The sequence below is a fragment of the Heptranchias perlo genome, chromosome 19, assembly GCF_035084215.1.
Source record: "Heptranchias perlo isolate sHepPer1 chromosome 19, sHepPer1.hap1, whole genome shotgun sequence".
Classification (NCBI taxonomy): Eukaryota; Metazoa; Chordata; class Chondrichthyes; order Hexanchiformes; family Hexanchidae; genus Heptranchias; species Heptranchias perlo.
In genome coordinates, this window is record NC_090343.1 from 38794133 (window position 1) to 38938311 (window position 144179).

General features: G+C 43.7%; 1 protein-coding gene across 1 annotated transcript; it reads right to left on the minus strand.

Annotated features, from left to right (window-relative positions):
• Window positions 1–42540: 42540 nt before the first annotated feature.
• Window positions 42541–103680, minus strand: LOC137335313 (protein-glutamine gamma-glutamyltransferase 2-like). Its single transcript, XM_068000630.1, has 13 exons — window positions 103583–103680; window positions 103004–103183; window positions 79794–80036; window positions 78568–78686; window positions 76583–76711; window positions 72877–73054; window positions 62348–62483; window positions 58336–58439; window positions 57164–57406; window positions 55307–55579; window positions 49550–49710; window positions 47416–47552; window positions 42541–43947 (listed from the first exon to the last, which is right to left on the minus strand). Exons 1-13 carry the CDS (start codon window positions 103590–103592, stop codon window positions 43791–43793), a joined length of 2070 nt encoding a protein of 689 aa, XP_067856731.1. The 5' UTR covers window positions 103593–103680; the 3' UTR covers window positions 42541–43790.
• Window positions 103681–144179: the final 40499 nt, after the last annotated feature.

Consider the following 144179-nt stretch of genomic DNA (forward strand, 5'->3'; position numbering starts at 1 on the left):
GCATTGGTCTTCACTCTTGAAGGCGATGTTCGACTGTTACAATTTAATGACATTAACAATAAAACTAGTAATATTAACATAGATGAACATACTGTTTAGATAGAATTAAGAACGTGAAAATAGATAAGAATTTAAGAAATAGGAGCAGGAGTAGGCCATACATCTCCTCGAGCCTGCTCCGCCATTCAGTAAGATCATGGCTGATCTTCTACCTCAAAACCACTTTCCCGCCCTATCCCCCTATCCCTTGATTTTCTTAGTGTCCAAAAATCTGTCGACCTCAGACTTGAATATGCTCAACGACTGGGCATCCACAGGCCTCTGGGGTAGAGAATTCCAGAGATTCACAACGCTCCGAGTGAAGAAGTTTTTCCTCATCTCGGTCCTAAATGGCCGACCCCTTATCTTGGTACTATGACCCCTAGTTCTAGACTCTCCAGACAGGGGAATCAGCCTCTCAGCATCTACCCTTTCAGGCACTCTAAGAATTTTATACGTTTCAATGAGATCATCTCTCATTCTTCTAAACTCCAGAGAATATAAGTCTATTCTATTCAATCTCTCCTCATAGGATAACCCTCTCATCCCGAGAATTAATCTAGTGAACCTTCACACCCTCTGTAAGGCAAGTACATCCTTCCTTATGTAAGGAGATCAAAACTGTACACAGTACTCCATGTATGCTCTCACGAGAGCCCTATATAATTACAGCAAGACCTCTTTACTCTTATACTCCAAACCCCCTTGCATTAAAGACTAACATATCAATTGGCTTCCTTATTGCTTGCTGTACCTGCATGATAACTTTCTGTGATTCATGTACAAGGACACCCAAATCCATTTGAATACCAATATTTCTTAGTCTCTCACCTTTAAAAAATATTTTGCTTTTCTATTCTTCCTACCAAAGTGGTTACTTTCACAATTCCCCACATTATACTCCATCTGCCACTTAACCTGCCTATATCCCTTTGCAGACTCTTTGCACCCTCCTCACAGCTTACTTTCCCACCTAGCTTTGTATCATCAGCAAACTTGGATACATTACACTCGATCCCTTCATCTAAGTCATTGACATATATTGTAAACAGCTGAGGCCCAAGCACTGATCCTTGTGGCACCCCACTAGTTACAACCTGCCAACCTGAAAATGACCAGTTGATTCCTACTCTCTGTTTTCTGTCCGTTAACCAATCCTCAATCCGTGCTAATATATTGCCCCCAATCCCATGAGCCCTAATCTTGTGTAACAACCTCTTATGTGGCACCTTATCAAATGCCTTTTGAATATCCAAATATACTACATCCACTGGTTCCCCCTTATCTACCCTGCTTGTTACACCCTCAAAAAACTCTAATAAATTTATCAAACACAATTTCCCTTTCATAAAACCGTGTTAACTCTGCCTAATCATATTATGATTTGCGAAGTATTCTGTTACTGCATCTTTAATAATAGATTCTAGCATTTTCCCTACTATTAATATCAGGCTAACTGGCCTGTAGTTCCCTATTTTCTCTCTCCCTCCTTTCTTGAATAACGGGGTTACTGTTCTAGAATCTAGGGAATCTTGGAAGATCAAAACCAATGTATTCACTATCTCTGCAGCCACCTCTTTTAAAATCCTAGGATGTAAGCCGTCAGGTCCAGGGGATTTGTTGGCTTTTAGTCCCATTAATTTCTCCAGTATTTTTTCTTTACTAATCTTAATTACTTTAAGTTCCTCACTCTCATTAGACCCTTGGTTCCCCATTATTTCTGATATGCTTTTTGTGTCTTCTACTGTGAAAACAGATACAAAATGTTTGTTTAATGTCTCTGCCACTCCCTTATTCCCCATTATAATTTCTCCTGTCTCTGCCTCTAAGGGACCCACGTTTACTTTCACTAATCTCTTCCTTTTTACATACTTGTAGAAGCCCTTACAATCTGTTTTTATATTTCTTGCTAGTTTACTCTCAATATTCAATTTTCTCCCTCTTTATCAATTTCTTGGTCATCCTTTGCTGATTACTAAAACCCCTCCCAATCCTCAGGCTTACTATTCTTTTTGGCAACATTGTAAGCCTCTTCTTTTAATCTAACACTATCCTTAACTTCTCTGGTTGGCCATGGTTGGATCACTTTTCTCCCAGAGTTTTTATTTCTCAGGGAATGTATATTCATTAAGAATTATGAATTATTTCTTTAAATGGGTCACCATTGCTTATCTAGCGTCATATCTAGTAATCTAATTTCCCAATCTACCTTAGCCAACTCGCCTGTCATACCTATGTAATTGGCTTTGTTTAACTTAAGACCCAAGTTTTGGACTTAACTATATCACTCTCAAACTCAATATGAAATTCTATCATATTATGATCACTCTTCCCCAGAGTGATCATAATATGATAGAATTATATTAATTAGTAATCTTAACTATAAGATTACTAATTAACCCTGTCTCATTACACAATAGTAGATCTAAAATAGCCTATTCCCTAGTTGGTTTCTAGACATATTGTTCTAGAAAACTGTCTTGAATACATTCCAGGAACTCGTCCTACAAGCTATTAAAGTCCCCCACGATTGTCGTATTACCCTTGTTACTTGCTTCTCTAATTTCTTGATTTATACTCTGTCCAACACTATAAATACTGTTAGGGGGCCTATAAACTACTCCCACCAATGTTTTCTGCCCCTTGTTATTTCTTAGCTCCACCCATACTGATTCTATATCCTGATTTTCTGAGCTAAGATCTTTTCTCACTACTGCCTTTATCTCATCCATTATTATCAGGGCTACCCCCACCCCCATCTTTCCATTTTGCCTATCTATTCTAAAAGTCAAGTACCCCGGAATATTCAGTTCCTAACCTTGGTCACCCTGCAACCATGTCTCAGTAATGGCTACTAGATATCTCTATTTGTGCCATTAATTCATAGAATCATAGAAAGGTTACAGCACGGAAGGAGGCCATTTGGCCCATCAAGTCCGTGCGGCTCTATGCAAGAGCAATCCAGCTAGTCCCATTCCCCCGCCCTTTCCCCATAGCCCTGCAATTTTTTTCCTTTCAAGTATTATCCAATGCCCCTTAGAAGGCCATGATTGAATCTACCTCCACCACCCCCTCAGGCAGTGCATTTCAGATCCTAACTACTCACTGTGTAAAAAAGTTTTTCCTCATGTCACCTTTGGTTCTTTTGCCAATCACCTTAAATCTACGTCCTCTGGTTCTTGACGCTTCCACCAAGGGAACAGTTTCTCTCTATCTAATCTGTCTAGACCCCTCATGATTTTGAACACCTCTATCAAATCTCCTTGCAAACTTCTCTGTTCCAAGGAGAACAACCATAGCTTCTCCAGTCTATCCATGTAACTAAAGTCCCTCATCCCTGGAATCATTCTAGTAAATCTCTTCTGCACCCTCTCTAAGGCCTTCACATCTTTCCTGAAGTGCAGTGCCCAGAACTGGACACAATACTCCAGCTATGGCCGAACCAGTGCTTTATAAAGGTTCATCTATCTTGCTACGAATGCTTCATGCATTCAGATATAGCGCCTTTATTTTTAACTTTTTACTATTTTCCCCGATGTGACCTTAGTCACTAATACCCTTTTACCTTTGTTAAATTCTCTGTCCCTTCCTGACACACTCTGCTTGTTTTTACCCAAATCACTACTCTGCTCTACAGCTTTGACTTTTCTCTTTAGACTTAAAAATTTACCCTTACCTGAACCCTCCCCCACTCTTATTAATTTAAAGCCCTATCTACCCTCCTAGTTATTCAATTCACCAGGACACTGGCCCCAGCCTGGTTTAAGTGGAGCCCGTCCCAACGAAACGGCTCCCTCTTTGTCCGGTGCTGATGCCAGTGCCCCATGAATTGAAATCCCTGCTTCCCACACCACTCTTTCAGCCACACATTTAACCATCTAATCTGTTTGTCCCTACGCCAATTTGCACATGGGTCAGGTAGTAATCCAGAGAGTATTATCTTTGAGGTTCTGCTTATTAATTTGGACCCTAGCTCCTCAAACTCCCTCAGCAGAACCTCATTCCTAGTTCTACCTATGTTGTTGGTTCCATGTGAACCACGACAACTGGATCCTCCCCTTCCTGCTCCAAGTTCTTCTCCAGCCGCAAGGAGATGTCCTTAACCCTGGCACCGGGCAGGCAACACATCCTTCGGGAATCCGGGTCGCGGCTGCAGAGAACAGTATCTATCCCATTGACTATACTATCCCATACCACTACCACATTCCGTTTCGCTCCCCTTACTTGAATGCCCTCCTGTACCACGGTGCCATGGTCAATGTGCTCATCCTCCCTGCAGTCTTTGTTCTCATCCACATACGTAGCAAGTACCTTGTGCCTGTTGGACAAGGGCATTGGCTGAGGCTCTTCCATCACTGCATCTGGAGTCCCCCTACCTGCCTGACTCACAGTCACATCCTCCTGTCCCTGACCACTAACCAAATCTAAACCATTACCTAACCTAAGGGGTGTGACTGCCTCCTGGGTCAAAGTGTCCAGGTAACTCTCCCCCTCCCTGATATATCGCAATGCCTGCACCTCGGACACCAGCACAACAACTCTGAGCTGAGGTTCCTTGAGTTGCAGACACTTACTGCAGATGCGATTGTCTGGGATCACACAGCTCTCCACAAACTCCCACACTCTGCAGTTACAGCAAACCACCTGCACTACCATCTCTATCTAACCTTGTTTTATTTAATTAAAGTTTTTATGTAAGTAATTCACTTGGTTTACTTTTAGTTTTTTTTTAAACTAAGTAACTTATCTAGTTTAAGTTCTTAATTTAATAAAGTATTAGCAAGTTATAGGTTCCTAGTTTAAACCACTCCCCTAGTTTAGAGAGCAAAAAAATGTATTACTCACCAACCAGCTGTCCTCTGATGTTACTCTTTCAAATTTCTGCCTGTGTTTGAGTTGGTCTCGGCTTTTTATCCCCGTCCTGTTCTCTGGCTTCCGCTCCTGCTCCTTTTATCCCCACCCTGCTCTCCGGCTTCCTCTCCTGCTTCTTTTATCCCCACCCTGCTCTCCGGCTTCCTCTCCTGCTCCTTTTATCCCCACCCTGCTCTCCGGCTTCCTCTCCTGCTTCTTTTATCCCCGCCCTGCTGTCGGTTGCTGGTCTTGCTACTTCGAATAGAGCAGTTGGACCGGATGATAACCATCTGAGGTTCCTCAGGGAGATGGGACACGTGATGTGCGAGCCCCTTGCCCATATTTTTAAAGGCTCACTACGCTCTGGGATGGTTCCCGTAGACTGGAAGGAGGCTAATGTAGTCCCCATCTTTAAAAAAGGAGACAAGACGGACCTGGGTAACTATAGGTCCATTAGTTTGACATCCGTAATAGGAAAGATGCTTGAAGGAATTATTAGGGATGCAATATATGATTACATGGATAGAGAGGGACATAATGGGGACATCCGACATGGCTTCAAAAAAAGGTCATGTCTGACAAATTTGATTATATTTTTTGAAGAAGCCACCAAGATGGTGGATGAGGGAAGCCCAATAGACATTGTCTACTTAGACTTGCAAAAAGCTTTCGACAAGGTACCACACAAGAGGCTTCTCCACAAGATCGAAGCCTCTGCTGTTAGTGGTAATATATTGAGCTGGATTGAGAACTGGCTGGAAGGAAGTAGGTATAGATGGATTTGGATCTGTTTGGAGACCGGTCACCAATGGCGTCCCACAGGGATCGGTGTTGGAATTGTTGCTCTTTGATCTTTTTATTAATGATCTAGATGTAGGTGTAAGGGGTACAATTTCCAAATTTGCAGACTTCAGGTGGATCTTGATGTGTTGGGGGACTGGACTTGTCACTGGCAAATGATGTTTAATTTGGAGAAGTGTAGTGTTATGCATGTGGGCAGGGCAAATACTCAACATACATACACCCTTCAGGGAAAAGCATTAAAGCAGGTGGAGAAAGAAAGAAATCTGGATGTTCCAATGCATAGGTCTCTGAAGGTTCATGAGCAATGCCATGAAGCGATAACTAGACCAAATAGGGTGTTGGGGTGCACTTATAGGACAATTGACTATAAGACAAAGCATAGTATTTTGTCCTTGTACAAGATCTTAGTCAGGCCTCATTTGGAATTCTATGTCCAGTTTTGGTCTCCTCATATGGTGGGTGATATTGAGGCTTTGGAAAAGGTGCAGGGGAGGGCCACTCCCAACTTAAATCATCTTAGTTATCAAGATAGGCTAAAAGAGCTGGGACTCTACACTTTAGAGAAGTGTAGACTTAGGAGTAATCTGTTTGAGGTTTATAAGATGGTGAAAGGTATAGATTGTGTTCCGGTTGACAGTTTGTTCCAATTAAATACGTTAGGGAGGACCGAGGTCACAATTTTAAGTTGTACAAGATCAGATCTAGATTAGATGTCAGGAGGTGTTTTTTTTCCTAGACAATACTGGACCTGTGGAACAGGCTGCTGGCTCGCGTGGTGGATGCCGGCTCGCTGAATTCCTTCAAGCAAGAGCTGGACCAGTTTCTGACTGGGGCGGAGATCGCCTCTTTGAAAAGATGGATAATGTAATGCATAGAATTTTCAGGGCCAGAGTGATCTCCTGGACTAGTTTCGATCGGCAAAGGGGTCGGAGTGGAATTTCCTGGATTTTTCCCCCCAAATTGACCTGGGTTTTTATCTGGTTTTTTTGCCTCTCCCAGGAGATCACATGGTGTGGGGTTGGGAGTGTATATATTGTGATACACAAGATATCACAATTGTATGGGACAGGCTGGATGGACGAGAGGGTCATTTCCTGTCCGGTCATTGTTCGTATGTTGGTATGTTCGTATGATCCTTCCAGATGAGAAATCGTTACACATTCAGTTTCTTAATTTAGTTAGTCTTATGGGAACAGCGGTACTAGTTACCCCTGTAAGAGGTCTGAGCATCTTACATTTAGGGTTGTGGATGTTCTGCCCAATATCTAATTATACAATAGTGTAACCCGGGCTGCAGCAATATTACCTCCTTGTGATCTAAAATGGATATTCGTATCTTTTGCCTGTGCCTCTCCAATCTTTTGAAGGCTGATTGAGAAAACAGCTGGTATGAGGAGGCCAGATACAAATCTAAGCTGTGTTATTTTACAGTAAGCAAACATGTAGAGGAACAATTAGAATTGAACTCACTTCATTCAATCAGTTCAACTTGTATTTGTGTAATAGTTTGAAATAGTCAGCATGCTACACGTCCCCATGTCAGCAGGCCATTTTGTTTGATTTAAGCAAAATAACTGCTAACTATCCTGTTGCATTTTCCTTCTGAGCCTGGCCATAGCTTGTTCTCCCAGCTTTCTGTATAAAACCCGAATGACTTCTCAGCTTGTGCCTGTCAGTCTGTGTCTCTGCCTCTGATCTTTATCCTACTCTGATGATAGCCCATGGGAAGGCCTGTCAGATGACCCCAGATGAGCCCCCATGACATGGACCACCCAATATAATCGGTATGAAGTGTTTATCGATTATCGAGCCTGGCTAACTACCTGTAATGGCTTATCAATTACAGTCTTTGGGGAACTTAGCACATTAGCATTCTAACCACCTTTTGTCTCAATACTTTGTTTTTTTAACTTGTGTGAATGCCAAACACAACCCTTAAATGTAATTGTTTGTATCTTTCTGTGGAAAAATGGTCGAAAAACTTCTGAAACGTGACAGAGACTAAGTAATGCTGCTCTCCCACTTGTGCCCCTTCTGCTTCACCTGCCTGCCTGATCCGCCTGCCTAAATTTCTGTTTTCACTTTCAGAGCAGTCCCTTAACAGTGAATTATAGTAATTGTGTAATTATAATAATTACATATGGGAATTCTCAAGAAAAAGAATGCATCAATTTTATTCCATATCAATGTATCCTTTAAACAGTATTATGTACATATTACTTCAATTAATGACACTTCCTGTCATTTGTCATCTGTGCCATGACAACACTGAGTTCTGAGAACGCCAGTGCTTTCCTGCCATCCAGCGTTGCTAAGGTGATGGAGGGGGGATTTAAACTTTAAAGGGCTCGTGCAGAGTGATTGCTTTCACAAAGCCATACTGCCCATGCTATGTTGTGGTTGACATGCACCCATTTCCTTCCCTTCCCACTCTACTCAAGGTTCCTCAATGGTGCAGCAATACCGCCAGGTGGCTGCCAAGACAATTACAATGACCCTCAACTTAGGAAATCAGGCAGGAAGGGATGGAATTGAAAAATTGGACCACAGTAGCGCCCAAGAGGAAAATATATCCCCATGTATTTGGGCCTCATTATAACAAGAAGAATATTGTTACACCTCTGAGGTTGAGATCACTGATCTAGAAAGACATGATCCCCATTACCTTTTGTGTCAGGGTATTATGGCAATCTTTGAGTGAGACCTGGGTGTAAGAATTCCTCTATCTATAGCCTTATCATGTCAAGATTTCCTCTGTCGATACTTTTAGTGAAATCTTGAATGTGTCTACGATCCTGCTAGAAGTACTGAACACGGGAAATCTTCATAAATGTATTTAATGTGACACAACATATTGACAAGTAGAGGAATTCTTGCCCCCTGGTTAATGAGACTAAAATGCTCCACCATTACCATACCTACCCCTCTGCTTGCAGTAACCAAACTGTACATCTTCATTCACATTTTCTCTTTAATATCCAGCAGATGCATGCTTTATCCTTCTCATATCTGGCTAATAACTGCACTTTGGCTCAACACATTTCAACATATGTTGACAATTTGAGTACCAGATGGCTCCTACAGCTCAAACCCACAAATATGCTGCACTGCCTTTTAACACACTAAGAACAAAATCCAAGATCGCAAACACCATCATAGAATTACATAGAATTTACAGCACAGAAACAGACCATTCGGCCCAACATGTCCATGCCGGAGTTTATGCTCCATATGAACCTCCTCCCTCCCTACTTCATCTAACCCTATCAGCATAGCCTTCTATTCCTTTCTCCCTCATGTGTTTATCTAGCTTCACCGCACACATCATTGCACACAACACAACTCTGCTGTTTCAACATAATTTTAGATTCATTTGAAGCATTCAGGTCACTTCAAATTTAGATCAAGATCAACTGCACAAAGGGTGTTTAAACTGAAAGTAGCTCTGCTCAGCCCTACTCCATATCATTGCATCACAAGTGGTATTATATTCATTGTTGAAGCATATAAGTGACTATGGACAGGAATTACTCCAGTGTAAGTCAAGTGACAGGGATAACTTCCAATGCCCTCACAAGGAAATATTATTTTAATATACATGTTTGATTAACGAGAAATCAATATTGTGGAATTTTTCACTTCATTGTCATTGTGATTAATAGGAATTTCAGACTTTTCTCTTCTTGCAAGAGTCATCTGTCAGTCTATGTCGTTACAAACTCTACATAACGCACAAAGAGGAGTTGAATGTTTCTTTTTACCATTAAATTCTTATATTTTTATTGTGTCACCTACTTACCACTTTAGATTCTGAGCACACGGGGAAGTCTATCTAAGGGAGATTAATTATCACGAATTGGACTAGATACCTAAAAAAAAGTTTAAAATATCCATGAAATTTAAAGGGACTGATGAATATTTCCAGATACAACCTGAGGAATGCGCGAATATGTCGAAAAGCAGTAAAAAGCTCTGTTATTATGGCAATCAGGGAGGCTATTGTGAATGTAATTGTACCGTATTGTAAGGGAGTATGGTTAAAAATGGCATTTGCCTGCAATATGGTGGAACTGTAAAATTTCAATCGATATATTGAGTGAGCATCAGGCAGAGTAAAGTCATTAACTTAAATTGTCTGCTTTTGCGATAGTTTAATTTTAGTCAGCCTCAAATGGAACTGTGTTGTCTTTACCCAATTTTCCATGGTCAGATTATTAGCATAATTTCGGATGCGGAATTTAATTAGGACTAGGAAGCACAGAATTGGAGGGAGGACAAAACTGCACATAACTGAAATTTAAAGGGTGGGGACAATTAAAGTGGAATGTCACAAAAGGGTACTAAAAATTCTGAAAGCCTTTGAAAAGCCTTAAAAGGCAACTCAACCTATTAGCAGCTTTTGCCGAGGCAAAAGTGAAGGGAAAGGAAGGGGAAAAGAAACCAAAGGTCCATGCACGAGCCTGAAGCAAACAATGGATCAGTGTTGCAATTGACCCCCTGAATTCTCTGAATTCTAAACAGTGAGTATTGACTGACTTGGAAGAGTTTGTAACATTGGTCACACACTCCATATTCCCACCTTGGACGTCCAAGCATATATGGGCAGCAGTATATTCAGATGTTTGCTGCTCTGACCTCAGGGCTCAGCAAGAAATCCTGCCACTCAAACATAAGTTAAAGTCTAAATGTTTTTTTCCTGTTTTGAAGTTGCTGATATAGCTGTCATTTTCAGCTGGGCAATCGAGGAGAATTCATTTAAATCAAAACAGTATGCAGCTCCACCGATGCCCTAGTGGGCAAAGGCTCTCCTGATGTATTACTTATTGAGATTTACAGACCAAAAGTCCTATCTTTGATTCCCAGTCTGTTCTGAGTTAACTGATCTCAGTGGTCAAGTCAAGCAGGGAATAAAACTAATTGACGTAAGAACTCCTGGCCTAGGGGAAAAAAAATTGGACAGGATTCCAGCTCCCAATTGGACTCCAGTGACTCCTGGTGGAAACTGCTCGTGTGTGGACATCAGGTGAGGACAGGATTAGATTTGTCTGTGTTTCCCTTCACGGCAGAATAGTCTGCGGACACTTTCTAACTGAGCTCAGATATGAAGAATGTCCAGATGGGGAAGGTTCCACAGAACTGTATCCTCTAAGAATCAGCACCTTCAGGAGAGCAGGGAGTAAAGTGAAAAATAAAGTTTGATAACACTTAAAAAGAGGCAAGAGTAGTACATTAAAGTTGAAATATGTAATGGGTTTGCAAAGGATATTCTTACTTGAGATCATACAGACACTTCAAAAGTACTTGAAAAGCGCTTTGGGACATCCTGAGGTCGTGAAAGGGACTCTATAAATGCAAGTTCTTTCTTTCCTTTTTCAATGCTCTTTAAAATAAACCAATTGCTTTACATAACGGGCCAGATTTTGCTGTCAAAATAACAGTGAGGCTAATGGCGCTCACTATTATTTATGTGTAGATGATACAGCAAATTCAGATGAGGAGCAGATGCGCGGTTAAATAGCAATATCCAAAAGTTGCTGTCCCGAGTTGCACCACTTCACTGTTAGCTTCGTGAAAACAGCATTTTGCTGTCTGCCTCACCATTGAAATGCATTGAAATGAAACAGTGAAGTTGCTGTATTTGCGAAGTAGATACAAACTAAACTCACCACTGAAAGTTAAGTTTTGTCATTACCTGCTCACTGATGCTCAGTTTGGGTTCCGCCAGGACCACTCAGCTCCAGACCTCATTACAGCCTTGATCCAAACGTGGACAAAAGAGCTGAATTCCAGAGGTGAGGTGAGAGTGACTGCCCTTGACATCAAGGCAGCATTTGACCGAGTGTGGCACCAAGGAGCCCTAGTAAAATTGAAGTCAATGGGAATCAGGGGGAAAACTCTCCAGTGGCTGGAGTCATACCTAGCACAAAGGAAGATGGTAGTGGTTGTTGGAGGCCAATCATATCAGCCCCAGGGCATTGCTGCAGGAGTTCCTCAGGGCAGTGTCCCAGGCCCAACCATCTTCAGCTACTTCATCAATGACCTTCCCTCCATCATAAGGTCAGAATTGGGGATGTTCGCTGATGATTGCACAGTGTTCAGTTCCATTCGCAATCCCTCAAATAATGAAGCAGTCCGAGCCCACATGCAGCAAGACCTGGACAACATCCAGGCTTGGGCTCATAAGTGGCAAGTAACATTCGCGCCAGATAAGTGCCAGCAATGACCATCTCCAACAAGAGAGAGACTAACCACCTCCCCTTGACATCCAATGGCATTAACATCGCCGAATCCCCCACCATCAACATCCTGGGGGTCACCATTGACCAGAAACTTAACTGGACCAGCCATATAAATACTGTGGCTACAAGAGCAGGTCAGAGGCTGGGAATTCTGTGGTGGGTGACTCACCTCCTGACTCCCCAAAGCCTTTCCACCATCTACAAGGCACAAGTCAGGAGTGTGATGGAATACTCTCCACTTGCTTGGATGAGTGCAGCTCCAACAACACTCAAGAAGCTCGACACCATCCAAGATAAAGCAGCCCGCTTGATTGGCACCCCATCCACCACCCTAAACATTCACTCCCTTCACCACCGGCGCACAGTGGCTGCAGTGTGTACCATCCACAGGATGCACTGCAGCAACTCGCCAAGGCTTCTTCGACAGCACCTCCCAAACCCACGACCTCCACCACCTAGAAGGACAAGAGCAGCAGGCACAAGGGAACAACACCACCTGCACGTTCCCCTCCAAGTCACACACCATCCTGACTTGGAAATATATCGCCGTTCCTTCATCGTCGCTGGGTCAAAATCCTGGAACTCCCTTCCCAGCAGCACTGTGGGAGAACTGTCACCACAAGGACTGCAGCGGTTCAAGAAGGCGGCTCACCACCACCTTCTCAAGGGCAATTAGGGATGGGCAATAAATGCTGGCCTCGCCAGCGACGCCCACATCCCATGAAAGAATGTTAAAAAGTATCCTTTTAACAATGTGATAATTGTTAATTACAGCCAATCAACCTCTCTGGCACTGAAAATTAATCATTACAAGTGAGGAGTCTCATTCCCTTCGGTTTTAATTGTTGTTGGAGATTTTAAAAATGTCAAATTTTAAACTTAAAAAAATTTCTTTTCCTTTCTGGCTCTTTTTTCCCCTCTCTTAATAACATTTTTCTTTCCCTCTTTTTACTTCTCTTTCTGTACCTGATTTGACATTGAATTCACCCTCTCTAATTTACACTTCCTTCTCAGCCCTTCTGCGGTTTATTTCTCAATCCTTCAATCTGATTAGTTGAGGAGATACCCCGTTGTTTGGCCTGTTCACTCAGATCCCAGATGCCCCGTTTCCCTCGCTGCGATGTTATCAGCTCGCACTTTCAGCAACTTAGTGGGCAAAATTTCATGGAGCTGAAGGGTGCAGTGGGGCAGATGCCGTTAGATGCCCTGCTACAGCAAAACCTGGCCTATGATGTTTTCAAGATTTTTAAAAACTCTTTTGTTTACTTTCACTTAAATAAGAACAATGTTAAATTATTCACATTAACAGTTAAAGTATTTAAAACTTGTTCTGCAAACAATATTTGCTAACAGAAAAACTCAGCTGGGCTACTTCAGACTAAAAGCACTGCTGTAACACAAACTAAGAACCAGTGGTGTGCACATGACATGAGGCTTCCCTCTGACAATGTTGGAGCAAGTCTATTTTCACCCCATGCTCATCAGCTTGACACTATGCAGAAACATCTCTCTGTTGAAAGGTAGGACTGTGTTTTAAGCAATAGGACACATAACGGGGGAAGGAAATATTTAAACAGAAAATGATTCTATGAATTCCTTCATCTTTCAAATGAAAAATGACTCAGAGGTTATGTACTCTAAGCTTCTATGGTTTTCTTCCTCTTTCAATTGAAAAAAGAAAGACCTCAGAGACTGTGATCTCAACACTGATTGAGTATTTTGATATCAGACTTCCAATATGTGAAAAGGTGTGGTCATGTATTGCCTCATGAAGCTCCAGTGACTAAGTATCAGGCTGCCCTGAAGTCAGTTCTCTTCATTGCTTACTTCCCACAAAGGAAACCAGTCTGAGTTCACTGGCACTAATCAACATCAATAGAGAAAGGAGGGGAGGAACTCTGAGAGCAATAGTGAAGTTTGCTCAAATGTGTTGAAATGGATAGTAGAAGTACAAAGAGGAACCTAGAGATGAGTAAAGGTGAAGATGTTAAGCAAAGTACGAAAAAGTTCTTCCAGTGTCAGAACAATAAAAAAAATCTAGGGAAGAAGTTAGAACTCAAAAACACAAACATGGCAGTGAAATTGAAGATAAAATAATAAATGAATGTATTTTCTTGAAGCAGTCACTAATAATAGCAGATAATGCTGGCATACCATCTAATTTTGGCATAACCAATATCCTAAAGGAATTTGAAGTCAGTGTGGCAGAGGTATTTCATAAATGGAGGGGACTTAAGAGTAATAAATATCTTGGGCACGATGGTAAATAATGGAATCCCAAAGACCACCTGAGAGGAAATTTGTGGAAAATTTACTATTGTTATGGAAGAATGACTGAGCACTGATGAGCTTCTCTAGAGAAACACAGTATAGCCATTTAGAAAAGGTGACAAATCTACCACGGCAACTTCAGGCTCACTAATCAAACATTATTAACAGGTAAAGTAATGGGATCTAGTCTAAAGAGTAGGTCAGAGGAGTATCTAAACCACAGTAACAATCAGAAACAGGAGCAAGGATGTAGAAGGAGAAGATCCTGCCTCAAATATCTCCCTGAACTCTGTGAAGGAATGCCAGATAAAGTAGGTAGTGGTACTGCCAATGACATTGTGTATTTTGGCTTTCAGAAAGCTTTTGACAAGATTGCACATGAAAGACATCCAATTGAACTAAAAGCCACAGGAATCCAAGATACAACATGGTATTGGATTATAAAATTATTTAAAAATGAACCTGAAAGCAGTCATGGGAGATGTAATATCATAATTAGTTTTTTCCAATAAGAGTAAATTTGGCCTTCTTTTCATAGCTCAACAATTTGAAACCGGAATTTAACACTGTTATCCTTTTTTTTTGAATCTTCAACACAGTCTCAACGTATTTTCATAAATATAGTTACCAAAACTGTAACAGGGGCCCAAGGATGGTCTCATTAATGCCTTACAGCGCATTTGGTTCATAGTTTGGATTTGCAATCTTTGGATCTATTTACAACCTTAAAATTATATTTGTTTATACAACTGCTGGCTGGAATTAAAGTAAGCTTTGAATGTTTGATCAACTATTACACCTAAATCTGTCTTGACTCATTTCATTCAATAATGTACACTTAATCTAATCTAATCGAATCCAATTCAATCCTATCCAATCCAGTTCAATCCAAGTGATTACAAATTCACAATAGAAAGTCTCACTCCAAGTGGCTACAAGGATGCTAATGTGGCAAATGGAAACATTTCAGCGATACGAAAGGGTGTGTGCTTCTTAGGTTTGGAGAAAGGCATGTATGTGAGATATTCCCCTCGCCTGGACCACACAGTGGGACCCACTTATGCCCATCAGGAGGCTGGTACGTCTCATCTTGCTCAGCGTATCGACCTCCACTAATATATTGGGTCCTGACTGAGCCAGGGAAAAGCAGGAACTCCCAGCCTAGGGAGTCCCCACCCACGGCACCATCCTTGAAAATGCTCAATGGTGTCATTGGCCTTATAAGGGGTGGGCAGAGTTTGTACCCCTTACAAAGCCGACAGGAATTGCAGGGACCTGGCACAACCGGGTCCCTGTCAATTTCTGCTGAGTTCCACTGGAGTTATGGTAGGAGTCTGGCAGAAACCCCATGGAAATTCAGGGCAGTGATGTCTAAATGTTGGTTTGTTAGGAAGTTTACTATCAAAAAAATCAAATTTATTAATTTTACCCCTATTTCAGATATCCCTAATTAAGATGGAGGGGAAGGGGGAGGAGTCAGGAAAGATGCTACCCGGCCTCTGTCTATGCTGCCTGTGAACTCACTCCTGGGAAGAGGATCCGTCCTGGATACATTTAGCCTTCGGTTTTCCACTCCTCCCTAGTTGGCCTGAGCAAGATTGGGAAATCCATTGTGTAAGGAAGGCTTGCATCATGCCTGGGTTTTTGAACAAGTAGTGGACTATACATATTACAGTCCCACCACTTACACCGTCCACACTTATCACTGGTAGCCACCTATATCGGGAAAATGGCGCTAACCATTTGTCATCACCATAGGTGTCAATTACAAAGGTGCTGCTTATAACATATTAAGTGCGCTGACCATTTTGGGCAGTTCAATATGTACTTACCCTAAACTTACCAATTTAAAAAGCTCTGTAGATTTCAGCCAAGATCGGGTCTTCAAGCAGCTTCAATCTGCTGTTCGCACCTGGTTAAAGTGCGATTACCTTAGTGATGAGATTCTGGATACAACTGCTAACAATTAGGAAAGGCAGTTACTCAGTGGAGACTTTCTGTATTTTTAAAATATGTTGGTTACTTACCTTTTTGGTTTTACCATCCACCGCAGGCAAATGTCGTTAACACCAGCGAGCCCGCTATAAGTGGTGGGGACTGTATCTAAAATCAAGCAGATGAAAAACATTTTATTGTTTGCACTTTCCTGAATTTAAAGAACTCAAGGACACAAATAACCTGTGCAAGAAATGTTAATCACAGAGTCAAAGTGCAAAATTGACCCTCTAATCAAAGATCACTACAGCCTGAAAATTACTGTCACACTGTTTATCATGAATGCTTAACATGTTTGTATTAAATTGATTACTTTGTTATTTTAATAGAGACATTAACACATTAAAGTGAACTGGTCAACGCCTACGTTAAAATAACCAAGAAAATATTAATATTTGCAAAAATTCATTATGTAGTCAACTATTAATTAAAACAGTAATTAAAATATACTAGTTTAAGCTAAAGGTTTATCACAAATTCAACAATTAATTTGTACCTAAAAAACTGCTCATTCTGAAATACTTTTTAAAATCTATGAACTTGAAGTGAAAGTATAAAGAAATATATTCATTAAATTTGCTAAAATTTACAGTTACTTATGAATTAAAGAAATTGATTTCTTAAAAATTCATATTTGCATTAAGTAAATGTTTAATTGTTATAAATAATTTGTAAATTATTTGTAAGATTTTACTTCAGTAAATTCAAGTCTGTCAAGTAGTTTGGTTTAGAACTTGGCAAAAATATTATTTCTTTGATAAATCTTCGATTGCTTGCTTCAATAAATGTTTGCATGGTGATTTTTAAGAGTGAATGAAAACAAGTTTATAATAACCCTATAAAAGGAACCAGAACTATAAAGAGTAATGGCAGATATAACTTTAATTGATATGATAATGTTATGTTGAACTCAAGGTGGTCCCTGGGCAATACATTAGCCCAGAATTTGCTGGAGCAGGGCAATGAACGGTGCCTGCCTTTAGTTAGACTTGCCCTTGCCCGTTTAATATCGATGATATTTTGCTCCGCAAGTTGCTAGAAGTGCAAGCTGGAAATGGCGTGCTGGAATCTAAGTGAACAGGGCAAGCAACTGTGTAACTTCTTAAATAATCAGATTGAAGGATTGTGAAATTAACAGTGCAAGAACTGAGAAGGAAGCATAAGTTAGAATGGTGAATTCAATGTCAAATCAATTACAGAAGGAGAAATAAAGAGAGGGAAAGAAAGATTGGGTTAAGAGAGAAAAAAAAGAGAAAGAAAGAAAAAGTAAAAAAAATATATTTTTTCAAATCTCCAACAATTAAAATGTGAAGGAATGAGACTCCACACTTGTAATAGTTAATGTTCAGTGCCAGAAAAATTGATTGGCAGTAATTAACAGTTTTCATGTCGTTAAAAGGGTACTTAGACTTGAAATGTCTTGACTTAGCATTCTGTGGTGGGTTTAGTTCGTATCTACCGCACAAATACAGGAACTTCACGCCGTTCAGTGCATTTCAATGGTGAGGCGGACAGCGAGGTGCCGTCTTTGCGAAGCTAACGGTGGAGCAGCGCATCTCGGACAGCAACTTTTGGATTTCTGCATTTAGCTGTGCAATTTGTTTATAAATAACCGTGAGTGACATTAGCCTCACCGTTAGTTTCACAGCAAAATCTGGTCAAATATGTTTTTCATGATACAATCAGTGGGTTCATTGGTTTGTTAAATTCAAACTACTGGATCGGCTGACTTCCCCACATCCCTCCATTCTCCTCACTATATGATGTTTCAATTTTTGTTATCTTGACACTTCTCTTTACAAAGCTTAACTGAGAGATGACCTTTTCAACTGAAGTTCAGGAGTGTTATTTCCAATTACTTCTACACCGAGTGTAACCTTATTGCCTGAAAGGAAGGAAAGAAAAGGATATTATTTTCAGTTGGTTAAATACGTTATGGAAATGCTGACTGATGTACCATGCACAATTACATTCCGATACATACTTTTTTTTGAGTGGAGGAGTGAAGTTTGTATTCATCGAAGTGAGGCACTCTAGTGATGTAAAATGGAACTTTTCCCCAGTTTTTCCTCTTATGTAGTTGCCGACTCTTCCATTGTGTCTGGCAGCCATCCAGTACTTCACTAAAGTGCCCAATCAACATGTGCGAGAGTAGACAGTGAATGTCGTCAGGCTTTTTGATAGTGGGAAGCATGACACTCATGCCTGATCTTGTCCTCACCTGCTATCCATGTATGTGCACTTTCCAGCAAGGGTTCATTGAGTGATGATCAAGAATGGAAACCCTGGTTAACTCAGCACAGACAAAAGATCAAACCGTAGACCATGGTCCATTTAGTTTAGTACCACCACACATCATGCATTTACCCATTAAGCTTTTACAAGGGAAGTTCTGCAATTGAGATGTTTTCTAACTTTCCCATATCAAATTCTCTGAGATTCTGTGCACAGATACAGAGCACAGCACCCCTAAAGTGCTTCAAATATATGCCTTACCCCAGGCCTAAGAGGCGCACACACTCTCTTTCACACTGTAACATTTCTATTTGACACATTGGCATTTTTGTGGCTACTTTGACTGAGGCTTTGTGCTGTGAATTTATAGTTGATTGGGTGGGATTGGATTGGATTGATTGGATTGGATTGGATTAGATTAGATTAAATGATTAGATTAGATTAGATATATTAGATTAGATTAGATTGAGTGTACATCAATGAATAAGGTGAGTGAGGACAAAGATCTAGGTGCAATAGTTGATGTATCATTCAAAGCTTACCTCAATGTCAGCCAGCAGTTGTTTAAACAAATAAAATAGGAACATAGGAATTGCTAGGCAAAGAAAGACCAAGGTCCATCTAGTTTGTCCTGGTGGTTGCATGATACAATGATAATGGAGTTGTTAGCAATCAATCTCTATCAATTAGTCTACAACAGACCCAGATATGAGGCGAGGAAAACCACAGTGGTGGACAGCTTTGGGAATCATGGGCTCGAATTTAGCAGGCCTGCGGGTTCCCAGCGGGTGGTCCTCCGGGAGCGTGGAAAACGCGGACGGCTAATTGCGTGCGTCCCCCGCGCAATCGCGGGATAATTGATCACATTAAGCCCTGCTTCCTGGTTCCCCGCTCCCCAGCTGCGTTCCCGCCGGCTGCGCATGCGCAGTGCCGTCGACGCGATGTAGGAGCTCCACTTAAAGGGGCAGTCTCCCAAAGCCCCTCCTGCTGCAATCATTAGGCTGGTGATGATGGCTCAGCCAAGGGGAAAGGCTGCGCCACGTTTTTCCGACCTTGCGCTGCAGCTGATGCTGGAGGGCGTGAGGAGGAGGAGGGAAACGCTCTTCCTTGCGGAGGGACGCAAGTGCCCTGGCTCCACCACCAGGAAGGCATGGGCAGAGGAGGCGGCGGAGGTCAGCAGCAGGGCCAACACCCCAAGGACTTGGGAGCAGTGCCGCAAGCACTTCAATGACCTGACTAGGTCTGGCAAGGTGAGTACACCAACGCACCCTCCCACAGCCCGTCCCCACCATCACGCCAAACAGATCACAACCCCTCCTGCAGAGCCACCACAGCGCTCCCGCAGCAATCCTCACAGCCACTCACTCACCATCCTCGCCGTGCCCGCAAGTACCCACCGTCCCTGTCCCCACCCGAACACTACCACACACCCAATCCCCATGCAATGGGATGGGCACGTGGCACACGCATCCTCCCATCCATCTGCGCCACGCTCAACCCACCCACACCGATGCTCGATGCGTCTCACAATGCAATACGCACCCACTCACACATCTGTGTTTTACCATGACAGGAGAAGAGGAGCAAGAACAATCGGGAAAGGGCACGCACCGGAGGTGGCCCACCGCAAGTGGTAGAACTCACCGACGCAGAGGTGGAGGCGCTCGAACTCGCCCGCATGCGACATTGCCTGTCGGTGGCTGATGGCGAGTGTGTCGCTGCAGAAACGGCCGGTAAGGGAAAGCTGACACTCAACACCCATGATCGCGAGTGACCGTATCATCACCTGCCATCAGGCGCACCGTAAAGTTGGTCCACATGCCTCAAAGTGCCCTCTGTTCTCTTGCAGGGCCGTCTGCGAGTGAAGCGCTCGAGGAGGGCGATTCCTCAGAGGACATGGCGGTCTCTGAGGGTGCATCGTCACATCAGAGCCAACCATCCACCAGCGCAGAGACACGCACCTCGGTGGGTCCCCCTCGCCAACTAGTTGGGGTAGCACTTGGTGAGTCACCGCGCACGAGTGAGCATGAGCAGACCCTGGTGGCAGGGGCAGCCGCGGAGGGTCCGCGTCGGTGGGAGCACTCATCTCCAGGCTCTGCTCAGCCGGACCCAGATGCTGAACCCAGGGGGCCACCAGTGAAAAGGAGAGTCGTCGAGGGGCACCAGCTAATTGCTGAGGTACTGGGAGAGGTGCCGCGTGCATTGTCCACAATTGCGCAGGCGATGGAGGAGTCCAACTCCTGCATGCGGGCATTGGTGGCGCAGGCACAGGAGGGTACCGGCAACACAGTGTCGCGGGTAGGTGCGGGACTGTCTGCGGTGGAGGACAGGCTGGCCTCCCTCGAGCGTCACGCACAGCTCCACATCGAGTCCGTGCAGGCTCTGACAAAGTCTGTACGGATTCAGGGTGAGCGACATTCCGCCGCCATCAACAGGCTGACGGATACACTAGGGGTGGCGTTGCAAGGCCTCACACATGCCATCCAAACTGCCGTCCAGCAGAGTGGAAGGGGTGATGTGGGCCGAGGCCACGAGAGGGATGATGGTGACCGGGGACATGGAAGCGGGGACGCTTCTCAAGGTGCCCCCATGTCCCACCCGTTGCCCCCCTCTCAGCCAGTACCCGCAATGGTGCCTCCTCTCCAGGTGGCCGAGTCTGCCCCTGCCCCGGTGCAGGAGGAGCAGTCTGTGGAGGTGCCCTCACGGGCACCGAAACCCAGGGGCCGTCCGCCAAAAGCATCTACCCGGTCAAGGCGAGAACACGAGCAACCTGCCACTACCTCTGCTGGAGCCACAGGGGTAGCACCACGTAGGGGTTCCCGCAAAAGAAATCCAAAGGTGTTATAAGCACAAAGGGAATACACCAGGGTGTCTATTAATTTGTACATTTTTTTTATATATCATGTCACATTGTACATATTAAATACTCTATTCTCACCACTCCTGCCACCTCTTGTCCATTCTTCCGCGGCCTGTGCAATAGTTGCGTTCCGTGCAGCCCATCATGACGGCGAACACCTGCTGCCACCCATTGGGCACACTGCTGTGGGTGCAGGATTACTGGCAACACTCTTCAGTGGAGGGGGCTGGTATGGCCCCTCGCATGTGCAGGTGAGGAGATGCGAGCGCCTCGCAGTGTCTGACTCTAGGAGAACCGTTGACGTATGAGTGCCTCCCTGGCCCGGCGGGCATCCCGGTGAGTCGGGGATCGGCGCATGGGTCGTCCACCATCCTCTGGCGCATCCTCCTCCTCCGCCTCCTCCTCCTCCGCCTCCTCCTCCTCCTCCTCCTCCTCCTCCTCCTCGCCCTCGCCGTCCTCAATGTGGGTGGCGGGTGTGGATGGGGCCTCCTCCAGCGGCACCCCTCTCTGTTGGGCCATGTTGTGCAGGGCACAGCAGACAACTATGTTTCGTCCCACTCTGAATGGTGTGTATTGCAGCGCTCCCCCAGAACGATCAAGGCACCTGAAGCGCATCTTGAGCAGCCCTATGGTCTGCTCAATTGTAGACCTGGTAGCAGTGTGGCTGTCATTGTACCGACGCTCTGGCTCGGTGATGGGGTTCCTCAGAGGCGTCATGAGCCACGTGTGTAGGGGATACCCCTTGTCGCCGAGGAGCCAGCCGTTGCCGGCGTTGGGTGTCTGCAGGATGGGCGGGACGGCAGACTCCCTGAGGACGAAGGCATCGTGGCAGCTGCCGGGGTATCTGGCGCACACGTATAGGAATCTCTGGCGGTGGTCACAGATGAGCTGGGCGTTCATGGAGTGATACCCCTTCCTGTTGATGAACAGCCCTGGCTCATGCGGAGGTGCCCGTATTGCGATGTGGGTGCAGTCGATTACACCATGGCATGGAATCCAACCGCCCTCTCCATCTGGCTGCGCTCGTCCATGGCGAAGTTGATGTAGTGCGAGGCCCTGCAGAACAACCCATCGGTGACCTGCCTTATGCACTTGTGTGCAGAGGACTGACAGACCCCGGTGATGTCCCTGGTGGCACCCTGGAAGGAACCGGATGCGAAGAAGTTGAGGGCAGTGGTGACTTTGACGGCGACAGGTAAGAAGATGCTGCTTGGTCCATCAGGGAGCAGCTCGTCGTTAAGGAGGCTGCAGATGTCGGCGACTACCTGGCGATTGACTCTGAGCCGACGTATGCACTGCTCCTCGGAGAGGTCCATGAAGCTGAGCCTCGCTCTGCACACCCTGTGCGGAGGGTAGTGCCTCCTGCGACGCATCTCTCTCTGCGGTTGCCCTCCCTCCTGCTGTGCAGGTGGGTGTGCCACAGCACCGTGTTGGGGGGCTCCACGTCTCCGAGGCGGACGGCGTGGACTGCGAGGCTGCTGGGGCTGGTCATGCTGTTCGTCCTCCGAGGATGTCAACGCACCACCCATCTGGCAGGTGTTGGTCTGAGGGGTTGTGCAGGGTAGGTGGGTGGTTTCTCGCTCTGGGGCTGCGGTTTCACGTCGGTCTGTACTCTGCTTGGCGGGGGGTGGTGGAGGGCAGGGGTTGCCCTCCGTGACACGGTGGCCTCCTGCGTGGGTGAGGGCTCTCCCACCTGCTGTGGAGTGCACCTTGGCTGCTGCCACAGGCTGCTGGCTGGAACACGACCGGTTGAGGGAGGACTGTTTCCCCCAGTGTGGGAAACTCACTGCCTTGAACCTAAAATCCCACACTTCCTCTTTTGACAGCTGCTTCAGCTCATTAAATGACCTCAACAAGCAAGGTAAGTACACTCAAGTGGAACCCCGCTGGCTTTAATTGCCTGCGGGATTCCCACCAGCGGGGCTTGCGCGCGCAGCCCCGCACGTCAGCGCGGTACCCGGAAGTGGCCGGGATTTCGTCGCGATCCGGTCACGTGACCGGATATCGGGATTTTCGTGGCCCCCCCGCTGGAAACCCGCCGGAAACCCGACGCGAAAATCGAGCCCCATAGGTCTAAAGTCACCTGTTCTTCTCAAGCATGTTACACTTACCACATGTCATGTTCCAAATTTCTTGTACACTGTATCCCAAAATGTTATTTTCTGAAAGAAATCTGTCCAATTTGCATTTGAATTAATCAACACTAAGTGCTTCCACCATCTCCTGAGGGAGTGTGTTCCAAAGATTGATCTTTTGCTGGCATTTGCCTGGTGTGAATGTTACTTGCCACTTTTCAACCCAAGTGTGGATGTTGTCCAGGTCTTGATGCATGCGAGCATGCACTGCTTCATTATCTGAGGGGTTGCGAATGGAACTGAGCACTGTGCAATCATCAGCAAACATCCCCACTTCCGAACTTATGATGGAGGGGAGGTCATTGATGAAGCTGCTGAAGTTGGTTGGGCATTGGATAGTGTCCTGATGAACTCCAGCAGCAATGTCCAAGGGCTGAGATGATTGGCCTCCAACAACCATTACCATCTTCCTTTGTGCTGGGTATGACTCCAGCCACTGGAGAGCTTTCCCCCTGATTCCCATTTACTTCAATTTTACTAGGGCTCCTTGGTGCCACACTCAGTCAAATGCTGCCTTGAAGTCAAGAGCAGTCACTCTCACCTCACCTCTGGAATTCAGCTCTTTTGTCCACGTTTGGACCAAGGCTGTAATGAGGTCTGGAGCCGAGTGGTCCTGGCGGAACCCAAACTGAGCATCGGTGAGCAGGTTATTGGTGAGTAAGCGTCACTTGATAGCACTGTTGATGACACCTTCCATCACTTTACTGATGATCGAGAGTAGACTGATGGGGCGATCTTCAGCCGGATTGTCCTTCAGGACTCGGCCGGCTCAGTCAGTAATGGTGCTACCGAGCCAATCTTGGTGATGGACATTAAAGTCCCCCACCCAGTGTACATTTTTTGCCCTTGCTACCTTCAATGCTTCCTCCAAGTGTTGCTCAACATGGAGGAGGACTGATTCTTCAGCTGAGAGGGGGTGGTAGGTGGTAATCAGCAGGAAGTTTCCTTGCCCATGTTTGACCTGGTGCCATGAGACTTCATGGTTTCCAGAGTCAATGTTGAGGACTCTCAGGGCCACTCCCTCCTGACTGTATACCACTGTGCCGCCACCTCTGGTTGGTCTGTCCTACCGGTGGGACAAGACATACCCAGGGATGGTGATGGAGGAGTCTGGGGCCTTGGCTGAAAGGTATGATTCTGTGAGTATTGCTATGTCAGGCTGTTGCTTGACTAGTCTGTGGGACAGCTCTCCCAATTTTGGCACAATCCCCATTGTTAGTGAGGAGGACTTTGCAGGGTCAAATGGGCTTGGTTTGCCTTTGTCGTGTCTGGTACCTAGTGGTCCGTCCGGTTTTATTCTTATTATGTTTTTTTGTAGCGGGATTTTACAACTGAGTGGTTTGCTAGGCCATTTCAGAAGGCAGTTAAGAATCAACCACATTGCTGTGGGTCTGGAGTCACATATTGACCAGACCTGATAAGCATGACAGATTTCCTTCCCTAAAGGACATTAGCGATAGTTGGTCACTGGAGCTTCATGATGCAATGCAAAACCACATCTTTCCACAGAACTCTACATATTGAAAGTCTGAAGACCTCATTACAGCCTTGGTCCAAACATGGACAAAAGAGCTGAATTCCAGAGGTGAGGTGAGAATGACTGCTCTTGATATCAAGGCAGCATTTGACCGAGTGTGGCACCAAGGAGCCCTAGTAAAATTGAAGTCAATGGGAATCAGGGGGAAATCTCTCCAGTGGCTGGAGTCATACCTAGCAAAAAGGAAGATAGTAGTGGTTGTTGGAGGCCAATCGTCTCAGCCCCAGGACATTGCTGCAGGAGTTCCTCAAGGCAGTGTCCCAGGCCCAACCATCTTCAGCTGCTTCATCAATGACCTTCCCTCCATCATAAGGTCAGAAATGGGGATGTTCGCTGATGATTGCACATTGTGTAGTTCCATTCGCAACCCCTCAGATAACGAAGCAGTCCGAGCCCGCATGCAGCAAGACCTGGACAACATCCAGGCTTGGGCTGATAAGTGGCAAGTAACATTCGCACGAGACAAGTGCCAGGCAATGACCATCTCCAACAAGAGAGAGTCTAACCACCTCCCCTTGACATTCAACGGCATTACCATCGCTGAATCCCCCACCATCAACATCCTGGGAGTAACCATTGACTAGAAACTTAACTGGACCAGCCACATAAATACTGTGGCTACAAGAGCAGGTCAGAGGCTGGGTATTCTGCAGCAAGTGACTCACCTCCTGACTCCCCAAAGCCTTTCCACCATCTACAAGGCACAAGTCAGGAGTGTGATGGAATACTCTCCATTTGCCTGGATGAGTGCAGCTCCAACAACACTCAAGAAGCTCGACACCATCCAGGACAAAGCAGCCCGCTTGATTGGCACCCCATCCACCACCCTAAACATTCACTCCCTTCACCACCGGCGCCAGTGGCTGCAGTGTGTACCATCCACAGGATGCACTGCAGCAACTCGCCAAGGCTTCTTCAACAGCACCTCCCAAACCCGCAACCTCTACCATCTAGAAGGGCAAGGGCAGCAGGCACATGGGAGCAACATCACCTGCACGTTCCCCTCCGAGTCACACACCATCCCATTTTGGAAATATATCGCCATTCCTTCATCGTCGCTGGGTCAAAATCCTGGAATTCCCTTCCTAACAGCACTGTGGGAGAACCTTCACCACACGGACTGCAGCGGTTCAAGAAGGCGGCTCACCACCACCTTCTCAAGGGCAATTAGGGATGGGCAATAAATGCTGGCCTTGCCAGCGATGCTCACATCCCATGAATGAATAATAAAAAATGTCAAACCACTCAATAAGTGTTGCAATCATAGTCTCTTGAGTCTTTTTCAATTGAAAGAGGAAGAAAACCATAGAATCAATTTCTGTTTAAATATGACCCTCCCCCATTATGTGTCCTGTTGCTTAAAACACAGTCCTACCTTTCAACAGAGAGATATTCAAGGGTTTCTGCATAGTGTCAAGCTGATGAGCATGGAGTGAAAATAGACTTGCTCCAACATCGTCAGAGGGAAGCCTCATGTCATGTGCACTCCACTGGTTCTTAGTTTGTGTTACAGCAGGGCTTTTAGTCTGAAGTAGCCCAGCTGAGTATTCCTGTTAGCAAATATTGTTTGCAGAACAAATCTTAAGTACTTTAACAATTAATGTGAATAATTTAACAACATTGTTCTTATTTACTTGAAAGTGAAAGTCTGTGCAAATTTACTGCTGCATTTTTTAGATTACAACAGTGACTACACTTGAAAGTGCAGTCGATGTTTTCATTATAATGTACAAAATGTCATTGTATGGTGATCGAGCCTTTGAAATGGTATCCCTGAATACCCTATATATGATACACTGGATTCAGCAGGGCAATGGGTAAAAATGAACCAACAATAGCAGGTATTTAATGATGCCACTGTCAGCGCCAAATCCATTATTTCCACTGGATTCTCGGTTCTGATTACTCTACCAAACTAGAAGTTTTCCACTTCAGCAACTACTCCAAAGTTACCTGGTTGGCCAATTTGCATGGCAATCTCCCAAGATCGACTTTCTATAATTAAGCAATGACATTATTGCTTCAGACAACTGTACAATCTCCAGCTGAGTTAAATTGAGTGCACAGCGTCATGAGCATGTCACTGGATTTTAGACATGAATCTGTTTGCAGGGCATTAAAGCCATGACGTGACTTCATAGGAAAGGTCATTTCTTTAAGTGGAGGGACTCTTTAGTGATGAGAGATGATTGTAAGAAGCTACAACACCACCAACAATCCCAGGACTGCTGGAGGTACAGCCCTCACAGCAATTCTGTACCCTAATACAAACATTTTTATCTCAAGCATGCTCTAAAATAACCTTAATAATTACATCTAGTAGAAGCACATCAATTATAGAATCAGAGAATCATTCAGCAAAGAAAGAGGCCGTTCAGCCATTGTGCCTGTGCCTGCTCTTTGAAAGTTACTATTGAATCTGCTTCCACCACCCATCCAGGCAGTGCATTCCAGATCATAACAACTTGCTGCATAAAAACATTTCTCCTCATCTCCCCTCTGGATTTTTTGCCCATAATCTTAAATTCTGTATCCTTAGGTTACCGACCGTCCTGCCAGTGGAAACGGTTTCTCCCTATCTCCTCTATCAAAATCCCTCATAATTTTGAACACTTCTATTCTGGAACAAAGGGGTAGAACTTACTCAGCTCGCACGCTGTTCCTCAGTGGCATCCTGTCCAACCGCCGCCAAATCCATCGGAGCAAGTTCATGAATGCACATTAAAACCCCAAAATTGCGAACTTGCTCCGATCGGTTCAGTGGCGTTTTGACAGCTACAAATTAAAGGGCCACCTACGCTACAATCAACACAATCACCAAACAATCGTAAACTTACCCACCTGTCCAGCTTGGCAAAGATACTTACACCACGAGAAGGTACATTTGAAAATACCAGCCCTACACTACTTTTTAAAAGTGCGGTGACTTATAATGACTGCAAAACAATAAAAAGTTACATTTTAAAAATGTGGAATGTCTAATTATTCTTATATTAATAGTTTCGATCATTAAAAAAACTTATTGAAAATGTTTTTAAAAATTTTTACTTTTAATTTATGATAGAATTATAGAATCATAGAATGGTAACAGCACGGAAGGAGGCCATTTGGCCTGGCGAGTCTGTGCCGGCTCTCTGCAAGAGTAGTCCCCTCCCCCTTTCCCCGTAGACCTGCAACTTTTTTCCCTTCAAGTACTTATCCAATGCCCTTTTGAAGGCCATGATTGAATCTGGCTCTACCACCCCCTCAGGCAGTGCATTCCAGATCATAACCACTCACTGTGTAAAAAAGTTTTTCCTCATGTCACCTTTAGTTCTTTTGCCAATCACCTTAAATCTGTGTCCTCTGGTTCTCGACCCTTCCGCTAATGGAAACAGTTTCTCTCTATTTACCCTGTCTAGACTCTTCATGATTTTGAATACCTCTATCAAATCTCCTCTCAACCTTCTCTGCTGTAGGGCAAACAACACCAGCTTCTCCAGTCTATCCACATAACTGAAGTCTCGCATCCCTGGAAGCATTCTAGTAAATTTCTCCTGCACCCTCTCTAAGGCCTTCACATCCTTCCAAAAGTGCGGTACCCAGAACTGGACACAATACTCCAGTTGGGGACCGAACCAGTGTTTCATGAAGGTTCATCATAACTTCCTTACTTTTGCACTCTATGCCTCTATTTACAAAGCCCAGGATCCCATATGCTTTTTTAACCGCTTTCTCAACCTGCCCTGCCGCCTTCAACGATTTGTGCACATATATCCTCAGATCTCTCTGTACCTGTGCCCCTTTTAGAATTGTGCCCTCTAGTTTATATTGTCTCTCCTCGTTCTTCCTACCAAAATGCATCACTTCGCACTTCTCTGCGATAAATTTCATCTGCCATGTGTCTGCCCATTCCACCAGCCTGCCTATGTCCTCTTGAAGTCTATCACTATCCTCCTCACTGTTCACTACCCTTCCAACTTTTGTGTCATCTGCAAATTTGGAAATTGTGCCCTGTACACCCAAGTCCAAGTCATTAATATATATCAAAAAAAGCAGTGGTCCTAGTACCGACCCCCGAGGAACACCACTGTATACTTTCCTCCAATCCGAAAAACATCCATTCAGCACTACTCTCTGTGTCCTGTCACTTAGCCAGTTTCGTATCCATGCTGCCACTGCTCCTTTTATTCCATGGGCTTCAACCTTGATGACAAGCCTATTCTGCGGCACTTTACCAAACAACCTTTGGAAGTCCATATACACCACATTAACTGCATTGCCCTCATCTGCCCTCTCTGTTACCTCATCAAAAAACACAGTCAGGTTAGTTAAACACAATTTGCCTTCAACAAATCTGTGCTGGCTTTCCTTAATCAATCCACATTTGTCCAAGTGAATTTTAACTTTGTCCCAGATTATCGTTTCTAAAAGTTTCCCCACCACTGAGGTTGAACTGATTGCCCTATAGTTGCTGGGTTTATCCTTACACCTTTTTTGAACAAGGGTGTAATATTTGCAATTCTCCGGTCCTCTGGCACTACCCCCATATCTAAGGAGGATTGGAAGATTGTGGCCAGTACCTCCGCAATTTCGACTCTTACTTCCCTCAGCAACCTAGGATGCATCCTATCCGGACCGGGTGACTTATCTATTTTAAGTACAGCTAGCCTTTCAAGTACCTCCTCTTTATCAATTATTAGCCCATCCAGTGTCTCAATTACCTCTTCTTTTAGTGTGTCATTGGCAGCATCTTCTTCCTTGGTAAAAGCAGATGCAAAGTACTCATTTAGTACCTCAACCATGTCCCCTGCCTCCTTGCGTAGATCTCCTTTTTGGTCCATAATCAGTCCCACCCTTCCTCTTACTACCTGTTTACTGTTTATATGCCTATAGAAGACTATTGGATTCCCTTTTATGTTAGCCATCAGTGTATTCTCAGACACTCTCTTTGCCCCCCTTATTTCCTTTTTCACTTCCCCTCTGAACTTTTATATTCAGCCTGGTTCTCACTTGTATTATCAACCTGACATCTGTCATACGCCTCTTTATTCTGCTTCATCTTACTCTCTATCTCTTTTGTCATCTAGGGGGCTCTGGCTTTAGTTGCCCTACCTTTCCCCCTCGTGGGAATGTACCTAGACTGTACCTGAACCATCTCCTCTTTAAAGGTCACCGACTGTTCAATTACAGTTTTGCCTGCCAATCTTTGATTCCAATTTACCCGGGTCAGATCTGTTCTCATCCCACTGAAATTGACCCTCCTCCAATTGAGCATTTTTACTCTAGATTGCACCTTGTTGTTTTCCATAGCTAATCTAAACCTTATGATACCATGATTGCTGTTTCCTAAATGTTCCCCCACTGACACTTGCTCCACTTGGCCCACCTCATTCCCCAGAATCAGATCCAGCAATGCCTCCTTCCTCATTGGGCTGGAAACGTACTGATCAAGAAAGTTCTCCTGAACACACTTCAAAAATTTCTCCCCCACTTTGTCCGTTACACTATTACATTTCCAGTCTATAATAGAATAATTGAAGTCCCCCATTATCACTAATTTATGGTTCTTGCACCTCTCTGTAATTTCCCTGCAAATTTGCTCCTCTATATCCTTCCCACTAGTTGGTGGCCTATAGAATACACCCAGTAGTGTAATGGCACCTCTATTGTTTCTTAACTCTGACCAAATAGATTCTATCCTTGACTCCTGCAGGACATCCCCTCTCTCCAGCACGGCAATATTCTCCTTAATCAATACTGCCAACCCCCCTCCTTTCTTTCCTTCCCTATCTTTCCTGAACACCTTGTATCCAGGAATATTTAGTACCCAATCCTGCACAAACAGAAATAAACTAAAGATTTAAAAAAACACTCACCAGCTACTCACCAGTCAGCTCCTTCCCTGGTGCTGACGTCAACCTGGTTTTATTGAATTAGTTTTTAAAAGTTTTTATTCAATCGGTTATTTATAATTTTATTAATCTACTTAATAAACTAGTTTAAGTTATTAAATTTAATAAACTAACAGCAGTTTTATGCTCCCAGCTCTTAATTTAATTTTACCCTCTTCCCTAACTCAGGAAAAGAAAAGCTGCAATACTTACCAGCCAATCACCTACCTGCTGTGCTGTAACGTCACTCTCTGATTTTTTTTTTCCTTTTTCGATCCCACCGACTGTCTCCGTTCTCTCGTGTTACCGCCGCTGCCGTCCTCACCGCTGTCCTCACCGCCGCTTTCGTAGGGAGTGGTTCCCGGGCCTCCCGCTCAGGTCCGCTCTCTCGTGTCTCTCTCAGTACATTATAAATCATTCCCTCGTCATTTTATAATAAGGTATGTTATTATGTTAAAATTCTATTTAGACTAACGTAGGGAATGTCACTTTAAATGAATGAACATTACTTGCCTGCATGTGGGCGGGGCTTGCATTCCCACAGTCTTTGCACGCTCACATGACCTGCGCTGATCTCGGAGCGCACCACTGGAGATTTCAAAATTTAGCGTCGTGGCCTATGCAGTGTGTACATTCGTACTTTTTATCCGCAGGATGTGCGGAGAGCCTTGCCACGCCGGTCAGAGCAAGTTCAGGCCCATTATGTTCTTGAACCAACAAGAGAACAGGCCTTATTAGATTTACTGATGAGTAATGTGCCTGAAATAGTCAATAATCTAATATTAAGGGAACACCTAGTTAACAGTGACCATAACATGATTGAATTCGATATTAGCTTTAAGAGGGACAAGGCCGAGTCACGAACTAAGGTTTTAAATTTAGATAAGGCGGACTTTGGAGGGATGAGGCAGAAATTGACCACAGTAGACTGGACAGAGACATTAACAGATAAAATTACAGAGGAACAGTGGGAGGTCTTAAATAAATATTTGGTAGAATACAAGACTTGTACATACCCTAAGAGGGCAAGAGCTCTACTTGTTTAATTAAACAACCTTGGTCAGCAAATCTTTTTTGATGGTTTTTTAATCCATCTGTCTCAAAACACTGGTAACATTTTTGTGCATAACCAGATGTTTCATTATCTAGCAGCGTGGGTTTGCCTAATTAAAATGGTATTTGTATACATGGAGGTGGTAGTCTGATGGTACAACACGTGTGATCTAGTACACTGTTCCACATAGCAATGTGACATGAACGTGGCCCATAACTTCATGTAGGGCAAGTCCCTAATCTGAGTTTGGTTGATGGGAAAGACTGAGGATCCCTTTATACTTCCTTGTACACTGAGGTCTCAGGAAAGCATGAGTGGGCTGTGACATTTGATGTTTCCACTTGTGGGAAAGTCCAAAACTATAAATATAAGATAGTCACTAATAAATCCAATAAAGAATTCAGGACAAACTTTTTTACCCAGAGAGTAGTTAAAATGTAGAACTTGCTACCACATGGAATAGTTGCGGCGAGTAGCATAGATGCCTTTAAGGGGAAGCTAGATAAGTACATTAGGGAGAAAGGAATAGAAGGATATGCAGATAGGGTTAGATGAAGTAGGGTGGGAGGAGCATAAACACCGACGCAGGCCAGTTGGGCCGAATGGCCTGTTTCTGTGCTGTAAATTCTATGTAATTCTAGATAAGAGAAGTGAGAGATAGTATAAAATTAAAAGAAAGGGCTTTTATGAATTCAAAGAACAGTAGAGATCCCGAGGACTGGGAGAGATATAAAGAACAGCAAAGGAATGCAAAGAAAGTAATAAGAGCTACAAAAAGGGAATATGAGAAGAAACTTGCGAGAGATACCAAGGACAACATTAAGGAATTTTACATGCATATTAAGAGAAAGAGGGTTGCTAAAATTAATGTGGGCCCCTTAAAGACAGACACAGGTGATATTTTAATTGAAAATTAGGCAATGACAGACTTGGTAAATATTTACGTTGTATCGGTCTTCACAGTAGAGGATGAGGATGAAATACCAGAGATACGAGGAAAAGTAAAACTAAATTAAGGAGATATACTTACTAGGTTTAATATAAGTTTTTAAAATGGTAATGGAGAAAATAATGAAACTTAAAATAGACAAATCTCCAGTACTTGATGGTTTCCACCCCAGGGATTAAAAGAAGTAAGTGAGGAAATCGTAGATGCTCTAGTCATGATCTTCCAAAACTCTCTCGATTCAGGAATTGCCCTCTTGGATTGGAAGATTGCCAATGTCACTCTTATATTTAAGAAGGGTAAGAGAGATAAACTAGGAAATGACAGGTCTATTAGTCTAACATCAGTTGTGGAGAAGTTAATAGAACCTATTATTAGGGACAGCGTGACTGATCACTTGGACAAATATGAGCTGATCAGAGAGAGCCAGCATATATTTGTAAAGGATAAGTCTTGTCTAATGAACCTAGTTGAATTTTTTGAGGCGATAACTAACATGGTAGATAAGGGAGTGTCTATAGATATTAATTACATGAACTTCCTGAAGGCATTCAACAAGGTTCCACATAAGAGACTGTTAACAAAAATGAGAGCACATGGAATTGGTTGCAACCTATTGACATGGGTAGTGAATTGGTTAGGAGGTAGGAGACAGAGAGTAGGGATAATGGACATGTACTCCAGTTGGCATGATGTGACTAGTGGTGCCCCCCCAGTGATCTGTACTGGGGCCTCAGATTTTCATTATATTTATAAACGACTTAAGGAGTCATATATCCAAGTTTGCTGATGACACTAAGTTCGGTGGCACAGTAAATAGTGTAGATGGGAGGAGAAAGTTCCACAGCGATATTGATAGATTAAGTGAGTGGGTAAAACTGTGGCAGATGGAGTTCAAAATGGGAAAGTGTGAGGTCATCCACTTTGGACCTAAGACAGATAGATCAGAGTATTTTCTAAATGGTGAGAAGCTAAGTGGAGGAGCAGAAAGATTTAGGGGTCTAAATACAGAGATGACTAAAAGCTACTGGACAGTTTCAAAAAATAATTTAAAAGGCTAATGGAATGTTGGCTTTTATCTCAAGAGGGCTGGAATACAAAGGGATGGAAGTTATGTTACAGTTATACAAAGCTCTGGTTAGACCCCATTTGGAGTACTGCATTCAGTTCTGGGCACTGCACTTCAGGCAGGATATATTGGCCTTGGAGTGGGTGCAGTGCAGATTCACCAGAATAATACCGGGGCTAAAAGGGTTAAATTATGAGGACAGGTTGCATGGACTAGGCTTGTTTACCCTTCAGTATAGAAGATTAAGGGGCGATCTAATTGAAGAGGTTAAGATGATTAATAGAATTGATAAAGTAGATAGAGGGAAACTATTTCCTCTGATGGGAGAGTCCAGAACAAGGGGGCATAATCATAAAATTAGAACTAGGCTGTTCAGGGGTGATGTCAGGAAGCACTTCTTCACACAAAGGGTAGTGAAAATCTAGAACTCTCTCCCCCAAAAGTTGTTCAGGCTAGGTCAATTGAAAATGTCAAAACTGAGATTGATAGATTTTTGTTAGGCAAGGGTATTAAGGGTTACGGAACCAAGGTGGGTAGATGGAGTTAAGATACAGATCAGCCATGATCTAATTGAATGACAGAACAGGCTCGAGGGGCTGAATGGCCTACTCCTGTTCCTATATTTAACCTTCTCTGCTCTAATGATAGCATTCTCAAGGAGAGAAAATTCTGCACAATTTTTTCACATTTTCATTTAAAAATGATTCTTGCCAAAATCATTTAACAATGTGAAAAAATTGCTGATTTGTGCTTAAAATCTTTAAATTCTCGGATTTCAATTTGCGTTGAGTATTTTAATGTACTGATTAAAATCCTTGTGTAAGATCCCTTTTGTCCTGTTTTAATGATGGGGTTAACCCATTTTACCTTCTATGGCTTAAAGATTTGTTAAAGTTACGAACAGAGGAACGTTACACAAATATATTAATCCCTGTGTGAAAAATAACAGCCAGCAAAATTCTAACCCATTCCTCTCTGATTAGATTGTTTGGAAAATATTTTAAGCAACAACAAAACTTGCATTGATATAGCACCTTTAAAACCTTTCAAACATCCCATAGTGCTTCAAAGAGGCACAATCAGAAAATGGCACCAAGTGAAACAAAGGTATAATGGGAGGGGTGACCAAAACCTTGCTTAAAGAGGTAGGTTTCAAGGAGAGAGAGGTAGCAAGCGGAGGGATATAGGGAGGGAATTCCAGAGCATTGGGGTCCAGGCAGCTGAAGGCACACCTGCAAATGGTGGGGCGAAGGGAGTACAGGAAGCCAGAGGAATGTCAGATGCACAGAGAGTTCGGGGGAAGGCTTGTAGGGTTCGAGGAGGTTTCAGAGATAGGAAGAGGCGAGGCCATGAAGGGATTTAAAAATAAAGATGAGAATTTTATCTTTGAGGCATTGGAGGATCAGGCACCAATAGATTTACTCGGTGACTGTCCTTGGTGGTTGGGTGTTTTGGTATTTATGGACAATTGAGCATCCAATCAGAATGCATCTGCGATAATACTATTGACTCATCCATTGACCACTTTATTAAACATGTAACATAACACTCAATGACCAGTGTATCATTCCAGCCATGGATCAGTGAGGGAGGAAGCCAGGTATAGAAAGGCTTACTTCTGAAAGAGGCACTTTAGCTTATTGTAGCCAACATCAGGGAACTGTTAAATGCCCAACATAATTATGAAGGCAGCCGATAAAATAACCAGTGGGTCCAGCAGGTGTCAGCATTGATCTCTTAGAGGAGTGGACACAGGAGGGTCGATTTTAACTCTGTCTCCCCGGTGAGAATAAGGCAGTAGTGGCCTCAAAATCACAGTGCTGCACTTACCACTCTGTTCCAGCAGTGATCCTGCCCATCGCTATTTGGCCTGGGGCCTTCCCAAGGGCAGCCCGACACCTGATTGAAGCAGGCGCTCATTAAGGATGCAAATTGAGGTTGTATGATGTACATAGGAGCCCAATTACAATTTCAAACTATAAATGGGCAGTGCAGACTCCACCCATTTGTACCCGGCAGTGAGCAGCCTAACCAGCGGTCCTTAAAAGGACCATTGCAGACCTCACAGAAAACGACCCAGGAAATATATAACTTTTGTTTTGATGCTGCCAGAAGAACCAGTACTGATCCTCCTGGGCCCAAGAAAGAATCTGGGCCACTGTGATATGCACCCGTGATATGCTCCTCCTGCACTATGTGGGAAGTCATGGACGCTACCAGTGTCCCTGGCGACCATGTGTGCAGGAAGTGTGTCCAGCTGCAACTACTGGCTAACCGTATTTCAGAGCTGGAGCTGCGGGTGGATTCACTGTGGAGCATCCGCGATGCTGAGTCTATCGTGGATAGCACGTTCAGTGAGGTGGTCACACCGCAGGTAAAGATTACACAGACAGAAAGGAAATGGGTGACCGCCAGGCAGAGTAAAAGGACTAGGCAGGTAGAGCAGGAGTCCCCTGGGGATATCTCCCTCTCAAACAGATATACTGCTTTGGATACTGTTGGGAGAGATGGCTTATCAGGGGAAAGCAGCAAGAGCCAAGTTCGTGGCACCACGGGTGGCTCTGCTGCATAGGAGGGGAGGAAGAAGAGTGGCAGGGCTATAGTGATAGGGGATTCAATTGTAAGGGGAACAGATAGGCGTTTCTGTGGCCGCAAACGTGACTCCAGGATGGTATGTTGCCTCCCTGGTGCGAGGGTCAAGGATGTCACGGAGCGGCTGCAGGGCATTCTGGAGGGGGAGGGTGAACAGCCAGTAGTCGTGGTCCATATCGGTACCAACGACATAGGTAAAAAAAGGGATGAGGTCCTGCAAGGTGAATTTAAGGAGTTAGGAGATAAATTAAAAAGCAGGACTTCAAAGGTAGTGATCTCAGGATTACTACCAGTGCCACGTGCTAGTGAGTATAGGAACAGGAGAATAGACCGGATGAATGCGTGGCTGCAGGGATGGTGTAGGAGGGAGGGATTTAGATTCCTGGGATATTGGGACCGGTTCTGGGGAAGGTGGGACCTGTACAAGCGGGACGGGTTACACCCGAGCAGGACTGGGACCGATGTCATCACGAGGGTGTTTGCTAGTGCTCTTGGGGAAGGTTTAAACTAGAGTGGCAGGGGGATGGGAACCTGAGCAGGGAGACAGAAGGGAGTAAAGTTGAGAGCAGCAAGAGAGGGGAAGACCCAGGGGAAATTTACAATACAAATAGTACAAACAGTTGTTCAAGAACAAGTGAAAGGGAAAAGCATAGAGCAGTAGAAAGAAAGTGTACTTTAGACACTACAGATAAAGTGAAAACTAGAAGGCGTAAGGCGATTAACCCAGCATCAAACCCGAAGGTCAGGCTAGGGTGTGTGGCCCAACTAAGAGTTCTATATACAAATGCACGGAGTATAAGGAATAAATTAAATGAACTACAGGTTCAATTCAAATTGGAGGTTACGACATGATAGCTATTACTGAGACATGGCTAGGATTGGGAACTGAATATACCAGGTTATAAGGTCTACAGGAGAGACAGGGAAAATGGAAGAGGGGGAGGAGTAGCCTTAATGATGAGAGATGAAATCACTTCAATGATAAAGGAGGATATAGCGAGAGGTAAGCAGCCAACAGAGACCTTATGGGTTGAATTGAGAAAGAGGAAAGGATCTAAGACTATAATGGGAATTGGCAGCAGCTCTGAAATGCTAGAATGTATAAATGCAGAGATTAGACAAGTATGTAAGAAAGGCATAGTGGTCTTAATGGGGAACTTTAACCTTCACGTAGATTGGGAAAAGCAGACTAGCAACTGTCAGAAAGGTATTGAATTTCTTGAGTGTGTCCAGGATAGTTTTCTGCAGCAGTATGTCCTAGAGGCAACAAGGGGCAAAGCCATACTAGATTTAGAAATGAGTAATGAACCAGATTTAGTTAACGGCTTAACTGTACGCGAACATCTATCCAATAGCGATCATAATATGATCGAGTTCAATGCAATGTTTGAAAGGGAAAAAAGTGAATCATCCGCTAAGATTCTAGACTTGGGCAAGGCCGACTTCAATGGGATGAGACAGAGACTGTCCACAGTAAACTGGGCAAATCTGTTAATGGGTAAAACAACTGATGATCAGTGGAAATGTTTAAAGAAACATTTAACGTGATACAAAATCGGTTTATGCCGCTGAGGGGCAAGAACTCTACTTGCCAAAAAAAACAGCCATGGACAACTAAAGAGGTAAGGGACAGTATAAGACATAAGGAAAGGGCATACAAAAAGGCAAAAAATGGCACAGATCCTGGCGAATGGGAAAGATACAAAAATCAACAAAGAGTCACAAAACAGATAGTAAGGGCTACAAAAAGAGAGTATGAAAAGAAACTTGCAAGGGATATCAAAACCAATACAAAGAACTTTTATAGTTACATTAGGAAAAAGAGGGTGGTCAGGAGCAGCGTTGGCCCCTTAAAAACTGAAAGTGGGAATATTATCATTGACAATGGGGAAAGGGCGGACATGTTGAACAATTGCTTTGTGTCAGTATTTACAGTAGAAAAAGAGGATAGCATGCTGGAAATCCCAAGAAAACTAATATTGAATCGGGGACAGGGACTCGATAAAATTAATATAAGTAAAGCAAAAGTAATGAAGAAAATAATAGCACTAAAGAGTGACAAATCCCCTGGACCAGATGGTTTCCATCCCAGGGTTTTAAAGGAAGTAGGTGAGCACATTGCAGATGCCCTAACTATAATCTTTCAAAGTTCTCTAGATTCAGGAACTGTCCTTCTAGATTGTAAAATTGCACATGTCACTCTGATTTTTAAGAAAGGAGAGAGAGGGAAACCAGGGAATTCTTGACCAGATAGCCTAACATCTGTTGTGGGGAAAATGCTGGAGTCTATAATTAAGGATAGGATGACTGAACACCTTGAGAATTTTCAGTTAATCAGAGAGAGCCAGCATGGATTTGTGAAAGGTAGGTCGTGCCTGACAAACATGATTGAATTTTTTGAAGAGGTGACTAAAGTAGTGGAAATGGGAATGTCAATGGATGTTATTTATATGGACTTCCAGAAGGTATTTGATAAGGTCCCATATAAGAGACTGTTCACTAAGATAGAAGCCCATGGAATCGAGGGAAAAGTACGGACTTGGTTAGGAAGTTGGCTGAGCGAAAGGCGACAGAGAGTAGGGATAATGGGAAGGTACTCACATTGGCAGGATGTGACTAGTGGAGTCCTGCAGGGATCTGTCTTGGGGCCTCAATTATTCACAATATTTATTAACAACTTAGATGAAGGCATAGAAATCTAAGTTTGCCGATGACACAAAGATTGGTGGCATTGTAAGCAGTGTAGATGAAAACATAAAATTACAAAGCGATATTGATAGATTAGGTGAATGGACAAAACTGTGGCAAATGGAATTCAATGTAGACAAATGTGAGGTCATCCACTTTGGATCAAAAAGGATAGAACAGGGTACTTTCTAAATGGTAAAAAGTTAGAAACAGTGGATGTCCAAAGGGATTTAGGGGTTCAGGTACATAGATCATTGAAGTGTCATGAACAGGTGCAGAAAATAATCAATAAGGCTAACGGAATGCTGGCCTTTACATCTAGAGGACCAGAGTACAAGGGGGCAGAAGTTATGCTGCAGCTATACAAAACCCTGGTTAGACCGCACCTGGAGTACTGTGAGCAGTTCTGAGCACCGTACCTTCGGAAGGACATATTGGCCTTGGAGGGAATGCTGTGTAGGTTTACTAGAATGATACCCGGACTTCAAGGGTTAAGTTACGAGGAGAGATTACAAAAATTGGGGTTGTATTCTCTAGAGTTTCGAAGGTTAAGGGGTGATTTGATCGAAGTTTATAAGATATTAAGGGGAACGGATAGGGTGGATAGAGAGAAACTATTTCTGATGGTTGGAGATTTAGGAGTAGGGGGCACAGTCTAAAAATTAGAGCCAGACCTTTCAGGAGCGAGATTAGAAAAATTTCTACACACAAAGGGTGGTAGAAGTTTGGAACTCTCTTCAGCAATTGATGCTAGCTCAATTGTTAGATTTAAATCTGAGATAGATAGCTTTTTGGCAATCAAAGGTATTAAGGGATATGGGCCAAAGGCGGGTATATGGAGTTAGATCGCAGATCAGCCATGATCTTATCAAATGGCAAAGCAGGCACGAGGGGCTGAATGGCCTACTCCTGCTCCTATGTTCCTATGTTCCTATGTCGGCCCATCTGAAGCTCCCCCCGCCCTAGAATTACCTCCTCCGTAGGGCTCTGACTGTCGGCCAGCTCAATGTGGGAGCTGGCTGATTTCTTGCCCTCCCGGAGCTGGCAAACTGCAGCAGGGCACCTATTTGGCACTCGTTGCTCTCCGGTACAATGTAAATGAGGCCCAGGCCTCTAAATGGCTTGAGCCTCCTGCTGGCAAGAATGTGCGTGCGGGGGGTGGTGGGTACAGGTGGTGGGCGAGGGGCGCAGGGCATGGGCAAAGGGTGCGAGCAGTGGATGCGGGCGGTGGACGTGGGCATGGGTGGTGGGCGTTGGCGGTGGACGCGGATTGTGGGAACGGGTGATGGGCGTGGGCGGTGGGCGCAGGTGAGAGGCAGGGGCGTTGGCAGTGGGCGCTGGTGGTGTGTGGTAGGCGCGGTCGTTGGGCACGGGTGGTGGGTGGTGGGCGTGGGGTGCAGGGCCTTGGCGGAGGACGCCAGCGGTGGGCACTGAGTGGCGGACACCATGAGTGGTGGGCGCGGACAGTGGGCATGGGCGGTGGGTGCTGGAAGTGGGTGATGGTCTTGCGTGGTGGGCATGGACTGAGGGTGTGGGCGGATGGCATGGGTGGTGGGCGCGTGCAATGGACACGGGCGCAGGTGATGGGTATGGTTGGTGGGCGCTGGCTGTGGGTGCAGGCGAGAGGTGGAGTACACGGGCGGTGGGCATGGTGAGGGGGCGGAGGGTATGGGAGGTGGGCATGGACGGTGGGTGATGGGCATGGCCAAGCTGCTGCTCGCCCGTTCTCCAGCGGCGGTTAAAATCGGCACTAGTATCTGCTACCCACTGCACCTGGAATGATGTACAGATGAAGTTCTGTGATTTTAAAAGTGCCTATGTAAACATTGTCAGAGGACTGCCAGTTATCTTACACTGCCAAGTATCGTTCCTTCCATCAATTATCCTACATTACTATAAATGCCTATCCAGGTGTCAGCCAGAGGATATTTTAGAAGTATTATGACACGCCACAAGCGGTAGATTTAGAGAATAGGTGTTGAAAAAGGTTGTTTACTTATATCCCTGTGTACATACAACTGGAAATCTTAAAATACTTCGCTTTTCTAACTACAGTTGGCAAAGTATTTGATGTTTTATTCTACTGTACCTAGCAATATGTAGCCTTCCCTTATCTCTGCAAAAATGTATTTCTTACAACCCATAGCAAAGGGAGAGAACTGATGGTGACACGTAGCAAGTGAATTCCCTTATCTACTACAAGGATGCCATTATGGCGATCATAACATGTGCCGTAACTTTCTATGATTCTATGATCATGGGATGAAAGGCTCTGTAGGGCCTGGATCCTGCTAAAGTTTTCAAAGATAACAACATTCTTGATTTATGCAATGTTAATTGCATTTGTCCACTGTGGCAATGGTTACAACTCTTATCAGTCTAAAAAGTGTTTATGTTTCTCCCGGTACACAGCATGCACTGTCAGTGCAGTAGGAATAATGCTCACGTGCTTGTTCAGCACAACCTTTTGTTGATAGAACAGCCTCGAGTCCAAAAGAAGGAACCCAGTCCAACAGTACTGCAACAATCATCTCAACACTCTACATAACTTGAAATGGGCTTAGCCACTTCTGAGAGTCTTAAAGAGTTTGAGGAGAGAATACACACAGTGCTCTCGCCGCATACATCTTGAGAGTCAAAGCTTCCCCAGCTATTCAAAGAGGAAGTCCAAATCCAACATTGGCTGGTGGCATCTCTGTGTAAACGCCCTTGAAAGGGCCTGCAGTGACACTCAATCATGAGATCGAGAAATAGTAGAGTAGACCTTTGGCTAGTTCCAATGTTTGAACCACTTTGTGGTGCTCACAAAATGACCCAGAACAGACTGGCAGAATAATTGTAGTACGTTGCATGCCATTAAAAGAGGCGAATGGTGCTTGCTGAAGAGAAGCAGCAACATAGTTAGCCCCAGGAAGAGGATGTGGATGAAGATGAAAACCTCTTCAAGCATACCAGCCAGTGCTCAAAGTGAAACAGATGGTCAAAATGCAGAAATTTGTAAAAATACTTTAACCAATGACACCTGACCGTTCTCTGCATTTTTTTACACAATAAAGCATGTCTGCTTAGAGGGGTCAGGCATTGGAGTGTACAGATCTTAAAAATCACTGGGTAGAGGTCAGGCACTGCCTCACAGAATAAGAGGAGAAATCGGAGGGTTTATCAACTCAGGTGGTTCTTTCCAATTTCTGCCAGGCAGCTCATGAATGGCACTGACCAGGACCTGGGAACAGAATACCTGCCTTCTCTCCTGGAGAGGCACGAATTACAAATTGGAAAGCAAGAGAAATATCTATTTAAAGTTAGAAATGATATGGTGGAACAGTTTGAAGAAAACCACAGTACTCCAGAGTATGCTTTGCCAAACACTTTATTGATAGGATAATCAGTACAACTCCATTATACTGTTCTATAAAAGATTTATGTTGATGAAGGCAAAAGTCAATCTGATAAGCAGAATAACTTGTACAAACAATAGGGATTATAAAGAGCCATTAGAACCCTGTTCGCAGCCTGGTTTATGTCAGCTAGAAAAATCACTGTTGCCATTAAAATGACAGGTATATTCAGCTGACATTCTTTACTTCAATCATAATCCACTCCCAAAGAACTGCACTGCCCAGCTCATGAAGCTGGCTCAAAGGTAACTGAAGGAAGAAAGAACTTGCATTTATACAGCAACTGTCATGAACTCAGGATGCCCCAAAGCACTCCACAGCCAATGGAGCACTTTTGAGGTGCAGTCACTGTTGTAATGTAAGGAACTGTGGCAGCCAATTTGGACACAGCAAGGTCCTACAAACAGAAATGAGATAAATGAGCAGATAATTTGTTTTTGGGATTGTTGGTTGAAGGATAAATGTTGGTCAGGACACCAGGAGAACTCCCCTGCTGTTCTTCGAAAAGTGCCGTGGGATCTTTTACTTCCACCTCAGAGGGCAGATGTGACTGCGGTTTGACATCTTATCCAAAAGACAGCAACTCCTAAATTGCACACCCCCTCTGTACTGCACCGACGTGTTAGCCTAGATTATATACTCAGGTTGCTGGAGTGGGCCTTTAACCCACAACCTTCTGACTCAGAGGTAAGAGTACCATCATTGAGCTAAGTCTGATACCTTGGCTCAGTGGTAGCATTCTCAGTTAGTTAATATATTTGACCTGATTGGTGAAATGGTTAATTGGTGAAATCTCTGGTTACTTTCTCTCCTGAGGCAAGCCACAACTCCTGAGGAGTTGCTAATCAGATACCGACTGATACACGTGTCATTCCATCCATGTACAAACAGAGTCTTGTATGGATTGGGTTTTGGTGGACCATTAATACCAAGAGATTACATCATTTCAGATCAGCTGCATCTTAAGTAAATGGAATAGAAATGAGTAGAAACAGGGCAAAAACAAATAAAGCAATTATAAGGAGTCATTGTGTCCTTAGATGATATGAAGCAAAATGGAACATACATACACAGCAGTGGTTTATTTTTCATTTAAACGCTAATCATTAAAATACTTTTAAGGGACAGAGGAATCTGTGTTGATTTCCCCTCCCCCCTCTTAAAGGCATTATCCCAGATCCTTGCGGATGGAGTGCCAGGTCCATTATCTGTTCATTGGTCTGATAATAACGTTTTTGAAACCCTTCACACCTTTCAGCTTGTTACAGTCGAAATCCACCGCCAGTTTCCTTAGGCCTGATTTCTGAGGGGTGAATTTAGCGCGCACCTTCACTTCCTGGCCTGGAGTAATCGAACTTATCCTGAAACAAACAAAGAGGAAAGTTAGCAGATGTTTTTTATTCATTCATTTAAAAGTGTGGTTGGTATCCATTATTGAGTTATTAATTGGTCGACTTCAGTTCATATCATACAAATTGAAAATCTACCCTCCAACCAGTTCAGTGTGCTCAATATTCTATCTAACCCCACTGTGGCAGCACCGTCAACACAAGAACTGCAGTGGTCAAACCACCTTCTCAGGGCAACTAGGGATGAGCAGTAAATGTGGCCTTGCCAGCGCTGCCGCATCATGAGAAAAAAATTAAAATAAAAGACGATTTGTAAGCAGCAGTAACTTGCATTTATATAGGGCCTTTAACGTAGTAAAACATTCCAGGGTACTTCAGAGGAGCGTAATCAGACACAAATTGACACCAAGCCAAAGAAGGAAACATCAGGACCAAAAGCTTGGTCAAAGAGGTAGGTTTTAAGGAGCGTCTTAAAAGGAAGAGTGAGAGAGGTGGAGAGGTTTAGGGAGGGAATTCCAGAGCTTAGGGTCTACACAGTTGAAGGCAAGCAGGAGTGCAATGAAATGGATAAGTACTGCGGAGTGTGACAAATATTCTGTCCCTGCAGTGAGCTGTCACACAGAGTGATCGGATACAGCCTTCACACCCTTTCCTCCTGTAATTCCCTAGAACGTGAGTTCTTGATTTAATCCATGTTATTTAAGGAAACAGTAAGCCAAATCCCAAAAAATAAAAATTGCCAGGTGATTCGATGGGATTGTTCATGGGCATGTCCAAATGGTGGGATCAAGAATGATACGGTAACAGGCTGAGCAAAAAGCTGTTTCCAGGCTTATTGATCAGGGCCAGGACATGCAGTGCGGGGCCTGTGGGGAAGACGGGGGTGGGGGGATGGGGTGCGGTGGAAGGGGGATATGGAAATGCATACAATCACAGAAACATCACAAAATATCTTGCAATGCTAGCTCTCTTTGAAGGCGTCTCTTGGAGTCAGAAATCTAACATGTTCCTCTGCAGATACAAAGTGGCAGACATAGTTGGTGGTTTAAAGGTGGGTACGGACAGTCCAATTTTGGTACCAACTGATCTGCCAAGCACGCACCCCCCCCCCCACTTTGATCTTTTTGTACGTTTGGCTCAGTGCTAGCTCTCTTGCCTCTGAACCAGAAGGTTGAGGGTTCAAGCTGCACTCTAGGACTTGAGCACATAATTTCGGCTGATATTTTGAGGGAGTACTGCATTATAGGAGGTGCTGTCTTTCAAAGGCAGATGTAAAAGATCCCACAGCACTATTCAAAGAACAGGGAGTTCTCCTGGCCAATATTCCTCCCTCTACCAACACCGGTAAAACAGATTAATTGGTCATTTATCTCATTTGTGCCTTATGAGGTCTCATGCACAGTTTGGCTGCTGTATATGTCTACAAAGCAACATTAACTGCACTTCGAAAGTAAATAATTGGCTGTGAAGTGTTTGGGGATATAAAAGATGTAAAAGACACGTACAAAATGCAAGTTCCTTCTTTCTTGCATGAAATCCTGTGATAAGAGTACTTGTAAATAAATGGCTCACTAAAAAAATGACTGCAACTTTAAGAGCTCTTTTCCTGACAGCCAATAACCTTGCTGGCTTTTAACACCCACATTAAATGGACAGATGTAACACTAAGCAGGTACATCAGACAAATAACATCAAGGGCTGCATCATAATATTACATAGAATTTTACAGCACTGAAACAGGCCATTAGGCCCAATAGTTTTATGCTGGTGTTTATCCCCCACACAAGCCTCCTCCCACCTGACTTCACCTCTCCCTACAATCATATCTCCATCTGGGTTCTGTTTCAACATGTGATGAAACTCTTGTGCATTCTTTGTGAGAGCCAACAGCAGCAGAGGGAAACCAAGTGCCTTTTTATGCAGTGTGCATTACGAATGGGAAGCCAACAGTTGGGGAATCTCTATTATTCTGTCCTCACTTGATGTCTTATCGGCAGAACTGTTTCCAACAAGCGGAATTTGTACCCTTAAAGCTCCGTCTACCTGTTCTGAATCTAGTTGCACTGGGTGGCACTGGGTGCTGAAAATGGAAAGGGTTCATTTCTCCTTTGAGGTTTTAAGAGGGTAAACATAGACTCTTACAGCATAGAAGGTGGCAATTCAGCCCATCGGGCCTATGCTAGCTCTTTGAAAGAGCTATCCAATTAGACAAAAACCCCTACTCTTTCCCCATAGCCCTGCAATTTTTTTCCCTTTCAAGTATTTGTCCAATTGCCTTTTGCAAGTTACTATTGAATCTGCTTCCACCGCCCTTTCAGGCTATGAAAGAGTCTGCAATGCTTTACCACAATTAGCTATTGAGGCAGAGGTCATAACATCATTTAAAAGAAATGTGGATAAGTATTAGAGAAGGAATAATATAAAAGGATATGGGAATGGGGAGGGAAATGAAATTAGACTGGATAGTTCTAGTTGAAGAACTGACATGAATGCCATGATGGGCTGAATGGCCTCCATTTGTGATGTAATTTCTATGATCCCACCTATAAACACAAGAAAATCATAAGCTAAATTAAAAAGTAATAAAAAACTGAGAGGGAAAGGCACTGCAACAATTGGAAAGCTTGAGAAAATTATTTGAACTGATAAAAGTTCAAAAATGGGACATTAATAATAGAGATTATAGCTTAGAAATTAGTGTTGATGCTAACCTATTTAATTTGAATGGGTTACCACCTCTGCTACAATAGGGGACAGGAGGATGCCATATGAATGTGTTCATGCCCTGATGTCACCAACTGTAATTTGCAGGGTTATATGGCGCTATTATGTGACAGATCAGCTAACAACATAGAATGGAGATTGATCTGGGATCTTCCAGCCCTTGCATGACTCAGTGCCACACTAGACGGTGTATATATTCACTGAGCCATTTGGGGAGTTAATTCTGTGTGAATGTATTCTGACTGATTAGATTTTGATGAATTGAGTTGTAGACAAAGAAAAAAAAGAACTTGAATTTATTGCCTTATGATCTCAAAACGCTTTAAATGCTTTACAGCCAATGATGTACTTTTGAACTGTAGTCACTATCGTAATGCAGGTAACACGGCAGCCAATTTGTGCACAGCAAGGTTCCTCAAACAGCAATGAGATAATGACCAGATAGTCTATTTCACTGATGTTGGTTGAGGTATAAATATTGACCAGGACTCTGGGGCGAACCCTCCTGCTCTTCTTTGATCTTTTATGTTCCCAAAAGGGCAGACAGGGCCTCAATTTAACATCTCACCCAAAAAACAACACCTCTGACAGTGCAGCACTCCCTCAGTACTGCACTGAAGTGTCAGCCTAGATTATGTACTCAAGTCGCTGGAGTGGGACTTGAACCCACATCCTTCTTAATCCAGAGGCAAGAGTGCCACCCAGAGCCACAGCAGACACTCCACTCAGACCCCATCAACTGCAGGTTCTACTTACGGGCACGGAATTTTCTGCTCCTCAGTGAGGCCGGCTCCCTCGACCAGGAATATACCATCGCACAGATTCACCGGTAGAGGATTGGTAAAGCAGATTTCTGCCATTAGATCTCGGTACTGCAACGGTTCTCCTACAATCTGAGGGAACAAAGAATTTATTTTAACTCTGTGCATAAAGTTAAACAATTTTTTTTAATGAAATTATTATAAGCCTCCTCAATGAAATTATTTTTTCTTTCTTTTTATATATGAGCAAAATATACCCTAGATATTGCCATGTCAGTGGCTTGTGCACGTCAACTTTTCAAATTTTAGCCCCTTTGATCTTCCTTCCTACTGTTGAACAATGTGCTATTTTCCCATTTTAACATGTTCCATTGTAAGATGTGCTACAACAGTTGATTAAGGAAGATCAAAGTAATATTTGAGATTCACTGCACGTCTGGGGTGGAACAACGGATGAAGGCTGGGCAGGACAGCAGCAGCTTCAGGGTAGGCCAGGGAAGGGCAAGGTGGACCATGGGCCTGGCTGTGGCAGTTTGGGGAAAGTGGGGTGCTGGGTCCAGATAGAAGGAATTCAGCCTCTCCAGGATTTTGGATATTAGACATTGGAGCGAAACTCAAGGCCCAGGCCTCTGACAGAATTTAATCTGGGTGGGGGGAGGGAGCAGAGCAAAAAATAAGAGGCACATTTCCAATAGGACTTGGGCAACTTTGCAGGTAAAATTATGAAGCAAATTTTTTTTCATGTCAGTTATAAGTTTTGTTTTTTAATCTGTGTGTAACTGGCTGGCTAAGATAAATATTATTAGTCATTTGAGACATACAATTGGTTTCATTTCTCCTTTCTTTTAATTGTAGATTTTGGTCATTGAGGATTGTTTGCTTTCATAAGTCCTTCATTTCTTCTTCATTGGAAGTTTAGCTATTCCCTTTTCTCAAGTTCAATTGATATGCTACTTACCTGTTCAGTTGTGCTTTGTTTATTTATGAATGCAAAATTTGAGTGAATCAGGTACAAGTGTGACACGGGCTTTGTCTATCGCAAGTGTGACTCAACAAATCACAGGTGATGGCAATCAATGCCTTTACGTTTACCTAAAAAGCTTCAAAATTCAATTCATTATTTTGAGTTTGGAAGAAGAGCTCAGACTAGAATGTGGAAGGCATGTCTCTCTCTGGCTAGCTGCCTCTGATGTATGTGTCTCAAAACTAAAAATGTTGATAACATAAAATTTACCATGAAAAATTCATCCTGCAGCTTGTTTCTAAATAATTTGCAAAACCTAAAAAATGGTCAAAAATGAGGAGATATACCCTTCTTGTTGTGAGTCAGCCTGCCATTTGCATTGATGAATCCTGCTAGTGCATGATGGCAAAATCAGCACATGCTCAAACTGTACTATCTCCCTGATAACAATGATGGCACAAGGTCAAAATAGCAACTTCATGACAACGTGTTTGAGAGAGGCTGAGAACTTTATGTAAAAACATTAAGCTACTTAAAAACACAAATAAGGATTTTTCAGGTAAGATTAATCATGTTATTCTAAAATATATAATTTGATAGATTTTTATTATCTTACAATCGCCCTGTCTTTATTTGGAGTACACAGCCATATTTGACACAAACAACTTCTTCTGATTGTAAGGAACATTTAGCTGCTGAATTGGAGGATTTTGTGCATTTGTACTGGCATTACTGTAACTAAATGGGTGCAGAGCCAATTAGAGACTGTTAGGTAGTGGAAGGCACTAGAAAGGAACTGTCAAGGCTCAGCACAGTATCTACCAGTTACCCCAGGCTGATATGGCTCTGTAGCAGGCACAGCTATAATGCATCAAGGAACCACAGTCCTGAAATTCCACTAGGGGTTTAGCAGTCTTCCAGCAGAAAGGTCGGAGAAACGGTGAAAATGCAGTTTCCTTGGGCGTTCTGCTGGTTTCTCACCCAAGTTACAGCAGGGCCAAGGTCTGTTGAGGCTCAGACTGAGCAAGCAAGATATCACCAAGCTGTGCCACTTATCATAAGATCTGGAGACTATGTAGGCTACTTAGTTCATAAGATGTCTCATACATTGAAAGATTGCTACTATGGGATGCTAATTCCCACCAAATTTCTCAGTAATCGTTACCTTAATGCTTAGATCTGGATTGCGGAGAGAGATCACTTTTCTAGCAATCAGTAACTCCTCAGAGTTGTACTCTATTGCAAGGGCCACGATGCGAATCTGATTTTGTTCTGTCAAGGTTTCACTGTAGTCAGAGTAAAGCACTCCCAGAGACACTGTCTTATCTGAAGGAAAGAAACAACGATGGATTACTGAATGAACCCCTAAATACTTTACACACAACACTACTCTTGATATCCTTGCTTTCTCATTGGTGTTATGTGGCTTAGCATTTAGCCTGTGTCAATTAATGTAAAAGAATTAACAGCAGAATTACTTTTGGTCCCAATTTTGTTTGGATACCATAAATAGAAAGATGCAAACCATCTGCAAGATGCTTTGCATTCTTATTTTTTTTTACATTCTTGCCCCCCTTGTTTTTGTGTCTCCATTTGCCATACACCATTCCCTAGCTAAGAGAGTACATGGGCAATCTGTTCCCAATGAGGGGTACACAGGACCATTCTGGGTTAATGCATCCACTGATTTTTTTTTTAACCTTCTCTTTTCTTTTTCCGTGTGGAAGTATCCAGTTGTTGCTGGCTGCCTTCTCTCCAAAAGGCATGGCAAAGATCCTACCATTCCATAGCCTCTGTATCTTCAAACTGTGTATCTTCAGTCAACTTGGTCCATTCATTTTTGACACATTTTACAAGCAACTTACTGTAGATCTAAAGAATAACAGTATACCAAGTAAAGGCACACTATCAATAATGTGAAGGTAGTTCTTTGTCCAGTATAAAAAGGATTTTGTGTAGAGGAATAATGGTAATTTCTTACTGCAGAGTCAAATTAAATCTTCTATTTTTAGTGAGGCATATAAAAAGTCACAGAACTACAGGATAAATTTAGACCATAAATGGCTAGGTTTACTATGGTATTACTATTGAATCATGATAAATTTATAACTACTTTAAAAAGTTTTGAATTGATTCAGGATTGTGTTGAGATTGCGATTTGTAACTTTTGGTTTCCCTGTTCTATTTTACAATCAATGTAATATTCAATGTGGAACCAAGGATAAAATACAAAAAGGCAGAAACCCACATGGAGAATCACGAATATTTGTAGAACTTCTCCCTGTGAGTACAAACCCTCCTGATCATTAAACAATGAACAGTTAGTATATTCCAAAATGGAGAACAGTTCCTAATTTATAGACAACTGGCTCAGAAAAACAAAGTAATCAAAAACAGAAAAACAGTAGGTTTTCTCCAAAGTCTTACTGTAGTCTGAAGTTCCAATTTTCCTCTTATTTTTAAACGCAAATGTAACTTGCTGTATTTTTTTTATTTATAGAAGTTGAGCCTTCAGGTTTCTGCCTATCCATTTATTTGCATAATGATCAGACTAAGTCTCCTCAACTAACTGGTACAAGTTTACAACTCCCCTCCCCCCCCCCCCGGGTTATATTTCACACACGACTGGAGTCTAACATAAGAAATAGGAGCAGGAGTAGGCCAATCGGCCCCTCGAGCCTGCTCCGCCATTCAATAAGATCATGGCTGATCTGATCCTAACCTCAAATCTAAATTCATGTCCAATTTCCTGCCCGCTCCCCGTAACCCCTAATTCCCTTTACTTCTAGGAGTCTACCCTGGTTTTATTGCAAAAATCACAGAGGAAAATCAACTGAGAATGAAAGTACTCCATTCTTTTAGTGATTTTCACTTTTGTTGTTTTCTGCCCATTATCAAAATAGAAAATCAATTGAAGTGAATGTTTTCTTTCTTTGCCCCTCTTCTCCTGAAGGTGATGATTCGTGCTGAGGTATAGTCCCAAGGGTGCCAGTGGCCCTTGGGTACGTCGACCAACCAGCTGTTCTTCACATGTGAGGCTACAGAGTGATTGTTGGCAAAAGCCATTCCTATCCTCGCCAGATGTGTACATACACACATTTCCAGCAGGGATCATGGAACATGAGTCAGAAGCAGGAATGTTTGCTGATTTCCCTCCCTCCCTTCCTTGCTCAAAATGCTAAGGCCAATTGTAATGCACTTACCATCACCCTAAATATGATCAGCTATAGGCTACAACAACAACTTGCATTTATATTGCGCTTTTAACATAGAAAGAAAAAGTCCCACGTTTTGAGGAAGAAGATGGACGCCAAGCCACCAAAGGAGATATTAGGAGGGTTTACTAAAAGCTTGGTCAAAGAAATGAGTTATAAGGAAGGTTTTAAAATGATGAGAGGGAGGAGTAGCGGTGGAGGGGTTTAGGGAGGGATTTCCAGAGCATGGAGCTGGGCAGCTGAAGGGAAAAGGGATACAAGAGGTCAGAGTCAGAGGAATGCAAACTTTGGGTTGGGTGGGGGCAGAGGTGCTGTAGGGATGGAGGATGTTACAGAAATAGAGAGGGGTGAGGCCATGAAAAGATTAAAAACACGAGAATGGGAATTTAAAATTTGAGGCATTGGCTGACCAGGACTCAATGTAGGTCCATGAGGACAGGGGTGATGGGAAATCACAGGCCCATTGGCAGAAAATAAAAGTCTGCAGATCTGCAGTTTCTTGGTCGGCACTCCCTTGCAAGCGCAGCTCTTCGCCGAGAGTGTCTGATCGGGAAATCAGCCCTCAGAAAACGCAAACAGAGGATTTCTTCACAAATACCTCCATGAAGTCACTACACATGACCCAAAGGAATTCTGCCTGTCTGTGGTACATTTACCTACAGAGCCACCAAGCAAACCTAGAAAGATTTTTTTAAAATTCATTCTCTTAATGTGGACATCACTGACAAGGCCATTTATTTCCCATTGCTAGTTGCCCCTGAGAAGGTGAGGGTGGGCTGCCTTCTTTGTAGCGGTTTGATACAACTCGGTGTGGGACTGGAGTCACATATAGGCCGGACCGGGTAAGGACGGCAGGTTTCCTTCCCTAAAGGATATTAATAACCAGTTGGATTTTTACGACAATCCGACCGCTTCATGGTCACTTTTATTGATACCAGCTATTTATTACCAGATTTTTATGAACTGAATTTGGATTCTCAAACTGCCATGGTGGGATTTGAACTCACCATTTCTAGATTATTAGTCCAGGCCTCTGGATCATTAATCCAGTAACATAACCACTGCGCTTACCATACCCCTTAAAGTTAAAGGTTTTTAATAAACAATTATAATTTGGGACCAATGGGAAGCAAAAGAATAAAGTGACAAATGTAAAAAAAAAATTGAGTTTATGTATGAAATTAAATTTCGGCCGGGAGCCAAAACGGGTGATAGCAGATTGGTCGCACTGCTTAATTAAACAGCGGAAGCAACATGCTATAGACAGAGCTAAGCGATTCCACAACCAACGGATCAGATCAAAGCTCTGCAGTCCTGCCACATCCAGTCGTGAATGGTGGTGGACAATTAAACAACTAACGGGAGGAGGAGGCTCTGCAAACATCCCCATTCTCAATGATGGCAGAGTCCAGCACGTGAGTGCAAAAGACAAGGCTGAAGCGTTTGCAACCATCTTCAGCCAGAAGTGCCGAGTGGATAATCCATCTCAGCCTCCTCCCGATATCCCCACCATCACGGAAGCCAGTCTTCGGCCAATTCGATTCACTCCACGTGATATCAAGAAACGGCTGAGTGCACTGGATACAGCAAAGGCTATGGGCCCCGACAACATCCCAGCTGTAGTGCTGAAGACTTGTGCTCCAGAACTAGCTGCGCCTCTAGCCAAGCTGTTCCAGTACAGCTACAACACTGGCATCCACCCGACAATGTGGAAAATTGCCCAGGTATGTCCTGTCCACAAAAAGCAGGACAAATCCAATCCGGCCAATTACCGCCCCATCAGTGTACTCTCAATCATCAGCAAAGTGATGGAAGGTGTCGTTGACAGTGCTATCAAACGGCACTTACTCACCAATAACCTGCTCACCGAAGCTCAGTTTGGGTTCCGCCAGGACCACTCGGCTCCAGACCTCATTACAGCCTTGGTCCAAACATGGACAAAAGAGCTGAATTCCAGAGGTGAGGTGAGAGTGACTGCCCTTGACATCAAGGCAGCATTTGACCAAGTGTGGCACCAAGGAGCCCTAGTAAAATTGAAGTCAATGGGAATCAGGGGGAAAACTCTCCAGTGGCTGGAGTCATACCTAGCACAAAGGAAGATGGTAGTGGTTGTTGGAGGCCAATCATCTCAGCCCCAGGGCATTGCTGCAGGAGTTCCTCAGGGCAGTGTCTTAGGCCCAACCATCTTCAGCTGCTTCATCAATGACCTTCCCTCCATCATAAGGTCAGAAATGGGGATGTTCGCTGATGACTGCACAGTGTTCAGTTCCATTCGCAACCCCTCAGATAATGAAGCAGTCCGAGCCTGCATGCAGCAAGACCTGGACAACATCCAGGCTTGGGCTCATAAGTGGCAAGTAACATTCGCGCCAGATAAGTGCCAGGCAATGACCATCTCCAACAAGAGAGAGTCTAGCCACCTCCCCTTGACATTCAACGGCATTACCATCACCGAATCCCCCACCATCAACCTCCTGGGGGTCACCATTGACCAGAAACTTAACTGGACCAGCCATATAAATACTGTGGCTACGAGAGCAGGTCAGAGGCTGGGTATTCTGCGGCGAGTGACTCACCTCCTGACTCCCCAAATCCTTTCCACCATCTACAAGGCACAAGTCAGGAGTGTGATGGAATACTCTCCACTTGCCTGGATGAGTGCAGCTCCAACAACACTCAAGAAGCTCGACACCATCCAAGATAAAGCAGCCCGCTTGATTGGCACCCCATCCACCACCCTAAACATTCACTCCCTTCACCACCGGCGCACTGTGGCTGCAGTGTGTACCATCCACAGGATGCACTGCAGCAACTCGCCAAGGCTTCTTCGACAGCACCTCCCAAACCCGCGACCTCTACCATCTAGAAGGACAAGGGCAGCAGGCGCATGGGAACAACACCACCTGCACGTTCCCCTCCAAGTCACACACCATCCCGACTTGGAAATATATCGCCGTTCCTTCATTGTCGCTGGGTCAAAATCCTGGAACTCCCTTCCTAACAGCACTGTGGGAGAACCGTCACCACATGGACTGCAGCGGTTCAAGAAGGCGGCTCACCACCACCTTCTCGAGGGCAATTAGGGATGGGCAATAAATGCCGGCCTTGCCAGCGACGCCCACATCCCGTGAACGAATTAAAAAAAATTTTTTTTTAAATCCCTTGTCACTGATTTCCCAACTGGATGAAATAGTCTTTCCCTAGTCACCCTATTAAAACTATTCATTATTTTATAAAGCACCATTAAATCATCTTTGCTTCAGTGCAAGAAATCTCAGTAGCTCATCTCTCCTTTTAGCTAAAGCTTCTCATTTCGAGTAGAATCTGGTCAATCCATGCAGTAAGCTCTACTGGGCTTCAATGTCCTTTCTATAACAGGGTATCTGAAACTGCACACAGTGCTCTAACTGTGGCCTAACTATTGCCATGTACAAATTTTGTTAAGTTGTTTGCCCATCTTTGTATATTAACAGCTTTTTAAAAAAAAAATGCACGTTATCTCCAATTCCTGGTGGTGCACCACCAGATTAGCAGATGAGATAAACATCAATAGTAAATGACAGTATAGATTTAGAGGTAAAGATGGAAACATCTATATTCCCTGGTGGTTTAGTATGACTTGGCTTCACATTGACTCACATTTTAACCATCAATCACCTATCCCTTTCCCACAATCAAAATGCACTTTGATACATATTTGGCATTACCTTCTTGAGGTAAGACTGTGACCTTCTCTAGATCTTTCCAGCTGCAATCTTTAATTGCTTTCCCATTGTACAGGATGGTTTGGGCACAGAGGATCAGCCTGCAATTCTTGATCTCCGAGGATTTGTTCGAGAGAACAGCAGAGACTTGAAAATCGGACCCGTTCATGTTGACTTTGTCGGTTTTCAATTTTATGAAGAATTCCTTCTTTGGCTCGTTAGTCAGTTTAGTCTTCATGTCTGCTTTATTGAAAACCTCTCTTTCTTCCTTAGTACCTTTTTAAAATTGATTAATTGTTGAATATATTAGAGCTGTAAGTATTTTTTTCCTTTTTAAGCAAATATTCCCAAATTTAACTTGTGCCTCCACAAAAAAAACTTCATACTCCAACATAGACACCTGACGGGAAAAGACCCAAAAATGCATTACATTGCCTGCCGAAAGGTTCAGTCCTCCCACCAAAGCATAAAGTTTTCTTAAATTATTGACCTTTTTTTAAAAAAAAGACATATTTTGCAAACATTGCAAAAAACCTGAAACATTAACTCTGTTTGTCCCTCCACAAATGCTGACTGACCTGCTGAGCGTTTTCCAGCATTTTCTGTTTATTTCAGATTTCCAGCATCTGCAGTATTTTGCTTTTATTTTGCAAAGATAGAGTTATAATTATGTACAAATTTCGAAATTCAGCAATATTAATTGTTAACCTTAAAGTCATTCAACATAATTGAATGGGTGTGGTTTATGGACCATCAAGGTTGTATTTACCTCTGCTATACTGCCCAAAATCGGGTGATATGGCAGCTGAAGAAGGGGTAGAATGGGTCGGGGAGGCCTACTATGGATCCATGCTCCTGAAACTGGTGCTAGGCATTTTACTCCCAACCTCCCTAGCAGGGATCTTAGCTACCGCAATAGCCTCGGGGCACAGGGCTAGGAAAACTCTACCACCCCGCGGAAGTCCTGCCAACCCCAAGTAATGCCAGAGGACAGGTGGCGAGGTACATAGTGAGGGCAATGGCAGAAAGATGGCTGACTGCCCTGATGGAGGGAGAGGGCCTGCTGAAGGCCAAGAACCATTCAGTGTCCTTTATGATGATTTAAGTGAAACTCTTCAGGACACTTCTGCCCCTTTTCAAGGTTGCTGCTCCTCCTGGCACAGTGGAGCTGCCGAATATTGCTGCCAGGCTTGCGCTTTGTGGCGCTGATCCTGCTGGGAGTCTGCCCTACGTGTGTAATGACCAATGACCTAGGAAAATGCTGGAAACATTCAGCAGGTCAGACAGCATCTCTCCGAGGCTTTCAGAAGCTTGGGTTAACATTTAAGATTGGTGACCTTTTGTCAGGTTCTGACAGTTATTTGCCCATCACCCTGCACTTACAAAAACAAAAAGGAAGTTAAAAGTTCCAATTATTCTTTGAGGCTGTTTGATTTCTGAAAAGGGCTTCTAATAATGAATCTCTAATGGTCTTGTATATAGCGGGTGCTGTACTGTAGGATACACGGGGAAAATTAAAGGCTGATCCTGAAGTTGGCATCAATCAAACATCCTTCCTCAGTCTCAGTTTGCCCAGGAACTCCAGTATTAACATTCAATCACACCTTAATGGTTTTGATGTACCAGTTATGTGCTTTTCAGTGTTTATGTTGTCTACCCTTTAGCCAGCCTCTCTTCCCCTTCCTAGTACTTGTGGTTGAGTCTGGTGTAACATAACTGTATTCAAGGATTGTTCCGTTGCCCAACTTTCAGAATTCCTCTTAGGAGTGATTAAATATAATTCACTAGGCTTGCTTTCAAATATTTCCCGTAAACTTTGATGTTCATGCCAATTATGATGCCAGTCTAATCATTGCTTACCCTCTTGATATTTGTAATTGTTTGTGACGTCCTCACGTTCATCAGTGCCAATTGCCTTTGTACTGATGTTCTGACCAACTAGTCGACTATTAGCCATGATCTGCTTTTTCGATCCGTCGTTACGGAGAAGCCATGACACATAATCTGCGTTGACTTCAGCAAAGACGAACGGAGTGTCAAAATTCTGATCAATGTCCCCAGATTTAATGGCTTTGACTGGAGCTGGCCCACAGCAGTAGATTCCTGAAACACAAAAGGCTAAACATCATTACGGTGTCAAAGTTACAACAACTGCTTCCTGTTCTATTGAACAATTTTTAAACTGTGCAATATTTGGAATTGTTGAGGCTTGTCTAGCATTCTGTAGTTTAAATATATAGTCAACTTGAATTATTTATTCACCAATTATATTGTCAAGTAATGGCTACTCAGAAGTGATTACAAGGCAGTAATCTCATCTTTGGTTCAGATGATATAAACTGTGAGAATTAAGTTTGTGGTTGACACACACCATCTGAACCCTATGTATACTGCCTGAAAACTGCTCCCTAGTATCCATTGCTTTTTAAAAAATATAAAATACTGGTGAATTTCCTGTAGTGTTCTCCCAGGTAGTAGTCTAGGTCTGGAGCATGATCGTGATGTTTAGCTGCATGCTCCAGTATTCCCAAAAGTACTGATCTAAATAGGCATGGCCAGATAAATAAAGCTGATTGTAAGTTCCTGAAATCATTCAGAGGGTTATTGTAACTGCTTGTAAATCTTTAGTATCAGGTCAGCAAGGTTCAGCATGAAATGATTGCCTTTTTAAAAAAAAGGATTGTTTAGCTTTTTAAAGGATTGTTTTGCATCTGTAATAAAGGATACAGGAGTTGGTTGGAGACAATTTTTGGTGTTTTTTTGCCATTGGAGAGAATTGTATCAGATGCCAATGGACTGGACACTATTTAGTTGAAGGATTAATTACTGTGACATAATTACTGCTAATTTATTGGGTGACAATCTACAGCTGATTACTGGGACTTACTAATATTTCCCTTGGACAACTTTTGATTTCATCCTCAAATGGCCATCATTTTTTTTCTGCCAAAGAAAAGTCTCTAAGCATATAATGGTAAAAGGCACTTACTACACAAACATGTTACTGTACACCCCACATTATCTACCCTTACCTTCACTTTTCTCTTGTGGAGTTGGGTCTAGTACTTGCCAACCATCATACCCTGGCTTCAGATCAGGACGCGTCATCCAAGATTCTACCCAGCAGTGGAAATTCCTTCAACAGTACAGAGAATAATTATAGTCAACAACCACTTCCCTGGCTTTTTGATTGGATTGTATAATTTGTGTTAAAACTAGTTTTACATGCATGCAGAACTTCTCTTCAAAGTATAAGTCTGACAAAAGATTCAACAGTGAAATCTAGGGAACTAGCATGAGAGATATGAATATAAAAACTTCCATATTTTCAAAGAAGATTATGTCCCTCTCACTATGCCCTTAAGGAGGCATCAAATTTTAAAAAGCCATTCAGCCCATCAAGTCCATCCTTCTACAGGCTACGTGCTATCTACCTTATCATGGACTCTATCCCACTTACTTAATCTCCTGAAGGAAAGTTTCACAAAAGTTATCAAATAAACTTCAGCATATTTTTGCATCCCACATCTTCAGTACTCAATCCTGGCCTGCTGTCTTCCACACAACACACAAACATTTTGGGATGAAAATTAGCCAATTTACCATTTAAACCCATTGGTGTTGATTCTTCAGATTCGAATATCTATTCTCCACAGCATACTCTTTGAGAGTCATTAAGGTGACCAAATTATAGAGAGAATATTTAGCTCCTTTTTTTAAAATCAAGGACTTATAAAATATATAGAGGCCATAAATTCCCAGTGCCAACATCCTGGAATAAGGGCTGGGCCGCATCCAGTAGTGATGCTGTTGGAGGTTGTGGAGTCAATGGGAGGTAAACTAAATATTGGCAGCCCATTGCCCCACTTTATAAAGGGGCTGAAATAAACTTCTACCTGTAACAAATCTTCAGGGGTCAAATGCTGTGACCTTGGCCTGGATCCCAAAAGGTGATCCCCATATGCACCAGTTAAGAGGCCTCCAAAAGATCTACCAGAGATCCAAGGCCCATGGGAACGTCCAATGTAGGGAGTCTCTGACCCCACTCCATCCTCATCATTGGTTTTGTAAGAAGCGGGTTGAGGCTCTACCCTTTACAAGGCCCTGCAGTAACTCCCAGAGCTGGCTGAGACCAGGCTAATCTGGGTTCAGGCCTATTTTCTGGCTCTTCTACCAGACTCCCATTGGAGTTGCAGTACTCTAAAAGTTAGGTTAGTGGTTCTATTTCATGGGTGGTAATCTCAGGAAACCACTAAACCAGAAATATAATAATTTCCAGCAACACGACAATTTGTATAAGCATAATTTCTAATTAGAACCATACTATGAGGGGAAAATTTTTGTGTGTGATGAAATTGGAAATCTGTTCTTTCTAAATAAAGCAGAGGGAACCTTTTCCCCGACTTGTTTAAAACTTGACTGAGTAAAGCTGCTTGATGGAAACGAGCTGTTCAGTGGCTAGTTGTATTGGGAATAGTAAAGAAAGGGGTAATGGGAGTGATTTTGACTTTGGGATCAGAGGCCCGTTATACATCTCTCCTGATTTTTCATTTCTAATGACGTTGATGGAAATGAATAGCGGGAGAGATGTATAATGGACGGCTGATCCGATATCGCCCGTTTTACACTATCACCCACTGAAAATTACCATCCAATGACAGTTCTTTTGGCTACAGGATTCAATTGAGCAATTAAGCTGATACCAAATTAGTAGAAACATGATAAGTAGGCTGGAACACGTGAATCCATTGAGACCAAAGTGAGTGACCACAGATATAAGGCAAATAGTTTGCCTGGTCCTGTGCCCAAAACCAAAAATAGAAAGATCACTGGCTGTATATGAACATATTTAGGAACTTGCTGCACTTTACTCCTTTAAATAGAAGCATGTCATTCGCCTGACATTCTGATTGTTAAGCACTTAATGAGGTGGAGCTTAAAGTCGACCAATGTTAGTTTCCTACTCTTGCAGCAGATCTAAGGCGATTGGAACAATTTCTCCTGGGCTTCTTATATACTTGGGTTTTCAGTTTCTGCTTTTCAAATGAAAGCCAACGCCAGGTAAAGATGCCCCATTTCAGCATCTAGCTTCACAAATGCAATTTAGACATTGGTCACAATTAGAAGGCCAGCCATGCTATGGCAAGTATTTTCAAATCGTTCTTTTTTTAAAAAAAATATGCATATGGAACTGTGAACATTCTTCATAAAGAAAAACAAGAAGGAAAATGGGAAAGGGGAATATGGAGTTGCAAATGAGGGTTGAACTGCCACTGTGCTCCGTTCTTGATCTAATCTGCTGCAAGAAATAAGGTGCTGATGAGAGATTACAGAACTTCCCAATAGCATGCAGGGAAAATCAGAAGGAACAGCCAAGCCTGGATGATATCTAGCATCTTTTGGGAGAGGGAGCAGCTAAGGAGTGGAGCAGCATTATTTGAAAATGTATGGATTTATAATAAGAGGGGAAAAAAGTTAATGCAAAAAGTGACAAAAATATGGCAACAGATATTTAGTAAGTCGGTTGAATGAGCCTGCAGCACAAAATTGCCCGTAATTTGGCCCCGCTTGATAAGTTGGGAGTCTCATTCAGAGAAACTACAAAGATGGCTGTTATGGGAGGTAGAACTATGTCTCAGATACTCGTCCAATGTTGGGGACTATGGTACAAAGGGATAGTGCGGACAGAGCTTTACGTTTTTGCTTTACCTGCCTGAACAGTGCTGTCAGTGGGTTGAAAAAGTGGACAGGTTCTGTTTCCCAGCAATGACATCCCATAACTTGATAACCACAAACAAAAACATCAAGAAAATATATATTTTTTAAAGTTTGGCCACTTTGAGTGGTAACATTATGGCCTCTGCCACACCCTTTAAAAGGCAGAATTTCCCTTGTTCATTCGTGGAGCAAATTTTTTTTAATGTTTGCAAGCCACAGATTTAAGGTGATCGGCAAAAGAGCCAGAGGTGACATAAGGAAACATGTTTTTTTACGCAGCGAGTTGTATGATCTGGAATGCACTATCTAAAAGGGTGGTGGAAGTAGATTCAATAGTAACTTTCAAAAAGGGAATTGGATAAATACATGAAGAAAAAAAATTTACAGGGCTATAGGGAAAGAGCAGGGGAATGGGACTAATTGGATAGCTCTTTCAAAGAGCCGGCACAGGCACAATGGGCCAAATGGCCTCCTCGTGTGCTACACCTACTAAGAAATAATAAAAGCCACTGTCAGGTCATGGAGTGAAGAAGCAGATTAACAATCCCCAATCTCATCCATTAACTACTGTTCCTCTGAAAAGATCATACCAAGTTCTTAAAGTTACATTGGGGTAACTTTTAATCCCATGAACGGGTGGGTTGGGGGGTGGGTGGGAAAGTAAAAATTGTAAAAATGTAAAACCCAACCCTAACCCGCCCACTTCCGGTTTTAACGGAGGCAGGTCAAGGGGCTGGCGACCAACCCACTCACAGGAGGCGGGTCGGTCAATGAAATCTTTTAAGGAGGCTGCAGGCCTCCATTTTGACAGTTTTTTTATTTTTAACTGCTGGGGACTGGGATTCCCAGGCCTTCTGCTTCACGCCATGTAAGAGGAGGCGGGAAGGCCCGGATCAGCAGGTAAGTGCCTTTATTGTGCTGCTGGTGGCCAGGAGGAGCAGGGGTGTTTCCTCCAGGCCCAACAAGCCTACCTGCCTCGATCCCACACACGCGATTGGCCGTCCCCCTCCCAATGTCCGACCCCTCCCCCAGGATCTCCGACCCACCCCCCCCCATGACTGACCCCCCCCCCCTCCCATCTAAGACTTACCTGCTGGCATCTGTGTTCTCCCATCCGACTGATGGCCAGCTGTTAATCTGGTTGGCCGGTCAGGCGGGAAACATACAAAAAAAATGTCCTTACGTCAAAACCGGGAAACCCGTACTTCTGGGTTTCCTGTCAGGAAGTCTCCCTCCCCCCGACTTCCTGGCTCCCTGTTAAAATTTACCCCATTATTGCAAATGGAAATTGAACATTTATGTAGTACGTACAGAGATGAAACTCACCAGATACTATCTTTTGATTCTTTCACCGATTTTCCATTCTCATCAATATAACTATCAATTCTCAAATTTTGCTCTGTGTCATGAGCTGAGTTGAAATTTGTAATGGGCCGAGTGGGGATTCCCAAACACCTCAAAACTAGAACAAAGCAACAAGTGTTAGTAAGGGTCCCACACAAATGGCATTTGAGATTGGGTTAATCCAGTTAGGCTCCCCTCACCAAGAGTCATCTGGTTTGTCGCATGTTCCTAAGTGATTTAAAGAAAGACAACTGTACAATTGGTTCAATACATCTCAGAATGGGCTGCTTGTTGGAATTAGTCCACATTATACTGCAACTGTGGGAACATCACAATTCATGATATCATGGAAGAACTTCCCACATGAAAACATCTGTTGTCTCAGCCCAGTGGCTTAAAACATAAAACATGGGAACAAGAGATGACGGGAGAGTTGAGTAAGTGTCCTTTTATTTTTAGGGTTATCTGGAGCTTCAGAGGAACAAGTTTAAAAATAGAAGTTAAAATGGAAGTGTTAAGTCTGGAATTTCCACGGGGTTCTCTCAACACATCTCCCAATACTGGAAGATCGGCAGAAACCCCGTTTCTCCAGGGCTTTCACCGAAATCATGGTGGGAGATTGGGAGAGCCCCACAGAAATGTTTTTAAACTTGTTCAGGTTACGCCAAAAATAAAATAAGCTGATTTGTGAACAAGATGCATTTAATACAGGAAGATGTAAGGAGTCTTACAACACCAGGTTAGAGTCCAACAGCTTTATTTGAAAGCTTGTGATTTCAAATAAAGCTGTTGGACTATAACCTGGTGTTGTAAGACTCCTTACATTTGCCCACCCCAGTCCATCACCGGCATCTCCACATCATTTAATACAGGAAGGTGGAGGGGGGGAAGAAGCAGTCTCTCAGTGAACAGATCACCAGTTAAAAACAGGATGAAACAGGTAAGAGTGGCAATTAGTTTAAAAGGGGTTAACATCTGCACTATTACTGTGAAGAGAAGAGTGTTGTGCCAATATGTCGTGTTCATATGATAATGTTGTTGAGTCATTTCTACCGTGGAGAGTTGAACCCAAGACAATAGGGCAAATTTCTGATTTTGTTTTATGTAGAATCAAAGGTGTTCAACTGAGATTACACAACTGGCAGTATGTTACTCTGTGCTGACTGTTTTGCTGTGACTCAAAATTCACGACACCTCCTGTGCTGATTGTACGTAAAGGTAGTTTCGGTTTTGAACTGATGTAAAAATCACCACAGTTTATGTTGAATTGTGCACAGATGGTTGAAGAGACCAGCAGTAAAATTTGCTGTTATTTCCTTTCCACCCTCGATATTTTATCATTTAGAATGAGATCTTTTGTTTTTAATTTTGACCACTTTTGGATGGTCTTTGTCTCGTTGTTTTCTCTTCTGGAAAAAAAATCAGTGCTAAAAATATTACTTTTGTGTTGTTACATCTCAGTGTCACTAACTGCATAGTCCTGTGGAAGGCAGAGATATTAGTCTTTCAAAGTATAGATTGGAAAAACCAACAAACGCAATGCCTGCCCAAACCTGGTATTAAAGTAGCTGTTCTTTTACCACCGGAAAAACGCAAATCCAACAAAATATTACAAAGGACATCTGGTGGTCCTAATAATGTAAAAAATAAGTTCTGAAAGTTCATTTGTCATTGCTGTGGAAAGCAAATGATTCCAATTCTGGGAACATTCATGTCTTAATTCTCTTTGGTGGAACCAGAATGAGTAGCTATAATAAGGAATGGTTTGTGTGGAGGAGGAGGAGGCCGTATCTGACAGGAACTAGCTCGTGGTCTGAATTACAAAATTCTAAACAACCTGTGCCAATCTTTAAGCACAAAAGACTGGCAATCCTATTATTTATATGACATTTTAATTAAAATTCCCTTTCTGGAGGCTGAACCAAACAACATGACCCTCTGAATAAATAACACGTAGTCATCTCTGCCAAGTCAACATGACTCGCTTTTCTCGAGGTCCATCATTCATCAAACCTGCATTATATTAAGACTGGTGTTGTATTTGTGATCCTACAAAGCACATTCTGCTACTTCATGTGATTACAAACCCCTCTCTTAGGGCACCTTTCCACTGGTTGAGTTTCTCCCCTCCTAACTGTTGTGAAACTAATGTGTTGTTTGACTTTTATGGCTTTGAAAATAACGACACCACTGTGGATACACACAATCGAGGCAACAAAAGTGGATTTGCTTTCCATCCACTGGCCAACGCAATGCAATATTTTATTATTATCTGAATATATCTGTGATTCACAGGTAAAGCTAGCAGTACCCGAGGCTGGGATGGCCACCATTTTAATACTAGTCATTTTCAAGATGAGGTTCAGTCATAATTGGAGTGCGGCGAGGGAGGAAAGATTAAAACATCTTCCATGTCGGCAATAATCCACAAACCTTAAAATAAATTTTAAACAACTTCCCACAGATGGTTGTTATAAGTAGAAAGTTCAGTGCGGCTTCTAGCTGGCTGCATCACATTCTTTGTATTACAAACAATGCCGATGCACTTGAATAATGACTTTAATATAAACATTATTAAAATCTTTAAACAAACAAAAGGATCATTTTAAATCCTCACAGGAACCAGCCGTAGAGCCAGATAAGTTGAATTCTATTTAATCCTATCTGAGGGCGCTCTAGGTCTAATCTGCAGACAATGGGCTGGAAATCGGTTAGGACTCGTTTTCCGGTCCATAACCAGCAGTGCACTAACAACACTCGCCCCACCGAGGAAGGCCGAGCCTGGCCCCAAATTGGTCTTCAGACCTCATTAACATTGTGGAGCAGGATAGGCGCCAGCAGCAGGCACATTTTATTGGGAAGTGATTATTGGGGGGTTAGAGGGGCAAGAGGGGCTGGGATGGGAGCGCTCACAAGGTCTGTAGTGTCAGGGGAGCACTCCTGCTCCTCCTGGCTCCACAGGAAAGCTTTATTCTTTTAAAATTAAATTTAAACGTACCTATGTAAGGAATCTTACAACACCAAGTTATAGTCCAACAGTTTTATTTGAAAATCACAAGCTTTCGGAGGCTTTCTCCTTCATCAGGTGAGTGACTCACCTGACGAAGGAGAAAGCCTCCGAAAGCTTGTGATTTTCAAATAAAACTGTTGGACTATAACCTGGCGTTGTAAGATTCCTTACATTTGTCAACCCCAGTCCATCACCGGCATCTCCACATCATTAAGCGTACCTGTTAGTGGCAGCCACATCGACCACTGAAGAATCCTGAACTGAGCAGGCCTACACCGCTCATCGGGGAACCAATTTCCCATAGGTGTCCTTAAACAGGAGTTAAGCCCCTCAGTCAAGTACACTGGGGACCTAATGCCTGATTTAGGCAGCCGCCAGGGACGCCTAAAAAAGAATGGACCCAACAAATTTAATGGTGGCCTCGTTGCAGGCGCGATTGGGTGCGGTCGCTCCACTGCTAAATTTGTTAACTTTACCCAGAAAAAGATGCAATCCGTACTCTGTCTACCCCATTATCTTTCACACTATGAAGCAAAGATATTAATTTTACATTCTGATCAAGAATGCAGCAAACCTGGGAGAATACGTGCAAGAAAAGGATTCTTTTTATAGTGAACAAGACCGTCTACAAAATGATGTTGCCCATCCCCCTTCCCAATTTTCTCACCTCTCATCCTGAAGGTGCTAACGCATGCTGAGGTACAGTCTAGATACCTCAACCAAATGACAATTCATATCTTGAGCTATTCAACTGAGGGGGCAGCACAGCTATAGTCCAATCCTGTCCTCACCCAATGTCCATGTATTCTTCCCAGTCAGGATCACTAACTAGTAATCAGTGACGGGAACCCTGGTTGTTTTTGTCTCTCTCCAGCCGAGAGGTACTGCAGGAAATTGTAGTACTCATCACTGCCCCAGCAAAGATCAGTTAAATCAGCAAAAACATGTGCTCCTTAATATTGATGTTATGTTGTTACAATACTCGTTCAGATATTTTCTATGTACTCAGATCAAACCTGTGACCTTCCTAGCCTGCATTATTCAGTTCAAAAACCTGAGTATAAATCAACACTTGGGTGCTGTGCAAAGAGGAAAGCTGGGCGGGGAGGATTTGAATGGAAGGAAAATCAGGTAGGTTTCATTACGGGCATGCGATTCTCCTCTTTGCATTGCGCCCAGGCGCTGAAGATAAAATTCTAGTAAGCTGTTCTTCAGTAGCAACCATAGTAATTTATAGTGAAAGCTAATTCTGGTTATTCAACAAAATCACTGAGCCAGTTCCCTAAAATCAGTCCTGTTCCTCATCGTCACCCATTAACCACATCTGAAACGTTTGTGTAGCAGGTGAGGACTGCACTAGGCTTGGCTGTGATGCCCCCAAATGTTAAATAGCCTGTAAGCATTTGCTGTTCAGAATCACACACGGAGAATGGCCACTCAGATGAACTACCAGAGGGCTGCAGTCACCCAGACAATCTAACTGCATAAAGAGTCTCCACCCTTAGAAGAAGAGGGAAGAAAATTGATGAAAATTTGGCACAGGTTATCTTGTAATCCAATCTTACATCATGACACCATTACATCTGCCATTATGATCTAAGGTTAAAGGGTCATGTGGTTAACCTTGTCTTTATCTTCAGGTCATCATACAGGAGGAAATACTTTGTTAATGGTCAGTTCCCATTTTATAAGTACCCTTCTAATATAGTGAAGCCAATCTCACAATGCTCCTGTTGTACTGAGTATCTTGGCAATGGGGATGTTTCCTCCAGTCATTGTGTGTAGTGACACTCTAGACAAAGGCAGGAACATTTTCTTTGGCCTTATTGCTGGTTCAAAAAGAACAGTTCAGCACATCAGTGGAAATACTGACCTGAGAAAATCTTCCTGCCTTTGTTTGCACTGTTGCTATACACAACAACTAGAGGAAACATCCCCACCAGTACCTACATAACTCTCATTAATCTTTAGAGATAGTTAGCTTCAAAAATCCACCCAGTAACTTTTAGGGTTGTGATTAACCGAGACATAAAGGGGCGATTTTAATGGAGAGTGGGATCAGGGGGCTGACGGGGGGACGCGGGGGACAAGGCAGTCGAGGAAACCCTCCGGCCCTCTGCAATGTGAGGCCTGAGAGATATTTAACTCCTGGGCCCCACATACATGCTTACCGTCGGTCTCCCACCCAAACCTCAGCTGGCCGGTGGGCAGGCGAGAGTGGAATTTCAGGCCTCCACCAGGGACCTGAATTAACAGTTCCCGACATGAAGCTAAATGGTTGGGAGGGACGGTGTTGTGGTGGGGGGCGGGGGTCAGACTGATATCGCAGTTAGGGGAGAAGGGAAGCACAAAGTTTCTTTGTGGGACCCAGAGGAGCACTGTTGCTACTCCTGGCCTGCAATGAAACTAAAAAAGCAGATCAAAATTAAACTTGCTTTTCTGGCTCCTCTTCCTGACAAGTTTGGTCTGGCGGGTAAGTCAGGAAAGATTTCCTGCACAGGCCTCAGGTTAAAATCACAGCTTGGTCCCGGTGACACGATCGGAATCTGATCTGCATATTTGGAGAAGGACCCCGCTGTCCTCCAGCAGGTGTCCCTCCCTCTCTCCTGCTTAAAAGATGTAAGGAATCTTACAACACCAGGTTATAGTCCAACTGTTTTATTTGAAAATCACAAGCTTTCGGAGGCTTTCTCCTTCGTCAGGTGAGCAAGTGTGGGATTCCATGGAAGGTTACCGCATTTATATTCAGAGAACAATACCTGGTGATTACAGATAATCTTTCCAACTGCCCGTTGTCAAGGCAATCAAAGTGTTCAGACAGAGTGATGTTACCTACAGGACCACCGAATACACAAACGGCCATTATGCCATTTTAACTACCTGCCCAACTGGTTTCCGACTGGAGCGGGGTGGGGGGTGCTTAAAATTCCCCTCTGCTATTGGTTCTGGATTCACACAAGCATTGAATCTGTTCTCACAAAGGAATGATAATAGTCAGGAGCACAGTGCATTCAAATTTTAATGCTGGTAGAATAATGCCATCTGAGCCTGGATGTGAACTCGGAGCCAGGAAGAGAGCAGGGTATTTGGGAGGGGGGTGGTGTTGCGGTGGGAAACCGGGAGGGTTTTCTGCAGCTCCTACCCCGAATTTAATGGTAGGACCTGTTCTAAAAAATTTTCAAACAGTTTCCTGCCCGATAGCGAGCTTCATTGATAGACTGGCTGCCTGTCGGGCGAGAAAGCAACCGGGGAGTGGATGGAAGGTAAGTCAGAATTTGGATTGGGGGTGGGGGCTGGGTGTGGGAGAGATCAGGATCTCTGGAGGTTGGATGGTGGGAGGGGGGGGCGATCGCAGTGGGTGGGGGAAGTTGAACGTCTTTGGGGAGGTGAACAGTCAGGTATTTGTGGGGGGGTGGTGATGGTGGTGTCGGCTGATCGCAGGGGTCCGATCATGGCAGGTAAGCTTGCTGGGCCTGGGGGAAACTCTCCTGCTCCTCCTGGCCCACAAGCAGTGCACTCATCTCATGATCCGGCCCTTCCTGCCTCCTTTTCACTGGCGAGATTCACGAGCCCTGGGAAACCCGCGTTGGAGGCGTTAAATTTAAAGGTTTGTGAAATTCAATTTTAAAATACCTAATTAATGTCTTATAAGGACATTAATTGCTGTGAGAACAACCCACCCGCCTGAACTAATTAAGGTCCCGACTGTGGCGAGTAGGTTATTCACACACATCCAAACGGGCCTCCGTTAAACCTAGAAGAGGACGCGTTGGAGTCAGGTTGCGGTTGCGCTCGAAAAATCAATTATTTTAACTACCCTCTGGCCCCCAATCCACCCGTTCTTGGGGGTTAAAATTCCCCCCATGTCCTTTGTAGAATGCTTTCATCTATGCTAAGGCGTATTAAACATTAATACAAGTACCCACCATTTAGGCCTGTCTAGCAGCAGCAGAACTATTACCGACTCACAAATTGCTCGTATATCTATCATTTCTTTTGTTACCTCCAGCACAGCAATGCAGCAGAATGCTCCATTTCAAACAGTTGGGGATGTTGGCAGGAGTCCTTTAGTTCAACATGTTGTCGCTGATCTTCAAGCAGTGTTTAGCATTCCCATGAAAATGTTGTCTGCAAGGATCATGCCCATTGAAAGAGGCAGGGTGCCAGTGGGAAGCAGCAGTCAGGTTGCGATCAACCATTAACTGCATGGCACGACTAACCAGCAGCAGGTGTGATTCGTGTGGGGCCTACACAACCATTTCCCCCCACCCTCTGCAAGGTGGAATGTCTTGATGAGATGAAGCCTAAGATGAATCTATTGTAGCAGCCTGACTGAGCTCTTGTGAAGTGACACAAGGGAGTGAAGCAACTTCGACAGCCTTGGGACTTGAATTTGATGGGGTTGGCCAAAGCATGAGAAATTCTCACAGTTAATAACTCTTGGGATTCTTTTACAATTTTCCTTTCATTTTATAGTTCTAGAGCTGCAAAGGCTTAGAGGATACAAATGGACCAGTTACACATCTATAAAGGAGCATATGCTACATCACATTATATGTTTTTAATGGGGAAATGTATCCTCTGGAGGGTAATTTATTTAAAGAAATATTACTTTTAATTTCTCTTAAACATTAATATTTACTCTAACCAAGTTTATCGCATTCTCTTCTCCAGATCAGTCAGAATAATAGACAATAGTGAGCTCACTGCCTCTGTCATTATCCCTCATGTGGCCAGGAAATGAGACCAGGCCTCAAATGGGACAGCACTACATTTAACCTGCATTATACCTGACCAGATCTATATGGATAATGGGTACAAAAAGTAGGAAAGAATGTTCAATTGCCCCAAAACTGAAAGACCCTCTGCCTGAGTGCAGCAACAAGTAAATCACCAAGAAATATTCATTAAAAATTGTGTACAAAAAACAGGAGTAAAGAAGTCTAACCCGAAAAATGTAAGTGCAGCCTATTCTTAGCTCTGGTTATCTGACAATTCAAATTTGCATTAAGCACTACATTTTCACTTTGCTGTGATATTTATATTGCTTATTTCAAATCATTGGATTTTTTTAGTGCAAAAAATTACTTTCAATTATCTAGAATAGGCTGTAACAAATGACAAAAGCTCAAATCTCATTTATACAATGTACTGAACTCTTAAAGGGGCACTGTCACCTTTTAATTGGCAAATTAAATTGTGTTTAATTGGCAAACCTTGCTTTTTATTATGTGAATACATGACAATGTAATTTCCATCTAAACTGCCAGTGCATCATGAAAACATAAATGCACAGTAAACAGTCAAAGTATTCAGTTAATAAAATAACTATACTCCGTTTAACTACAGATTCCTTCTCCATTACTCCAACAAATTCCAGCAGTGTCTGAAAGAAAGTGAGTTTCAGACAATAATTTAAACTCATTGTTCAGACTACATTAATAGAATATTAAATTATAAATCACATCACTCCTACCCAATTGGGACAACATTTCACTGTTTAAGGTTAAACTGTTGCATCCATAAGAAGTTGTCAACTCCACCTCACTGTCTGATTTTACCACCCGTTCCTTCATAGCCCCCAGCTATATTTTAATCAGAATGTTTTTTTCATGAGTACTATGTTATCTAATATTTTCATAACTACATATGTTCTTACTAAAAGGTAATATAATTACATTAAAAAATCAGGAACATTAAAAAATACCCGGGGAGAATAATGTAATTCTCACCAGGACAACAACAAGTTGCATTTATATAGCACCGGTATAAAAAGTTCCAAAGTGCTTCACAGGGGCATAATGAAAAAAATGTCAAGCCAAAGAAGGAGCTATTAGGAGGGGCGAATAAATGTTTGTTCAAAGAGGTGGGTTTTAAGAGGGTCATGGAAGGAGGAGGAGGAGGTGGAGAAGAGGAGGGTTTTAGGGAGGGAATTTCGGGAGTTGGGGCCTAGGCAGCTAAAGGCATGGCCACTAATGTTGAGGCAAAGAAAGGGAGGGAGGGATGAACAAGAGGCCAAAGACAGAGGAATGGAGGGTTCAGGGGCAGTTGTAAGTCTGGAAGATGTTAGAGATAGGGAAGGGTGAGGATGAGAATTTTAAATTTGAGGCATTATGCAACTAGGAGCCAACGTAGGTCAGCAAGGACATGTGATGACGAATGAGTGGGACTTGGAGAGAGATATAATACAGGCAGCAGTTTTGGATGAGCTGAAGTTTATGGAGGGTGGAGGATGGGAGGCCTACCAGGAGAGCATTAGAATAGCTGAGTCTGGAGGTAACAAAGACATGGATATGGGTTTCCATGGAAGATGAGCTGAGGTAGATGTACAGGCTGCTGATATTACGGAGGTGAATTATGCGGTCTTTGTGATGGAGAGGATATTGGATGCCAAGGTTGTGAACAGTCTGGTTCATTGGCTGGGGAGGGGAATGGAATTAGTGGCATGTGTATGGATGTTGTGTTGGGGGTCGAAGACGATAGCTTTGGTTTTCCCAGTACTTAACTGGAGGAAGTTGTGGCTCATCCAAGACTGGATGTTGGACAAGCAGTTCAACAGCGCAGAGGCAATGGAGGAGTTGAGAGAGGTCGATCTGGATGTTGTCAGCTTACGTGCGGAAGCTGACCCCATATTTGCAAATGATATCGCAAAGGGGCAGTGTGTAGATGAAGAGGAGCCATTGGAGTCCCTCAAGGATCTGAGGTAAAGGTACGGGAGCAGGAAGTGAAGCCATTTCCGAAGATGCTGTGGCTATGATTAGATAGGTGAAAGTGAAACCAAGCGAAGGCAGTCCCATTGAGCTGAAGAATGGAAGAGAGATGTTGGAGGATAGTGTGTTGACCGTGTTAAGGACTGCAGAGATTGAGAGGGATAATGCACCATGGTCACAGTCACAGCAAGTGGGGGTGATTCTCAACTTTGGCGGGGCGGAAAACTGGCGGTAGTGGATTGGCCGCCCGTTATACACCCCAGCTGATTTTCTTTCCACTCAAGTCAATCTTTGCTCCCCAGGATTGTCCTGAAGTAGTGGCCAGTTCCGGCAGAGGTGAGTGAGACCTGTTGGCCCAATAGGCAGTATGTACTGCCATTACCTTCTTGCTCTTCATGAGCATCGCCACACAAAACTGGAAATAGGTTCCCTCATCGGTCAAGGCAAGTCTCATTGCTGAAAATAAATCGGTTGTGATTGTACTACTCCAATTAGACCTCATTACTATAAAATGGTAGATACTGGTGGAATATCTCCTAAGGAATCATGTTATTGAAGTTTGAGTTTCTTTCACAAAGGTGTTGGAGCTTCAGATGGGATTATAAAAAAGCTTCTGTTAAGGTGAGATATGTAATATGTTAGTTATAATGAGGTCGGTGCATATATATCCAGTTCTCAATAGCTTAGCACCGCAGTTGACTGTAGCTATGCAGTCTCTTGTCAGTCAGATGCTAATTTTGGCAACTTGTGCCATTTCTTTCTCAAACCCCATTGCCCAGTCTGCTACCTACCTGTGCAGGCCACTGCCGCAAACACCCAGCACTGGCCATAACGAACAGGGCGACATCCCAATTTACTCCATTGACGAAGGATGGTAATGCTTCCATTCCACGTTGTTGGAGGTGTTCCATTTGAATAATCAGGGCCCCAATTACCCAGCAGTATCCCCTTATCATCATTGCAATTCACCTGTAAAGAAGAAAGAAATTGTGAAGTATTACACAGAGACACGATCACAGATACCAAACAATGAGTTAAGTATGCAAATGCAGCTTTAGTGATTAAGCAACATGCAAGAGGTGGGTGTGTAGGGTAGCCAAAGAGCTTGACATAAAATGCAATGGTGTATGATAGCTCTGATCAGCTGCAACAGAATTAAGCAGAAGACAACAATTGTGCTCTTGCCTAGTTGCAGAGATGGTCATATTTCATTAGTAAAAGTTCCTTTGAGAATAACCATTGTGCTTTACATGGAAAATAAATAGGAAATAATGGATACCTGGGAGTGATTGTGAGGCTAATTGAGGGGTTCAAATTACATTGGAAACCACAAGAACAAAAGTCGGAGTGACTCGTAACAGTCATCTGAACCTTGGGTTGCCACCTGTCTACCTTACAACCAGACAGCCCAAGTGAGATATCCAGAAACTTCTAAAAAGGTAAAGTTGAAACCAAAAATCTGATTTTTAAAACCAAATCTGCTTTTACATTCGCACTATGTGATCGAACCAGTTTTCAAAGTTTTCAATAAATTCACAGCAGCAAAGCAACCACCAAAGAAATGCTCAATTCCCAGGCACAAAAGGAGAGGAAAAAAGGTATGGAAATGCAAGACTGTAGAAATCCTGCATCATTTTCCTTTTGGAATGCCGGTAGGGCATCCATTTAGAGGAGTGTCTGAAGAAGCTATCGCTAGCTCCTTGCACCTGTCAGAGCCATGCTAATGACCCAAACCCCCAAATCCAGACATAGTGAATTTCTGATGTGCTGTGCCTGCCTAACATTCCAGTGCAGTGGGGAGAAGAATACTTGAGCCCAGAATTCAAGTTGTAAAGTTGAGTTCTATAAATCTGGTAATCAAAGGCGGACATCAGAAAAAATGACCAGGAAAGCTGCTGTAAAAACCCAACAGGGTCACTAAAGTCCCTCAGGGACCCCTACCCAGTCCCACCCTACGTAGTTGACTCAATACCTAGTTAGCCACTTCAGTAGCATTTCAAGAAGGTCAACCACTACCTTCTCAGGGCATCTAGGGATGAGCAGTAAATGCAGCCTTGCCAGCAATGCCCACATCCCATGAGCCAATTAAAACAAACTCGAGCCATGATCCCATCCCTACCCCAACTGGTTTTGGACTTAGCAAAAGATGATGGCCCTGAAATTCTGCAGGGGTTCTCCCAATCTCCCGACGTAACTCCAATGGGAGACATGGGGAACATCCATGGAAACTGTGTAAATGGGTCATTTACGCCCTTTCATTGGGGATTCCGTCAATCTCCCATCAGTAAAACATTCGGAAATGGGAGAAGTCAGAGTTTCAGAACTGGTTCACTTTGAACCTGCAGCTTAGCAGGAGGAACTTCAAAATTATCATCCCATCTAATTAATAATGGCCCAGAAATTGCTCGGAGCAGCGAACCAATAGTGCTCCGGGTGCACTTCCTCTAATAGGAAGCAGAGAAGAGCCCAGCGTTAACTCCAGTGAAGCTAGGACCCATGGGAGAAGTGAGCGGAGCGATCCCTCCCCTCGACCAATCAGATTGCAGCATTTTTGACACGCTGCAAAGAGTTTCTGAAAGCGGGAACGTAAAATTCAGGAAGTGAAAGGTACAACACTAAAATCATTTGTAAAAACAGTTATAAACAGCGAAAAAAATGGGTAAGAATTAATCTAATTAAATAAAAGAGACAGAAGGGAAAAGTGTCAAAAATGTTCTTAATTTTTTTTTAAATGACCAAAAACTATTAAAAAGAGTAATGAGACCCCACATTTTTAAAAGTTAATTTTTAGTTGTTGGTAGTCATTAAGATTTGCCGTGCTATTAAAACTTAGTTTAGACCTGGTATTTTTAAGCGTACCTGTTTTGTGGCGATATTTGTTAATTTATAGCTGGGTAGATGAGCAAGTTGATTGATGGTCCATTGATTCCACTGATTGCAGCGTGCGATATCCCTTGCATTCGAAGCTGTCATATCGCCGGCAAACCAGGAGGAGCAAGTTCAGGATTTCCACATTTGATTGCGCATGTGCGAACGCCAGAACTTGCTTCTCGATTTTGCCACTAACGACGGTGAACGCTGTTGAGCTCACCGTTCTTTTTAAGCAATTTCTGGGCCAGTGTATTTTGTATGAATTGTATGTGCGGGTTTATTCAGTTTAGGTTTGGTTTTACCAACAGTACGCTGCTTTGCCTCATGGCAATACATGAGGCAAAGCAGAATTCTGCAGCAATTACTCGTGTGGGCAAAACCCTGATACATGCACATCTTGGATGTTGTTACTGACAATCGATCAACTGGCTTCACATTTTGTTATGAGGGGCAAAGAGAAAAGCTGCAATCCAAAACAAACATTCTGATGTGTATAAACCTAGGGTTTTACAACATTGTTACACCATTCAGTGACTCGGTTAAATACTGTTATGTATAGAAACTGAAAATACTATAGGGTTGATGACATCAATACTATTCAGTATCTGTCACAGTAAGCTGGCTTGCAACTTCCCAGTTCTAAACTGTCAAGCTCAATTGTTTTTTGCTAATCCGTGTAATTATTTTAGATATTTATAAGGGATAATGGAACGCAACCTAGGTATTAAAGAGAGTGTTAATAAGTGCAGTCACTTGCAGAATGAATTATTTCATATTAGACGTTGTGACAAGTCTCCATGTGCAGACTCAGCTCATTCATTACTGCACTGTCTGAGCAGGAACATTGGTTATGTTAATGGTAATGGTAACCAATAAGACTCAATTGTTTCTAGACTTTCTTCACCTGTTTTAATATTTTATGTTACCCCCTTCTCCGGGACAGTAGGCAGGAATGTAAGCTACTTCCAGGCCCTAGCTGTACTGCTCAAGCCTGGCATGAAGAGGAGCTCCAGAGTGGCATGAGCTGACGTTCCCTCCATCCATTCCCATAAGGATGTGCACTTTCTTATCGCACCCCATCTGGGCTTGTAAATTCACCCCATGGGCACATGAACCTAAGTCTGCCCATTCTGAGGTATGGCTTTAGCACACCCAGCAGTCCACTGGGTTACCATTGGATCATCCAGTAAGCATTGGAGATGGTGCCACCTGAGGGCTCTATTTGGGCATCAACTATTAATATATGTTTACTAAGCCACTTATAACACCATAAGACCTTGCATATAAATCACTTGTAGCTGTCTCCTTCTTATAACTGTCATATTCTAAGCAGATCCACTGCATGCCACATCAAACTTCAGCAAATGTTACCCTCTGCTCCAAATTACTCTGGAATCTTGTTCCCTTTGAAATAGTTGGCTCCCCTTGAGTCTTGTACTTAAATGTAATTGTAGTAATGAACTTTGAGTAGCTTACCAAATTGGGATAATTGGGACAACAGTCAACATCCAATGGTCACTTGGATACCATAACAGTGGACGTACATATAGAGAACGGTTAATTTCCTCCTTTCGGAGATAATTAAGTTACTAATAGCAGCAGCAGGCATTAGGCTTCAGTGCTTACCATAGCTGTCACAACCCTGCTGATATAAACAGGATCATGCCTTTTAGAACAGTCCTCATCCTGATTTTGCATGCAGTTCAGGCTGTTGTCCAACATTTCCAGGCAAATATCCACAATACCATCTTCAAACTGAAAGCAAGAATCAAGAATAAAATGTATAGCATCCATCTATTTTAAACTGTAAAGTTTGACTTGTTTTCCACAGTCTGGAGCAGACAGACACACACCCAGTTTAAACTTAGATTCCAATGCATGAAATCTTGGCCTAGAAATTCACGTGCACGGCGCCCGTTTTTGGGGTTTTTCTTTCACGAGCCTTTGTGCCAGTTATCTTTATTTTTTTTATTGTCCCAAGCTCCCTATATTGGCATCGGAGGTTTTGCCAATAGAGACACTCAAGCTGACCTGTTTGGAGGAAGAGGAGGATCTGCAGAGGGATGCCAGGTGGCTCAGGTAGCCTGAGAGGTGCTTAATGCCCCCTTGAGAAGTACCACACCTCGCTTTGGTAGACATTGTGCTTGTCGGTACTTCTCTTCCCAAAAGAGACTGTTGAGATTTGAATGTCTCATTAACCATTATGCTGCAAAGTTCTTTACAAGCACCTTAATCACAGTATGTTCCCTACATTGCAACAGTGACTATATTTTATTGGCTGTGAAGCACTTTTGGACATCCTGAGGTTGTGAAAGGTGCTATATAAAGTTCTTTCTTTCATCATTCTTTACATGGTACTGCATGAAAGAAGGCATACCAGGGTGATCAGGAGCCAGCGTTGCCTGTTTGGTTGCAAGATGCCACTAAACTACTTCTTCAGTCCCTGACAAACCTACCTGGGAATAACCATAGGAGCCTGCCTTCTTAGGGTCTGGGTCAGCAAATGGGCAGAGGCCGAGCTGTTCCATCTGCTGCAAGGACATCTGTGGCTAGCATGCAGCATGGAGCTTGCACATGCCCAAAAATGGTAACAGTCAGTTCTAGCCTGAAACTTGGTTGTGCCCCCTTGCAGGCATGCTGCGGCGCTGACCCACAAGGGTCATGGAGGGGGCGGGGGGGTGGTGCTGTAGAGTAGCACTGAGGACAACCCTTCTTACAAGCATCGTGTGGCACAGCTTTGACTTCAGCTGCCAGAGAGGAAGTCGGACGCTGGGCTGCTCCATCACTTGTCTGCATCCTGCAATGGCTGATAATGGGTTGGGTTGCCTTTTAATGGCCTCCCTGAAGCCTTCTGAATTGTTGTGCCCCTCAGTATGCTCCTCTTCAATTTTTACCCATCCCTTTAAAATTGACTTGCACAAAATTTTCTTCTCTGGCCAGTAGTATCATCTCCAGACCCATTTGAGTTTGCACCTGCAATTATGAATAATTATGCAAATTAGCTCAGACTGGGAAAATCAAGCACCTCTTGCATTTGAGACACAGAGCAAAGCAAATTAGAACCAACTTGTACCTGAAGATGAATATCAGACCCATGGCCTTTTTTGTACAGCATGTACAAATTGTTGTCCAAGGCGAATATTTCTTAGGAACATAGGAACAGGAGTAGACCATTCAGCCCTCGAACCTGTTCCGCCTTTCAATTAGATCATGACTGATCTGTACCTCAACCCCATATCCCTTAATAACCCTACCTAACAAAAATCTGTCTATCTCAGTTCTTAGCAACTTAGCTGCATATCCTTTATGATTCAAAGATGCTAAAGTTAAAGTCCACTATGCAGGACACCAAGAGCAAAAAGAGTAGGAGAGAAGACTTGGTAAAACAACAAGTAAAGGTTAGGTGCACATGGTTCATGAGGTACCATCAGTACATATGGCATAGAATAAGCAGAGTACTGTGGTCTGAACATATGATGAGGGTAATAAAAATGTAACAGTCCACAACAAAAGCAGAATTGATAAATTGTTTCATTTTGTGCATGTGTCTATGCATCCACTCCTTGTGCTTCCCAGTGATTTTTTTCTAAATTCAAAAAATTCTTCAGTACCTGCCCAAAATTCCAAGCAATGGGTGAAATGAATTTCTTCGAACCCTGATAGAGCAAGCCCTGATCATTCAGTACATATTCCTTGCATTGATTCTCAATGTGTAGGAAGACAGCATCAGCTGAAATAAAAAAAATAACAACGAGGTTAGTCAGCCTACAAACAGTTACTATAATTTATGTCTGTAGACCACAAATGTGAGGCAGACAGAAAGTTCAGTCACCTTTGTGAGTCCTGAACAGATAATTGTACTGTATCAGTCGATCCAATTCAATATGTCTCAGATACCCATTACAAATAGTACATGTGAATCAATTTTGTTAGGGATGTCTTGGGGAAACTGGTTTGGAGGATTTACTGTGCATAATATTGCCAAGCAGCTGACAACATTAAAACAACAGCTGTCAACATTACTAAAATAGCTTGGCTTAATAATGGTGCCTACTGATGTTAGTCAAGCACCCTCACAATGATGGGCCCAGGGACTCTTCCTAGCTTGGGGAATTATGTGATGCATTGGGTTGGCACACTGCCCTTTCTCTCAATGACTTTGATTTGAATGCAGCAGAGACTGGTGGGATGAAAATCTCTTCTCACTGTTGGCTGCAAGGATGCTAAGTGAAATAATCTGAAGCAAGCTCGAGCCAAATCCTAGTGGGCACCGTCCTTAACAAAAACTGCTCATAATTCCGCACAAAACTGAGAATCTCAAATTGTAGAGATCTGAAGGATGCCTGGTGTAGGGAAATGAAGAGAAAAAAAATCACAAGTATAATAGGGAGCCCTCTTCTGAGTTTGCATTTGAGGTATGTTATTGTGGCAGAGTAGGCAGCATTTAACTCTGCCTCTGGGCACGATGCTGTTGATCCTAGATGTACTTCATATTAACACAGGATACTTCAAGAAGGAAGAAAAATGTTCTATTCCCCATGCTGCCATTATTTACCTCAATGAACACCATAAATAAACTCTCAAAAATATGAGGAATCAAATATAGACAAAAAAATGTAAAGATTAAATCATCTAATTGTTCAAAACTGTTTAACCATGAAACTCCATCTACGTAATTAGACATATGAATTAATAGTCTTTTCTGATTTGTCCTCAGGATATAGGCAACACTGGCAAGACCACATTTATTGCACATCCTTCACTGCCCTGTCTTATGGACAGTTATACTATTACACACCTCTGGTTTCATGATAGAAACATTTAGACAGTATTGTACCTGAGCACCATGGATTGAAGAGCAGGATGAATTCTCCAAGGTAAAACGATGTGGGTTGTCCCTGTGTTGTGCACATTAGTTTTAAGATGTGGCGCCCAATCTTGGCATTGGCAGGTGAACATATGGACAGGGATAGTTCATTCCCACCATTGCTTACAATGGCGGCATTCCATTTACTTTCATCCAGTGAATTTGACAGCGGAAACTGGACTTTAGTTCCAGATGTTTCTGATGGTGCCAAACCTGGATGAAGAAAGACAGAGTTTTATTGAATTCAGAAAATGAATTAGACTGTTAGCACAAATTATATTACTGAGATCTCATCACATAGATATTCAAAAGGTTTAGAATAGCTAGGGAAAAGGACAAAGACCACTCTAAAGTAAAAATACTCAATTGGAGCAGTACCAATATCAATGGGATGGGAACAGATCTGGCCCGGGTAAATTGGAATCAAAGATTGGCAGGCAAAACTGTAATTGAACAGTGAGCGGCCTTTAAGGAGGAAATGGTTTGGGTACAGTCTAGACACAATCCCACGAGGCAGAAAGGGAGGGCAATTAAAGCCAGAGCTCCCTGGATGACAAAAGAGATAGTGAGTAAGATGAAATGGAAAAAAGGGGCGTATGACAGATGTCAGGTGGATAACACAATTGAGTACCAGGCAGAATATAGAAAGTTCAGAGGGGGAATGAAAAAGGAAATAAGAGGGGCAAAGACAGAGTATGAGAATAGATTGGTGGCAACATAAAAGGGAATCCAAAAGTCTTCTACAGGCATGTAAACAGTAAACGGGTAGTAAGAGGAGGGGTGGGGCCGATTAGGGACCATAAAGGAGATCTACTCATGAGGCAGAGGGCATGGCCGAGGTACTAAATGAGTACTTTGCATCTGTCTTTACCAAGGAAGAAGATGCTGCCAGAGTCTCAGTAAAGGAAGATATAATTGAGATACTGGATGGGCTAAAAATTGATAAAGAGGATGTACTAGAAAGGCTAGCTGTACTTAAAGTAGATAAGTCACCCGGTCAGGATGGAATGCATCCTAGGTGGCTGAGGGAAGTAAGGGTGGAAATTGCGGGGGTACTGTCCATAATCTTCCAAACATCCGTAGATACGGGGGTGGTGCCAGAGGACTGGAGAATTGCAAATGTTACACCCTTGTTCAAAAAAGGGTGTAAGGATAAATCCAGCAACTACAGGCCAGTCAGTTTAACCTCAGTGGTGGGGAAACTTCTAGAAACAATAATCCGGGACAGAATTAACAGTCACTTGGACAAGTGTGGATTGATTAGGGAAAGCCTGTGGATTTATTAAAGACAAATCGTGTTTAACTAACCTGATAGAGATTTTTAATGAGGTAATAAAGAGGGTAGATGAGGGCAATGCAGTTGATGCGGCCAATGTGGACTTTCAAAAGGCGTTTGATAAAGTGCCTCATGGTAGGCTTATTATCAAGATTGCAGCCCATGGAATAAAGAGGGCAGTAGCAATATGGATACAGAATTGGCTAAGTGACAGGAAACAGAGAGTAGTGGTGAACGGTTGTTTTTCGGACTGGAGGGAGGTGTGCAGTGGTGTTCCCCAGGGGTCAGTGCTGGGGCCACTGCTTCTCTTGATATATATTAATGACTTGGACTTGGGTGTACAGGGCACAATTTCAAAATTTGCAAATGGCACAAAATTTGGAAGGGTAGTAAACAGTGAGGAGGATAGTGATAGACTTCAAGAGGATATAGACAGGCTGGTGAAATGGGTGGACACGTGGCAGATGAAATTTAACGCAGAAAAATGCTAAGCGATACATTTCGGTAGGAAGAACGAGGAGAGGCAATATAAACTAGCGGGCACAACTCTAAAAAGGGTACAGGAACAGAGAGAACTGGGGGTATATGAGCACAAATTGTTGAAGGTGGCAGGGCAGGTTGATAAAGCGGTTAAAAAAGCATATGGGATCCTGGGCTTTATAAATAGAGGCATAGTGCTCAATTTTCAAATGGAGCCAGGAAGGGCACGGGGGGGGGGGGGGTCAATTTGAGGTTGGGAAACCCATTAGTACGGGTTTCCTGGACGTCCTTACGACTTTGATGTAAGGACATCTTTTATTGTTTTTTGTCGGTTTCCCGTCCGACTGACCGGCTGATTGACAGGCCGGTCTCAGTCGGACGGGAGACCAGCCAGAGGGAGGACGTCTTTGTTTGCACGGATGAGGGGGGGGAGCGGGGCAAGGAGCATAGGTGGGCATGAGGCATGGGTGGGCAAGGGGCATAGGTGGGCAAGGAGCCCGGGTGGGCATAAGTGGGCATGGGGTCGCGAGTCATGGGGGATGGTATCAGGGGTCAGTCACGGGCGCGGCAGGATTTGCGGTCATCACGGGGGTCCAACATCGTTGAAGGGGAGGGTGGGGTCAGAGGATCGGGGTCGGGGTTGGAGGATCGGGGTCGGAGGATCAGGGTCGGGGTCGGGTCGGAGGATCAGAGTCGCGGTCGGAGGATTGGGGTTGGGGGTCGGAGGATCAGAGTCAGGGGATCGGGGTCGGATGATCGAGCTCGGGGTCACAGGGTCGGGGATCTACAATCGGGCGGGGGGGGGGGGGGTGGGTCAGTGCAGGTAGGCTTGTTGGGCCTGGGGGAAGCACTCCCGCTCCTCCAGGCCCACAAGCTGTGCCTTTCTAGGTACTTACCTGCAGTCTCGGGCCTTCTCGCCTCCTTTCACGAGGAGTAAAACAGAAGACCCAGGAATCCCGGCCCTCCGGGGTTGAAATGGGGATAGTGTTAAAAATGGAGGCCTGAAGCCTTCTTGAAAGGTTTTAAGGCCTGAACCAACCTCCTGGGAGTGGGTTGGCCGCCCGCCCCTCGTTCCGCCCCGTGAAAACCGGAAATGGGCAGGTTGGAGGCGGGTTAAACCCGCCCGTTTTTACTTTGAAAATCGAACCCATAGAGTTCAAAAGCAAGGAAGTTATGATGAACCTTTATAAAACATTGGTTCGCCCACAACTGGAGTATTGTGTCCAGTTCTGGGCACCGCACTTTAGGAAAGATATGAAGGCCTTAGAGAGGGTGCAGAAGAGATTTACTAGAATGATTCCAGGGATGAGGGACTTTAGTTACGTCGATAGACTGGAGAAGCTGGGGTTGTTCTCCTTGGAACAGAGATGGTTGTGAGGAGATTTGATAGAGGTATTCGAAATCATGAAGGGTCTAGACAGAGTAGATAGAGAGAAACTGTTCCCATTGGTGGAAGGGTCAAGAGCCAGAGGACATAGATTTAATGTGATTGGCAAAAGAACCAAAGGGTGACATGAGGAATAACTTTTTTTTACACAGCGAGTGGTTAGGATCTGGAATGTGCTGCCCGAGGGAGTGGTGGAGGCAGATTCAATCATGGCCTTCAAAAGGAAACTGGATAAGTACTTGAAAAGAAAAAAAATTGCAGGGTTACGGGGATAGGACAGGGGAGCGGGACTAGCTGGATTGCTCTTGCATAGAGCCGGCACGGACTCAATGGGCCGAATGGCCTCCTTTCGTGCTGTAACCTTTCTATGATTCTATGAAAAGGAATGTGACCTAACTGACAACACCTTGAGGTCACTCAAGAGTGGCAATTCCATGTAAGATAGCTGGAGTAAGCCAGTCTCGGCTACCATGTCATAAACTGGATAGCCAGGAGATGAAGGATGGAATACTGGAGCCTAGTCTTCAGTTACTGCACATCTTTATTAACAGAGCTCCACATTACCACTACCACACCCTAGATCAACTCTCTTATAAATGGATACAAGAACGTCCTCAATTGATACACACCACCTGAATACAATTAACACTCATTGATATAAATCACATGGATACAATTAACACTAACTCTTTCACCAGCAAATAAATGTCCGCTTTAAATACAGTTCACTTCTGTCTTGTAAGTAAATGATCATTGCCCAGCGACTGCATATAAATGTTCCTTTTTATTCCTTTCCAACATTATACTTATTTTTTCACTTTTCCTTTGGATTTTCCCCCTATGTCTTAATCATTCCCCAAGCAAGAGAGCAGGCAGGTTATTACCTCCCAGGCATCTGCTCTTCAGCAACCACTGAGAGGTCCATGCTGGAGAACTGCCACGGCCTAATTCACTTACCAACACCCCTCCCTCCGTGTGAGAAAACACTACACTTCTAATAGACTTCTCTTCCAACAACTTGGCCACGCCCAACTGTTGATTGTGTGAAAAGTCAAGACCATGTAACTATTAAATGTCACTTGTTTTGCCAGCATCAACTCTCCACCCCAAATTCTTTAAGCTTTCTCTTGTTTTGTCCCTGCCTGCAGCAGCCACTGACCATCATGCGATCAATGAAGGTAGAATGACCAATGGATCATGGGCTAACTATAGTTCCTGCCACCCTGTGTGACTATTTTAAATGTTGGTTTCTTTTCCCCCACCTCTCTCACCGCATAAGGATGAGTGGCCCAGTCAAGTACTTATAAAAGGTGACAGCCTTGGCGTGTGGTAGCACTCCCATCTTCGAATCAGAAGGTCGTAGGTTCAAGCCCCGATCCAGAGACGTAAGTTCATGGGGTCAAGTTTCCGTTTGTTTCTGCTAGTTATATCAGCGCAATCCGATAGCGCAAAAGATCAGGGAATTTTAAACGTAAGTGAGTTACGCCTAAATCCACTAACATTCCTGTTTTACGTGATCTTTTACGCTGGTTCAAGATTCAATTCACCCCGATCAGGCACTACCACAGACCACGCCCCCAGGTCGGAATTGCGAGATTCCGCTGATTCGGGAAGGCTCTTCAAATTGTGTTCATTTTCTTCGGCGCACAGGCATGTTTTAAAAGATTTTTCATATCAAAAAGTATTTAATTCACTGAGAAACTGATTAGTGTACAATAAAACCAGTAAATGGTTTGGTATAGTTTTTTAATTGATTTTCAGTGATTTAAAATCAGGTTATTTACAGGTGGAGGACTAGACACCCTTAATGAAAATGCTTATTTTTTGCTGATAAACCTATTTTCAGCCATATTAATAAAACTGCACCAGGTTACCACTCTTTAATTCATCAAGGAATACTTTTCAATAAAAAGAAATGATTCTGTTCTATTACACTGCCCGATTGCACTGGTTCATGGAAGATTTTACGTTTGTGATTATGCAAATGAATGTTAGCGGAAACTTGAAACCGAACTTAACCAGCGCATTTTCAAGTGCATTTTGGGCTCAATTTCCTGATTGCGCCCAAAGCGGAAATTCTACCCCCGAATCTAGGCTGACACTTCAGTGCAGTATTGAGGGAGTGCTGCACTGTCAGAGGTGTTGTCTTTCGGATTTAGAATTGAGGCTCTCTCTGCTCTCTCAGAAGGATGTAAAAGATCACAAGATAGATAAGGATGAGCGAAAGGTCAGTTATTGTCAGCTGTGATGACACCACCAGCAAAGAAAAAAACTGACCAAAAGTGGACAATGGGAAATTCAATATATAGAACATAAATGACTATATTTCTGTAGTCCATACAGAACAACATACTTTAGGGAATGTTCCAAAGCAGTAAGAGGTCTCAGGATTTAATTTACATTGGTAAACTATCAACGCGCTTGTAATGCATGGCAGAAGGTGTAATAGATTAACATATATATAACATTTATATAGCACCTTTAACATCGTAAAACATCTCATGGCCCTTCACAGGCGCGTAATCAGCTGCTCCTTTTGCTTAATAATGTACATATATATATTATATATATATATATATATATATATGTTATCAGACATTTAAAAAATGTTGAGAAGCATATTGGCTTTTAGAACTTAAGTTAAAAAAAATACTTTTCCTCTGACACCAAGCAGCTCTGAGACTGCACTGCCCACAATATCAAGGCCATAGATGGTGCCTTGTTCAACTCGATGACCAGGCCCTTGCCCCACCAAAAAGTGAGGTAGTGGTTCTAGCCACTAGGATTGACCAGTGTGTTTACAAGGCAGACTTAATCATTGAAAGCACAAAGGGAAAAGCCTGATCTTGCAAGCTGATTCAATCATCCTCTGCTCAATGTCAAGCCTCCGGGATGAGACCACTGAGGGCCTACAGAATGTACTAACAAATCTGCTGAAGGAGCTCAGCCAAATGGGTTTTCAGGCCTGCTCCTGGATCATTAAAGACACTGTCCAAAGCTGTGTCAGATTAGTAACCATTTTCTAAATATAGTGGATTAAGAAAGACCAAGGATGCAATATGACTCTGGACTTTGTCTTTTAAACACTAACACCCAAGGAGATCAGCATATGATTTTAGGTGGACACTCCACTGTTGGAGTTGCCATCCTTCAGATAAGACATTAAACGATAGCCCCATCCGCCTGCTCTGGTGGTTCAGGAGAATGTTAAAGATCCCATGGCACTGTTTGAATTAAAGCAGGAAGTTTTCCCAGTGACCTGGTAAAATATCCTGCCTATCAACACCAGCAATAGTAGATTAACTGGTCATTCATGTCGTTGCTGTTTATGGGAATTTCTATGGACAAAATAGCTGCTCCTTTTGCATAGTACAAAGCAATCCATTGCATGTGCGACAGTTAGAGATATTTTTCAGTGACCAGACATGGTTTCTTTAAATGCAATTTTTTTGTTCCTTCTCTTCCCTGACTTCTTCAAATTACCAAGAGTCTGAACTGAACACTGACACATTTTAACCTAATCCCAATAGTATTTACGAAAGTTTCCAGTTATTCAGGCTGTCATCTTAAGCATATAAATGAACAGGATGGGGCAAGCTGCCTGTACCAAGCTGAAACAAACTCATCCTACATATGAATGACAGGATTCTAGTCCCAGAACCACCTATCACCCTGGGAGGCAGAAAACCTTCACCTTATGTTCACAGCCCAATAACCTCTTAAATAACTTTTAAAAAATAAACTCAATTCCTGCTCGTTTTCGTTGTTGCTGTCTTGATGCTCTTTTGTCACATCAAATTAATGTAAGATCTCTGTCAGCTGAATGACAAATCATACAATAGTGTAACAACAGCAAACTGTTTACATAGCAGGATGCTTGCAGCTTATTTCAATTCCAGCCACTGACTCAAAACATTGACCACTGTTTATATCGTTCAAACACGTCTGTGCTTCAGTATACAAGGCAGGCAGTTCAAGTTGAACAGAGTATTTATAGAAAAAGAAATCAATTCCAAACTACTTTCTTCGCTTTTTATTTCCAGTTCATTTCCAAAGAAAATATTTTTTTCTTTCGAGCCTCTGAAAGAGTTCACTTGTGCGATGCCCTTTCTGGTGTGGGGTCTCCAGGTTCTGGTGTGGGGTCTCCAGGTTCTGGTGTGGGGTCTGCAGGTTCTGGTGTGGGGTCTGCAGGTTCTGGTGTGGGGTCTCCAGGTTCTGGTGTGGGGTCTCCAGGTTCTGGTGTGGGGTCTCCAGGTTCTGGTGTGGGGTCTCCAAGGAGGGAGAGAGAAAATAAGGAACTACAGGCCAGTTAGCCTGATGTCAGTTGTCGGGAAAATGCTGGAATCCATTAATAAGGAAGTGGTAACAGGGCACTTAGAAAATCATAATATGATTAGGAAGAGTCAACATGATTTAATGAAAAGGAAATCATGTTTGACAAATTTATCAGAGTTTTTTGAGGATGTAACTAGCAGGGTAGATAAAGGGGAACCTGTGGATGTAGTATATTTGGATTTTCAAACATTAACTGGGATACAAAGAGTGCAAAAGGTATAGAGGGCACAGAATTCTTAAATTGCATTCAGGAGAACTTTTTTAGCCAGTACGTAGCAAGCCCAACAAGAGGGACAGCAGTTCTGGATTTGGTTTTAGGGAATGAAGCTGGGCAGGTGGAAGGAGTATCAGTGGGAGAGCATTTTGATTGTAGTGATCATAATTCAGTTAGATTTAGCATAGTTATGGAAAAGGACAAAGATAGAACAGGCGTAAAAGTTCTAAATTGGGGTAAGGCCAATTTTACTAAGCTGAGAAGTGATTTTGCAAAAGTGGACTGGAAACAAGTACTTGAAGGTAAATCAGTGTCCGGGCAGTGGGAGGCATTCAAGGGGGAGATTCAAGGGGTTTAGAGTAAACTTATTCCCACAAAGAAAAAGGGTGGAACTGCCAAATCTAGAGCCCCCTGAATGAGAAGGAGCATACAGGGTAAGGTAAGGCAAAAGACGGAAGCTTATGTCAGACACTGAGAGCTCAATATTGCGGAAAGCCGAGAGGAGTATAGAAAGTGCAGGGGTGAAATTAAAAAGGAAATTAGGAAAGCAAAGAGAGGACTTGAAAAAATACTGACAAGTAAAATTAAGGAAAACCCAAAATGTTTTATAAATACATAAAGAGCAAGAAGATAACTAAGGAAAGAGTAGGGCCTATTAGAGACCAAAAAAGTAACCTATGTGTGGAGGCGGAAGATGTGGGTATGGTTCTTAATGAATACTTTGCATCTGTAGTCACAAAAGAGGGGGACGATGCAGAGATTGCAGTTAAGGAGGAGGAGTGTGAAATATTGGATGGGATAAACAGAGTGAGAGAGGAAGTATTAAGGGGTTTAGCATCTTTGAAAGTAGATAAATCATCAGGCCCGGATGAAATGTATCACAGGCTATTAAAAGAAGCAAGGGAGGAAATAGCGGAGGCCCTGACCATCATTTTCCGATCCTCCCCGGCTATAGGCGTGATGCCGGAGGATTGGAGGACCGCTAACGTTGTACCATTGTTTGAAAAGGGAGAAATGGATAGACCTAGTAATTACAGGCCAGTCAGTCTAACCTTGGGCGTGGGCAAATTATTGGAATCAATTCTGAGAAACAGTATAAACCGTCATTTAGAAAGGCACGGATTAATCAAGGGCAGTCAACGTGGATTTGTTTGAATTTTTTGAGGAGGTAACAAGGAGGGTTGATAAGGGTAACGCATTTGATGTAGTCTACATGGATTTTAGCAAGGCTTTTGACAAGGTCCCACATGGCAGACTGGTCAAAAAAGTAAATGCCCATAGGATCCAAGGATAAGTGGCAAGTTGGATCCAAAATTGGCTCAGTGGCAGGAAGCAAAGGGTAATGGTCGACGAGTGTTTTTACGACTAGATATGGGGATCGGGCAGGAAAGTGGAGTTGAGGTCAAAGATCAGCCATGATCTTATTGAACGGCAGAGCAGCCTTGAGGGGCCTTATGGCCTACTCCTTCTCCTACTTCTTATGTTTTTATGTTCTTATGTTCTGGTGCGGGTTCTCCGCGTCCTGGTGCGGGTTCTCCGCGTCCTGGTGCGGGTTCTCCGCGTCCTGGTGCGGGTTCTCCGCGTCCTGCTGCGGGTTCTCCGCGTCCTGCTGCGGGTTCTCCGTGTTCTTGTGTGGAATTGAGGATGAAGATCAGCCATGTTCTGGTTGAATGGCGGAGCAGGCTCAAGGGGCTATATGGCCTATTCCTGCTCCTATTTCTTATGTTCTTATGAATCGAGGTGGATAAAAGCAATCATATTTCACCTTCACGGATCAAGTGTAGCAGAGTGCTAAACCATGGCAAAATTAAATTTAATGTTGGTCCAAGTTTCAAATCTGTTTGTTCAAAGTGTCCTCTTGATATATTAGTCACCCTGGTGCAGCACAGCTCAAACACAATGTGCAGACATCAAAGGTCAATGTTTTCAGTGAGACTTTTGCCAATTTAATGATGTCAAGGTCAAATATAGACATCAAGGCTAGGAAAATGGGAACAGTAAACAAAGAGCGACCCGAACAGACTTGGCAAATTTATGATTAGAAGTGAATAATCGAGATAGACATCAATGAAGCAACAGTGTGATAAAACAATTGTGGAAACTGGTAAGGATTTAACAAAACCAGGGGATGGGGAAGTGGATACGTATGCAGAGTAAAGCTCTTTTTTTCTTTGCTTCAACGATATAGCTTAACATCAGCCTCAGAAGATCCCCCATCCAATCACATTTTAGTTTAATTTTTTCCAATTTCCACAGCAGTCACCCTTACAATCTCTAGAAATAAGATTGAGAATGTTAAATCAATTTAACCCCATTTATTGACAGTTTATACACCACAGACATGGGTTCAAACTGTTTCAAAATTATTTCACGTAGAACCCTTGAAATCAGCAAAAAGGAGATTTCTTTCCCCCCCATCAGTCTGGACTGCATCTGAACCCAGGTTTCTGAAATGAAAGAACTGTTCTAGGAACACAGAAACATAGGAACATTGGAACTTCAGCCTCTCGAGCCTTTTCCACCATTCAATTAGATCACGGCTGATCTGTATCTCTACTCCATTTACCCGCCTTTGATCCATATCCCTTGGTACCCTTACCTAAAATAAATCTGTCAATCTCAATCTTGAAAATTCAAATTGACCCAGCATCCACAGCATTTTGGGGGAGAGAGTTCTAGATTTCCACTATTCTTTGAGTGAATAGGCGTTTACTGATTTCACTTCTGAATGGCTGAAGAGATGTTGGATTTGTGGTTTATTTCTGTGCACAAATATGTCTGAATAAGATATCCATTTAGTAAACTAGACAGTTGAACTTCCAAACTCTGAGTCAGCTTCAACTTTTCACAGTCCCAATGTGAAACCAAGATCAATTTAGGCCACCCTTGTATTTCATGACAGCCTGAGCTTCTGAATTCAAAGTCGCTTATTTCAAATTATCTAATAAATATTTTATGCAGTCAATTCCCAATTTGCTCCCTATCTCTGTAACCTCCTCCAGCCCTACAACCCACTGAGATCTCTGTGCTCCTGCAATTCTGGCCCATTGCACATCCCCGATTTTCATTGCTCCACCATTGGCGACCATGCTTTCAGCTGCCTAGACCCTAAGCTCTGGAGTCCCCTCCCTAAACCTCTCCACCTCTCTCTCTTCCTTTAAGACACTCCTTAAAACCTACCCTCTTTGACCAAGCTTTTGGTCTCCTGTCCTATGTGGCTCGGTGTCAAATATTGTTTGCTAACGCTCCTGTGAAGCGGCTTGGGACATTTTACTACATTAAAGGCGCTATATAAATGCAACTAGTTGTTATTGTTGTTATTTATTTTTGACTAATCGAAATTATTGGATGATTCAAATTTTTTTTAGAAAAACGACTTTGAATTATCAGGAGTATTCTTTTGCAAAATGGTGTTGGACTAGTGTGCCTCGCCACAGTTACCCTCTCGAGCAGGAGTACCCTCTGGAGTAGAGCTAGTGGTGAATTGGAAGAGAGAGAAGTGGTTATCTTTGGTCATCTGTGGTAACACTATCGGCTCCTGACACGCAGCCGATGGCACCATCAAAGATACGAGTCTTTCTGGCTGCCGGATTTTGTGAATCTGGCGAGTTTACCTTTGGTGTTGCCACGAATGGTGTAAAACCCATGTGTGTTGAGTAGTGACACCGGTACGATATAAGAGCGGATTTCGAGGTGTGTGGTGCAGTTAGTCAGTGCCTTATCCATGTGCTGAGAAACAGAAGAACGAAATATACTGTTATTAGTGTATGAATGTGCAAAACCTTTAGTATGACAGTGCCCTGTCCGCTATTTTAATGGCGGTGTTAACCCATTTAAAATAATGGGCATTAGAATCATTGGGCGGAACTTAGGTGGGGCGCAAAGAAGGGCGATATTGGATCAGCCGTCTATTATATACCTAGTCCAACTTTTCTTTCTATTTCCATCCAATATATTGTCTGTTTTATGCTGAAACTGAAAGTTCCAGCGACTGAATGGACACCCGAGCATTTCAGTATGAACATAAGAAATAGGAGCAGGAGTAGGCCACATAGCCCCTCAAGCCTGCTCTGCTATTCAATCAGATCTTCGACCTCAAATCTACTTTCTTGCCCGATCCCCATAACCCTTGATTCCCCTAGAGTCCAAATATCTGTCTACCTCAGCCTTGAATATATTCAATGACTCAGCATCCACAGCCCTCTGGGGTGGAGAATTCCAAAGATTCGCAGCCCACTGAGTGAAGAAATTCCTCCTCATCTCAGTCTTAAATGGCCGACCCCTTATCCTGCGACTATGCTCCTTAGTTCTAGACACTCCAGCCATGGGAAACAACCTCTCAGCATCTACCCCGTCAAGCCCCCTCAGAATCTTATATGTTTCAATTAGATCACCTCTCATTCTTCTAAACTCGAGAGTATAGGCCCATTCTACTCAACCTCACCTCATAGGACAACCCTCTCATCCCAGGAATTAATCTCGTGAACCTTTGTTGCTCCACCTCTAAGGCAAGTATATCCTTCCTTAGATAAGGCGACCAAAACTGTACACAGTACTCCAGGTGAGGTCTCACTAAAGCCCTGTACAATTGTAGTAAGATGTCCTTACTTTTGTACTCCAACCCCCTTGCAATAAAGGCCAACATTCCATTTGCTTTCCTAATTGCCTGCTGTACTTGCATGCTAACTTTTTGTGTTTCTTGTACGAGGACACCCAAGTCTCTCTGATCACCAACATTTAATAGTTTCTCACCATTTAAAAAGTATTCTGTTTTTCTATTCTTCCTACCAAAGTCAATAACCTCACATTTCCCCACATTATATTCCATCCACCACCTTCTTGCCCACTCATTTAACCTGTCTTTGTGTCCTCCTCACAGCTTACTTTCCCACCTAGCTATGTATCGTCAGCAAACTTGGATACATTACACTCGGTCCCTTCACCTAAGTCATTAATGTAGATTATAAATAGCTGAGGCCCAAGCACCGATCCTTGCGGCACCCCACTAGTTACAGCTTGCCAACCTGAAAATGACCCGTTTATCCCTACTTTCTGTTTACTGTCCATTAACCAATCCTCTATCCTCCCCTAACCCCATGAGCCCTTATCTTGTTTAACAACTTTTTATGTGGCACCTTATCGAATGCCTTTTGAAAATCCAAATATATGACATTCACTGGTTCCCCTTTATCTACCCTGCTAGTTACATCCTCAAAAAACTCTAATATATTTGTCAAACAGATTTCACTTTCATAAAACCATGTTGACTCCATCTAATCATTATGATTTTCTAAGTGCCCTGTTACCACTTCCTTAATAATGGATTCCAGCATTTTCCCGACGACTGATGTCAGGCTAACTGGCCTGTAGTTCCCTGTTTTCTCTCTTCTTCCTTTCTTGAATAACGGGGTCACATTTGCTACCTTCCAATCTGCTGGGACCATTGCAGAATCTAGGGAATTTTGGAAGATCAAAACCAATGCATCGACTATCTCTCCAGCCACCTCTTTTAGAACCCTCGGATGTAAGCCATCTGTTCCAGGGGATTTATTAGCTTTTAGTCCCATTAGTTTCTGAAGTATTTTTTCTCTCCTGATATTAATTACTTTAAGTTCCTCACTCTCATTAGACCCTCGGTTCCCCACTATTTCTGGTATGCTTTTTGTGTCTTCTACTGTACTGAACTAGTACAAGCAAATGTTAGCGACATTTATTTAAATATAATGGGCTTGTTTTTAAGGCAGCCCACAACTAACTTGAAGATTAAAACCATATATTTAGTTAACGAGGTCATTTCGCCACAGGGACTCCTGCTAAGAATCTGTTGAATGTTTTCTGTTTATGAAATATGTTCCATTTACACCACTGGATGAGATGTTTCAGTTTAATGCCTCCACTGAACCACTGCTAGAATTTCTCTTTAAGCTGTCAAAACAGGGAGAATTTAACTTTTTGTAAGCTGCTAGAAATGTACCTTGCTTATTTTAATATTGTTTATGATAAAGAGAAATCAGGGGATTAAAATGAATTCTTCAATATTTGTTCACCAATTTGAGATAGTTTTGCTTGAGATTACCATATATATCACTCCAAAATTGTTAACTGAAAACAGCAAAACGTTTAAGATTCATTTCAACTCAATGTAAAAGATTTTACAAATCAAGTGTGTGTTTCAGAAATTGAGTACTTCCTGACGAATTATAAGGACAGAGACATTCGATTCCATATTGTGCTCAATGTTCTATTGGGTGATTTAATCTGATTAATATTTTAAGACGATGACTTCATCACATGAACTAGAGGAGACAACTGGGCCCTGTGGCATCAATTAACGCACAATTGAAATTAAAAGATGTAGTTTCTAGGAATATTGCAGTCCCCAGGTTAATGAAGGAACGCAGCGATGTTAATTCAGCCATCTTGTGTTGTCCAGTTCCCATCACACTTCTTTTTAAAAACAATTTTCAAAAAAAAAATCACAAAATTAGAGAGAATTTTTAATACTTTAACTTTTAAAAGCACAGGGGGAAGCTCCCTCTTTTGGGGTGCAAGTAAAAAGACGATTATTACAAATGCAGTAAATTGGAAATAAATACTGAAAATATTGGAAATGCACATAAACCAGTCAGCATCTGCACCCAGTTAAGACACATTAACATTGAGTGTAGATTCTGTCAGCGCTGGTATCTGTAAAATAAAAGAGGAAAGAGAGGGATATGACCAACATTTTCTGTTTTATTTTATTTCATATTTCCTGCATTTTTTGTGTACATTTGGTAGGAAGAATGGGAGTTAAATTGGATTCGGCCATAAACCGGGCGCAGGAGCCGTGTTCCGGGATTAACCCACGCCCGGTGCTTCCTGCGCAGGCAGGACGAGACATTCATCCCGAGACATTCATCCGCCCTCAGTATTTATCTGCAAGCAGCGTTGCAAATCAGCGTTGACACGAGGGTCCGAGGACATTTGCACTTTTCACCAGCAGGGGGAGCCCCAATCTCTTAAAGGCAGGATGTCAATCTGACAGCCTGCCAAAGTCTCTTAAAGGTAGCTGGTCCTCTTATTTGCTAAAAATAACAGTCTGCTGTCTGCACAGAATCTGAAATGCGATCAGACATCGCACACGTAAAACATAGATGCAGGTCTCGTCCCGTCCCTATGTTTACAAACTGTTGAGTTATATTAAAACATTGAATAAAGGTGGCGCACTACTAAATCCCACACCCTCCAATCTGCACGCCAGACCTCACCAATCTGCCGATCTGAGTTGGTACCAGGCCTACGAGAGTACGTATACCAAGGTTCTCTGCTGATGCACTACAGGCCTTGGTGCAAGAGGTGGACAGAAGGAGGGAAAACCTATAACCGCAGGGGAGGGGGTGTGTGTGGAAGAGGCCCTCCAGACATATGCCCAAAAGGCAGTGGGAGGCAGCGGGGGATAAAGTCGATGCCAGGTGCAAAGCACCACAAGAACAGATGCAGTGCAGGAAGAAGTTCAATGCTTTGACACGATTGGTCAAGGTGAGTGAGGTCAACTGTCAAGTGGTGTCTCCTACCAACTACACCACGCACAACTTCCCCCATTACCCACATACCAACAGCTCTCTCCATCAATACGCAACTCTTCCAATCAGATGCTTTCTCTCACCCTTACACACATTACCACTGTTGCAAGCCGCCCACCCACAACTCACAGGCCACAGACACTGGCAGCTATTCAACCATGACAACCACATCACCCAGATACATGTCCCGCTTTCTTGCAGGAGAAGGTGGTACATATAGAAGGCAGCAAGTGGCAATGGCATTTAGCACTTCGAGCCTGTTCCTCCATTCAATAAGATCATGGTTGATCTGTGACCTAACTCCATATACCCGCCTTGGGCCCATATCCCTTAATACCCTTGGTTCACAGAAATCCATCAATCACAGATTTAAAATTCACAATTGAGCTAGCATCAACTGCCGTCTGCAGAAGAGCGTTCCAAACTTCTCCCACCCTTTGCGTGTAGAAGCATTTCCTAACTTCACTCCTGCACGTCCTGACTCTAAATGTTAGGCTATGTCCCCTCGTCCTAGTATTCAAGTATAGGAGACCTCCAAAAACAGTTACAAATGCATCAGCAGAAGAAATAATCCAGCAACTAACCAGTAAATCCTTCATGGTCCCTTTAAATAGCACTGTTGCAGGTTTCTCCAGGCACTCTAAGACATGTTTAGATGGTCACGGTTAAGACTGTGCGTTGAGTGGAGCGATAAGTCCCAAAATAGTGTCTATCACTTGAAATCAGCATTGCACATTGATCAAACACATATTCTCTCTACTTTACATGCTGCTGGCGTTCGTTATTTGTGCATGCGCTAAGCCCTTTACCAAGATGGCATCCGGCACACATCACGCTAGAAGCGTGTGTGCGCATCCAAGACGCCATCTTGGATGTTCGGGAGGTCGCGTAGCGCTGAAACAACAGGCGTTAGACGGCCCAATTTCTAGCCCCTTGAGTATAAACTAAATAGTACAATTTTAAAGAGAGTGCAGGAACAGAGAGACCTCGAGGTGTATGTACACAAATCTTTGAAGGTGGCAGGACAAGTTGAGAAGGCTGTTAAAAAAGTATATGGGGTCGTTGGCATTATTAATAGAGGCATGTAGAGTACAAAAGCAAGGAAGTTATGCTAAATCCTTATAAAACATTTGATTAGGCCTCAGCTGGAGTATTGTGTTCAACTCTGGGTAGCACGCTTTAGGAAGGATGTCAAGGCTTTAAAGAAGATGTAGAAGAGATTTACTAGAATGGTACCAGGGATGAAAGAAGCTGGGGTTATTCTCCTTAAAGCAGAGAAGGTTAGAGGAGATTTAATAGAGGTATTCAAAATCATGAACTATTTTGCTAGAGTAAATAAGGAAAGACTCTTTCCAGTGGCGGAAGAGTCGGTAACCAGAGGATACAGATTTAGGGAGATTGGCAAAAGAACCAGAGGCGAAATGAGGTAACATTTTTTTTATGCAGAGAGTTGTTATGATCTGAATGCACTGCCTGAAAGGGTGGTGGAAACAGATTTAATAATAACTTTCAAAAGAGAATTGGATAAATACTTGAAGGGAAAGAAGTTACAGGGCTATGGGGAAAGAACAGGGAAGTGGGACTAATTGGATAGCTCTTTCAAAGAGCTGGCACAGGCACGATGGGCTGAATGGCCTCCTTCTGTGCTGAATGGAATCCTTCTGTGCTGTACCCTACTATGATACTATGATTTGTGCTATAAATTCACCCTGCCCTTTTTTTTAAGCTATTTTTACACCATTTTGTTCTTTTAGTTATTTTTCACTGTTTCATTGAGGTGATCATTGCATATCATCCACTGGCTTTCAGTTTTTCAAAAAAAAACTATTTACTACTCATTTAACTCATTAACTCCTCTCATGACAGGAGTCAGCATTCCTGATACATTCAGACTTTCACAACTCAGTGGCCCTGTTCAGATATTTACTCAAGGTTCGTTATCAAAACCGATTCGGGCCGCAGAAAGGTTTCATAATGTGGGAAAAAGCAAACTAAACATGATTGTAAAACAGAGCCTGGAATTTGTGATGGGGAATAGGGAATAACCGGGGATTGTAAAGAAGTCGCACTTTAACGAGATGCAAATTGCTGCTTGAACTGACCAAAATAGCCGACACATTTAATACGACTTAAGCGGCGCCTTTGTAATTAATGCCTATGGTTAGCGCTATTTGCCCGATATAGGCTGCTGTCCGGGATAAGCAGGGACGATATAAGTGGTGGGGACTGTACTCGACTTTTACCTGTTATTCTCTCCCTCTTTGTTTTGTTCAGCCCTATCAAGGGATTCTCATCCCTTTCAGTTTCTAGTTCTGCTGAAGGGTTTACATTCACAATGTTAACCTGTCCTGTCCCTTCTGTTTGCACGTGCTCGCGGATCTGCTGTATATTTGCCACATTTTCCTAAGAATACAACCTTTTACTATTCAATCTATTTTAACATTGAGTACATAGATCGCAGCAGTTCCTTGAATATTAGACAAATCCCATCTTGCTTTCAAGAACCTCACCAATTCTGCTTTTCAGCCAGTACCAAGGCGGGTTTAGCATTAAAGAAAACAAATGGAAACTTGCATTTATTGCACTTTTCACATCCTCAGGAGGTCCCAAAGCACTTTACAACCAATTAATTATTTTTGAAGTGCAGCCATTGTTGTTTTGTCAAGTGACTCTGTTGCTGTGTTGGATCTGTTCTATTTTTAGACTCTGCTGGGCCTGCTCCACCTTTAGAGCACTATCCTTACAAAACCATATGTTAACACATAATTAGTTAGTTTATGGGGTGAAAAAAAGACTAATTGCAAATCAATTTAAACTGTAGGAATTTCTAGAACAAAATCCATTAATAATAAAGAATTTCAATTATATAACTTCCTTTCTGTATTTAGTACAATCGGTCAGAGATTATAATTATTGTGCAAATTAATCAGTTGGACTGAATACTGGTGTGGCAATAAAACATGTTTTTCAAAGAGTCACAACATATAATGTTTATTTCACTGACTGAAAGTCTTAAAAGCATGCTGCGCGCTATTAAGACTAAGAGCACGAATGCATCCATCTGAAACTCCTCTACCTGCTGTTAATTAAAATAGCCAAAGAAGGAATGCATTTAAACATCTGTTACTAATGTCACAGTGTGATTTCAGTTGATTAATCTTGTGACTTCTAGATCAGTTCTATTACAGTTTGTATTGACACAAAGCGGTCTTGACTTCCCATCGTCAGAATTGAATTCAGGCAAGCTAGGTGGCCACCCGTATGTTTAGCTTCATCTCGACTGCAGTCAGCGCAAAGCAAAGCTTAAGAAGTTCTAATGGGGACCACCTGGAAACTTTTCAAACTTCATTTTAAACCTTTCTAATGGTGGAAGACATCTGTCTGCTCTTTGTTTGTGCCAACTGTATCCTTTTTACCCCCTTTAGTAATTGTGGTAAAAACGAAATCAAACTAATTGTGCAGAACATTATTTTTGCAGCACCAAGAGTGAAAAGAGTAGGTGAGTAGACAAGCAAAGTTAAGAAGGATTATATAGAATCAGCAGCACAGAAAAGGGTCATTCTTTAAATTGCCTGTAGAATTCAACATGAAACATTAACTTTTGACTTGTACATTTTTCAGGGTTTGTGTTTCAGACTTTATAATGGAAAATGATTGCACATCGATGGCATTAAAATTACAATCCAAAAAAAAAGAGATGGGTCGATCGGCCCAACTAGTCTATGCCAATCTTTATACAACCGCTTCATGTGGCAGTGAGCTGGTTAGCAGCTATATTTTCCTTTTCTTTTTGTTAATTTTAGACAAAACAAAAGTAGATGTGAATAAAAGGGGACATATTGTAAGTAGAAAGTGCTAACAGACTATTTGTGTGTAGCACTGTTCTGCAGATTAGCGAACATTGGTTTGGGGTTAGACTTAATTAATTGCAAATCATGAAAAACATAGACAGATGTGGGCAATGCGGTTGGTGTGGTGTATATGGACTTCCAAAAGGCGTTTGATAAAGTGCCACATAAAAGGCTTGTCAGCAAAGTTGAAGCCCATGGAATAAAAGGGGCAGTGGCAGCGTGGATACAAAATTGGCTAAGTGACAGGCAACGGAGAGTAGTGGTGAACGGTTGTTTATCGGACTGGAGGGAGGTGTACAGTAGTGTTCCCCACAGGTCGGTACTAGGACCACTACTTTTTTTGATATATATTAATGACTTGGACTTGGGTGTACAGGGCACAATTTCCAAATTTGCAGATGACACAAAACTTGGAAGTGTAGTGAACAGTGAGGAGGATAGTGATAAACTTCAAGAGGATACAGACAGGCTGGTGGAATGGGCGGACACGTGACAAATGAAATTTAACACAGAGATGTACGAAGTGATACATTTTGGTAGGAAGAACGAGGAGAGGAATTATAAACTAGAGGGCACAATTCTAAAGGGGGTGCCCAAATCATTGAAGGTTGTAGGGCAGGTTGAGCAAGCTGTTAATAAGGCATACGGGATCCTAGGCTTTACAAACAGAGACAATAGAGTACAAAAGCAAGGAAGTTATGTTGAACCTTTATAAAACAACGGTTCGGCCACAACTGGAGTATTGTGTCCAATTCTGGGCACCGCACTTTAAGAAGGGTGTGAAGGCCTTAGAGAGGGTGCAGAAAAGATTTACTAGAATGGTTCCAGGGATGAAGGACTTCAGTTACGTGGATAGACTGGAGAAGCTGGGGTTGTTCTCCATAGAGCAGAAAAGGTTGAGAGGAGATTTGATAGAGGTATTCAAAATCATGAAGGGTCTAGACAGAGTAGATAGAGAGAAACTGTTCCCATTGGTGGAAGGATCAAGAACCAGAGGACATAGATTCAAGGTGATTGGCAAAAGAACCAAAGATGACACAAGGAATAACTTTTTGCCACAGCGAGTGGTTATGATCTGGAATGCACTGCCCGAGGGGGTGTTGGAGACAGACTCAATCATGGCTTTCAAAAGGGGATTGGACAAGTACATGAAGGGAAAAAATTTAAAGGGCTACTGGGAAAGGGCGGGGGAGTGGGACTAGCTGGATTGCTCTTGCAGAGAGCCAGCACAGGCTCGATGGGCCAAATGGCCTCCTTCTGTGCTGTAACCATTCTATGATTCGATTCCATGATTTTAACCTGTGCAGAATTATGCAGCAATGGAGTATTTTACACTAGGTTAGACCTGGAATGAATCAAGACAATCTTTTTTTTATTCGTTCATGGGATGTGGGCGTCGCGGGCGAGGCCAGCATTTATTGCCCATCCCTAATTGCCCTTGAGAAGGTGGTGGTGAGCCGCTGCGGTCCGTGTGGTGAAGGTTCTCCCACAGTGCTGTTAGGAAGGGAGTTCCAGGATTTTGACCCATGACGATGAAGGAACGGCGATATATTTCCAAGTCGGGATGGTGTGTGACTTGGAGGGGAACGTGCAGGTGGTGTTGTTCCGATATGCCTTCTGGCCTTGTCCTTCTAGGTGGTAGGGGTCGCGGGTTTGGGAGGTGCTGTCGAAGAAGCCTTGGCGAGTTTCTGCAGTGCATCCTGTGGATGGTACACACTGCAGCCACAGTGCGCCGGTGGTGAAGGGAGTGAATGTTTAGGGTGGTGGATGGGGTGCCAATCAAGCAGGCTGCTTTGTCCTGGATGGTGTTGAGCTTCTTCAGTGTTGTTGGAGCTGCACTCATCCAGGTAAGTGGAGAGTATTCCATCACACTCCTGACTTGTGCCTTATAGATGGTGGAAAGGCTTTGGGGAATCAGGAGGTGAGTCACTCGCCACAGAATACCCAGCCTCTGACCTGCTCTTGTAGGTACTTTCAACGTCAGCAGGAGCAGAAAACGGGCGACATTGAAAGCTACGCCATCGTATACCCATGACATCATTACTTCAATGGGATGGAAAATCTGGCACGGTGTATCATGGGCGGACAATGCAATATCGCCCATTTTACGCCCCCCACAGACCCTCTATTAAACCAGCACTTGTTGGCCTTGTGACCCACTTTGTCACGTTTTAAAACTCTAAATCTCTGTCTCATCCTTCTTCATTCTGCTCAGCTGCATTGACACAGATTCACAGTGCATCGGCTAAACAGCCAGCTCAACACCTGCATCCCCCCACCTTGGACAGCATGAGATGCCCAGTTTCCCACCTGTGCAGCAGCTTATTGGTGCTTGCGAGGGCCACAAAATGATTAGTGCATTTTTCTAACTGCTTGAAAGTCTCACCCTCGTGTTCATATAACCATTCTGTCAAATCAACTGGAACCACTTCCAGAAGCCAATCCCCTAGCAATAATTGACATGGACCCTCATGGTCAGTTCCACTTTCTCCCCCTAAACTCAATCTCTAGATATCCACCAGCTCCCTTACTGATTCTGTGTAAGTTTCATAATGTATTTTCCGCAACTTCTAACATCTCTGCCTGTACACTTCAGGTGTTAAATCATAAGTCAGTGAGTCAAAACATCCTGAAAGAGTTAAATTGCAACACCACAGACAGAAATAAAGTTGAAACCTAATTAACCATATGGGTGGTGGCTGTGCAGGAGTTCAGTGTCCCTGGTGCTCTGAAAGGTTTAAGGGATTATGATTTCCTGAAGTAGTCTAAGGCTATAGCTACAGGTCTGTGGGTTATACTCTGTGCAGTGTCCAAGTCCAAGTACCACAGCTTCGGAACATCCACTGGGGGAAGGAGGTATGTGCACAATTTCTTTAGACATGAGTTATGCCTCCCTCCCTCCCCAGCTCTATAGATATGCTTGCTCCTTTGGTCTCTCAACACTCTGCTCCACCCCGAAATTAGATCAGAACCTGTCTCTGAAGTTATATCGTCATGCAAACCACTTTGCAATGATGCAAAGTATATCAGCACTGTAAGGTGACAAGTTTGCAGCGTCTGTCTCTGTGCCTGATTTCCCGATAGATCTGTCTGTAATCTGATTTTGATCATGGTCTAGTGGCTATATATCTCCAATATTCCTGGTGGTCTGTGGAATTTTAATGGATTTTGAATTCTCTAACTATTTGGAGGTGAGCGAGCCTGACCAATCCTGAATTTCAAACTAATCTCAATTCTCAACCATAATAAGCACTCCTTCAAAGTGGAGACAGGAAATGTTCAAAATTTCATCATACCTGATAAGCAAAAACTAATTTTGGAGGGAGATTTTCACCTTGTGCTGTGTTTAGAGTAAATGTAAACCTGTTCTTTAGGGATAAATTTACAATTTAATTGCTCAAGTGGGTTTCCTCAGCTCTCCGAGCAATGAGCCTTGCTTGATGGGAGCACGGGTCAGAGATAGGACTGGAACACCGTAGCCAGATTCTCTGGCCTTGGCTCTTGTCTAATTAGGCTCAGTGCGAGGTTGCTGAATTTATCCTACAGTGCTCAGAAGAACTCTTCACCCACAGTTCCCTCAGAACCTTCCTAAATTACAACTCACACAAAAAGTTAGAAGAACAAAACTGATGGAACTTGTCATCATTAAATGCTCTGAGCAGCTACGGTACAAATACTTAACAAATGCTCACATCAAATTCCCTTCTCTGCTACTTTATTCAATGAATTAACCCATTTAAAGGAATTCAAAGCACATTATGTATCCCTCAATCAACATCACTAAAGCAGATGATCTGGTCATTATCACATTGCTGTTTGTAGGAGCTTGCTGTGCGCAAATTGGCCGCCCTCGTTCTTACATTACAACAGTGACTACACTTCAAAAGTACTTCATTGGCTGTAAAGCACTTTGGGACGTCCTGAGGTCATGAAAGGTGCTATGTAAATGCAATTTATTTCTTCTTCCTTTAATTTCTAGGCTTATAATATATGAACAATCGGCATATAAAACATGGTAAGTTTTGTTTGAAGAGACCCTTGTTCCTTTTACCGCGATACAGTCACTCCCTACCTGTTTCGACAATGAGGGAGATCTTGTCAGCTCCTGGCTGGTAGTCCCTGCCGGTGAAGTGCACGGTGATGGTAAAGCGACTCCCTCTTCTCACAATCAGCCGACTGAAACCGAAATCGTCTGTCTTGTGTGCTGTGTTATTGGCTTTACACTGCAAATCTATACCTGCCACTTTCGGGGCTGTGAAGAACAAGAGACAGTTACAAAACGGGATCCACAACCTTCATCGAATTATTCTTAATTTCTATTTTGCAAATCATAATCAATATTTAATTATTCAATCCCCTTAATTTTAATGCAAAATTAAGTATTTGTTTTTAATCATTCGTTCACAATTTCTAGTAACCTAAGTCACGTCAGTGTGCACTAAATTGGGGCCAGTAACTTTTCAGAATATTAAACTTTAAAGACTTTTATCGTTATTTTACCGGTCGCCTTAACTTTTTGTGCGACTAAATTAAGAAAAAGCCCTAATGTTCTTTCTATGCATTATTTCATCCATTTTTGCCCCGAAAACAACTTCATTCATTCATTCATTCACTCCGGCAGGTTTGTTCAATGATTCTGAAGTTCTCTCACTCTGTGCCATGTTCTCGTTGTAAGAATATTTTCTGCTGTTCTCTCACACCCTCTGCTGCTTCTCTACACTTTCACTGTCCAGTTTGCAAACTTTTATAGTCAACCCAACACGTCAGACTAAAACTTCCCGTAAATTGGGAGAATAACGGACCTAACAGAAGAGTCCGTTCAGTGTGACATCTGACATATGCAAATTAAAGTGTCCCCTGAGGCAATGAACATTTCTATTTTAAGAAAACACAGAAGAGCTCTCTCTGCTGGTACACTGCTCAATAAAAAGGGTGAAAAACCCTGCAAATACTGGGAATCCTTGGATGCTTAATCGAGCATTCTGCATTGGGTGGAAAGGGATTTTAGTCATTATTGATCCAATGGAATGTGATATTGTAAACTGTATTTTAAAAAAAGTTTTCATTAGGTGGCAATAGGTGCTAAATCAATACAGCATTCAAAATAGTACTGCATATAATTACTTAAAGAATATAAAGATTTGGAGAGGAAGCAAGGAAATGTATAAAATCAGCCGGCAAGAGGGATCCTGAATTCAGGCTAAGGGTTCATAGAATCATTGAAAGTTATGGCACAGAAGGACGCCCATTCGGCCCATCGTGTCCATGCCAGCTGAAAAAGAGCTATCCAGCTTAATCCCACTTTCCAGCACTTGGTCCATAGCCCTGTAGCTTACTTCAAGTGCACGTCCAAGTACTTTTTAAATGAGTTGAGGGTTTCTGACTCTACCACCCTTTCAGGCAGTGAGTTCCAGACCCCCACCAACCTCTGGGTGAAAAAAATTCTCCTCAGCTCCCCTCTAATCCTTCTACCAATTACTTTAAATCTATGGCCCCTGGCCACCCCTCTGCTAAGGGAAATAGGTCCTCCCTATCCACTCTATCCAGTCCCGTCATAATTTTATACACCTCAATTAAATCTCCCCTCAGCCTCCTTTGTTCCAAAGAAAACAACCCCAGCCTATCCAATCTTTTCTCATAGATAAAATTTTCCAGCCCTGGCAACATCCTCGTAAATCTCTTCTGTACCCTCTCTAGTGCAATCACATCTTTCCTGTAATGTGGTGACCAGAACTGTACGCAGTACTCAAGCTGTGGCCTAACTAGTGTTTTATACAGTTCTATCATAACCTCCCTGCTCTTATAAAGGGTTGTGCAACCAGGGTGGAAGCTGTGCACCTAATTTGTGCCACATAAAATTTCACAACAAACATTTTAAAAGTATTTTTAAAGCTTTGCTCTCAACCTGGGAAAACTTCCTCACACCTTCAATTTTCCAAATAATGGATGGGAATTGGCCCCACGCAGAACAGCATGATTTTTGAGAGATGTCCTCTCACCTCCCCTCAGGTTAGTTCTGAACAAATACTCCTTTAACACTTTCTACTGACATTACACTACATTTCACTCATCTGGTTTTTAATAAAAATGATCAACAGAGGAATATATAACCATCAAGAATGAGTATTTCTATTATGCTTACACACACTCGTCTTCAATGATAATGGGACACTTCAGTGTTACCCCACGTGATTTTAAAACACATTGGGCCATCATTTGCTGTTAGTTAGACTTACCCCTGCATGTTTAGGTTTTTAAATTTTTTGTGTGGCAAGTTGCTCAAAGTGCTAGCTGATAACGTCTCAGCGATGGAAACAGGGCATCTGGGACCTGAGTGAACAGGGAAAACAACTGTGTATCTCCTTAATCAGTCAGATTGAAGGGCTGTGAAATTAACTGCACAAGGACTGAAAAGGAAGTGTAAATTAGAGTGGGTGAATTCAATGTCAAATCAGGTACAGAGAGAGAAATAAAGAGATGGAAAGAATAGTTGGATTAAGAGAGAGAGAGAAAAGAGACAGAAAGGAAAAGTTTTAAAAAATTAAGTTTTAAATTTTACATTTTTAAAATCTCCAACAATTAAAACCTGAAGGAATGAGACTCCACGCTTGTAATAGTTAATTTTCACTGCCAGAGAGGTTGACTGGCAGTAATTAACACTTATCACATCATTAAAAGGGTACTTAGACTGAAATGGACAAAATGGACTTTCTGTGGCGAGTTTAGTTTGTATCTACCGTGCAAATACAGCAGCTTCATGCTGTTCAATCCATTCAATGGTGAGGTAGACAGCGAGATGCTGTTTTCACAAAGCTAACGGTGGAGTTGCACATCTCGGACAGCAACTTTTGGACTTCCGTGTTTAACCGCGCATTTGCCCTCGCCTGAAGTTGCTGTAGCATTTGTGTATTAATAACAGCGAGCGCCATTAGCCTTACTGTTCTCTTGATAGCAAATTCTGGCCCATTACAACTGTACAATTACGACTCAATCACAATATTGAGCCCACCATTTCTGCAAGACATTTTATATATATATATATATGTGTATATATAGTTATAAAGTTCTACTCACCTGTAATGCAAAAAAACTGCACTAATTTGAAATTGATAGCTTCGATGACTTTTAACCTCTAAAAACTTGAGTATAGAGGTTAACAGCCGTCAAAGGTTGAACCTTGTTATAAGTGGGAGAGGTAAACTCAAAAAAGAATAAAAGGAATCATCTGTGGCAAGAATTCGCAGGGAACCACTGATTTTACTTTCTGCTTCATTGGTAAATGAAACAAATGCATCAGAAAGGAGACTATTTAACACATCTGGTTTTGCTTGAAATGTGTATAACGTTTCAAAGGTTTTACTCAGTACACTAGGGTGTCAGATGTTCAATAATGAATGTCAATCATAACAGAAGCTCAAGCTGTTTAATGACTTTATTGGTTTTAACAGAAATGTGAAAGTTGGAGTTCATTATTAACCATTGCACCCATTTTATAAGAGAAGTGAGATTTATATAATACACTGTAGTAGTTAAAATATATTTTTAATATCTGTGCACTGAAAATATTCAATATTATACCTTTTCAGTTCAGACCAACCATTGAGTGTATAGAATACAATGGGTGTAATTTTGACTTCTTGCGATAGTGTAAAATGGGTGATAATGGATCGGCAGCCCATTTTACATCTCTCCCGATTTTTATTTCCATTATAGTCAATGGGGAGAGATGTAAAACGGACTGCCAATTCGCTTTACGGTATCGCACAAAGTCAAAATTACGCCCCCCCCCTCCCCGCTCCATAATGTGCCATGAGTTATTTTCCAATACATCTCCTCTAATAACCTGAAAAGCCTCAACATCCCATGGAGGGACACAACTAACATATTACTGTACTGATATGATAGCAACTTTATCACAAAGCAATGTAATATTGTTATGTAACAGTTTGTACTAAGATTCTGTTATGTTACTGTAAATCACCAGAAAACTTGAAATAGTCACAAAATTGGTAAACGTTCATATATAAAATTCCACAATCCCTGCGACAGATCCCAAGAGGCACCAGGGTTCTGTGGCACTAATCTTTAATATATTCTACAAGATATTGCAATTATTTGTGAGTTGTTCCCCATATCAGGCACCTTGCAGCTTTTCTGATCATTACTGCAGATGTAATAGAAAATCATAGCACATGACTGACAAAGTTATACACAATATTTAGCGATTAGTGACAAAGGAGGCTCATTTTGGGATGAAACTTGACTAATCTGACCTACCATTAGAATTGCAGAAGCCTAACTGCAAAGATTGCATCAGGAGTATCACTTATTAAAAAACTAACTAGTACCCCTTGGTGCATCAATATCTCTACTCTCCATATCACTTGTATATGCACCACCACAATACCTGTGTCGGGCAGGAGTGATCACACAATTAAACCATTCTCTCTGGTTCCCTCTATTCTATACCCATTGAATTCCCAGCAATTCTCTCAAACATTTCTACGTCAGCACTGACATGGCAAAATGACAATTTGAAGTTTTGAAAGGCCTAAGTTGATGCAACATCACCTCTACATAGAAATCTTTACAAGAGGAAGAATGCCTCAGACAAAAATTCATATAGCACTCCATTGAATAGCTCATTAACTTTGCCTCTGCTATACAGATACACTGAAAGACTCTAAGAAAAATCACCATTAAGTGCAGGCAGAAAGGCCACCAACAGAATATGAGAATTTTGCCCTTGCACAGATCTCATACCTTCATGATTCACTTTTAGGTACAGCCTGGGAGTGTGCCACAGCTGCCTTCGCACTGGTTGCCCTCCGCTAAATGCATTGATAATGTTGTATGGTTTCAGGCCTGACCAAAGATATAATTTTGGAGCCCCTGAACAGATGTCTAGGCGCAAAACAAATGCCTAGTGCTTAGATGAAAAATAATTTATATGGCTGTTAGATGATTGTAAAGTTATGTGTAGATGACTTTTGTAGTATATATGACCATAATGCTGATATTCATTGTTGTATGATACTTACATATAGAACAATGGATACTGAGGAATAAGTATGTCATTTCTTTGGAAGGTCCAGATGATATCATAACCATGGAGCATGCAGTGATTATCTGCAACAATACATTCCAGCAGAATAAAGGAACTGGCCCCAATATCACTCTCTGTAGTGCCTAGGGAACATTCAATTGCAAGCCACTACGGAGATAAAAAGAACGTGGAGACTTGCGATGTTGGGTCTCTGCCCTCTTTCCACTGCCTCAGGATTTTCAGGTCTTCCCCAATGGGTGGAGAAGGGACTTGCACCTGTGACAGGCACAGGTCCCACGGGAGAGGGCGTTCCTGGGCTCTCAACTTAATTTCCTCCCACGACAGATAAAGGGGTGTCCACTTCCAATGGTGTCCCCTGTAGCTAGTGCTTGTCTTTGGCCAGTAACCTTCTCAGATCAGAGGATCTCAAAGGCCTGGCAGCAAGGTAAAGAGGACCCTAAATGAGAGTCATAGAGTCATGGAGTTATACAGCACGGATAGAGGCCCTTTGGCCCATCGTGTCCGCGCCAGCCATCAAGCCCTGTCTAATCTAATCCCATATTCCAGCATTTGGTCCATAGCCTTGTATGCTATGGCATTTCAAGTGCTCATCCAAATGCTTCTTGAATGTTGTGAGGGTTCCTGCCTCCACAACCCTTTCAGGCAGTGAGTTCCAGACTCCAACCACCCTCTGGGTGAAAAAGTTCTTTCTCAAATCCCCTCTAAACCTCCCGCCTTTTACCTTGAATCTATGTCCCTCATAATTTTGTACACCTCAATCATGTCCCCCCTCAGCCTCCTCTGCTCCACGGAAAACAAACCCAATCTTCCCAGTCTCTCTTCATAGCTGAAGCGCTCCAGCCCTGGTAACATCCTGGTGAATCTCCTCTGCACCCTCTCCAAAGCGATCACATCCTTCCTGTAGTGTGGCGACCAGAACTGCACACAGTACTCCAGCTGTGGCCTAACCAGTGTTTTATACAGCTCCATCATAACCTCCTTGCTCTTATATTCTATGCCTCGGCTAATAAAGGCAAGTATCCCATATGCCTTCTTTACCACCTTATCTACCTGTTCCGCCGCCTTCAGGGATCTGTGAACTTGCACACCAAGATCCCTCTGACCCTCTGTCTTGCCTAGGGTCCTCCCATTCATTGTGTATTCCCTTGCCTTGTTAGTCCCTCCAAAGTGCATCACCTTGCACTTTTCCGGGTTAAATTCCATTTGCCACTGTTCCGCCCATCTGACCAACCCATCTATATCGTCCTGCAGACTGAGGCTATCCTCCTCGCTATTTACCACCCTACCAAATTTTGTATCATCAGCGAACTTACTGATCATACCTTTTACATTCATATCCAGGATATGAATGTAAAAGGTATGATCCACTGCTTTCCTTTTCAGGGACGCAGTGGATCTTCAGGTCTTGGGGCCTTCTCCAACAGCAACGTGATCAAGAGAGCGAGAGGAATATTGGCACCATTACGTTGATCCAAATCTTTCCCCTCCACTCCTGAAGGTGTTGACTCATGTTATGGTACAAATCCACTGACACCAGCCACCTATACGAATGAACCTAAACAGTGAGTATCAGCAACCACTAGACGCCTCACAGCTGAGCCCAGCTCTGTTGTCACCCATTGTCTATATAAGCAATCTTTCCACCAAGGGTCATGGATAGCATTCAGGTTCTTATCTCATTCTTTCCTCCTCCCTAACCCACAGGTTTTGTGGCTAATTACAGCATGCCCACTGGCTGAGATGAGCTAACTCAGCACAGACCAGGGATTGAACCTGGAATTTTCTTGATCTGTATGACTCAGTTTTTCAGTGCGCAGTGCACTTACAAAATATTGGGATGCTCAAGTCTTGGTCTTTTTAAGGAAAACATCAACATATGGATACAGTATAATACATGAGAGTTAATTCTCCATTTCCATAATAACTCTTTCTCTAACCTGCTCTTTGAGCATGGAGTCCTCCTGGAAACACCAGATCACAGCATTACAAAATGCTGTGATCTGGTGTTTCCAGGAGGACAACCCTGCCACGGTAACCTCTGCAAGACATGCCAGATCATCGACACAGATACCACCATCACACGAGAGGACACCACCCACCAGGTGCATGGTTCATACTCCTGTGACTCGGCCAACGTTGTCTACCTCATACGTTGCAGGAAAGGATGCCCCAGAGCATGGTACATTGGCGAGACCATGCAGACGCTGCGACAACGGATGAACGGACACCGCGCAACAATCGCCAAACAGGAGGGTTCCCTCCCAGTCGGGGAACACTTCAGCAGTCATGGACATTCATCCACCGACCTTCGGGTAAGCGTACTCCAAGGCGGCCTTCGAGACACACGACAACGCAAAATCGTCGAGCAGAAATTGATAGCCAAGTTCCGCACCCATGAGGACGGCCTCAACCGGGATCTTGGGTTCATGTCACGCTACACGTTACCCCACCAGTGAACAAATGTTATCTGTTTTTAATATAATGGGTCATTTGCTGGCTTTCTCTGCCTTCCGGATGCTTCTGCCTCTCTCTGTTTTTTTTTTCCTGTTTGTTTTTTTGTTGAATGTGTATTCGGGGGTTCTGCAGGTGACACCTCTCTGTCTGAACACGGTGATTGCCTTGGCAACGGGCAGTTGCAGGGGCAGTCTGTAAACACCATGTATTGTTCTGTGATGTATAAATGCGTAGACTTCAAGGAGCTCCTGAACATTTACCTGACGAAGGAGGAAGCCTCCGAAAGCTTGTGAATTTAAAATAAAATTGCTGGACTATAACTTGGTGTTGTAAAATTGTTTACATTACAAAATAAACTAATGATCATCTCTAGGAAAAGAAGGATGTTACAATCTTAGGTTCTCATAAAATCTGACAGCAGAGAAGGAGGCCATTCATACCTCTGCTAGCTCTTTGAAAGAGCCATCCAATTAGTCCCATTCCCCCACTCTTTCCCCATCGCCCTGCAAATGTTTTCCTTTTTCAAATATATATCCAATTCCCTTTTGAAAGTTACTATTGCCTTTCAGGCAGTGCATTCCAAATGATAACAACTCTGCTTTTAAAACTCAGTCAAACTTTAAGAGGTAAATTAATTAATGGGGCTAAAGGCTGACAAATCCCCAGGGCCTGATAATCTACATCCCAGAGTACTAAAGGAAGTGGCCTTGGAAATAATGGATGCATTGGTGATCATCTTCCAAAATTCTATAGACTCTGGAACAGTTCCTATAGATTGGAGGGTGGCAAATGTAACCCCTTTATTTGAAAAAGGAGGGAGAGAAAAAACAGGGAATTACAGACCAGTTAGCCTAACATCAGTAGTGGGGAAAATGCTAGAGTCTATTATGAAAGATGTGATAACAGAACACTCGGAGGGCATTAACGGGATTGGACAAAGTCAACATGGGTTTATGAAAGGGAAATCATGCTTAACAAATCCACTGGAGTTTTTTAAGGATGTAACTAGTAGAGTAGATAGGGGAGAACCAGTGGATGTGGTGTATTTGGATTTTCAGAAGGCTTGTGATAAGGTCCAACATGAGAGATGCAAAATTAAAGCACATGGGATTGGGGGGAATATACTGGCATGGATTGAGAATTGGTTGACAGACAGGAAACAGAGAGTAAGAATAAACGCGTCTTTTTCCAGGTGGCAGGCAGTGACTAGTGGGGTACCGCAGGGATCAGTACTTGGGCCCCAGCTATTCACAATTTATATCAATGATTTGGATGAGGGAACTTAATGTAACATTTCCAAGTTTGCAGACGACACAAAGCTGGGGTGGAATGTGAGCTGTGAGGAGGATGCAAAGAGGCTCCAATGTGATTTAGACAAGTTGGGTGAGTGGGCAAGAACATCGCAGATGCAGTATAACGTGGATAAATTTGAAGTTATCCACTTTGGTTGTAAAAACAGAAAGGCAGATTATTATCTGAATGGTGATAGATTGGGAAAAGGGGAGGTGCAACGAGACCTGGGTGTCCTTGTACACCAGTCACTGAAAGCGAGCATTCAGATGCAGCAAGCAGTTAGGAAGGCGAATGGTATGTTGGCCTTCATTGCAAGAGGATTTGAGTACAGGAGCAGGGATGTCTTAATGCAGTTATTCAGGTCCTTGTTGAGACCACATCTGGAATATTGTGTGCAGTTTTGGTCTCCTTATCCGAGGAAGGATGTCATTGCCATGGAGGGAGTGCAATGAAGGTTTACCAGACTGATTCCTGGGATGGCAGGACTGACGTATGAGGAGAGATTGGGTCGACTAGGCCTATATTCACTAGAGTTTAGAAGAATGAGAGGTGATCTCATCGAAACGTATAAAATTCTAACAGGACTAGACAGACTAGATGCAAGGAGGATGTTCCCGATGGCTGGGTAGTCCAGAACCAGGAGTCACAGTCTCAGGATACGGGGTATGCCATTTAGAACCGAGATGAGGAGAAATTTCTTCACTCAGAGGGTGGTGAACCTGTGGAATTCTCTACCACAGAAGGCAGTGGAGGCCAAGTCATTAGATGTATTCAAGAAGGAGATAGATATATTTCTTAATGCTAAAGGGATCAAGGGATATGGGGAAAAAGCGGGAACACGGTACTGAGTTAGACGATCAGCCATGATCATTTTGAATGACGGAGCAGGCGCGAAGGGCCGAATGGCCTACTCTTGCTCCTATTTTCTATGTTTCTATGTAACGGGGGCAATTTTCGAAATTTGCGCTCCTAGTGGGGTGCTTCACTGTCAGAGTTCCGCAATTTGGAAATTCCATCCTACGCTGCATACAATTTCGCAGCTATTTTCTAAATGCTCTGAGCAGTGTGCGCCGGGATTTCTGATACACAGAGTGCTAAATTGGACAGTGTAGCGCCCATTGTTTCGGAACTACACAGCCTCTCTGACATCCAAGATGACATCTTGGATGCACACGCACGTTTCCTGCATGACATGTGCCCGACGCCATCTTGGTATAGGAGTTTGCGAAGCCTGGAATCATGTAAAGTAGGGAGAAAATGACTTCAATCAGTGTGCAACGCTGATTTAAAGTGATAGACACCATTTTGGGACTTAACACGCAACTCAGTGCACTGTCTTAACCCCGACCATCTGAACGTGTCTTAAAGTGCGTGGAGGACCCTCCACCAGCACTATTTAAAGGGACCATGCAGGATTTACAGGTTAGTGGCTGGATTATTGCTTCTGGCTGCCGAGACATTTGTAACTGTTTTTGGAGGTCTCCTAGACTTCAATACTAGGACGCGGGGATAGAGCCTAACAATTAGAGCCAGGACGTGCAGGAGTGAAGTTAGGAAATGCTTCTACACGCAAAGGGTGGGAGACGTTTGGAACACTCTACTGCAGACGGCAGTTGATGCTAGCTCACTTGTGAATGTTATATCTGAGATTGATGGGTTTCTGTGAACCAAGGGTATTAAGGGATATGGGGCTAAGACAGGTATATGGAGTTAGATCACAGGTCCACCATGATCTCATTGAATGGCGGAACAGGCTCGAGGGGCTAAATGCCACTGCCACTTGCTACCTCTTGATATGTGCTACCTTCTCCTGCAAGTAAGCGGGACGTGTGCTTTTTTTATTAGTTCATGGGATGTGGGTGTCGCTGGCAAGGCCAGCGTTTATTGCCCATGCCTAATTGCCCTTGAGAAGGTGGTGGTGAGCCGCCTTCTTGAACCGCTGCAGTCCGTGTGGTAAAGGTTCTCCCACAGTGCTGTTAGGTAGGGAGTTCCAAGATTTTGACCCAGCAACGATGAAGGAACGGCGTTATATTTCCAAGCTGGGATGGTATGTGACTTGGAGGGGAACATGCAGGTGGTGTTGTTCCCACGTGCCTGCAGCCCTTGTCCTTCTAGGTGTTAGAGGTTGTGGGTTTGGGAGGTGCTGTTGAAGAAGCCTTGACGAGTTGCTGCAGTGCATCCTGTGGATGGTACACACTGCAGCCACGGTGCACCAGTGGTGAAGGGAGTAAATGTTTAGGGTGGTGGATGGGGTGCCAATCAAGCGGGCTGCTTTGTCCTGGATGGTGTCGAGCTTCTTGAGTGTTGTTGGAGCTGCACTCATCCAGGCAAGTGGAGAGTATTTCATCACACTCCTGACTTGTGTGTTGTAGATGGTGGAAAGGCTTTGGGGAATCAGGAGGTGAGTCACTCGCCACACAATACCCAGCCTCTGACCTGTTCTTGTAGCCACTGTATTCATGTGGCTGTTCCAGTTCAGTTTCTGGTCAATAGTGACCCCCAGGATGTTGATGGTGGGGAATTCAGCAGGTAATGGCATTGAATGTCAAGGGGAGGTGGTTAAACTCTATCTTGTTGGAGATGGTCATTGCCTGGCACTTGTCTGGCGCAAATGTTACTTGCTACTTATCAGCCAAAGACCGGATGTTGTCCAGGTCTTGCTGCATGCGGGCACGGACTGCTTCATTAGCTGAGTGGTTGTGAATGTAACTGAACACTGTGCAATCATCAGTGAACATCCCCATTTCTGACCTTATGATGGAGGGAAGGTCATTGATGAAGCAGCTGAAGATGGTTGGGCCTAGGACACTGCCCTGAGGAACTCCTGCAGCAATGTCCTGGAGCTGAGATGATTGGCCTCCAACAACCACTACCATCTTCCTTTGTACTAGGTATGACTCCAGCCACTGGAGAGTTTTCCCCCTGATTCCCATTGACTTCAATTTTACTCGAGCTCCTTGGTGCCACACTCAGTCAAATGCTGCCTTGATGTCCTCACCTCTGGAATTTAGCTCTTTTGTCCATGTTTGGACCAAGGCTGTAATGAGGTCTGGAGCCGAGTGGTCCTGGCGGAACCCAAACTGATCATCGGTGAGCATGTTATTGGTGAGTAAGTGCCACTTGATAGCACTGTTGACGACACCTTCCATCATTTTGCTGAAGATTGAGAGTAGACTGATGGGGCGGTAATTAGCCAGATCGGATTTGTCCTGCTTTTTGTGCTCAGGACATACCTGGGCAATTTTCCACATTGTCGGGTGGATGCCAGTGTTGTAGCTGTAGTGGAACAATTTGGCTGGAAGCGTGGCTAGTTCTTGAGCACATGTCTTCAGCACTACAGCCGGGATGTTGTCAGGGCCCAAAGCCTTTGTTGTGTCCAGTGCACTCAGCCGTTTCTTGATATCACATGGAATGAATCAAATTGGCTGAAGACTGGTTTCTGTGATGGTGGGAATATCGGGAGGAGGCCAAGATGGATCATCCACTCGGCACTTCTGGCTGAAGATGGTTGCAAATGCTTCAGCCTTGTCTTTTGCACTCATGTACTGGACTCTGCCAACATTGAGGATGGGGATGTTTACAGAGCCTCCTCCTCCTGTTAGTTGTTTAATTGTCCATCACCATTCATGACTGGATGTGGCAGGACTGCAGAGCTTTGATCTGATCTGTTGGTTGTGGAATCGCTTAGCTCTGTCTATAGCATGTTGCTTCTGCTGTTGATCATGCATGTAGTCCTGCGTTGTAGCTTCACCAGGTTGGCACCTCATTTTTAGGTACACCTGGTGCTGCTCCTGGCATGCTCTTTTACACTCCTCATTGAACCAGGGTTGATCCCCTGGCTTGTTGGTAACGGTAGAGTGAGGAATATGCCAGGCCATGAGGTTACAGATTGTGCTGGAATACAATTCTGCTGCTGCTGGTGGCCCACAGCGCCTCATGGATGCCCAGTTTTGAGCTGCTAAATCTGTTCTGAATCTGTCCCATTTAGCACGGTGGTAGTGCCACACAACATGTTGGATGGTGTCTTCAGTGTGAAGACGGGACTTCATCTTCACAAGTACTGTCCGGTGGTCACTCTTACCAATACTGTCATAGACAGATGCATCTGCGACAGGTAGATTGGTGAGGATGAGGTCAAGTAGGTTTTTCCCTCGTGTTGGTGTCTGGATGATGTGCCTGTCATGGTTTAATGGCTGCCAGTGTGTGTGATCTGTGAGTTGTGGGTGGGCGGCTTGAAACACTGATAATGTGTAAGGGTGAGAGGAACCATCTAATTGGAAGAGTTGAGCACTGATGGAAAAAGTTTATTGGTATGTGGGTGATGGAGGGTGTAGTGCGTGGAGCAGTTGGTAGGAGACGCCACTTGACAGTTGATCTCTCTCACCTTGCCCACTCATGTCAAAGCATTGAACTTCTTCCTGCACTGCATCCATGTTCATGATGCTGTGCGCCTGGCATTGACTTTGTTCCCCGCTGCCTCCCACTGCCTTTTGAGTATATGTCTGGAGGGCCTCTTGCCCCTCCCCACTGCGGATATAGGATGTCCCTCCTCCTGTCCACTTCTTGCACCCAAGACCTCTAGTGCATCAGCAGAGAACCTTGGTGCATGCACTCTCGCAGGCCTGGTACCAACTCAGATCGGCAGATTAGTGAGGTCTGGCTTGCAGATTGGAGGGTGTGGGATTTAGTAGTGCGCAACCTTTATTCAATGTTTTAACATAACTCATCAGTGTGTAAACATAGGGATGGGACCTGCATCTGTGTATTATGTGTGCAATGTTTGATCTCCATTCAGACTGCGTGAAGACAGCAGACTGTTATTTTCAGCAAATAACAGGTACCATCTGCCTTTAAGAGATTTCTAAGAAACATCCTCCCTTTAAGAGATTGAGCTCCCCTGGTGGTGGAAAGTGCGAATTGCATTGATTCCACGTCCAAGGCCCAGAATGGAATGCTGATTGCAGGTGGGCAGAAACTTGTGTCCTGCCTGCGCGGGGTACTAGCACATCACACTACCCCCTCCCGAAATGGACCCTTATCCAATTTCTCCCCCACTCTTTTTTGGTGGGTGATGTCCTATGCCAAGAAATCAAAAGCCAAATCTAGGTGCTAATCTTCTTAATGGATGCTGCTATTTCATGCTTGCACCTTCCTTTAAAAAAAATCAATAGTTCAATGTCCTGATGAACATCGATGGTAGTCTTGATGTGGAGATGCCGGTGATGGACTGGGGTTGACAATTGTAAACAATTTTACAACACCAAGTTATAGTCCAGCAATTTTATTTTAAATTCACTGATTTTAAATTCACTGATTTTAAAATCAGTGAATTTAAAATAAAATTGCTGGACTATAACTTGGTGTTGTAAAATTGTTTACAACTGATGAACATCATAATTCAACACATTGCGTTGTGACATGTTTTGCAATCTGTGTGGGAGGATTTCAGGAAATCAGTTCTTACTGTACGAAATCAAACTGTTACTGGTATAGATTACGTGTATGTGGAGTAAAACAAACAAACATGAAGGCTATTTCTATGTCCTTATTATCTACCACATTTTTATACAATTTTCCTCATAATTGCTTATCGTAGGTTCGGTTCAAACAAAAACCATAGACATTCTTTATTGTGAACCACCTTTGTCTTGCAATATCGTAGAGGCACAAAATTGCAAACAGCTGGAGATTGAAACCAAACAAGCTCGATGATTATATTTATGGGTGCATTCGCACTACAAGCCACTGTAAACTCGGGAGTGAAATCAGATGCAATCGTTCGCAAATCGCAGTGAGACCGCTTCCTTCCAAGGAGTCTCGTTTCTCTTCGATCCAATGTTCAGCCAGGTCCCGACTCCAGTCACAGGCTGAATTTTGCTCTCTCTAACTGCAATATTGCTGTGAAAGCACTTCACACCAACACCCACCATCAAAGTGTGAATTCACCTCAGACCACAACTGATGAGTTACATCGGACCAAAGAGAAATTCTATAAAATACAGTAACCCCTCCAACCAGTTATTTAATTTATTTCTCACTGCCACTACGTATAATTTTTTTTATCAGGGGTGATTTGCTGTAATCCAGCAATTCCAGTAGGGAGTCGCACCCTCAGAGAGCACATTTTGGGAAATCACGGAGCGGGAATGTCAAAAGTTTTATTCTTTGGAATAGAAATAAAATCACAGAACTCAGTCCCTACACATTAAACAAAGATACTTTCCAATTACTAGACAGAAATATTTATCTTTTAATAATCAAATATAAATGCTATTTTATTTTAAAAGTTATTTTAATTTACGAAGTATCATGGTGTGAGATATGTAGTGAATGAAGACATTGAGAAATGCAACTTACATTGGACTTTAGGAAGTACGATTATTTAGGGTATGCCTTATTTCCTGTGATCCTTGGAACTGGACAAATAGTCAAGCTAAGAAAGACCCCTCACTCACAGCAGTTTCGTAAATCAAAAGTAATTATTTAATGATGTTATAATTCATACGCGCATTCAAGAAACAAAATCAAACCATACATATGATTTTACTTTATAAAATGCACTTAATAATTCGCAATGTTATTATGTAATGACTTAAAGGTAAGGAAGTCTTACTACAGTTGTACAGGGCTTTAGTGAGACCTCACCTGGAGTACTGCGTACAGTTTTGGTTTCCTTATCTAAGGAAGGATATACTTGCCTTGGAGGCGGTACAACAAAGGTTCACTAGATTAATTCCTGGGATGAGAGGGCTGTCCTATGAGGAGAGGTTGAGTAGAATGGGCCTATTCTCTCTGGAGTTTAGAAGAATGGGAGGTGATCTCATTGAAACATATAAGATTATGAGGGGGCTTGACAGGGTAGATGCTGATAGATTGTTTCCCCTGGCTAGAGAGTCTAGAACTAGGGGGCATAATCGCAGTATAAGGGGTCGGCCATTCAAGACTGAGATGAGAAGGAATTTCTTCACCCAGAGGGTTATGAATCTTTGGAATTCTCTACCCCCGAGAGCTGTGGATGCTGAGTCATTGAATATATTCAAGGCTGAGATGGATAGATTTTTGGACTGTAGGGGAATCAAGGGATATGGGGATCGGGTGGGAAAGTGGAGTTGAGGTTGAAGATCATCCATGATCTGATTGAATGGCAGAGCAGGCTCAAGGGGCCGTATGGCCTACTCCTGCTCCTATTTTTTTATGTTCTTATGTTCTTAACAATTCATACACACATCAGGCAAATCATGTAAAATATACAACCTTAAACCAAGGATTTTGCTCATCCAGCCTCAAGGTTGATCAGCTTTTCAGTCCAGGGATCTTCTTCTTGTGCATTCCTAATGACTGTTGGGTGGTGAAGAGGCTGTTCTTCTCTCAAAGTCTTCCTTTTAAATTGTTTTTACCAATGGGACGTAGGATTGAGGAGTGTCATTATTTTTGTCCAATTCCTCCCTGTTGCTATGCCTCAATCATTAACCTACGTCAATGATTGACAGTTTAGGCCTTGATCATGTGACAGGAGACACTTTGATGTAGAAAAGAATCATGTCCTCGAACCAGGGTCCATAAAAGGCCCCTCTACTATCTCTGTTTAGGGCCTTTCATGTAGAGATAGCCCCTTTCATTTCTATGCACAGACATTCTTAATGGTCCTGATGTCTCCAATTTTGATTGCTTCAGTGGTTTCAGATCCATTCCTTATACCATTTGACCATATGCTGGATGCAATACTATTTGATGTTTTACAAATCCCAGTTCTTTGAACAGATTACCTGAATTCAAATTCTCAAACTGCCCAGATGGGATTGTGAACTCACATTGCATGGATTATTAGTGCAGCCACTGGATCACTAATCCAGTAACATAACCACTACGCTACTGTACCCCCAACAAGAAGAAAAGAACGCCAGGAGCCCTGTTCCGTCACTGGAGGTACACCAGGGTGCGACTTCCAGTTGCCAGTCTGCCCCAGCCTTAACCTTGTCCCAAATTTTGTGAACGGTGTCATTTGTATAAAGGGGCCAGGTGCCTGCACCATTTTTGTCACTTCCTGGACATCTGCCCTACAGCAGGCCAGGCAAAAGAGTGGTGCTCACATGATGTGGGGGGGGGAGGAGAGGGGAGTTGGGCTGTTCACATAAACACCCTCCTAGTTTTGTATTTTCCTACCCCTTTCTTCATCTACCTGACCTGATATCTGGACCCAAGAAAGTGGGTACATGAGCTGCTAGCAGGTCACAACCAGCATCCCACGTAGCCAGCCAGCAAAGGCCGAGCTGTATCTCACCTCCGATTTTCTCTTTGACGTGTACGCCACTGTTTTGACTATATTGTTCAGCCTTCTACTTGCTTTGTTGATGGACCTGCTGTGTGTTTCTAGTTTCTGTTTTTATGTCAGATTTCCAGCATTCTTTGCTTTAATTTGCAAAATGCTGCACATGGGAAGAAAAAAATGGACATCATGTATTCTATGAATAACATTGAAATAGTTGAGGGTGGAAAACATCTGAGGGGCCCAATAGATTCCAAGTTCAACTTGCAGTCAATAAACCAAGTAAAGTTCTATTCTATATAGTTAAAGCAGCAGAGTGCGAGGCAGAGGAGGTCATGCTCAAAGTGTGTGCTCTGATTAGACCACACTTTCAGTCTTGTCCAGTTCACCCAGGCACAAGGGAGACGTTCAAGTACTGGAGGCAATCCAGAGAAGTGCCACAAGGTTATGAGGAAAGATTGGAGAAACTTGGGCTTTTGAGGCTCCAAAGGAGTAGACTAAGAGGTGATCTTTTATGATAAGAAATTGTATGGAAAAGGTAAATCTTAAAAATGTCTTCAAACTAAATCGAGAGAGTAGGATATGGGTCACAGGTTCAAACTAGCAAAAGGCAAATTTAGGACTGATATCTGAAAGCTCTTGTTCATACAAAGAGTGACCAACATGTGGAATGAACTTCCAGGTAGGCTAATTGGGGCAATACTCCTGAAATGAGTTAGGAAGTAATTAGATGCAGGAATAAGGGAACTAAAATGGGTCAAATGGCCTGCCACATCTGTATTTGCCTTGTTAATGTGTGAAAAGTCATATAGTTTAGACAGAAGTTAGGAAAAATTTAATCCAGTAAATTTTGACATAAAGCTCAGAAAAATAGTCCTACTGTATCAGCAGGAAAGTTACATTTCTCATACCAGGCATCTGGTCTCTCTGTGAAATTATTGATATTTATGCACTTGAGTCAAGTGAAACTTGAGCTGAGATTGATCAAACACCTTCCACTTCAGATCAGATACAGAAGCAAGTTTAACTATCAGCCTCTTCGAGATTCCAACATAGCGCTTTGCCCAAATTCCAAGCTGTTCATGAATATTGTAACATTTAAAACAGGGAGACGTTATATCCAGAATCTTTTTTCTAGTCTTGAATAGAGAGCAGGGATTCAATTAATATTATAGGCATCTCTGAAATATGTTCAACTTGGAAAATGGCAGAGCTTCAAACAAGGCAGTCAGTCTGGCCATAGATATAACGAGTAGGTGTTAAACATTCTGCTAGAATAGAGCTGTAGGAGGTTGTTCTGCTGTTTGGGGCTTCAATGTATGACAACAAACTACATGACGTTTTTACACAAAGGATTTATTGTTTGCAGTCTATATCTGGTTCAATGTATCATTTAAGATATTGAAGATCTATATATGGTCATTCAGACCCCAGGGCCAATTAGGGATAAAGACTGTTTGGAATCACTGATCTGTGCAGCATAGGCTTAGGTGAGCCAATATGTAAATCTAATACTTTTCATTAGATCCTCCCAAGAAGTTTTAGTAGTCTTACGCAAATGGGAATTTAATCAGATAAATTGTGTGCATTATATTTATTTTACTCAAGCATTGGGAAATATCAGAAATTATTTCTAATAATATTTTTCCATCACTGGACTGAGCTTTGCATCATATTTTAAAAATATATTCGTTGATGGTGATGCAACTTTGTTACAATGTGGGATGGTTTGATGGTGCAGTCGCACTCCCTGAATTTAGTGTTGGAGCAAAGCTGAAATTGCTTCCTAACAAAACTAAACGTGGAATGTACATCAAGTGCAAAGGCCTAAACTGACTCTGAAGCAACCTCCTTTAAGATGTCTCGTCCTGCTTCATTCCAGTGTCAGGTCAAGTCTTGATACTAGATTCAGGCGACATTTACACTATAGCTGCAACGTCAGTGTGAAGCAAAACTACTTTGCACCAAGTATGCAATAATAATGTGAATGCACCCCCAGACCTCAGCCACTTACTTAGAATCTCTCTTCTCTATTAGACTGCTCCAAGTTGTTCCTACTTTATAGTATCACTCTCACTTATTATACTTTATACCTATTGCCATTATTTATGTTCTACTGTTGCATGAAAGACAGCTTTTAAAAAATGATCGTTGTTTTCCCTCCTTACCCCTGTGGCTAACTGCAGCAATTTATGTCAAACCCCAGTCCCATGGGCAGTGGCAGTCTTCCAGTTTTTATCTGAGTGGTTTAGACAGAGACTGTCAGCAGATTATTCAACTAACCAACCATTACAGCCAACCCCAACCCTGTCCTCACTCGGCACCCACACTGGGTTGCCAAACACGCAAGCAGCTGCCTCAACACAGGCCAGAAATCAAGTCTGGGACTTTCCTATCCTGTATACCTCAATGCAACACCACATGGCACATTTATCCACTGAGTCTCTACAGGGAGTGCTGCATGCTTTTGTGATATTCCTGGTAAAGCATGCAATGTTTCATATGACCATCCAATCAATCAATTGGCTAACAAGCTTCATAAACAAGGAGGAAAGTGAATGGTGTGTTTGATTATATTGTGGTATTTCATATCAACTGCTTAGTATGATTTACAAGCCTCATTGATTTCCTTTTTTAAAATGAGGCTTGTGAATTTGTATTATCTTTGGTTCTTTTAAACTTTTGAACCACAGTGGAAGATTACAATGTGTGGCCCAAGTATTTTCCATCCTTAACAGACAGCACAGCATCTTGAATACTCCAGATTCAGCTTGTCTCCTATGATCATAGTGAGTAAGAAATATCATATTATTTGGTATCATTTGTAGATATGTTAGAACGGCATATAATGTTTACTGTTAAAGGTGACTCTTGAGTGGCAGGTGCCACTTCTGGAATAGTCTTGTCATTGAAATAGTCCCTAGGGAGCTCTGTTCTGTGACATAGTTAATGCTCTAGATGGAAAGCTTCTCACTTTTAATAACTTGGGCCAGTAATGAATTACCAGTAATAATTGCCACTATAAGTACAATGGTCTTGCATGCTCCTAAATCTCCACCTCCTGGAAATTCAATGATATGGGGCAACATCATTTTTAAAAATTCATTCTCAGGATGTGTGGGTCACTGGCAGGACCAGGATTTATTGCCCATCGCTAGTTGTCCTGAGAAGGTGGCGGTGGACCTTCTCTTTGAACTTCAGTTTGATACAACTGAGTGGCTTGCTATGCCACTTCAGAGTGGCAGTTAAAAGTCAGCCACATTGGTGTGGGATGGAGTCACATATAGGCAAGGCCAAGTCAGGACATCAGATTTCCTTTCCTAATTGACATTTATGAACCAGTTGGGTTTTTTACAACCAGTTTTTATTTCCGGATTTTTTAAACTGAATTTAAGTTCTCAAACTGCCATGATGCGATTTGAACTCACGTTTGATCTGGATTACTACTCCAGGCCTCTGGATTACTAGTCCAGTAACATAGCCACTACACTACCGTACCTTTATTCAAGAATAACTTATCTGCAGTCACCAGTAAAATGGATGTCTATCTCCTCTTTCGTTGTGCGTTCTGATCAACATCGACATACTGCTGCTGATAAAAATGGCCACTATACACACATGGCCCCAAAATGTCCTCTGTGACAAATCAGAATTAATTTTGGAAGAAGTTGGCAATAGCAGAATAGTTGCTTGGCATGTTGGCATAATGTTGGCATTCAATGTGTTGTCGTAACTGCTGTAAACTGAGTAATTGTCAAATATTACAAAAATAGATTTGATTAAGTTTTCTTGACCAAGCCTCCATATTGCCATAACATTTGTATTGTTTGATAGAGCCTGTTCATTAAAATCCATTTTCTATTACATACTTGTTTATTTTGCATAGGGATGCTATGATAACCCACAAGAGACATATGATTACTTACAAGGGTAAATTTGTTTTAACTGAGATAGTGAAGGATTTGATTACCAAACCACAGATATCACAAGTCAATCATTTCTTTTCTGTTGCAGACAGCACATGATTTAATGTAATGATCTTTCCTCATTTTGCTGCAGCTTAAGTGAGCACTAACCAACAGCCACAACAAAAGCATCCATAAAAAGAATAAAGAGTTTCTCAAAATGTCACAACTGGAACTTATTGAGGTATTGGAATGATTACATCAATAGCTACATCATTAAATAAATTTAAAACAGAAATAGACAGTTTCCTAGAAGTAAAGGGAATTAGGGATTACGGGGAGCGGGCAGGAAATTGGACATGAATTTAAATTTGAGGCTAGGATCAGATCAGCCATGATCTTATTGAATGGCGGAGCAGGCTCGAGGGGCCGATTGGCCTACTCCTGTTCCTATTTCTTATGTTCTTATGTTCTTATTCAGATGCACCGAATAAACTGATAAAGAACATTAGCTTATCCAGTTAAATCTTTAATTGTATGAGCACAGTCCAACACAAATTTTTACATCTTTACTTAGCCTCACATTCTTTGGGCCAGATATTGCTGAAAAAATAATGATGTCTGAATGACACATGCTGTTATTAATGCACAAATCGGCCAGCAACTTATGGCGAGGAAGAGATACCCTGCAAATTGCGAATCGCTACAAGTTGCTGGCCGATTTGCGCCACTCTGCCATTAGCTTCGCAAAAGCTGCATCTCGCCTTTAACCGTTCTGTGAGTTTCATAAAGTTGCTGCATTTGCACACTAATCACCACAGAAAGTTAAGTCCAGTCATTAATAGCGTAAATATCCTTTTAATGACGTGATAATTGTTAACGATTGCCAGTCAATCTCTCTGGCCCAGGAAGTGAACAATTATAAGTATGTGGTCTCATTCTGTCAGGTTGTGAATTGTTTTAGGCGATTATAAAAATGCCAAATTTTATATTTTTACATTTTTTTTCTTACTTTTCCTTTCTGCCTCTTTTATCTCCCTCTTGTAATCCAATCTTTCTTTCCCTCTCTTTATTTTTCTTTCTGCTCCTGATTTGACATTGAATTCACCCACTCTAATTCACCCTCCTTCTCATTCCTCCTCTGTTTATTTCTCAATCCTTTAATCTCATTGTTTAAGGAGATACACTGTTGGTCCCGTCATTCACCAAGGTCCCAGATGCCCTGTTTCCCTTGCTGTGCCGTTATCAGCTCGCACTTCCAGCAACTTTGTAGGCAAAAAATTTATAAACCTAAACCTGCACGACCAAGTCTAACTAATGGGGCAAGCAGCAAGATGCTCCGTTCCACCAAAATCTGGCCCAATGTCTTTTCAAGCTAAGCTATATCATACTTGCAGCAACCACATGTCCTAAGAAAACAACATTATCATTTATCGGGTCATGGCTTCTGCCATATCACTCAAAAGCCAGCATGAATTTCCTCTTAAGTTCTCTTAAATTATCTTGAAATGCTTCCCAAAGCCAATTTTAATCAAATATATCATTCATGAGGGTAGATTTCCCAGCCTGGTGCCCCATTAGCACAAGCAGTATTCAAACAATCAAGGGAAGCTTTTTTCATAAGATGCACGATTCCTTGAGAGGAAGAAAAACAAACACAGGAAATGTTCTCAAGTAAAATATGTGAGAACCTGATTAAAGCCCTGAATTCAATGTAGATTTAAATTAACCACTGCCTAGTCTGAAGCCGTTTTTTTGGAAGTTAAGAAGTGCAAAATATAAAGGCAGAAGTTAGAAAAAAATAGAAAACTAATATTGATCTTGAAATTTAGAGAAAAAATCCATAACAACATTCAATAATGTGCAACTAAAATCTCTCTTCATGTACAAAAGAGCACATAAAACAAGCCAACCCTGTGAAAAATTCCAGTAAATCATAATGAAAGGTATGGAACCATAAGGGAAGGTAGTTCTGAATCTAATTATTGTTCTCAGATTGGCCAAGACCATTGAATTACTTAATAAACTATTCTACTTATAGAGCCACAGAAACAACGAATCTATAGAAATAATTGGCAGCGGACAACAGGGCCAAGAGAAAGAACTAGTTAACTCAACTGGGCACAGAATTTCTTCCAGCATAAATCTTGATCCGCAGTATGTGGACTAGTTTTGCAGATTAGTATCTATTCCATCCGTTAGGTCTGTAGTCTTCGAAGGTTTTCCTTCCCTACTGAGCAGTTCTGATCTAATCAGATACACTGCCTTTTTTCCCCCTGTGTACACATCAGATCAACTTTCCTCTGTCTGATGTGAATAGCAGAGCTCTTTGCATAAATAGCCAGATTTTTTTTTTGTGTCAGATCTTCTGCCAATTTTTTGCTTGGCTCCTGCAGAGTCGGGCGGTAAGTTGGCACAGCCAAAGGCTGGCTGCATGTTGACAGGCATTCAGCAATTATACAGACAATGTTGACTTTTTCAAAGCAAATATACTGTGTGCCAATGATTTCTTGCTCATTAATACCCCTGATCCTCACAATCTTTCATTTACAAACAATTAGTGAACAATGATATAGTTGCATTTCCTCAGTGCAAACTGTGTTTATGAAAAAAATACATTTCTCAGTGAACCAGACCTTTTAGCATTTGATAGAACGTCCACTTTCCTTTGCCTATGTGGTTGTATTTTTATGGAATAGGTGCATGTGGCTTTTGTGTTAAGATCCTCTCATGCCGAATACAAAATGGATACCTTTCCACTTCCATGAAGATGGGATCTTTTAATAGTACAACACCGATATCATCCAGCAATCAGAGATTGATTGGCCTAAAGATTGTTGCCCAATGTCTACACTAATTAGACTTTGGTAACCTACAACGAGGTGAGGGATTTGGAAATTATGAGAGATTTTGGGTTACTGAATGCTAGTTGGATTGAAATCAAAAGAACTTTCTTACATTATGTTTTTACCCTAATAATAAAGAATCCTGAATGTTTTCAGATTTCTGACGCTACCATTTGATAGTTACAATATAGCTTTGTATGACTTGGTTTATTCAATTTTATTTGTAATGTAGAATGTTGAAAATTCGGTAGGGATAATTTTATCAGCCTGTGCTGCTGACAGTTCAAATTGTAGATTCAGGCACATACTGCCTGTGATTCTTCAGCACCATGGCCTCCATTTGCAAAGGTTTTTTGATTTTAATCCCTGGGGACCGGAATTCCTGGGCCTTCTCCTTCACGCCACGTGAGAGGAGGCGAGAAGGCCCAAAACTGCAGGTAAGTGCCTTTAGAGCACAGTTTGTGGGCCCGGAGGTGCAGATGTGCTTCCCCCAGGCCCAACAAGCCTACCTGTAGTGACACCCCCCCCCACGATCTCCAAACCCCTCCCATGGGGCTCGATTTTAGGGTCGGGTTTCCTGCGGGTTTCCAGCGGGGGGGCCCCGAAAATCCCGATATGAGGTCACGTGACCGGATCGCGCCGCGATCCCGACCACTTCCGGGTTCCCCGATGACGTGCGGGGCTGCGTGCGTGGCCCCCGCTGGTGGGAATCCCGCAGGCAATTAAAGCCAGCGGGGTTCCACTTGAGAGTACTCACCTTGCTTGTTGAGGTCAGTTAATGAGCTGAATCAGCTGTCAAAAGAGGAAGTGTGGGATTTCACCTGCATCGCAGCATGTTTCCCACACTGGGGGAAACAGTCTCTCTCCAACCAGGCGTGTTGCAGCCAGCAGCCTGTGGCAGGTGCGAAGGTGCACCCCACGGGGGAGAGCCCTCACCCACGCAGGAGGCCACCGCGTCACATAGGGCAACCCCTGCCCCCCACCACCCCCCGCCAAGCCAGAGGACAGACCGACACGAAACTGCAGCCCCAGTCCGAGGAACCACCCACCTACCCTGCACAACCCCTCAGACCAACAACGGCCAGATGGGTGGTGCGTGGACACCCTCGGAGGACGAACAGCATGACCAGCCCCAGCAGCCTCGCAGTCCACGCCGTCCGCCGCAGAGACGTGGAGCCCCCCAACACGGGGTTGTTGCATGCCCACCTGCACAGCAGGAGGGAGGGCTACCGCAGAGAGAGACGCATCGCAGAGGGCACTACCCTCGCCACATGGTCCACAGACCGAGGCGCAGCTCCCCGGACCTCTACAAGCAGCAGTGCACAGGGAGGCGCAGAATCGCTCGACATGTAGTCGTGGAGATCTGCAGCCTCTTTCATGCCGAGCTGCTCCTGCCTGGCCCCAGCACCAAGTGCTTACCTGTCGCTGCCAAAGTCACCACTGCCCTCCACAACTTCTCCTCCGCATCCTTCCAGGGTGCAGCCGGCTACACCGCCGATGTCTCTCAGTGGTCTGCGCGGAAGAGCCCTGCAAATACACCTGCACCTACTCTGCAGTAACACGATGGGTGGCATCAGTGGTGGGTCCTCATAGTGATACCCAGGAGCGGGCATTATTGGACACAACAGACAGTATTCGCGGAGACATGGCAGTGGTGGTGCCAATATAATGTGTGCTGTTTGTTGCTCTGAAATTCAATATAGGTACCACCCATGGCAAACCCTCCGACACCCTTGTGCACCCCCTTCATGCTCACGAAACATTTGCCTTACGCTGCCTACTGCACATATGTGATGCATGCCCTGTGGCTGCAGCACAGGTGGTGGCAGGTTGAGTGAGGCTGGCCGTGAGGGAGATGCACGAGAGGGTGAGTATGGGATAGAGCCATGAGATTGTATGAGGATTGGGTCGCGTGTTAGTGGCAGGATGAGTACTGGCGAGGTGAGTAGGTGGAGGTAAGATGAGGAAGGGGTTTTAGTGGGTATGAGGAGTGATGTGACAGAATAGTGTTGGCGGTGCCGAAGGAGATGTGGGGTGGGGGCAGTGTTGTGGCAGATGGAGTGTAGGGGAAAGACTTCGTGTTCTCACTGTGGCTGACCTACTGAGGTCATTGCAGCGCCTCCTGCACTGTATGCAGGTGGGCGATATGTTGGTTGCGCAGGTGACCCCCTCTGCCACCTCGAGCCAGGCCTTCTTGGTGGCAGAGGCTGGCCGCTTCCTCCCGCCCGCCGGGTGGAAGATCTCTGTTCCCCCCCCCTCCTCCTCACCCCATCTGATGATACCTGGGGTGAGGCATCATTAAACTGGGAGCAGCCTTCCCCCTGGGCTGCTCCATGCTGAAATTTGTCCCATTGGTTGCAGCATCTGTCAGTGGAGGACTGCCCCTTTAACTAGAGAGCCTCCAGCTGACAGATCGTACTGCGCATGCGCAGACCTCCCGACGCGCAGACCAGCAGCGTGGACCCCGGAGGAGCAGGTAATTGATTCCAATTAGTGTGTTGCCTGCTACGATCGCGCGGGCAACCCACTAATTTCACCGAGCGTGTTGACCACGCTCCCGAAACCCAACCCGCCGGAAACCCGCAGGCCTGGTAAAATCGAGCCCATGATCTCTGACTGCCCCCACGATCTCCACCCCCCACGATCTCCAACCCCGAGATGACCCTCGACCCCAACCCCTCCCCCACCGATGACAGCCCCCAATGACTGACAGCCCCCCTCCTGGCTGGAGAGTCCAGAACTAGGGGTCACAGTCTCAGGATAAGGGGTCGGCCGTTTAGAGTCATAGAGTCATAGAGTTATACAGCACGGATAGAGGCCCTTCGGCCCATCGTGTCCACGCCGGCCATCAAGCCCTGTCTACTCTAATCCCATATTCTAGCATTTGGTCCGAAAGAGTCATAGAGTTATACAGCATGGACAGTTTAAGACTGAGAAGAGGAGGAATTTCTTTGCTAAGAGAGTTGTGAATCTTTGGAATTCTCTACCCCAGAAGACTGTGAATGTTGAGTCATTGAGTATGTTCAAGACTGAGATGGATAGATATTTGGACTCGAGGGGAATCAAGGGATATGGGGATCGGACAGGAAAGTGGAGTTGAGGTTGATGATCAGCCATTATCCTATTGAATGGTAAATCAGGCTCAAGGGGCCTCAGTGTCCCTGGTGACCATGTGTGCAGGAAGTGTGTCCAGCTGCAGCTAATGGCTAACCCTATTTCGGAGCTGGAGCTGCGGGTGGATTCACTGTGGAGCATCCGCGATGCTGAGACTATCGTGGATAGCACGTTCAGTGAGGTGGTCACACCGCAAGTAAAGATTACGCAGGCAGAAGGGAAATGGGTGACCGCCAGGCAGAGTAAAAGATCGAGGCAGGTAGAGCAGGAGTCCCCTGGGGCCATCTCCCTCTCAAACAGATATTCCACTTTGGATACTGTTGGGGGAGATGGCTTATCAGGGGAAAGCAGCAAGACCCAAGTTCGGGGCATCACGGGTGGCTCTGCTGCACAGGAGGGGAGGAAGAAGAGTGGCAGGGCTATAGTGATAGGGGATTCAATTGTAAGGGGAACAGATAGACGTTTCTGCGGCCGCAAACGTGACTCCAGGATGGTATGTTGCCTCCCTGGTGCTAGGGTCAAGGATGTCACGGAGCGGCTGCAGGGCATTCTGGAGGGGGAGGGTGAACAGCCAGTAGTCGTGGTCCATATCGGTACCAACGACATAGGTAGAAAAAGGGATGAGGTCCTGCAAGGTGAATTTAAGGAGTTAGGAGATAAATTAAAAAGCAGGACCTCAAAGGTAGTGATCTCAGGATTACTACCAGTGCCACGTGCTAGTGAGTTCTGGAACAGGAGAATAGACCAGATGAATGCGTGGCTTCAGGGATGGTGTAGGAGGGAGGGATTTAGATTCCTCGGACATTGGGACCGGTTCTGGGGAAGGTGGGACCTGTACAAGCGGGACAGGTTACACCCGAGCAGGACCGGGACTTATGTCCTCGCGGGGGTGTTTGCTAGTGCTGTTGGGGAAGGTTTAAACTAGAATGGCGGGGGGATGGGAACCTGAGCAGGGAGGCAGAGGAGGGGGAAACAAGGATAGAAACAAAAGACAGAAAGGGAAGACGCAATAGTGGAAGGCAGAGAAAACAAGAGCGAAGAACAAATAAGGCCATAGTGCAAAATAATACTAAGATGACTAGCGATCTTAAAAAGACAAGTCTTAATGCATTGGGCTCTATTTTAGCACCCGCTATCGGGTGCGTTCCCCGTGGGGGGCTCCGAAAATCGGAGAATCCCGGCACGGTACCGGAGCCCGCCCCGAACCGGCGCACTTCCGGGTTCCCCGCTGACGCGCCGGCGTGCGCGCGCAGCTCCCGCTGGTGGGAATCCCGCAGGCAATTAAAGCCAGCGGGATGCCACTTGACAGTAGTTATTCAGGTATTTCAGGTCATTAACTGACCTGATTAAGGGACTATGTGGGATTTTAAAACAAAATGGGACTGTTTCCCACACTGGGGGAAACACTCCCAGGTCGAATGGACGTGTCGCAGCTGTCAGCCTGTGGCAGCTGCAAAGGTCCATTTGACAGTTGGGGGGGGGAGACCCTCACCCATTGCAGGAGGCCACTCTGTCACTTGGGACAAAGTTTGGCCTCCACCACCCTCCTCCTGACAGTCAAAGTCACCAACCTGCACACTTACCCCGGGGCCCGGAGACATGTACCTACCTTGCGGACCCCCTCAGATGTACATCTTGCGGATGGGGGCTGCCGTAGCTGCAGTCATGACCTCCTCGGAGGGCGAACAGCATCACCAGCCTCACCAGCCTCGCCATCCACGCCATCCACCTCTGACACGTGGAGCTCCACAACACAGTGCTGTGACACATCCACCTGTACAGCAGGAGGGAGGGCTACCACAGAGAGAGATGCGTCGCAGAGGGCACTACCCTCGCCACAGGGTCCACAGACCGAGGCTCAGCCTCCTGGATCTCTCTGAGCAGCAGTGTACACGGAGGCTCAGAGTCACTCGACATGTAGTCGTGGACATCTGCAGCCTCTTTCATGCCGAGCTGCTCCTGGCTGGCCCGAGCACCATCCTCTTACCTGTCGCTGTCAAAGTCACCACTGCCCTCCACAACTTCTCCTCCGCATCCTTCCAGGGTGCAACCGGGGACATCGCCGATGTCTCTCAGTCGTCTGCGCAGAAGAGCCCTGCAAATACACCTACACCCACTCTGCAGTGCCACAATGGGTGGCATCAGTTGTGGGTCCTCATAGTGATCCTCAGGAGTGGGCATTATTGCACAAACCTGACAGGATGCGCGAAGACGTGACAGTAGCGGTGCCAATATAATATGTAATGTGAGTTGTTCTGAAAGTCAATATAAGTAACACCCATGACAAACCCTCAAACACCCTTGTGCATCCCCTTCATGCTCATGACATGTTTGCCTTACCCTGCCTACTGCACATATATGATGCATGCCCTGTGGCTGCAGCACAGGTAGTGGCAGGTTGAGTGAGGCTGGCCGTGAAAGAGATGCACGAGAGGGTGAGCATGAGATAGAGCCATGAGATTGTATGAGGATTGGGTTGAGTGGTAGTGGCGGGATGAGTACTGACGAGGTGAGTAGGTGCAGGTAAGATGAGGATGAGGTTTGAGTGGGTATGAGGGGTGATGTGACAGAGTAGTGTTGGCAGTGCCGAAGGAGATGTGGGGTGGGGGCAGTGCTGTGGCAGACGGAGTGTAGGGGAAAGACTACGTGTACTCACTTTGGCTGACCTACTGAGGTCATTGGAGCGCCTCCTGCACTGTATGCAGGTGGGCGATATGTTGGTGGCGCTGGTGACCTCCTCTGCCACCTCGCGCCAGGCCTTCCTGGTGGCAGAGGCGGGCCGCTTCCTCCCGCCCGCCGGGGGGAAGATCTCTGTCCTCCCCCTCCTCCTCACCCCATGTATTGATACCTGGAGTGAGGCATCATTAAACTGGGAGCAGCCTTCCCCCTGGGCTGCTCCATGCTGTCATTTTTGCTATTTGTTGCAGCATCTGTCAGTGGAGGACTGCCCCTTTAAATAGAGCTCCTCCAGCTGACAGATCATACTGCACATGCGCAGCCCGCCCGACGCGCAGATCAGCAGTGGGGAGCCTGGAGGAGCAGGTAAGTGGATCCAATTAGTGGTTTGTCTGCTACGATCGCGCGGGAAACTCACTAATTTCACCGGGCGCGTTACCCACGCGCCCGATAGCCCCCCCGCCGAGAACCCGCAGCCCTGCTAACATCGGGCCCATTGTGTCTTAATGTGTGGAGCATTCGCAATAAGGTAGATGAATTAACAGCGCAGATAGATATTAACGGGTATGATATAGTTGCGATTACAAAGTCATAGCTGCAGGGTGACCAAGGATGGGAACTGAACTTCCAGGGGTATTCAATATTTAGGAAGGACAGGCAAAAAGGGAAGGAGGTGGGGTAGCGTTGTTAGTAAAGGAGGAAATCAATGCAATAGTGAGGAAAGATATTGGCTTGGAAAATCACGATGTGGAATCTGTATGGGTGGAACTAAGAAACACCAAAGGGCAGAAAATGTTGGTGGGGGTTGTCTATCGGCCCCCAAACATATAGATTGGTCAAACCAAATTAGCAATAATACTGTGGGGGAGGAATTCCTGGAGTGTGTACGTGATGGTTTTCTAGACCAATATGTTGAGGAACTAACTAGAGAACAGGCGATCCTAGACTGGATATTGTGCAATGAGAAAGGATTAATTAACAATCTTGTTGTACAGGGTCCCTTAGGGAAGAGCGACCATATCATGTTAGAATTCCTCATTAAGATGGAGAGTGAAGTAGTCGAATCCGAAACTAGGGTCCTGAATCTAAAAAAAGGAAATTACGAAAGTATGAGGTGTGAATTGGCTATGATAGATTGGGGAACTTTCCTAAAAGGGATGACGGTGGATAGGCAATGGCTAATATTTAAAGAATGTGTGAAGGAATTACAACAATTATTCATTCCTGTCTGGCACAAAAATAAAACAGGAAAGGAGGCTCAACCGTGGCTTACAAAAGAAATTAGGGATAGTATTAGATCCAAAGGGGAGACATATAAAATTGCCAGAAAAAGCAGCAAGCCTGAGGATTGGGAGCAGTTTAGAATTCAGCAAAGGAGAACAAAGAGATTGATTAAGAGGGGAAAATTAGAGTATGAGAGTAAACTAGCAGTGAACATAAAAACTGACTGTAAAAGCTTCTATAAATATGTCAAGAGAAAAAGATTGGTGAAGACAAATGTAGGTCCCTTACAGTCAGAAATGGGAGAAATTATAATGGGGAACAAAGAAATGGCAGAACAATTAAACACATACTTTGGTTCTGTCTTCACAAAGGAGGACACAAATAACCTCCCAGAAATGTAAGGGAACCAAGGGTCTTGAGAGGGAGGAACTGAAGAAAATCAGTATTAGTAGAAAAATAGTGCTAGGGAAATTAATGGGGCTAAAGGCTGACAAATCCCCAGGGCCTGATAATCTACATCCCAGGGTACTAAAGGAAGTGGCCCTGGAAATAATGGATGCATTGGTGATCATCTTCCAAAATTCTATAGACTCTGGAACAGTTCCTACAGATTGGAGGGTGGCAAATGTAACCCCACTATTTAAAAAAGGATGGAGAGAAAAAAACAGGGAATTACAGACCAGTTAGCCGAACATCAGTAGTGGGGAAAATGCTCGAGTCTATTATAAAGGATGTGATAACAGAACAGTTGGAAGGCATTAACGGGATTGGACAAAGTCAGCATGGGTTTATGAAAGGGAAATCATGCTTAACAAATCTACTGGAGTTTTTTGAGGAGGTAACTAGTAGAGTAGATAGGGGAGAACCAGTGGATGTGGTGTATTTGGATTTTCAGAAAGCTTTCGATAAGGTCGCTCACAAAGAGGTTAGTGTGCAAAATTAAAGCACATGGGATTGGGTGGAATATACTGGCATGGATTGAGAATTGGTTGACAGACAGGAAACAGAGAGTAGGAATAAACTGGTCTTTTTCCGGGTGGCAGGCAGTGACTAGTGGGGTATCGCAGGGATCAGTGCTTGGGCCCCAGCTATTCACAATATATATCAATGATTTGGATGAGGGAATGGAATGTAACATTTCCAAGTTTGCAGACGACACAAAGCTAGGGTGGAATGTGAGCTGTGAGGAGGATGCAAAGAGGCTCCAATGTGATTTAGACAAGTTGGGTGAGTGAGCAAGAACATGGCAGTTGCAGTACAATGTGGATAAATGTGAGGTTATCCACTTCAGTTGTAAAAACAGAAAGACAGATTATTATCTGAATGGTGATAGATTGGGAAAAGGGGAGGTGCAACGAGACCTGGGTGTCTTTGTACACCAGTCGCTGAAAGCGAGCATTCAGGTGCAGCAAGCAGTTAGGAAGGCGAATGGTATGTTGGCCTTCATTGCAAGAGGATTTGAGTACAGGAGCAGGGATGTCTTACTGCAGTTGTACAGGGCCTTGTTGAGACCACATCTGGAATATTGTGTGCAGTTTTGGTCTCCATATTTGAAGAAGGATATCTTTGCCATGAAAAGAGTGCAACAAAGATTTACCAGACTGATTCCTGGGATGGCAGGATTGACGTATGAGGAGAGATTGGGTCGACTAGGCCTATATTCACTAGAGTTTAGAAGAATGAGAGGTGATCTCATCGAAACGTATAAAATTCTAACAGGACTAGACAGACTAGATGCAGGGAGGATGTTCCCGATGGCTGGGGAGCCCAGAACCAGGGGTCACAGTCTCAGGGGTATGCCATTTAGAACCGAGATGAGGAGAAATTTCTTAACGCCTGTTTCAGACGGACGCCACAGGCACCCGGGCAGTTGCCTATGCTAATATGGCGGTGCCCGTACACCTGCCGTTGATTGGACGTAGGATATTGCTTCCTGAAATTGGATCCTTTTGTGCCCATTTTATACTAGTAAAACAAGCATGACGAGGTCCAATTAGTTCCCCTTACTGTTTTATACTGAATTTCATTAGTTATTTTTAGCAAAACCAGCCAAGTTTTTCCAGTGGTTTCATCTTCACTTCCTTATTCAGCTCATCATAACTGCCCAACTCAATGCATTTTACTTTTTCAGTTATTATCAGTAAATGGACTACAAATACCTGCACACCTAGCAAAGGCAATAGTGCTTGCATTGAAAACAGAAAATGCTGCAAACACTCAGCAGGTCATCTGTGGAGAGAGAAACAGAGTTAACATTTCAGGTCGATGACCTTTCATCAGAACTTGCATTAAGTTGCTTGAATATTCCACATGATTTCTCTTTCCTAATGGGAGATTGGGTTTGTTTACTGGGCTATTCTGTTTTGGACTAAAATGGGGAGTAAGAAAGTTTACCTGTTTTACCAACTTCACTCCTCCAACAATCTGGTTTCAATGCATTTTTCATCTCTTTTTGTAAATTCTACAACTGTTTAACAAGTAATGTTGCTGGTTATCTGACCATGACTTTGCCAATTTCATTCACTAGTTTGAAGAATTAGCAATAAATTTGAACATATCCCCAGTGAATGACTGTGAAAGAATTGGAAATCTGAACAAAATCATGAATATTTGACTGAATTTCATTGAGTTTTTTTTTATTTGTTCATGGGATGTGGGCGTCGCTGGCGAGGCCAGCATTTATTGCCCATCCCTAATTGCCCTTGAGAAGGTGGTGGTGAGCCGCCTTCTTGAACCGCTGCAGTCCGTGTGATGAAGGTTCCCCCACAGTGCTGTTAGGAAGGGAGTTCCAGAATTTTGACCCAGCGACAATGAAGGAACGGCGATATATTTCCAAGTCGGGATGGTGTGTGACTTGGAGGGGAACGTGCAGGTGGTATTGTTCCCATGTGCCTGCTACCCTTGTCCTTTTAGGTGGTAGAGGTCGCGGGTTTGGGAGGTGCTGTCGAAGAAGCCTTGATGAGTTGCTGCAGTGCATCCTGTGGATGGTACACACTGCAGCCACAGTGCGCCGGTGGTGAAGGGAGTGAATGTTTAGGGTGGTGGATGGGGTGCCAATCAAGCAGGCTGCTTTGTCCTGGATGGTGTTGAGCTTCTTGAGTGTTGTTGGAGCTGCACGCATCCAGGCAAGTGGAGAGTATTCCATCACACTCCTGACTTGTGCCTTGTAGATGGTGGAAAGGCTTTGGGGAGTCAGGAGGTGAGTCACTCGCCGCAGAATACCCAGCCTCTGTCCTGCTCTTGTAGCCACAGTATTTATGTGGCTGGTCCAGTTATTCTGGAGTGCTGCAACAAGACTGAAATATGAGATGCTAAATGATGTATTAAAGAATTTTAAAGCTCAAATTTTTTTTGAAAATAAATTGTTTTCTGAATTTCCTTGAAGTAGACAAATAAAGAATACAATAAGCATACTCCAATTTAGGTATTCCATAGTAAAAGTGTATGAAACATCTTTATTGGGATACATTATAAAACATACCATTCATCCATGCGTATATTTTAAATTGCTACTTCGAATTTCGCAAAGCATAGCATTCCATTTAACCACGTGCACTGCTACAATCTTTGTTTTGCCCCAAATGCTGATCTTTGAATTCCATTTTTGATCTGCTAATCTGTAACTTGTTAGGAAGTCCACTGTGCTAATGACTTAAACTTTTCATAGTGAATCTTTGATGCATATTTGGTGCAACAAAGGGACATTGTTCTTTTGCAATTAAGGTGATACTGTCAACTGTAGGAGTTTTTTTTCTCTAATGAAAATAGCCAAACTTATTTCTAATCACCATTTATGCATAAGATTACAGAATTTACTGGAAGTAATTGAGAAAGTATGCAAACACTGTATGTTGACACTGATTCCTGGAACCATGTTGAGAATAATGAGTAAAACAGAATGGGTTTAATACCACATGCATCTGTTAATTGTTGACACATTCTTAAGATTTAAAGAGCAGCAGGATAGAATATTATTTTTTTAAATCATTTCCCCAGATGGTGAATCTTGCTGGGGTTCTATAGTATCTGGTCACAGTGGTCATTGTCCATGTGTGAGCGTAAACAGTGAGTAATGACAGGCCATTCATATTTGACCAGGGGAAGAAGCATCACAGCAGAGCCTGGTCCTGCTCTTGCCTGGCATCTCTATATTTGCATCACCCAATAGGAGTCACAGTAAGAGACTCGGACTAGGACTCCTTCTGACTTTTCTCCAAATGAGCTTGGGGGACACCGAGGCCAATTGCAGTGTGACCCCCTCCTCATTCACAGCTGAAAGTTAAACACATTCAATTCCCTTCTTATTACTGATGTCCACTGATGTAGACATTTAAATTCACGTCAGCAACAAGAAATCTTTTAAAGCCATTTGCCACTTGTTATGAGGTCCAAGTGTTGAATGAGACTTCAACCAGACACCTCCCAGGTAATATTGCTATATTTGTCTCATCCCCAGGTTTCCTGGAACTTATCTGATTATATGTACGAACATACATACACATGCATTTATATATGTGTGTTGTACATATGTGTGTGTACATATGCATGCGTGTGTATATGTATGTGTGTGTGAGACAATGGGCTCGATTTTAGGGTCGGGTTTCCTGCGGGTTTCCAGCGGGGGGGGGCCCGAAAATCCCGATATGAGGTCACGTGACCGGATTGCACCGCGATCCCGACCACTTCCGGGTTCCCCGATGACGTGCGGGGCTGCGTGCGTGGCCCCCGCTGGTGGGAATCCCGCAGGCAATTAAAGCCAGCGGGGTTCCACTTGAGAGTACTTACCTTGCTTGTTGAGGTCAGTTAATGAGCTGAATCAGCTGTCAAAAGAGGAAGTGTGGGATTTTACCTGCATCGCAGACTGTTTCACACACTGGGGGAAACAGTCTCTCTCCAACCAGGCGTGTTATAGCCAGCAGCCTGTGGCAGCTGCCAAGGTGCACTCCACGGGGGAGAGCCCTCACCCACGCAGGAGGCCACCGCGTCACATAGGGCAACCCCTGCCCCCCACCACCCCCCGCCAAGCCAGAGGACAGACCGACACGAAACCGCAGCCCCAGTCCGAGGAACCACCCACCTACCCTGCACAACCCCTCAGACCAACACCTGCCAGATGGGTGGTGCGTGGACACCCTCGGAGGACGAACAGCATGACCAGCCCCAGCAGCCTCGCAGTCCACGCGGTCCACCGCAGAGACGTGGAGCCCCCCAACACGGTGTTGTTGCACGCCCACCTGCACAGCAGGAGGGAGGGCTACCGCAGAGAGAGACGCATCGCAGAGGGCACTACCCTCGCCACATGGTCCACAGACCGATGCGAAGCTCCCCGGACCTCTCCGAGCAGCAGTGCACACGGAGGCGCAGATTCGCTCGACATGTAGTCGGGGAGATCTGCAGGCTCTTTCATGCCGAGCTGCTCCTGCCTGGCCCCAGCACCAAGTGCTTACCTGTCGCTGCCAAAGTCACCACTGCCCTCCACAACTTCTCCTCCGCATCCTTCCAGGGTGCAGCCGGCTACACCGCCGATGTCTCTCAGTGGTCTGCGCGGCAGAGCCCTGCAAATACACCTGCACCTACTCTGCAGTAACACGATGGGTGGCATCAGTGGTGGGTCCTCATAGTGATACCCAGGAGTGGTCATTATTGGACACAACAGACAGGATTCGCGGAGACATGGCAGTGGTGGTGCCAATATAATGTGTGCTGTTTGTTGCTCTGAAATTCAATATAGGTAACACCCATGGCAAACCCTCAGACACCCTTGTGCACCCCCTTCATGCTCACGACACGTTTGCCTTACGCTGCCTACTGCACATAATTGATGCATGCCCTGTGGCTGCAGCACAGGTGGTGGCAGGTTGAGTGAGGCTGGCCGTGAGGGAGATGCACGAGAGGGTGAGTATGGGATAGAGCCATGAGATTGTATGAGGATTGGGTCGCGTGTTAGTGGCAGGATGAGTACTGGCGAGGTGAGTAGGTGGAGGTAAGATGAGGATGGGGTTTGAGTGGGTATGAGGGGTGATGTGACAGAGTAGTGTTGGCGGTGCCGAAGGAGATGTGGCGTTGGGGCAGTGTTGTGGCAGATGGAGTGTAGGGGAAAGACTTCGTGTTCTCACTGTGGCTGACCTACTGAGGTCATTGCAGCGCCTCCTGCACTGTATGCAGGTGGGCGATATGTTGGTTGCGCAGGTGACCCCCTCTGCCACCTCGAGCCAGGCCTTCTTGGTGGCAGAGGCTGGCCGCTTCCTCCCGCCCGCCGGGTGGAAGATCTCTGTCTTCGCCCTCCTCCTCACCCCATCTGATGATACCTGGGGTGAGGCATCATTAAACTGGGAGCAGCCTTCCCCCTGGGCTGCTCCATGCTGAAATTAGTTCCATTGGTTGCAGCATCTGTCAGTGGAGGACTGCCCCTTTAACTAGAGAGCCTCCAGCTGACAGATCGTACTGCGCATGCGCAGCCCGCCCGACGCGCAGACCAGCAGCGTGGACCCCGGAGGAGCAGGTAATTGGATCCCATTAGTGTGTTGCCTGCTACGATCGCGCGGGCAACCCACTAATTTCACCGAGCGTGTTGACCACGCTCCCGAAACCCAACCCGCCGGAAACCCGCAGGCCTGGTAACATCGAGCCCAATGTGCGCATAAATATGTGTATATGTATATAGGTGTGTATATGTATATATGTGTGTCTATATATATGTGTGTATGCATGATGTTATGACCGCTGACTCTCTTCAGAAGCCTGGATGTTTCTAGTGGGTAAAATTAGTCAGGATGTGAAAACATTTATTCTTCAAATATCACAATGACAAAAGTGATGATGGCCAATAGGTAAAGTAAACCCACAAAATAGAAATGACAAAGCTTTTGTCACAATTTACACCGGATTCCAGACTAGATGGTAGTTCTACAACTCACAAGGCTCAGATTTCAAGACAAACTCCTTTCCAGCCAAAGAAAGTTCAGACGTTGTTAATGACATTAAAACTGGTGGAGCAGGATCCCAGCAATCTCCAGGCCCCAGTCCTTTTTGTTTGTAAACACCTGAAGAAGGTAAACATTACAGGGTATCAGGGTATATTGAAAGAGCACAAGAACGTGACTAGACATGATAGCTCTGGTGTGGCGTCATAGCCAAATGGCCTCATTCAGAACAGGATGAGCAGAAATTTCTTTCAATTAAATATTGGGAAGACTGAAGCTATTGTCTTCGGTCCCCACCACAAACTCCATTCGCTAGCCACAGCCTCCATCCCCCTCCCTGATCATTGTCTAAGGCTGAACCAAACTGGTCGCAACCTCGGCGTCTTATTTGCCCCTGAGCTGAGCTTCCGACCCCATATCCTTTCCATCACCAAGACCATCTACTCCCACCTCCGTAATGTCACCCGCCTCCACCCCTGCCTCAGCTCATCTGCTGCTGAAAACCTCATTGATGCTTTTTTACCTCCAGACTTGACTATTCCAATGCTTCCCTAGCCAGCCTCCCATCTTCCACCCTCCGTAAACTTGAGCTCATCCAAAAACTCTGCTGCCCGGATCCTAACTCGCTTACTGAACTACATTGGCTCCCAGTCCAGCAATGCCTCAAATTTAAAATTCTCATCCTTGTGTTCAAATCCCCCCATGGCCTCGCCCCTCCCTATCCCTGTAACCTCCTCCAGCCCAACAACCCTCTGAGAACTCTGCATTCCTCCAACTCTGGCCTTTTGTGCATCCCCACATTCCTTCGCTCCACCTTTAGCAGCTGTGCCTTCAGCTGCCTTGGCACTAAACTCTGGAATTCCCTCCCTAAACCTCACCACCTCCCTACCTCTCTCTCCTCCTTTAATACGCTCCTTAAAATCTACCTCTTTGATCAAGCTTTATGACACCTATCCAATATCTCCTTACGTGGCTCGATGTCAAATATTGTCTGATAACGCTCCTGTGAAGCGTCTTGGTATGTTTTACTATTTAAAGGCGCTCTATAAATGCAAGTCATTGTTGTTCTGTGCTTATATTTCTAATGATGTACAATTCTATTTTTCAATGTGGTTATTGTTGTAAACAGCACTCTAAGGTTGAACCTATGGATGGACAAGAAATTGTAATGAATGTTGTTTATTTTCTGGAGAGGGTGTCCTTCAAATACTTTTTCTATTGATCTTGTTTATGCCATTAAATTGAATCAAGAATAATCAAGTGGTCAAATATTCAGCACCATCGAGCAAGAGAACAAAGCTTTGGGTGCCTACAGGCTCTCAGCCGTTATGCATAGATTGGCAAACACAGGCCAGCATTACATTACAAGGAGGGAGTTTATATAAGAGGGGACGTTACCCTGAAGCACTGTTACACAGCCTATAGTGGCTGACTCACATGCAGCACCCTGAATTAGTCCTATGTCTCTTATTTTGTTTTGGGAATGATAGACGCCACAAGGGAACTCGAGGAAGGCGAGAAAAAATAGATTATCCCATTTGTCAGGATTAGTTTTTTTACACTAAAAGTACTGTTGTCAGAATTCAGTGAGGTAAATTTCCATTTTCACCATGCTGGGGGGTAATCCGATGGAGCAAATCACCCCTTTTGATGGAACTGCCCAATTTTCATCCCATTGATTTCAATGGTGGGCGATTCACTCCACCAGATTACCAGCCATGCAGTGAAGATGAAAATTTACTCCGTGTTTCTCTAAGTTTCATCCAACTAGTTCACATTTTTAGTCCTACGATATTTGTTTTGAAAATATGATTGTCATAACTGCATAAACCACTGCGTTTTTGTTTAAAACAAGTTAGCCACATTTTAGTATAGACTTTGAAAATAGACTTTCAGAATAAAAAGCACATGGTAGTTTTGAATCAGTGTAACTGAGAAACTATTTGAAAGTTCATCCCTGAAAAAAAATCCACCAAGAGTATCATTGGATTTAAATTCAAATAATCAGAATGTTGTTCAATTACAGATGAATGAGAATAATATTGGTGTACGTTACTGGGGTAATGTGATGGTCTTCATTGGTATTTTTAACACATACACACTAAATACCAATGGTTTAAACTTTTGTTATGTGAAATGGAGGATCAAATGGGCTGTATATGATGCGAATGGGCTGGGGAGCACGAGATCTGGCTTTGTGTTATTTGTGTAAATTAAACTTTCATGATCCAATGGAAATTTTTTATTGTTCTTTCCACAACATCACAGAGATGCAAGAACTATAGGGTAATGATAATGGGGGACTTCTGTTATCCTAATATAGACTGGGATAGTAAGGGTGTAAAGGGCAAAGAGGGGGAGGAATTCCTGAAATGTGTACAAGAGAACTTTCTTGATCAGTGTGTTTCCAGCCCAACGATAAGGGAAGCAATCCTTTGACTCCACTTACTTCCTCCAAATAAAAGGTGTCGCTATGGGAACCTGTATGGGTCCTAGTTTTGCCTGCCTTTTTGTGGGATACTTGGAACACTCTTTGTTCCAGTCCTACTCAGGTCCCCTCACTCACCTCTTTCCCCGGTAAATTGATGATTGTATCAGTGCCATTTCTTGCTCTCACCCTGAACTGGAAAATTTCAGCAACTTTGCTTCCAATTTCCACCCTTCCCTCGCCTTCACTTGGCCCATCTCCGACTCTTCCCATCCCTTCCTCGACTTCTCTATCTCCATTTCTGGGGATAGGTTGTCAACCAATGTCTACTAAAAGCCATGATGTGGAGATGCCGGTGATGGACTGGGGTGGGTAAATGTAAGGAATCTTACAACACCAGGTTATAGTCCAACAAATTTATTTTAAAATCACAAGCTTTCGGAGATTATCTCCTTCGTCAGATGAATGAATGAAAAGGTTCTCAAATCGCATATCTTATACGATGTTGGGACAGCATCACACCAATCAAAAGGTGTCGTTGTTATTTAAACAGGCCAGTCACGGAGAACAGCACGTCCCAGTACACTCGATATACATTGTGTCTTTTACACAGGCAGGCAGAAAGAAACTCAAAATGGCAGAGAGAGAGAGAGAATTTTAAAAAGCATATAAATTTTTTCCCCCTTTTTGCTGGTGGGGTTACGTGTAGCGTGACATGAACCCAAGATCCCGGTTGAGGCCGTCCTCATGGGTGCGGAACTTGGCTATCAACTTCTGCTCGACGATTTTGCGTTGTCGTGTGTCTCGAAGGCCGCCTTGGAGAACGCTTACCCGAAGATCGGTGGCTGAATGTCCTTGACTGCTAAAGTGTTCCCCGACTGGGAGGGAACCCTCCTGTTTGGCGATTGTTGCGCGGTGTCCGTTCATCCGTTGTCGCAGCGTCTGCATGGTCTCGCCAATGTACCATGCTCCGGGGCATCCTTTCCTGCAACGTATGAGGTAAACAACGTTGGCCGAGTCACAGGAGTATGAACCATGTACCTGGTGGGTGG

Excerpts from the sequence above, each read along its gene's own strand:
- LOC137335313 (XM_068000630.1), bottom strand. Across the intron at positions 78,687-79,793 it reads CTTCAATCCATGGTGCTCAG|CTGATGCTGTCTTCCTACAC; the intron begins GTACAATACTGT and ends TTTTTATTTCAG. Across the intron at positions 58,440-62,347 it reads GAATCAAAAGATAGTATCTG|GAATTTCCACTGCTGGGTAG; the intron begins GTGAGTTTCATC and ends GTACTGTTGAAG.